General features: G+C 46.3%; 4 protein-coding genes across 7 annotated transcripts; 2 read left to right on the top strand and 2 right to left on the bottom strand.

Annotated features, from left to right (window-relative positions):
• Positions 1 to 1,568: 1,568 nt before the first annotated feature.
• NDRG3 (NDRG family member 3) lies at positions 1,569 to 61,703 on the top strand. Of its 3 annotated transcripts, XM_052650703.1 has the most exons (17): positions 1,569 to 1,613; positions 15,622 to 15,723; positions 24,067 to 24,102; positions 33,779 to 33,884; positions 34,911 to 35,031; positions 36,801 to 36,863; positions 38,088 to 38,148; positions 39,146 to 39,232; positions 40,920 to 40,976; positions 49,190 to 49,293; positions 50,549 to 50,614; positions 50,729 to 50,780; positions 55,171 to 55,218; positions 57,729 to 57,764; positions 57,850 to 57,901; positions 59,052 to 59,090; positions 60,151 to 61,703. In XM_052650703.1, the coding sequence occupies exons 2-17, from the start codon at positions 15,667 to 15,669 to the stop codon at positions 60,330 to 60,332; spliced, it is 1,167 nt and encodes a 388-aa protein (XP_052506663.1). In that variant the 5' UTR covers positions 1,569 to 1,613; positions 15,622 to 15,666; the 3' UTR covers positions 60,333 to 61,703. The 3 variants fall into 3 exon arrangements, with proteins under 3 accessions (XP_052506663.1, XP_052506664.1, XP_052506665.1); XM_052650704.1 differs by lacking the exon at positions 24,067 to 24,102; XM_052650705.1 differs by lacking the exon at positions 59,052 to 59,090.
• Positions 61,704 to 67,841: 6,138 nt separating this feature from the next.
• Positions 67,842 to 90,756, top strand: SLA2 (Src like adaptor 2). Its single transcript, XM_052651266.1, has 7 exons — positions 67,842 to 67,932; positions 72,443 to 72,542; positions 72,903 to 72,989; positions 75,142 to 75,245; positions 89,176 to 89,325; positions 90,063 to 90,195; positions 90,591 to 90,756. The coding sequence occupies exons 1-7, from the start codon at positions 67,842 to 67,844 to the stop codon at positions 90,754 to 90,756; spliced, it is 831 nt and encodes a 276-aa protein (XP_052507226.1).
• A 1,116-nt stretch (positions 90,757 to 91,872) lies between these two features.
• On the bottom strand, positions 91,873 to 99,102 carry RAB5IF (RAB5 interacting factor). The gene is made up of 4 exons (XM_052650655.1): positions 98,790 to 99,102; positions 96,818 to 96,921; positions 93,449 to 93,578; positions 91,873 to 92,253 (listed from the first exon to the last, which is right to left on the bottom strand). The coding sequence occupies exons 1-4, from the start codon at positions 98,901 to 98,903 to the stop codon at positions 92,212 to 92,214; spliced, it is 390 nt and encodes a 129-aa protein (XP_052506615.1). The 5' UTR covers positions 98,904 to 99,102; the 3' UTR covers positions 91,873 to 92,211.
• Positions 99,103 to 109,002: 9,900 nt separating this feature from the next.
• TGIF2 (TGFB induced factor homeobox 2) lies at positions 109,003 to 128,772 on the bottom strand. 2 transcript variants are annotated; one of them, XM_052650653.1, is made up of 3 exons: positions 128,671 to 128,772; positions 124,686 to 124,911; positions 109,003 to 110,390 (listed from the first exon to the last, which is right to left on the bottom strand). In XM_052650653.1, exons 2-3 carry the CDS (start codon positions 124,875 to 124,877, stop codon positions 109,869 to 109,871), a joined length of 714 nt encoding a protein of 237 aa, XP_052506613.1. In that variant the 5' UTR covers positions 124,878 to 124,911; positions 128,671 to 128,772; the 3' UTR covers positions 109,003 to 109,868. The 2 variants fall into 2 exon arrangements, with proteins under 2 accessions (XP_052506613.1, XP_052506614.1); XM_052650654.1 differs by lacking the exon at positions 128,671 to 128,772 and adding an exon at positions 127,766 to 127,805.
• Between the last annotated feature and the right edge of the window lie 13,227 nt (positions 128,773 to 141,999).

Raw genomic sequence — 141,999 nt, 5'->3', positions numbered from 1 at the left:
TTTTGAGCCCAGGTTGATTGATCCTTGCTTAGCCCTGTAATCAACGTTTCTCTGCTCCAAAGTCCAACATTTTTGGTTTGTTTGGCCTCACTGACAGTGGGACACATGAACTTCAGTTTAACAATAGATTCAGTGTTTTCTGGGGCAACACATCAATCAAAATATGTATTTTGTTTGTGTCTTTCATAAATTTAATGCCTTTTCATTAAAAAAAGTTTATATTGAAGTATAGTTTATTACTATAAAAGCAAAGCCATCATTTTGCTGACAAAGGTCCGTAGAGTCCAAGCTACAGTTTTTCCAGTAGTCATGTATGGATGTGAGAGTTGGACCATGAAGAAGGCTGAGCGTGGAATAACTGATACCTTGGAATTGTGGTGCTGGAGAAGACTTTTGAGAGTCCCTTGGACTGCAAGGAGATCCAACCAGTCAATCCTAAGGGAAATCAACCCTGAATATTCACTGGAAGGACTGGTGCTGAAGCTGATGCTCTAGTACTCTGGCCACCTGATGTGAAGAGTCGACTCACTGGGAAAGATCCTGATCCTGGGAAAGATAGAAGGCAAAAGAAGAGGGTGGCACAGAATGAGATGGCTAGATATTATCACTGACTCAATGGATGTGAATTTGAGCAAACCCCATAAGATAGTGAAGGACAGGGAAACATGGTATGCTGCAGCCCATGGGGTTACAAGAGTTGTAGACTTAGGAACTGAACAACAAGGAGTAGTTTATTAACAAGGCTGTGATAGTTTCAGGTGTATTTCATTCTTAACTAAGCACCTTTTATGCACTGTGGCCCTAACTTAAGCAGTTTGAAGTGTGACCTAAAAGCAAAATTTTTTTTTTCCTGCAATTTTACAGAAAATTCAATTAAAAAAAAATTTATTTAGCTGCACCAGGTCTTGGTTGCAACACATGCAATCTAATTCACCAACCAGGGATCAAACTCAGGACCTTTGCGTTGAGAGTTCAGAGTCTTAGCCGCTGGACCACCAGGGAAGTCCCTGACAGAAAACTCATTCTTACCATAGAGCTTAGCAACCTCAGCATACCTGTTTTTTTCTTACTAATTTGAGAACTTTCACCCTTTGTGGCTTCTCTGGCTTCTCCACATCACTAGCAATACCACTTTTGGACTTTGGGGCCATTATCAAGCAAAGTAAGGGTTACTTGAAACAAACACTTCCGTATCCAGACAATCGATCTGATGACAGACTAGAAGACTAAAGGGGCAAGCAGCATATACCGCGTGGGTATGCTGGACAAAGGACTGATTCACTTCCCGTGGTGGGAGGGAGCAAAACCAGAGATTTCAACACACTACTCAGAACAGCACAGGAAATAAAAACGTATGAATTGTTTATTTTCCATTCAATACTTTAAGACTAGAGCTAGCCAAGGGAAGCTAAAACCACAAACAATAGGAGAAAAATCATTGTATGCCGAAGATGGCGCCAACTCAACCATCATCTCCATAGTTCCCCAGCGGGGAAAGCACAGTGCGCATGCGCTGCCTGGCGTCCTCAGCGCGCCTGCGCGGGCGCAGAGCCTTCCCCGCCCCACTCCTGCCGCCGCCGGTGCTGCGCTGACGGCGGTTGCCCGAGCTTCAGGTGAGTGTGAGCGCCTCAGCCTGGTTGGCTGTGGGCGCGCCGTGCCGCCTGTGGGGTCGTCGTTCCCTTTTCCTTCTCCTTCCCTGCCTCATCACCCCAGCGCGCCGGGGCTTGGGTGAGCGCTGCCAGCCTCCTCCAAGTGTTCGGGCGCCCTCCGCCCTCGTCGCCTGGGGACCCGGAGCAGCCCGTCCTCTTTCGGCCGCTACTCACCTGGGCGGCGGGGCTCACGGCGAACCCGCTGGCGACGGCGTGCAGGCGGCAGCGGCCGAGCCTCTGGGTGCCCAGCACCTCAGCCTCGGACCCTCCGCAGGCGCGACCCCGTTTCCCGCTTCTGCTCTGCAGTCGGCGGAGCTCGGTGGGCCTCGGTGTCGGACATTCGTCTGCTCCGTCTGCCCGGGAGCCGGGTAGGCGGGTGGGGAACCTGGAAGATGCGCCAAGAGCTCGCCTTGCACCCGTGGGGTCCTGGTGCGGTCAGGAGTACCCTCTGGCTGTACCCCGCGGCTACCATGCTAGGGAGCAGCTTCTTAGCCCCTGGTTACAGATGAGGAAACTGAGGCACCGAGCGGTGAGGCTCCCTGCCCAAGGTCACGCGCCAGACGAGAGGCTGGAGTGGCTCTGGAACTCAGGGTCGGGGGCTCTCAAGCTAGTGCGGTTTTGTTCCTTTGGAAAAAATCTGAAATACACTCGCATCTCCGGAGATTCTTCAACGTCATAAAAGTAGGCTGCAAAAACGGCATTTTCTTGTTGATGAAGTACAATTGAGGTGTTAACTGTAATAATGTAATAGCATTGTTCTTAAGAGCTCACGTTCACCCAGCACTTGCCAGTGTGCCAGGGATCTTCGTAAACATTTTAAGATTATCTCAGTACCTCAGCGCTTCGCCATCAGATGCGTCCTCTTTCCTTTTCATGCAGCTTTTTTCCTGCAGAGCTGGCCTCTCTGTCAGGTAAACTGGGAGCCTCCCGGTTTAGGAGCAGGGACGGTGGCTTACTGGCAAAACAGAGGTAAGCCTTGTCTTGGGTCCAGATTTTGCCCCCAGAGGATATTATTACCCTTCCTTTTCTGGCTGCCAGGAGGTCAAGACTGATAGAGCTGGGCTGGTTGGATTTGGAGGTGAACGAACAAATCTGGTGAGCACTCCCCTTATCCTGGGGCTTTCTGGCTCTATTCCAGTGCTGGGCTTGAACCTCTCATTTAACATGAAGTAAAAAGAGAAAGAGATCCTTGACAAAGTAGTGTAGAATATAAGAAGCTTCACCGATTTCAAGTTCCCAAAGGAACAGCTGTAAAAATATGGGAATGTTTCTTTCCCAATAAATAGCTGAAACTGTCTTTTTTTTCCCCCAATCCTTAGCAAATTCTGCGTACTTCAAAGTTCCATTAACTTACCACCTTTTCTGTGAAGCCTTCCTTGCTTGATTTTCCTAATTAGAATTACATACACACACATACATGTGTGCCTGTGCGCTTGTGTGTGTGTGTGTGTGTGTGTGTGTGTGTGTGTGTGTGTGTGTGTGTGTGTGTAGGTAGATAGGTAGGTAGGATAGAGGCTTCAGTCTTATTCTTGGAACTATTAGCCTGTTGAGGTCAGGGAGCATCTTTGCAGCCCCAAGTGCTTGGCTCACTGTAGGCCCTGGGAAAGAATCAGTGAATTTCCACAGTTCCTTTGTATTACTCAAAGAGTGATGTTTTCCTGCTGCCCTTCTGTTCCTTCATTCTGCCCTTCGGTTTCTTTTTGCTGGCCTTCTCTTTAGATTCAACTTCTGGTCATTCAACAACTGACCACTCAGAGGTCTCTAGTCCACCCTCTTGTGTCTGAAAATTTGCAGAAAAAGGTTCTAAGTCAAGAAGCCTGTTTATCCCCAAGAGTGGAATTGGTATATGTCGCTTAAGTGTACAGGGCAATTTTTATTTGCATTTTGCACGAAGGTAGCCTCAGGCTTATAGGTTTTTAGTCTGTCCCTGAATACATGTAGGAGAGGGAACTGGCAACCCACTCCAGTATTATACTTGCCAGGAGAATCCCATGGACAGAGGAGTCTGGAGGGTTAGAGTTCATGGGGTTGTAAAGAGTCGGACACGACTGAGTGACTAGCACAAATACATGTAAGATTCAGTTTTACCTTCTTTTGCCTTATGTGGCTGACTGCCCCAGTGTTATTAGAGTACTCACAATTTTTACTATAAATCTTCATAGTATTTATACAATAAATATTCAAAGGGCCGTTTGGGAGGCTGTAGATGGTTGCATAGGCTTTCCATATAAATAATTAATTTAAAAGTTTTTTTTCCAAATAATCTGCAAATAGATTGAGCTGTTATGTATAAGGAATGGTGCTGGGTATGGTGTAAGATTCTCATAGTTCTTGTTCAAAGAGCTTACTAGCTAACTGGGAAATATTATTCCTAACTGTAACTCAAGTCTAAAAATCACCATAATAGCATAAGCAAAGCAATGTGTATAATTGTATACTCAAACATAATGGAATACGATATTCCAGTGTGGGACATTTCATAAAATTATACGTTGCCCAAGGCTGAAAGGAAGCATCAAGTCATTGAGTCCAGCTGTGCTGCTTTTGTAGACTTCTTCCTGAGAAGGGAACTTGTCCAAGGCCAGGGTTATAGAACTGGTGCTTCAACTTGAATGTAGACTTTTTATCCACTAAAAGTTTATCAATATTCCAGTGAATTCATCCTTGTACGTGTGCTTAGTCTCTCAGTTGTGTCCGACTCTTTGCAACCCCATGGACTGTAGCCCGCCAGGCTCCCGCCAGGCTCCTCTGTTCATGGGGATTCTCCAGGCAAGAATACTGGAGTGAGTTGCCATGCCCTCCTCCAGAGGATCTTCCTAACCCAGAGACTGAACCCAGGTCTCCCACATTTGCAGACGGATTCTTTACTGTCTGAGCCACCAGGGAAGCCCAACTCTTAATATTTGTGAAATGGGTGAGGAAGGGGTGAAAGAAATACAATTCACATCTTCAGGAAACTTATGGTCTGTTGGGAAGGAGTTAAAGAACCCGTCTCTAACTTTGGAGACAGTGCATACCTAATTGTTAAATTATATGATAGAGGGACTAGGTATGTCAAGAGGGATCAGTATGAGCTGTGACACAGAGAGCACTTTGGGGAGGATCGAGGGCCTTTCTGGACTCTGACAGATTGGTACTGTCAGAATTAATCAACAGGACAAGGAACGCATTTTGAAGTAGGATGGTAGGTGGCTCACATGGTAAAGAATCTGCCTGCAATGCAAAAGACCTAGATTCGGTCCCTGGGTCGGGAAGATCCCCTGGAGAAAGGAATGGCAACCCACTCCAATGTTCTTGCCTGGAGAATTCCATGGACAGAGGAGGCTGTTGGGCTACAGTCCATGAGGTTGCAGAGAGTTGGACACGACTAAGTGCCTAACACTTAAAACCAAAGCCTGGTTGCCACACCTGACAATAAAATATTTAAGAGACAATAAAAAAAAAACCGGCTTGACCAGGGTGACTTGCTTGTGTTCAGTGGTTGTCAACCGTTAGTGTGTATAAGAATTACCTGAAGTTTATTAAGACAGATTGTGGGGGCCCCACCTCCAGAATTTCTGATTTAGTAGGTCTGGGGTGGGGCCTGAGAATTTGTATTTCTAACAAGTTCCCAGATGCTGCTGATGCTCCTGATTCAGGGACAGCACTTTGAGACCTTGGGCTGGATTAGAAAGTTGAAAAACTAGAGTCAGAAACTGTCAAAGAACTTGTTCCAGAAAACGTATATTTGTGTGTGTTGTATACCACCATAAGAAAGTTCTGGAAAGATACATTCCAAACTGTAATAGTAGTCATTTCTGGGAGTGGGATTTAGAGGGTTGGAGAATTCACTTTTTACTCCATAGCTTTCAGTACTATTTTTGCATTGTGCACATATTGTTTTCGTGTTTTAAAAAGGAAAGAAAAGTAAGAGTTGTTTTTGAAGATATGTACTAAAATATTTATGGAGTTAAAAAAGAGCTTGCTAAAGTAATCTAGTGTCACACAACAGACATTTTTAGAGTGTCTGCTGTATGCCAGATGCTGCTGGTTCTGGAAATACAAAGCCTTTGCTAAAGCTTGCAGTCTGGTGATCGAGAAGGGCAGACAGCAGCTCTGCTGAGTATCACATAAGCTTCCTAAGATGAGGGGCAAGGGTCTAGTTCTGTGTGTGGCAGGTAATAGACACTTGATAAATGATGAATGAACAAATCCAGGCAAAAAGTGAGGATAGTCAGAAAGATAAGGAAAAGGCAAATGAGAGATTGTGGGGGCGGGGAGCAGGGGGGAAACGACAAGGCTGAATAGAGATGATGAAAGGAAGGGGTGTTTTGAGTACTTTCAAGTCCACAGATTGATAACATTTAGGTTTACTGCTGAACTGGATATCCAGTCATCTATTCTGAAAGAACTTTTTAAACCTTCCTACCCCAACCCCACTTTCTTTTTTTAAGAGACTGCTTGAAAATAGCACACAGATACTTAACCTAGATTTAATATGAGTATTGACCAGGGCTTTCTTTGGTAAATGATTTTTTTTCTTCTTTAACCACAGTGCTAATTCTGTTGTATTTATAATTTACCTACAATTTTGCCATTAATTGTCGTCTTATTAATGGGAAATTAACTGAGGTGTATGGGAGACTGGTTTTTTTTTTGGTTGCGCTGCACAGAATCTCAGCTCCCCAACAGTGGTTGAACCTGGACCACTGCAGTGAAAGCCCAGATTCCTAACCACTGGGCTGTCAGCAGAACTGGAGGATATTTTAAGTGCCATACAAAATTGGGTATTTTGTCTTTTGATCTTATGTCTTCAGTGAAGAGATGTTACAGTGATGCAGAATTCTGTCATGTTCCCAAAGCGCATCACAGAGTTTGACATATTATCAGTCTTAGATAAATATCCATGGTTGTTGGCTATTTCATGGCTCAGTGGGGTGTGCTTTGGAAGAAATATGGCTTCACTGCATTCTGAGTTGAATTCTAGGTAACACTCCTCAGAAAACTATCAAGCCATGTTATTAAACTTGGTAGAGAACATGATGTGGAGCAGGCTTTCTCCCCCACTTTTTGTTTGGAGGTGCTACTTTTTATATCCCTCAGATGTAATATAGAAAAAGAAAATAAATTTCCCAAGTAGAGAAGTTTAGCTCTGTCATTTGGTTGGTAATCGTTTACCACCTAAAAATGCCCACTGTCTACAGATTGAGTTTTCATTTGGGCCAAGGATAAATTTCTGATACAGTCACTCTTCATACTTGATTTTATTACTAATTATTAGAAGGTGCTTTTGGTTGCTGTTATAAATTTTGCAGTATCTTTTTTTTTTTTTTAATTTGTTTTGCTGCCCCAGGTCTTAGTTGCAGCATGTGAGATCTAGTTAGTTTCCTGATCAGGGACCGAACCCTGGGGTTGGAAGCACAGAATCTTAGACACTGGACCAGCAGAGAAGTCCTAAAGATGTTGATTCTTTTAAACCTTTCTGTCGGGACATGGTTTTAACCAGGAGGTTGCCTGGAATGTAACTTTGGGTGATTAGACAGTCCACGGGTAATTGCTTTTCAAATATCCTCAGATAGGTGCAGGCCTCCCCTGCTCATTAATAATAATGGTGATGATAATAATACCTAAATTTTGTTGGATGGTTCTCAGTTTTCAAAATTCTTTGATCATTAAGATCCTGATAGGTTCTAGTAGCCAAACCTGAAACAAATAAGTAGAAGAATTAATGATCAGTTGGGATCAAGTGGGAAAAGTCATTTATAGAGGCCGGCCAAAGCTCTAGCTGCAGGCTGCTCAGGTTCAAATCCTTTCTGTGCCACTTGCTAGCTGTGTGACCTTTGGCATATTACAAAACCTCTCCGCGCCTCAGTTTCTTCATCTGTAAAATGAGAAGGATTACTAACAGACTATCTTATAAGTGTGTCGGGAAATATACAGAAATAATGAATGGACAAATAAAGTGCATATTATGGTATCTGGCATAAAGTAAGTGATTGATAATATATCATGAGCAGGAAGTTAGTGTGAGCTTTAAGTGCTGCCTCTCAGGTCCCTTGTTTGTCCTTTACCTCCACTCCGGCTGTCTTGAAGAACAAATTGTTTTCCGGGATTCTGTCTTAGAGCTGGCGGGAACCTGGAACCCATCCCAAGAGCATGTACCAGCACTTGCCAGCAGTAGCTTTCCTAGTGTCCTAAGCTGCATCCTTCAAGAGTTGAAGGCAGAGGGTAGCGCTTCTTCTTCTAGAGTTAACTTTAGTGTGATCCCCTCGTTAGAGGGGATCAACTGGTTGATGGGTGTGTGAGGTGAAAAAGAACGCCCCGAGATGTGTGTTGCTCTGTTCTAATAGTTATCTGTACTGATACCCTGGAGTTAATCTGATGATGATACAGGCAGACTCAGATTCCCAGCTTGGCAGTCTCTGCAAACCTCCTGTTCACCACCTGCTGCCAGAATCCAGGAGTGACACAGCAGGAGTGGGCCTGTTGTGAGGGGTGCCGTTCTCTTCCTTTCAGAAAAACACAAGGTGTGTGGATAGCCCTTATCCAGGGCTGAGGCCTGGTAGAGATATTTACTGTAAAAATGAGTTCCTGCAAGGATGCTTCGAGAATCTTTGATCACTCCCCCATCCCCCACCTTTGCTTATGGCATAGCATGTCTCAGAGTAACCCAGACTTTCCTTTATGTGGTGCACAAGCTCGGTGAGCTAGCTGCATTTTAAAAAGCCATTGTTTCTTCCACAGAGCTGGGTGGTTTGGCTTGTTTATCTGGCTTTCTGGGGAGTCTCCTGAGACCCTTTCTTTTCCTAAGGGCCCTCAGGAGACAGCAATGAAACCAGCATCCATTACCCTAGACACTTGAGAGGATACTTAAGTCAGTAGTTTTATGATTAGATTAATTCAGGCTTTAACCCTGGCAAAACTTGAGAGCCAAGTCATCAGATTATGCTTCTTAAAGACTGAAGTATGGAATTTAGCCCAGGACTCTGTGATATCTTTCAGAGCTTGGAATAGGAATCCAGACACCAGCCAGTCCCAACCCCACACCCAGCTGAATACATGAATTTAGGCAAATCACTTCAATTTCTAGGCATATCTGTAGACCAGTGGTTCTCAGCTTTAACTGTATGTTAAAAACCATACTGGGCCCTATCTTAGCCCGATTAAGTTGGATCCTTAGTGTTGGGGCCTGGTATTGACCTCCCTCAAAGCTCCCTAAGTCTTTCTAATGTGCAGCTAAGAGAACTATTGGACAGGATGCCACATTTTAAAAGACTGTTATTTTGCTTCTCGGGAAGCTCAGTGAAGTGTGGTTGTCCACACAGTGAGGTCTAGTGCGTGTGCTCAGCATTCTAACCAGCCTCGTCGTCTTTCCCAGCTGTGCTGCTCTCCTGCTGTCCCTTGGATATGTTGTGTACATTTATTTCTCTCCCAACTCAGACGTCTTCACCTGGAATGTCCTCTCCTCCCTTCCAGCTATCCAGAACCTGTCCTCTCAAGGCCCAGCACTCTCTGACTCCTTTGGGAGACTCCTGGCCGTCTCCGTCCCTAGTTACTTCCCACGCCTCCACTCTGGTTCCAAGCCTCGTTTGCTCTGTGCTCAGTGTGCCCAGTCACGTCTGACTCTTTTCGACCCCATGGACTGCATCCCTCCCGGCTCCTCTGCCCATGGTATTTCCCAGGCAGGAATCCTGGAGCCGGCTGCCATTTCCTACTCTATGGGATCTTCCCGAGCCAGGGATCGAACCCGCATCTCCTGCATTGGCAGACAAATTGTTTACCACTGTGCCATCTGGGAAGCCCCAAGCTTTGTTTAATGCTGACTAAATGTAATGTACACTAGATGCAATGTAAGAGATGACACTCAGGCAGCATTCTGTCCTCCTGGGTAGGACAGAATGGGACATATGAAAACACCACTGGCTTGACTCGTAAACTATTAATATTAATCTTTTTAGTATCTTATATTGTTCGCTACTTCTAATGTGTTTGTGTATCTTGTAACTGTTAGTTGATAAACAGCTACCCCTGATGTGATTCCAGTGGACATTTGATCCCCTATTGCCAACAGCAAGCTCCTCTTCTTGCCGAACTAGAGCATCTTTCAGCACTGCTTTCTCATCTTGCTTTTATGTTCTCCCTTTCTAGACTTCCTTCTTTTTATTCTCTCATCCTCACCTATAGAAACTTTATCTGTTCTTCAAGGTCCAGTTCAAATATGACCTCCTCCATGAAACTTTTCCTCAGCACCCACAACTTGCATTGACTGACTTTTGCCTTAAACCTCTGTAACCCTTAGAGCAGTGGTTCTCAGCTGGGGTTGATTTTTGCCCCCCAGAGGACACTGGGCAATATCTGGAGGTATTTTTGGTTGTCTCAACTGTTGGAGGGAAGGTGCTGATAGCATTTAGTGGGTAGAGGCCTGCGGTGCTACTAAACGATGTGTGATGTACAGGACAGCCCCCATGATGAAGAATTATTTGGCTCAAAATATCAGTACTGTGGTTAGCCTCCCTCCCGAGGGACCTCCTGAGGGGCTTCCCTCCTGGCTCAGTGGTAAAGCAGCTGCCTGCCAGTACAGGAGACACGAGTTTTAACCCTTATCCGGGAAGATCCCCTGGAAAAGGAAATGGCAACCCACTCCAATGTTCTTGCTGGAGAATTCCATGGACAGAGGAGCCTGGTGGACTGCAGTCCATGGGGTCATAAAGAGTCAGACATGACTTAATGGCTGAACAACAACAGCTGAGGCGGAGAAAATGCCTCAGAGTTTGTCCAGTTCGTATGTTCATGTTTATCCCGCCTTGAACCGAAGTGATTTATTTACAGACTTAATCTCCCCTACTCCGTTGAATTAATGGGTGAAGGCAGACTCTAGTTCCAAATCTGGGCTTTCTTGTTATTAACTTCATATTAACGTTTAATCCTCGAGCCTGTGCCCAGATCCTGACTGCACAGTGTAATTTAGGACCAGAGATAAGAGCACAGTGAGGCAGTCAGCTGAATTTCTTTCCCTTTTCTACCAACCCACATCTTTTCATCTGTGATGACCTGGGAGGAAGTATGGTACAGGGCACAGAGTAAGCGTTTGGGATCAGAAGAAAATTGGGTTTCGGTTAGAGCTGTTGCATGTATCAGTTGTGTTTTTTGTTCGTTCCGTTGCGCCTCTTCAAGCCTGGGTTTCCTCATCTCTGTAACAGAAGTGAGGCAGTGCCGCAGTGTTTTATTCCCAGTGCCTTTGTGATAATCCAGTGAGATGTTAGACATGAAGGTGCTTTGTGAAGTGCTGTAATCATGATTCAGCCAGTAGTTTATAGGTAAGAAGAGAGGATGTGGGTCAGCTTGCTATAGGAGCACCACTAGCTTCCCAGCCTGTCCTCTGGCCACTTCCTACTGCTTTCCAGTCATCGCTACTCCAGCGCCAGCTGCAGCTGACCCCTTGCAGCTCAGCCTCCTGAGAGTGCCTCCGCTATTTGCTGCCTTCATTCTGTTCTGATTGTCTGTCTGCAATCTTGCCAAAACCAAAAGTGACTGACTCTGCTTCTAGAATACAAACTAGTAGCCTGCTGTCGGTTCTGGCAAAGCGTGACAAAGGCCAGACAAATTACCTTGGTCATGGGGAAAAGCTGGAAAATAAGACAGCTTGTAGTTTTAGAAAGCCAGTCCTATGTATAGTCCCTTATTGTCTTCATTTAAAGTAACAGAGCAGTGTTTTTAAGCACTGGAAATCTCAGTGAGCTTTTCGTGACTGAAAGAAAAAAACATAACGTGGGGTGTGCTAAAAGCCTGAGACCCTCCTGTGCCTGGAATAAGGCCAAGTGCACCCTCCCACTGATTTGCTGAGTGAACTTCAGCTAATCAGTGAATCTCAATAAGTTGATAACTGGGGGACCTCTTAGGATTATAGCAAGAGCCTTTTGAGGTGGAGGATAGATGCTTACCCTGGGGAATAATGTAAAGTGCTACATGTATAGGGGACTTTTGGGTCACAGAGGGCTTCTCTGGTGGCTTAGTGGTAAAGAATCTGCCTGCAATGCAGGAGACCCGGGTTCAGTCCCTGGGTCAGGAAGATCCCCTGGAGAAGGGAATGGCAGCCCACTCCTGGAGAATTCCATGGAAAGAGAAGCCTGGCAGGCTCAGTCCATTGGGTCACAAAGAGTCAGACACTACCGAGCGATTAACACTAACTAACTTTGGGTCACAGAACATCAGTTCTAAATGGGGGTGAAAATGTTATCCTACCCAACTTCTTCTCTTGACAGATGGGGAAACAGGTCCAGAAAGGAAAAATGCTTTGCCCAGTGCCACTCAGTTAGGTAGGGCCCACCTAGGTCTAGAGTCCATATCTGATATGCTTATGGGCTCTTTCTATGACTAGAAGAGTCAAATTTTTAAATCCTTGCATTGTTACTCACTTAGATGTGGATATTAGGAAAGTCACTTAACTTCTCTTAGCTTAAGTTTTTCCTGCCTATAAAGTAAGAAATGAAGACATCTACCCGGGAGGAGTGTTAAACATAACATAAGGTCCTTAGACTATAATTTCTGGCACAGAGTAGGAATTACACTTTTCCCCTTTCCCTTTTTAGCCTTTTGATACAAGGCTCACTTCCTCAGTTTGAGGATGGCTGTTTTTTTTAACCTGTCACGCTTCCCCCTATCTCATGAAACTGGAAAAGAGTTCTTATCTACTACATTTATAAAATCTCCACTAACCTTTTAAAAATATTAATAGCCCTTGGTATCAGGATGGGATCTGGCAGGCACATCATTTGTACAGATGAAGGCACTGCAGCCCTTTGATCCCCCGGAGGCAGCCAGTCTGTTTAGCAGAGGGATCTGGAGATGGAGTTTTCCACCATGTGATGTTAATTTTCTTATAGGAGCTATAAAACTGCTCATTGACAACGGCTCAAGACATTGAGCAAAAATCAGGTCTCTGGAAGAATATGTTGGGTTCCCTGTCGTGCGGAAAGACCTGCTGTCTTGTTGCCAGTTCCGAAGTCACACCGTCCTGCATTGACTGCGTTGGGCCCAGCTGATAAGGACCGCCTTCTCATTTAATTGTGCCCTTGTTTAAGCGTTTGTCCTGGCACAAACTGCATCTTTCTTTATCTTTAAAAGATGCTCGGGAACATTAGGTGAATGCCTCACTTTGGAGGCACCTCAGGCTTCCCTCTGTCCCTGAGGCTCCTTGACAGGCTCCCCAGTGGAGTCACATTTGAATGAATCACACCTTGCAGTGCCCTGCTTTCAAATGAGTGAATTAAAGTAGTGAATGAAGCAGGGTTGGAAAAGTTTCAGGATACCACCATTTTATGTTTGTGTGTGTGGGGGGGGGCATGGAAATAGACTGAAGTATTAACAGTGATTGTTTCTAGAAGGAAGGACTGTGAATAAAATATCTTTTGGTTACCCTGTGGTTTCCATAGTTTCTAAAACGGGCCCGTATGTTATAATAGGAAGAAGAACTTTAAATTTGTCATTTTTAATTACTGACAAATAGTGAAGTCCAAATGAAAAGTAGCCACATTTCATAGTGTGGTTAATAAACATTGTGAACGGACTTTCCTGGTAGTCCACTGGTTAAGCCTGTGCTTCCAATGGAGGGGGCCTGGGTTCAATCCCAGGTCAGGAAACTAGATTCCACATGCCTCACCTAAGATGTGGTGCAGCCAAATAAATAAATCAAAGTTTATTAAAAAAATTCAATGAGTAGATCCCAGTTGGGCCAATATTTGGGATGCTAAGTGGGTTGATGCGGGGACTATAGGAGAGAGAAATGTTAGATGCTGGCTGAAATTTGTGATAAAAAGTTCAAGTCATCGCATCCCCTTTTGAAGTGTGACTGATATGAAAATAAAATAAAAATTTTGGGCATTCGGTAGCTCAGTCAAGGGTATAGGGTACCTGGGGTCTGAGAAAAGACCCACATCCTAGAGGGAGGGTAAATACCGGGCTTGTGCTCTTGCAGTGACACAAATGTTTGGGTCCTCATGGTTGGCGTGTGGTATCCATGGTTTGAGCAGTGGTCCCCATTGGCACCCTCAGGGTTCTTCAAAGTAATGGTAGAAGAGCTTTTGTTAGTCAGCCTAAAAGAAGTCAGCCCTAGATAGTTCATTGGAAGGACTGATGCTGGGGAACCTGAAGCTCCAATACTTTGGCCACCTGATGCAAAGAGCTGACTCATTGGAAAAGACCCTGATGCTGGGAAAGATGGCATTAGGAGAAGGGGACAACAGAGGATGAGATGGTTGGATGGCATCATCGACTCAATGGACCTGAGTTTGAGCAAACCCCAGGAGATAGTGAAGGACTGGTGTGCTACAGTCCGTGGGGTTGCAAAGGATTAGATACAGCTGAGCAACTGAACAACAACAAATGTAGGCATAGTTGAAAGGAGGATTCATTTTGGTGTATTGGTCATTAATACAAGTGGTCACGTGGAACACAGACCCTCTCCATAGCTAAGTCAAAGCCATACATCCTATTTCTGGAGGGAAAAACAGAAAAATGGATTAATAAACTAATATATTGTGAATGATTCCCACCAATCAGAAGTAATTGCTCCTCCTTTGAACTCCTCTGGCCCTTTCTCATTTTGTAAGTAACTTTATAGATAGTGGTCATCTCTACTAATAAACTTGTAGAAGGCAAGGACCCTGTTTCTGTTGTCCATAATGCTTTGCACAGTGGGAACTCAATAAATGGTTGTTGAATGTCTGAATTCCCAAATCATTGAATTAGCATTTTTCCTGCAAGGCCAAGGCAGAAGAGATGAAGCCCAGAGCTTTGAAGTCTGGGTGGGAATCACTTATATCCAGTATTTGCAATCTCTCCCCATGGCTTCCTGTACAGTGGGATGGAATCTGTGCCTCTCTACTCCACACCTTTCCCTAACTTCTCCCTTTTGGTCTTAGTTATCTCTCACTATGTAACTAATCACTCCAAAACAAAGTTATTTATTATGTCTTATGGTCCGGGGTCAGGAACTGGGGAGCAGGCTCATTGGAGGCTTTTGTGGAGGCTGGCTACCATACTCTGCGTCTACTATTGTGATTCCCCAAGTGAAGGCTAGTGAGTGTAGCCTTGGTTCATCTCTCTGTCTATGTTAGGCTGCAGCATTAACCTTCAATTTTTGTTCTCTCTTAATCCACCTTCTAAACTGTTGCTTTCTAACTTGTAGCTCTGAGCATGTTGTTCTCTTACTTATACATCTCCAGTAACTAAAACGAATTCTCCATGTGAGCAAAGACTATTGTATTAACTATCTGTTGCTGCATAAAAATATTCCTGCAAACTTAGTAGTTTATAACACACATTTATTATCTCAGTTTCAGGGGATGGGACTCCAGCATGGGTTGACTGGCTCCTCTGCAAGGCTGTAGTCAAGGTGCTGGTCAGGGCGCGGCGCAGATGGGGAAGGATCCACTTCCCGGCCCAGTGGGCTGGTTGTGGTTGTTACAGCCTTCAGTTCCTTGCACATGGTTGGACTGAAGTTCCCAGTTTCTTGCTGTTTTGGCTGGAGGCTGTTTCTTGCCACATGGCCATCTTACAGCATGCCAACTTGCTTCTTTTTTTTTTTTCAGAGAAGGACAACACATTTACAACCTGCTTCTTTAAAGCTAGCAAGGGAACTCTGTCTCTTCGCAAGACAGATGTTAAAATATTATGTAATGTAATCATATGCAGATACTCATATACTTTCCATCACTTTTGCCATATTCTAATGGTTAAAAGCAAGCCATGGGTCCCCCCGCCCACACTCATTTGATTGGTTGGGGGGTTATGCTTGGGTGTGTATGCCAAGAGGTACAGAGATCACAGAGGCCACGTTAGAGTCTGTTTACCGTAAGTGTCTAGTTTACTGTGTCTTCAGCACCCTGAGCAGTGGATGACACATACTAAGCTCTAATATTTGAATGAATGGATGTAGTGTGACCATTATGTTTCCAACTCCTAGTTTTAAGCCTTTTCTCCACTTCTGTTTCAGAGTCACTGATTTATTCTTGAGAATCCTCTACTCTCATCTGTCCTCATGGATGAACTTCAGGATGTTCAACTCACAGAGATCAAACCACTTCTAAATGATAAGGTAAAGACTGCTGTTGTCACTAAAATATATGTAAGTCCTTTCTTCTGTGGTTAGTTTATTTTCTATATTACCTGAATAGTAAGTAAAAACATATTTATCTTGACTTTCTTTGGGGAGAAAACTTTAAAAAATTTATTTCTTAACCTTCTTCTCGATGTCTTGCCTCTCTTTTCTTCCTACTTTTGTTTCCCCCAGCCAAATTCAGGCAAATTATCCTTGATGTGTCCCGTTCTACAGATAGAGATGTTAAGCAGAAAGTATGAGTGGGGTTTGATTTAGAATCCAGGTATTGTGACTTTCAATTTCTAGGAAAACTTAGCCTCCGTGGCTGGTAATGCTCACAGGCTGTGGTGCTATCTGTAAGGTTTGTCCGGTCTGTGATGTGACCTCTCTGTCTATGTTGAGGTTTTCATCAAGGGTGCCTGGATGTTGGTAATATATCTCATTTTTCTGTTCGTGTCAGAGAATACACAGTGAGCATCATAGTTAACAGTCACGAGGATTTAGCAGGTAAAGAGTGCTGTGATGCTAAGAGTTACCAAAAAGCTAAGAAAAGTTTATCCTCTCTCTTCTCCCTCCCCATTCAGTAAGTGTGCCTGAAATTCCTTCTTTTAAGCCCTGTTCTTTTGATGTATTGTCCTTGTCCCCTATTAAATTACTCTTCTAGCTTGGTATGGATGAGCTCATGGCATCCTTTCCTGGGGAAGTATTGATGGAAAGGGTAAAGTTGGGTAGCGTCAGGATGCCGACGGGGGCTATACCAGAAGATGCTATTGCTTGTTAATCTTTTTGTGCCCAAGGCAGGGCCCTTCACCTACAGCTGCTAGGGCTGTCGACTTACTCTGTTCACTAATTTGCTGTTGAAACCTGTCAACCTCATTCTTGTCCCTGTGACCTCATCTCTGCCCCTATTCCCACCCCTTCCTTTATCTTTCACCAGATCTCTTGCTCTCCCCCTTGGCAAGCTGCACACTTTTTAAACCCTTTCTTTGTTTCTTTTGTTGCTTCCCTTCATGTTTTCAGAAAACTCTCCCTTAAGTACTGAATTTTGGTGCATGTGAAGGGCTGTACCCAAATGATGGGCCACAAAGAGGAGGAAGGAAGTAGAAGCTACATCTGTAACGCTTACGTACAGCCACAGAAATGAATAGTTACAAGGCAGGTGCGGGTAGGCAGTTTAGCTTCAGGAACTTAGAAACGTATCCTAAACCTGAGTGGTCACCAGAATCAGCTAGGAACTTGTTTAAAAATGCAGATTCCTGGGTCCCCACTCGAGAAGAACTAAATTGGAATCTGAGGGGATGAGAACAGGGCACGCACACCTCTCTATGATCGGTGGTCCTCAGCCTTGGCTGCTTATTGGAATTACTTGGGGAGATTTAAAAATAACTGATGCCTAGGTATTACCTCCAGAGACTATGATTGAATTGATCTGGGGTGAACGTTTATAAAAGCATCCAAAAATTGAGAACCATGCCTATAGTGATTCTGATTAGCCAGTGTTGGAAGCCTGTGGCCTGATGGATCTCAGACATTTGAGGACTGGGACCCGGGTAAGAGGAGGAGTCTTTCCTGACCTTGGGAGTCCACAGGATGCCTGAGGCACCTACATGAGGAATTGCAGGAGTTAGTTGACTGGGTGTCTCATAGAGAAGGCAGCTGGAAAAGAAAAGATTTGGCGACTGTAACCACAGAAAAGCGCTGGATTAACATTTGGGTCCTCATCTCTGAGGCTATAGTGATTCCCTGGCTGTGTCTGATAAGTGCCCAAATGCTGTGAACAGAATTATGTCTGCTCCCCTAAAATACATATGTTGAAGCACTAGCCTCCCATGTGACTGTACTGGAGATAAGGGCTTTAAGGAGGTGACTAAGGTTAAATGAGGTCAAGTGGTAGAGCCCTAATCTGATAGAATTGATGGCCTTATAAGAAGAGTGAGGGAGAGGGAAAGAGTGATACACTCTCTATCTCCACCCCTGGACAGATGGGGAAACGTGGATGGCAGCCACCTGCAAGCCCAGAAGGGAGCTCTCACCTAAAACCAAACCCTGCTGGAACCCTGATCTTGTACTTCCAGGCCCCAGAACTGTGAGAAGATAAATTTTGGTTGTATAAGCCATTCGCGCAGCCTGAGCAGTCTAAGATACCAGGCATTGTCTCACTTCCTAACATCTGTTAGCTCCTCTTTGATACGCCTGTGCTGTTCCTACCCACTTCCCACGCTCCATCTCACGCCTCTCTCCCTGGGAAGTGCTCCTAGCCCATCACTATTCATGAGCACTCCCCCTGCTCCAGCCAGGCTTTATAGAAGTAGATTGGCAATAGGCCCTCCTCAGATGGCGTCACTCCCAAACAAAGCCTTCTACCCCGTTCCACCCCCCGCTCCCCAGTATATCAGTGCTCTGCCTTTGCCCAATAAGTGGGTGCTTTTGCATACATTTTGAAAGGTATAATGGCAGTAGTGCTTCTCATCCATTATTTCATTTGATCCTCCCGAAGGCTTGGTGATTTAGGACACACAGATCAATTTATTCTCATATTGCTGATGAGGAAACTAGGGCTAAGAAAGGTGAAGTAGCTTACTCAGATTGTGTACCCAAGAGCACGTGCTGTAGGACAGGGTTTCTTGATCTTGGCACTCTAAATGTTTTGTTGTGGGAGGCTGCCCTATTCTTTGTAGGGTGTTTACCAGCATCCTTGGCCTCTCTACCCACTAGATGCCAGTAGCATCTTTAAGTCATGACAACCAAACTTGTCCCCAGACAATATCAGATGTCTCCTGGGGGTCAGAGTCTCCCCAGTTGAGAACCACTGCTGGTAGGGTATAAGCTTCCAGGCTTGAATAGCAAAGGAAGTCTTAAAGTTTTTAGTTTTCAGGGAGGTTTTATTTTTGCCTAATAGCCTATCCTGCTGTTACTTGTTGGGTGCTTTACATACCTTCTTTCTTTTAATCATCAGAACATCCCTTTGAAATAGATAGTCTTCCTCACTTAGTAGATGAAAATCTGACTATAAGGCTTGCCCAGTCAGGAAGTGGCAAAGCCAGGACTGAAACCCAAACCTTTCCTACTCCACAACCTGAGGCCTTTCCACTGTGTTCACCTTGTAGAAGTTTTGGCATCACCTCTGAGGCTTGTCCTCTCTCTGTAAGCAGAAACCTAGAGATTTATATCATTTCACATCATCTTTCTGTCCATTCTCTTCCTAGATACATTCTTAGTCAGAGATATTGTTGTGCCCTTCCCGGTTTCAGGGAGTGAAAGGGAGTCTAGACCCAACCTGAAATGCAGAAATTTATCCTGAGCTGACTATAAGGAAGCATTCTCAAAATAGCTTTAAGCGAGGCTTATGTTAACTTTTTTCTTGTCATTTGTTGGTACTTTTCCCATTTAATTTTAGTATGCCTGTGATTTTGTCTATGGCTCAGAATTGTGAAGAAGTGGGTAATTTTGCCATGCTTGTTTTGGCTCCAGTGATGAAAAGAAGCACCTGCCAGCACTTCTGTGTGGTTTTTTTTTTTTTTTTTTTGAGATAGAATTATATGAAATGATTTTTTTTAATAGCATTTAACCATTTTCAGAGCATTTTCACAAGTACTATCTAATTTGAGTCTCCTAACTTCTTGTGAAGGAAGTAGTTAAAGGTATTTTTAACTGCATTTTACAGATGAGGCTCAGAGAAATTATATGACTTGTCCAATGCTGGTGTCTAGTGAGGTGGTGAAGCCAGGATCAGACCCCACGGATGCTGACTTCAGTCTGGGTCGGGGCCCCCAGGTTCTTCCCACCACCTGCTGCCTCTTGTTAGCTGGTTGTTCCAACCTCTTCCCCCCACCTCCACAGACCTGTATAAGGAGGAGAGCTCCCTGATCTGTGCTTCATTTTCCCTACCTTCCTTTACCTACCCTTGGTTCAGATACTGCTGAGCCTGTGGAAGCCAAAGACCAGACTTGAGAAGATAAATAGGAGACCACAGTTGGCTTCAGCAGAACTGAGGACCTACCAAGAAGGGGAATAAGTATTTAGTGGGGGGAACGAATAAGTTATTAATTTGTTTTGGTTGTTACAGTAGAAAGTGAGGTAGACCCTCTACTGGTGACTGGAAATAGGAGGTAGGGAGGATATTATAAGAGGAAAAGCAGGAAGAACCCAGGGATGAGCATTTTAGTCATCTCCAGGGCAGCAGAGACAGGCAGAGGTTGTTTTGTTTGGTCTTTATTTTTAACTGGAGGATAATTGCTCTACAATGTTGTGTCGATTTCTGCCATACAACAGTGTGAACCAGCCATAAGTATACATAGGGCCCCTCCTTCCTGAACTTCCTCCTGACCCCACACCCTCCAAGGTCTCTTTAAAAACAACAGCAATACAGACTTGTTGACATTTTCATTAAAGAATATTTGTGAAGTGCTGTTAATACATTGCTTGTACAATTTCCCATCTTTCTACTTTCTGTTGGTAAGAGTTATTGTCCTTTTTTTTTTAGTAGACATGCCATATTTTATTCTCTTTGACAGTCTTTAATCTGCTTGTTTCTAAAACTTTTCCTGTTTTAACAACTGTACTTTAGTTCCAAGCTCATCAGTTGCGTGTCACTCTTCCTCTTTGGTATTCATATCTTACTCAAATTGAGTATCTCTATTTTGAGATGCTCGTATCTCTTCCAGAATGATGTTTATTGCCTTTACTAAGTGCCAGAATTGGGAATAGAGTAGTGAATCAGACACTGCACCCCGCATCAAGGTCACCAAACAGGTAGATTTGCCCCAAATCTCCTCCTGTTGGTAGTTGGTTCTAAGGTCTGTCTTTCTGTTTTATCTGTTGCTTTCTGTCTTTTGAAACTATATGTTGATCTTGACTAGATCTCATAGTGGGAAATTATGTTTCTCTTCTGTCCAGTTATATTTCTATAACTGTCCAGCAGTTACTTGATTTTTAAATTTTTCTCCTTGCCTTCCCCCTTTTTCTCATACTTCTCTTCATACACTGATAGATTCTCAGTTGCTTTTTGCCTATTCTCCAGGCTTGAACTGCGAGAATTACTTTTTCAAAATTTACTTTCTTGAGCTCCTTCATTTACCTTCTGCACTTGGCCTAGAGCCTCCACCAAGAAACATGCCCCTTAGCTGGCTTCTGCCTTGACTGCAGCTTTCAGTTGTGATTTCTCTTTTTCCTTGATTTTTCCTTTTTTCCCTCTTCCCCTACATTATTCTCTTGTTTTCATTTATTATCTTGAATCCTTTTCTGCTGCTTAAGTCTGCTTAGTGCAAGAATCTCTCTGAACATGGAATTAATGCTATATTCAAATGGGACGGAAAATAAAAAGAAAGCACCCAGAGCCTGAAACTTCTGAAAGTTTTGTTGGAGTGGAACCCTGCGCTACAAATATCAGAGACAAATAAATCCCCAGGGAAGTGTCCCAGGGATGTCTTTCCCCTTCCAGAATCTATCTAGTGAGCAGTATTGAATTTTTAATAAGTTCAGAGAATTTGGCTTTGGTTGACCACACTCATATCGTGTGGGGACCAGCTAATGATTTCTCTCAGAAAGTCTGGGCCCCAAACATGGTCAGACTGACCCAGTCATATCCTTTCTCCAAGATGCTTGATCACTCATGAAGCCTGAAGCCAGACTTCAAGAGGATCTGACATCTTTTTTAAAAAAAAGCCAAGAAAACAAGTGTTAGTCTTCCTCTGATTACTAGTATCTTTTCTTTGGGAGGTGAACATTGCATAAAGAACGTGCAGCCGTGTTCTTGCTAGGTTCTCAACAAAAACCACTTTGGTTTCAGGAGAGAATTGCATCTTTCTAATTTTGGCATTTCCCTTTGTGCTCATCTCAAGCATCAGCCTCACAAAATGCTTCTTGACTGTGATCACAAGATAGTGAAGAAAGCAACTCATGCATACAGCGACAGCTGCTTCTCAAATTGCTCATCAGAATTTTTGTGTCTGTGTTCCAGGACCAAGATTTTAGTTCAGACTGGAGTGATATTCCCTAAGTTTTCTAAATAATCTCTAAGGGAACCTCTGGGAGCCCAGTAAGATTGAAGCTCTAATATGGTCTGTTTTGATATCATTATAGATTATTCCTCAAAATATTAAATGAATCTTTAAATCATATTTTACAAAATACTAAGTTACATATTTTTTATGCCACACCAAATCTTTTTTTTTTTCATTACAAAAGGTGAAGTACATACTTATTGTAGAAAAGTTTCAAGAAAAGTGTAATCGCCCATAATCTTTCTGTTCTGAAATAGTTGCTATTGTTAATGTTTTGGTATTTTTCTTCTAGTCTCTTTTGAGTGCATATTTTAATGTAGTTGAGGTCAAACTTTGACGGCTGTTTTGTAGTCTATATTTTTATTTAATGACTGGGATGCAGTGGAATTGTTCTGTTGTTTTTGACCCAAAATCTTAACAGAAGCTTGTTAGTATTTAATTTTATTACATTGGCTTATTCCTTTCATAAATATCCATCAAGTACCTGACTTACACCTGGTCCTCTGCTGAATGTGGTGGAGGGTGCAAGTTGAATCGGACTGGGGCTCACTGGCTGGTCATTTATATCCTACTACAACAATCTACCCTAGTCCATGAGACGGCCCTCCCTTCTGCTTCTAACAGTCAAAATAGAAATTAAGTGCAGTGACTTCTCTGAAGGAGTTCTCAGGAGTTGTGTGGGGCCAGTGGGGGCTGTGGAACACTATTGATCCTTTTTACCAGTGGCAGCATTCCTTGGGAATGTGCTCTCTGCATGGGATTGGAGTTGTTTCTTCTTGCTGTGACTGCATCAAACTTTATTTTGTGAACTTGGTTTCATGCTGGGACTAATACCTTGGACTAGCTCTCTCCACCACCGTCTCCTCTTCTCAGTGTCATCAATAGTCTTTCTGTGATTGGTGATTTATTGTGACTTTACTGCCACCTGTAGAGAGATGAGGGCTGCTCATCCATAATCTTATTCCTTCCAAAGCTCTCTAGATCAGCCCTGTCCACTAGAAGATTCTGCAGTCAAAGGAAATGTTCTGTATCTGCCCTGCCCAGTAATACAGTAGCCACTGGCCACAGCGTGCGTGCTGAGCATTTGAAATGCAGCTAATGTGAGACTGAATTTTAAATTTTAAAGTGGCCGCTGTGGCTGTTGACTGCCGGCTGCCGTATTAAAGAGTGCTGTGCGTCATCCCAGCGGCCTCCACTGGATCCTCTCAAGGGAAGACAGTTTGTTTCTTTGGGTGGCTTCTTTTGTTGTTTTTTCTTTACCACGCTGGGCTGTGCTTTTAACCTCTGTTTTGTCCTGCCAGCAGTGTGAGTGGTAGGACACAGAACTGTTTCTAAGAGGATCTTCTTGATGAGAGATGGGATTGCTTAGTACTCCCTTGGCATCAGAGACCTCGATCTTCTCTGAAGGGGCAGCTTTGGATAAGGTGCTCATCATTATAGCTCCATGCTTTCTGGAAGGTGGATGGATATAACAGTTTCTGAATAATGAGGGTAATGAGGTTTGGGAGGAGCTTTTACTTTATGAGTCAGAAGGTTTTTTTTTTCCTCCCAAAGACATCACTTATTTACCCTTTTTATATTCTTATGTCATACTCTTGCACCTCTGGCATCTGAAATATTACAGAAATGCCTCTGAGTCATTACCATTGATTTTTTTTTTTTTTTGGCAATCCTACCTTACTCTGATGCAGTCTCTTCTTAGAAGCTTGGTGAATTCTCCTTGGATCTTTTGACTATGTCCTACTCTTTAAACAATTCAGTGAGTTGTCCTTTATCCTGTTAGCAGTTTCCTAGGGTATACCAGTGTATGAGGAACTGCGTTTTATCTGTTTCCCTTCTTCAGTGACACTGCCTTTCTTCCTTGTTAGATTTCAGAGTTCTCATTCCGGACCCATCTGTATCTTTGTTCTCGTCTTCATCCTTTCTTTGCTTCCTTGTCCTGGGCACGCTGACTCCTGCCAGTTGGCCTCCAGCTCCTTTCCTCCCAGGTACCTCCCGTGTGGATTGTGAATGTGTTCTCAGACTCTGATCCATGTTTTCTCTCTTCCCACAAGCTCTCCCTGCTCTCCTTAGGTAGGGAGACAAGTTACAAGCTTTACTAGGAAAGCAGGATCTTTTCCTTCATCTTCATAGGAAGCCTGCCAAAGTGTAACCCCATCACTAAAGACTCCCCTTTTACTGACATGCGTTGCCTCTGAAGCCTATTGCTGAGAACCATTTTAGTTTTATGGCAACCAAGAGGCTGCACATGCTCTGCTTTCACTGTGAACTGAATTTGCTGCACATTGGGGGAAACCACATGGGGAAACTGACTGTGTTTTCTGCCTTCTGTTGACAGAATGGTACACGAAACTTCCAGGACTTTGACTGTCAGGTAAGGACTGTACAAGCACCAAGGAGGGCTGTGTACAGGATCTCTGCAGAGCTCCCCTCCCTGTGCTGGTGGTCTTTTAGAGGTGGATCTCTCTTCATAGCTGATCATGATTCCTTCGTGCTCTTTTGATCACTGGATCAAGTTTATTTAAAATGATTTGCTATTGTGTTCAAAAATTGCTTGCCAGGTCCCTATGGTTGTAGGTTATTGGGTGGAGCTGTCTTTTTACAATTAAGATCTCCTTTCCTCAAATTGATACTTGAAATCGTGATCACGAGTGCCATGTGGCTGTCACCTCACAGCAGAGAAGGTTGGGGGCGGTCAATTTGGAGGGGAGACTTTACTAACAACAAAACCTGTTCTAAAAGAAAGATTTAGTGTTATTAATACAAAAAGCAGATGTCTCTTGGCTGTATCTCTGGAAACACAAAATTCAACCTAACTCATTAGTATTTTCCTAAATGGTAGTTCATCTTAGACTGCTTTTGCCTGTTGCTCTGTTGCTAATTGGAAAATCCATAAAGTAAACTAGCAGTTCCATCTTCCTGCTTTTATCTGTTGACTGGCCCTGAAAGAAATGGGAAGAAGGAATAAATACAGGGAAATGGATACCTTACAAACCCATACAGCCTGACTCTCCTACTTTTGGGGTAGATGTGGTAAGTGGCTGTCAGAGGCAACATGAAGGAGACCCAGAGGGTACTAAGCAGGAATGGAAGGTGCAGGGAAGGCAGCTTCCCTGTGTCCAGGATTCAGCCAGCTTGCACACCCACAGGCAAATCATTATTTTCAGGTACACATTTTATGTTAAGTACAGTGGAGTCTCTCCATATTAGCATTAACATCAAAAGGAGAAACTAACATCTGTCTCATAGGCAACCCAGTTATATCATATTAGTTTATTGGGTACCTACTATAGATACCAAACATACATTTCTGTAATCCTTGGAGCAGTATCACAAGGTGGTTTTTATCAGAGATGAGGAAATTAAGAATCAGGTTTCATAACTTGCCATGGGTGGAATTGAAGTTGAAAACCTCACTTTGTTCTGAATCCATCGCCCATTCTTTCTCACCTGGCAATGTCCAGAGCTGAGATGTGGCAGAAAATTGAGCTGTGTATAAAGCTGAGCTTCCTTAGCAAGACAGGTGAGACTGAGACTCACTTTGGAAGGGGCAGGCTCATAGCATTGTTACAGATTTTTAAATCCCAGTGCCAAACACTTCTTCTTGTGACTGTTTGGTATACTTTATGTATACCACATAATCAGCCTGCTGCTGTTAGGAAATCATTTGTTATAAAAAGAAGCCATATTATTTTTTGGTAAATGGTGGCAGTCAAGTTTTGGTTTAGTTGTTTTTAATTTGATCTTTTGATCTAACTTCAGTTATGTTTTAGATCCTAGGTTGAACTAATTTAACTGCATTACTCTTAATATTTGATATAATTACCTAGAAGGAGCTCATTTGAGAGAGGGTAATAGTAAAATTCAAGGTGAAAAATTCCAGAAATAGTGTACATTTTCCTACTTTTAAGATGCGAAAGCATTTATTTTCATCAAATTGGACACGCCGCTAAATCAGAATATTAAAAAATTGTGTGCTTATAGCAAAACAGATATAAAAATAGCAAAAAGTAAAGAAATAAAAATCACTTGTTATTCATCACTGTTAATATTTTGGTGTATATCCTTTAGGATTTTTCTCACGTATAAATATACTTAGATATAAATGAAATTGAGTTTTAGAAATTATATTATCAACTACTTTTTAATACTAAGGCTTAAAAATAGTCTGACAAAAATTCTTTGTATTTTGGGTGAAGCTTTAATATAACAGTGTGTTCTGGCCTCATTAAATGTAACTTTTCGTTCAGTTCTGATACAGATAGAATGAAGGCAAGTGTGTGTCACTGTCAGTGGTTGTGAACGTACAGGTTCTCTGTTCTAAAGAAGTCATAGGCCCTTCTTTTTTTCTCCTCAGCACTCAGGAATGGGCTTCATTCTCACCTGTCTCTTTGGTAAAGGCTTCTGTGGTGTTCTGGAGACTGGGGGTGTCTTTGGGTCAGGAGTTTGGCTACAGGTGATAGAAGGCCTCGGAGGTAGGAACTGTGACGTGAGACATCTGTAGAGTGGCGCGGTATACCTGAAGGCTTTTTGGAAACCACTGGGCATTCTTAGGAGACAAAGCAGAACAAATCTAAAGCCAGTGTTGCTACATTCAGACTTGGCATCGGTGTTTTTCTTTAGCATAACTGTGGCATGGGTCTAGCTGATGAAGCAAGTTCCTCTGGTCTCTATCTTGCCTTAGAAAAATCTTTACTGAATTTGGTGATATTCCAGGAAGTTATCTTAGCATCACAGCTAAGCTTATAACTTCAATCTGAACTGTCTTTTCTTCCTCTGTTTTCTTTACTAATCCAACTACATGCTTCCCCTCCCCCCAAAATTGAAATATAATTAAAATCATACCATTTCTTTTGGTTCTTTGATTGTCCTAGTGACTTCAATACTATACAGCTCCCCTGTGGCAAATAGCAGTTATTTTGAGATCTAAGTAATGAGAGGAGGGGTGATTAGAGGTGACAGTGCTTGGAACTGATATGAAAAGGAGAAAACCTATTTCCAGTTGAAACAATGAATCAACAGACTTATTGTTAATTATCTACTTTGGGGCTGCTTAATGATCTTCTGCTGGTGAGAATGTTTAAAAATTTGAAATTAGAACTAAGACAAATACTATAGCTTCTTTGTGTATGTGATATATTGCCTTCAAAAATAATTATACTAGGAAATTAAGAGGCACAAATATATATATCTTACTATATACAAGATAAATAAGCTACAAGGATATATTATACAACACAGGAACTATAGCCAGTATTTTATAAAAATTTTAAATGGAATATAATCTATAAGAATTTTGGATCACTATGCTGTACACCTGAAACTAATATAATATTGTAAATCAACTATACCTCAATTTTAAAAAAAGGATTAGTAAGATGGATATAAGATTGGATAGATGCATGATAATTGAGTATAGTAAAATGTTAATGGTAGAATCCAGGTTCTGGGTATACAGATGTTCACTGTAAATTCTTTCAGCTTAGGTGTATGGTTTAAAGTTCTCATGATAAAATGTTGCAGGGGGGAAATCAGTGTTTAATTTTACAAAGACGTACACAAAACTGTTTTTCATTTTTAAACAACTCTCTTCATGGACATTTCCACACGTTCACCTACACTTACTATGAAGTTGTAATCACAATGTTTGTATAAATATCATCATCATTACTTCCCACATATTTCTAAAACTTCATGTGTAGTGTTTAATGTGTGCATATCACATGAGTAAATATGCTGTATGTTTAAAAACAATTCTTGTGTATAATCAAATTTGGAAAATTTAGAAAAGTGTAAAACTAAACATTACCTATAATCCTGTCAACTAGAGATAGCTGTATTTTATTATATTTCTTCCCAGTTTTCACTTTTGTATTCTGGTTATCAAAAGAGTACATGCTGATAGTTGAAGAGTTGGAGAGCACTTATGAAGTAGCTAGAGAAAAGCTCAGAAGCCTAGAACCCAGGGACAGCCATGTCGCTGTGTTTAGTTTGAGATATGTTTGTGTGTGTATAGTTTTTTAAAATAATTTTTAAAGTTTGTTTGATTGGTCATACTGGATGTACAGTTATATATTTCCTTTTCTGACTTAATATTAGAACACAATCCCATTTCCATTTTTAAACTCTCATTAAAAACAGTCTTTAATGGGGAATTCCCTGGCAGTCCAGTGGTTAGGACATGGCACTTTCATTACATGGGACTGTGTTTAATCCCTGGTCAGGGAACTAAGTTCCTGCAAGCCACATGGCACAGCCAAAAAGAAAAAAAAAAACAACTCTAATGACTGACTGATATCCTCATATAGCTATCCCGTGACTTAACTATTCCATTATTTTTGGAAATTAGATTCCTTATAGTATGTTCAGTTATTGTAATTTGTTCAGTTCATTGAACATTTTTCTGTAAATTTTATATACACATTTGATTATTTCTTTAGATGGATCTTGAAATGAACACACTTAAAGGATCTTGGCATATCTTGTCAATTTGCCTTTCACTTCCATCAGAGGGGCACTCAATAAATATTAATGGAGAGTGAAAAGCTGCTATCTTCCAGGATATATATTCCTGTAGAAGATGCTGATAATGGAGTGCACTCACAAGAATGGAGTTCATATTCCTAGGATAAGAGCTCCAGACCTGGCTAAGGGCTGGGTAGTTCCATGCTGGCTGTTTAATTGCAATAGTTCTTTAGAGGACTGATTTATAGAACCCTACTGTGAGGATGTATATATGTGACTGCCTCTTCTAAAGGGATTTAAACAGCTTTAAACTCCCGCACATCACTTGGTAAATGGGCACTATTACAAAATAAGAATTAAATGAAGTAAATAACTGGAAGTTGCTTCCGCAGAAAAGAGGTTGTTTGGAAAGAACTGGGATTCAGCCACCTGCTATAGTCTGTTAGAGAGCTTGACCAGTTCCATGCTCCTCCCCTTGCCTTAAAGGATGTGAATGTGGCCCCAGTCCCCCTTTCAGCCTCTGTCCCACCGTTTCCCATTGTTTACTCCACCCACTCCCTGGAAAACTAGAATTGTTGCTGACCCACCCATACTTCTGCTTTGTGCTTTTCCTTTCTGATGGCCTTTGTTCACAAGTCCTCCCCTCAAGATGCACACCTGCCCCCTTTTGGTTTGATTTTTTTTTTAATTGAAGTATAGTTTATTTACAGTGTTGTGTTAATTACTGCTGTGTTGGTTTGATTTTGCTGATTTGAGGGGGTGGGGTAAGGGAGAAATTGATTATTAAGTTCTAAGGATATAGTTGACTTTATTTTCATTTGCAGAGAAAAAAGAACCTTATAGATTCTAAGGCCTTTGTATCACCACCCCCAGTCTCAGTTCCTTTCCCCGTCACTATTTCTCTGACAGGCTGTGTCACAGCATGGGCCTGATGGCTACCAAGGCCCCAAATTCATGTCCTTTCAGCTTAGCAGCCTCACTGCCAAGAGAAGATGTTTACCTATAACTTGTTAGAAAAGGCCAGGGGAGGAGTCTTGTTGGTTTGGCATGGGTCATGTGTGTGGGGGTCACACTCTCATCCTTGGACTGCTACCGTGGCCAAAGATTGGGGTGTTTGAATTGGCCAAATCTGTTCCTCTTCCTATCTGGACTAGACAGTCCATATTCTGAAGGTGTTCTGGGCTGTATTGCATGTAGGTTAGTCATTCACTCTCATTTTCCTCATTGTTTTACTAAGGCTGTTTGAAGAAGATATTGGATTTGGCTTTGAAAAAGATAGATAGGAAAAGACAGATTTTATCTTGACATATTGCAAAAAGAGCTTTCAAATGAAGAGCATGATTTGTAAGAGTTCTGAGAGTGTGGGTAGCTGAAAAATAAAAGTAGACATCTGAAAGAATGAGTTAACTAGGCTGAAGGATGTGAGAGGTAAAAGGGGAGAGAGCTGAGGCTAGAGTTAGGGAAAACATATTACAGAACTTTAAAAACGAAAATTCATTTACTTGTAGGCAGAAGGCTGAATAATTGTGGAGACAGATTCTTTTACTATGGGATTAAATGAAGTCATGCAAACGAACTTTATACCACTATCCAGGGTAAGGTAATGGGATATTATATTAAAATTTCCTATGTAATAAATAACAAAAACTATACCCAGGGATCGTAGAGAGGTCTGCTTATTAGAAACAGAATAAAATTCATAACTAATAAGAATGTTAATATTTCTAGCAGTATGTTGTCCTACAAGTTTGCCTAAACTGTTTCAGACTAGCCAGGGAGAAGAAGAAGCACTAACAGGCGTGATGTGGTCACAATTTAAATTCTCAGAGAGGTATAACACATCAGAATGTGTAACTGGTGATAGCACATTGAGCTGAAGGAAAAGGACTTAGGAAAAAAGGTGAATATTGGTTATTATCAATTAATGGTAATAACCTAAACTCTATTATTAAAGTCTTAAAAAGATAATCTATCTACATCTTTGATTAAGAGGGAGAGGCAGCCCAGGATGGAGAAGTGTGTTGGGGACCAGTATGATCTCAGGCTGTTTTATAAGCCTGGAGAATAAGGGATCATACTTAAGAGGTGCATAGCCTTGGAGGTGGTAAGTAATCAGAGTGCTGGGGAAGATCTATGACCAGAGCCTACTAGGCATTCTCATTGTGCAGTCACACCCTCTAGAATGCTGGGGCGAGTGGTGGGGTGACTAGAGAAACAGCCTGTGCAGCGGATGGTAGTTGACTGAAGTGGGAAGGTGGCAATAGCACCATCCCGGGCCTGACCATTGAATCAGCTCCACAGCCAGAGTCTCTGCATACTCAGCTCCAGGTAGAGACTTGTTCAAGCCATCCCCACATAAGGTCACAAAGGATATATTTATGGGTCCACATGGAGGTGAGTGTCTCCTTTCTTTCCATATTCCTTTGAAAATGAACAGTAACCTTATGAGATACTGGTAACCAAGGGTTGCTCCAGAGGGGCAACAAGATTGACAGATAGAGCCCAGGAGATAGGGGCTGAGATCTCCCTAAAAAGTTGAAATTTTGCGAGCCAACTTTAACTCTGAATTTCGTCCAGATTATGAAATGATGACAGAGTAATTACTTTGCCCTCTTGCCTTGTCTGCTTTTAATATGTCCTGTTTTGCCCCATCTGTTATAGCTTCTTTTTCATATCATCTGAATTTCCTTGACAGCTTGCTGTCCCCCACCCCTTCACTCCACACCCACCCCTCACCTTTCCTGCACACACTATCCCCCTTAATTATCAGATCTTGGGAGGTCCTGCTGACCCCCAGGCCAAAGTATAAATTGTTTTTTACTCATTTCTCAGCATAGCTGAGACCAAGCTGGAATACTTAAGCAAGACTGTACTGAAGGCTTGGATATGATAGAAAGAAGGCTCCAGCAACTAGATTGTTAGATGACAGATCATTGCCCATTCTCATCAGTTTGGATTCTCCTGTCCTGTAACTCCTCTGGCAGGGGCTGGCTTCTCCCTCTTTCTTTACTCTTTCTCCAAAAGTAAGACATTAGAGAGGTCAAAGCCTCCTTAAATTCACTTTCAGAATAGGTCACTGCCCAGAAGGAATCAAGTCTAAAGTTAATGTACATTCCTTCTCCAAGTTTTTGCACTTTAAATATATGTATGTAAACATATACAGTCAATGCAATGTTGCTTTTTAAAAAATCTGCATATGTAAATCATATGTCAGATACAAATCCTTCTGTGCTTCTATTCAGCATTGTTTTTTCAAGATTTTCTCTGTGTATTAATGCTTATGGTTCTAGTTCATTCATTTTTATCTGTATCTCATGTGAATATGTCATAATTCCATTTTCAATTTCCTTATACATGACTGTTTAGACTGCTTCCAGTTTTTTGATGTTATAAATGAGACTGCAGTTTGTATGTATATATGTACATATCTATGTATCTGCATATCTTTTTGTGTGTTTGAGTATGTTTGAGAATTGCCTTAGATTATACCTAAAAGTAAAACTGCTGTAGAGTACACATTTCTTAACTTTGCGCAAAATTACCAAATTATTCTCCAGAGTAGCTGTTCCTGGTTACTGCCTACCAACAGTGTATGAAAGTTCTTATTTCTCTACACCTTGGCTGACAGCATTATATGACTTAAAATTTTCTGCCATTCTGGTATATATGAAATTACATCTTACTGAATTTAATTTGCATTTTTCTGTCTGCTAATAGAGTTAGTATCTTCCTTGTCGATTTTCTTTAAGAGCACTCTCTTTATTTCTCTCACAGTACTGATCACAAGCTGTTGTTATGGTTGGTTGGTTGGTTGGTTGGTTTTTTGTCTGCCTCCCGTGTAGAACATAATCTCTGTGCGAGCAGGGGTCACATCTCTCTTGCTCACTGTTTTGTGCCCAGAGCTCAGCCCAGGTTCTGGTAGTAGGAGTTCAGTAGATGCATAGTTGTTTAGTGAAAGAGCCTGGTGGAGAGGTTCCTCACTAAGTCTGACGCTGTGTGTTAATCTCTCAGTCATGTCTGATTGTATGTGACCCCATGGACTGTAGCCCGCCAGGTTCCTTTGTCCATGGAATTCTCCAGGTGAGAATACTGGAGTGAGTTGTCATTCCCTTTTCCAGGAAGTCTGACATTTACCACACAAGAAATGCTCATACAGCAACAGGAATTTGTGTCTCTATATTCCTCCATCTAAACCCTATACTTTATTTCATAGCCAGTTCACAGTACCTGATTCTCTCCTTCATTTCTTGTTTCCCTTTTTTAAGCCTTTGAAAAGGAGGTAGCAAGCAGTAATAGAGAAGAGCAGAAATACTGAGTCATTTGTGGTTTGATTTGATAAGAGTTATCTGCTCCAGCCTGGGACCTGTAATTTGAGATGCACTGATGTTCAGCTAGTGTGAGATTGGTCTCTGCCCTACATGAGTGAAGAAACCAAGGCTCTGTTGAGGTTTATTGTTAGGTTGGAAGACCTTTACCTTTGTTGGGATTCTTACTCACAGTTTATCTCATCTACTGTAAGACTTGGTGAGATAGGTAAAGACTTTGTCAGCAAAATTCAGTAGGCTAGGCATGATAATGTATTTTTAAGAAATATAGACATTGAAGAAGACTAGAATAAATTTCAGTTACTTTTCCTACAGAGTCTTTATTTTCCACCCAGCCACTCTTGGCACTATCCCAGCACCTCTGACTGCATCTTGTCCTGGCTTTATTCAGTTCCTGAGCTCTGCTCTGACTACATCTTAAATTTTACTCATTGCCTTGGTTACGATCCTTTGGGATGCAAGGAACAAACCCAACCCAATAGCTTAAACCAGAGGCAGTCCAGAGATGTCTCAGAACTTAATGGCATACACAGTTGGAATCAGGAATCAGAGCAGTAGAAATGCTTATTATAAGCTCCCAAGTTTACTTCTCTTTTCAAGAGAAGAACCAAACTAAGGATGGAATCTCTCATTCCCAATTACACATTCTTAAGAAAGGACTTAGCATGGACCAAATGTTCACCTGACTCCAGTGAACCATAACCATAAGATGACAGTCTGCAAGCCAGGTGGCCAAGAGCCTTTTCCTGTGCTGTATGGATGGCACAGAAGGGCAACTCCCAGGGAACAGGAGAGATTTTAGATAGACACACTCATAGGTGCTACCGAATTTATCAGTTGCTGCACATGCATTTAGAGGATCTGAAACCTCTTGCCTTTTTACCTAGCAGCTTCTTCATATCTTTTGCTTCTTTTGCTTGCCTTTCTCCAGGTCTTTCCTGGCTTCTTATTCAACTTGCTGATCTCACCATAGCCAGTTGTGAATATATTCTCAGCAGATACCCTGGCTTCCCCCATTTAAGAAAGTGAGCTTTGTAGATAAGGTGCATTTTTTCTTCATTTGTTTGTCTGTTTATCTGGAAGGAATTAAAAAGTAGGACTATCCTATGTAATGTAACATCTTTCTAGTAGGCTTATGGTTCAGTGACGTGTCCTGCCCCAGCTAGTGGGAAATAGTGGTGAATTCGGGTATCGTGAAACTTCAGCAGCCTGGGCAGTACGTTCTGCCCTTGCTGAGACCTTTACGTTCTCTTGTTACAGGAACATGACATAGAAACAGCTCACGGTATGGTCCACGTCACTATCAGAGGCCTGCCGAAGGGAAACAGACCGGTCATTCTGACATACCATGACATTGGCCTCAATCGTATGTATTTGATTTTATACTGTTCCTTTTTGTTATACCACATAATCTTTGTATATTTTTTAAAAACACAGAAGAAACCCCAGTATTCTAATAGAACATAGGTTTTCTCCTCTCTGCCTTATCCTCGTTGCTACTTGTGTTAATGGCAGAATTGAAGTTCCTGGGAAGTATGCAGCTACGTGCATTTTGGGGAATACTGGGATTTTATCTCATTTTGTGTCACATCTGCTAAAGGACTGAAGATTTATGTGATAGACTGGTTAAGAAAGTAGGGTTGAAATCAGTTGTTTTTTTTAATTGATACTCTGGGTTTTTACATATTTCAGATTAGAAAATTCAGAATTTGAGCTTAACTTTGTTATGAGCCCTTCAATGAGTTAGTAAAAGTATCCTCGCTGTAGCCTGTCCCTGATGACTCTATATGGACCTTTCTAGGTGGTAACATAAGATTCTGGCCCTAGCCCCGGGTCCACGGAGTCTGCATTGCATGTGTTTCTTTCACACTCCTCTGGCTTTCAGAGGTGACCTGCATTTGAAGTTACAATCTAGTGCTGGAGCTTTTGAAAAGGAATTTAAGTGGTAGAAATTGAAGCAGTAACCCTTCCCTGCACCTTAGCAGTTTTGCCATGTGAGACGTTTTCCACATGGTGAATGTAAGCAACAAGAAACTCACTTTAGCCAGGCTTCTGGGATATGGTCAGTATCTCTGTATCAGGTAGGGAATAAGATACATGAAAAATGACAGCGTTATGGGTGTAAGATTGTTTTGTGAAACACCAGGATTGGCTTCCACTCCGTAGATGTTCTGTAGAATTGAGTACTAATTAAATGTTCTTTTCAAGCCGTTGAGACGACTGGTAGTCAGCCTTTAGGGCAGCTTGAGTCAGACAGTTGTTCAGATACTTCATTCTAGTGAAATAGTGATTTAAAAGGAGTAAGAAAGGACGATGATATGGAATTGGTTGGATAGAGGAAAAGTGAGGTGAAATGAAGAGCCTGTGACTTGCGAGTGTTTTGCTGTTGCAGATAAATCCTGTTTCAACGCGTTCTTTAACTTTGAGGACATGCAGGAGATCACCCAGCACTTCGCTGTCTGCCATGTGGATGCTCCAGGCCAGCAGGAAGGTGCGCCCTCCTTCCCAACTGGGTAAGGCCACAAGCAAGACCCTTCTGGAAGACAAGCACTCAGAGAGCAAAGCTCCAGTGGGAGCACTAGCCATGTGCTTCCCTCCAAGCTGGTTTTAGCACAGCCTGCAGGTTATACTTGTCAACCAGCCGTCCAGTTGCTTTCTCTCCTCACTCTGGGAGGACGGTCATGGACAGTCTATTCAGGAAGACTGTATATTTTCCCATATCCAGGAATGGCCCTCCATAAATAGGAGCCAATCACAAAACATTCATGTCTGGAACACCCTCTTCTTACTGTCTTCTATCTGTCCCTTTCTTTCATCTGTTTTAAACCTGTCATTTTTGGCCCCTCCTGGAACTCGCAACTCCCTTTAGACCCAAACTCAGATTTCTCTGAGCTTCCTGAGAGCAACTCCCCAGCCTGACCTTCAGTCTGGTGACAGGAATTTGAATATCAGTGTAATCATTTATTCAGAGAAGCTGCAGCGTCAGGTGGAGCTCTCAGCCTCAGCCTCATCTGCTTTGCATGGCGGAGCTCCAGTCTCCCTGACTCTTCCCTGGACAGTGTAATTATGGAGGAGACCTTGGGGAAGGAGTGAAACTACAAGCTGTGGAATGCTCATCCTTCCCCTCTTTGCTTATCTCCAGAGCTGCTTTTGCCAGTGATTGCTGTGAAATAGACCGTTGCAGACAAATAGCAGCTAACATTTACACTGTACTCAGACAGTAATCTTGAACACTGCATTACATACTTAACCCATTTAATGCTTAAAACCCTATGGGATAGGTTTACTATTATTCCCATTTTACAGGTGAGGATACTAAGGCCCAAAGATATTATGTACTTTGTCCAAGCCTACATAACAAATAGTAGCAGAGCTGGGATTTTAACGCAGGCAGTCTGGCTCCAGAATCTGTTATTCACTATGTCGAAGCCATTTCGGTCCCTTAAACACAAATTGGCCAGTGACCAGTTTATATCCAGCAAAATTTAGATACAGTTCCTTTTTTCTGTTTTATGCACAAATAGTTCAAAAGCATGCCAATGCTTGAAGTCTTTCAAGCAGAGGCAGGCTGACATCCCTGTCAAATGTAGAGCGGAACTGCCACATAAATAGGAAGTTGTCTTAAGATCTCTTTCATCTTTGATGCTGCAGTTTATGTGGAGACTCCCTACTTTTCTTGGATTCTTGGTCTGAGTCGGTTTTGGGCTTGCTTGACCATCTTAGGATCCAGTGACTTAGATCAGGAACCAAATTCAAAAGCAAATAATAAAGCAGCTGGGTTATTCTATGCCTAAGTGAAACAAATCAGTCTTCATGATAAGAGCCCAGGATTTGTGACCGAGTGCCCTGGACCCAGTAAAGGTTTGTTTACTTTTGCGCTTAGCTGCCTAAACATAAGCAGCAGACCAAAAGCCACTTCCTGAGTTGACTCTTAACTGCTAGAAGTTTACTGAACCTGAACCCCAATTGAAGTAGTAATTTGGGGATTAGAAATACCTAAGAACTCTGTGGGCTTCCCTTGTGGCTCAGCTGGTAGAGTCCGCCTGCAATGCAGGAGACCAGGGTTTGATCCCTGGATTGGAAAGATCCGCTGGAGAAGAGAAAGGCTACCCACTCCAGTATTCTGGCCTGGAGAATTCCATGGACCAGTCCATAGGATTGCAAAGAGTTGGACACGACTGAGCGACTTTCACTTTCAAGAACTCTGTACTTTTTCTAATTGTTCTAGTGATTGGGAATTGTGAGTGCATTCCAATTCAGGAGGTATCCTTCTGGATTTCAGGTACCAGTACCCAACCATGGATGAGCTGGCCGAAATGCTGCCTCCTGTTCTCACCCACTTAAAGTGAGTTCATTCTGCAATTCTTCCATATGGTTTTTGTTTTTCAAAAAAACACTTTCTATTATGTGTCTAATCTGGGTGCTGTGATGGTAATCAAAACAGTATGGTCACTACCCTTATGGAGTGTGAAGCTTGCGTTTTGCTATGGAAAATAATTAACAACAGGTAAACAAATAGTCACAGCTTACATGCAGTAGAAGAAATCAGTAGGGATGTGTGATAGAGAATAAAAGCAGGCTCTACCAGATATGGCTGAGGAATACCTCTCTACGGAGTCCTTTAGGTTAAGACCTGAAGGATAAACAGGAGTTACCCAAATAGAGAGCCAGGACAAGAGGATTCCAGACAGAAGGAATATGTCCAAAAGGCCCGACCCAAGTGAGCAAGTGGGAGAAAAGCATAAGGTGATATTTGAGAACTAAAACAAGAACCAGATTACGCACATCTGACACGTCCGGTGAGACTTCAGGGTTTTATTCAAAAGGCAAAGAAAAACACTGAGGAGTTTTATGCAGGGGAGTGCTATCTGATTTAGTCTTTTAAAATAATCACTCTAGATATGTAAACTGCACATCAATAAAGCCGTTTACATTTTTCTTTTAATTACTTTAAAGACTTCCCTAGCAATCCAGTGGTTAAGATTCCATGCTTCCAACACTAGGGGCATGGGTTCGATGCCTCATCATGAAACTTAAGATCCTGCATGCTGCATGGCACAGCCAAAGATAAATAAATTAAACCCTGCCAAAAGGAACCTTTAAAAAATAAAAAGATTAGCTGTGGAGAGAGTCTCCACAGGTTTAGAGAAGGGTAAAAGAGAAAAAGCAGGGGACCAGTTAAACTGTTACAACAACCAGGCAAGTGATATTGATAGCTTGGCTCTAGATGCCTCCCAGAGGATGGGATGGAGGAGAAGGCAGCTGGAAGGACTGTGAAGGTGCCTGTAGGACTTGCTGACGGGCTGGGTGTGGAGGTGATAGGAGAGTGAGCTGTCAAGGATGACTCCCATGTTTTAGTCATACACATAATCTTTAAAATCAACTTAGAAGTCATCATATCCTTGTTTTATAGATAGGGAACCCAGGCTTAGGAAGTTAATGAAACCTAACCAAATTCTCCATCCAGTAAGCATCAGAGCCAGATTTGAATCCAGTTGTATTCTTTCCATTATGCCATGCTCCCTTCGAACGAGTTAACCCTATTCATATTGGTGTGTTCCCTTTACAGTCTGAAAAGCATCATTGGGATTGGGGTTGGAGCTGGAGCTTACATCCTCAGCAGATTTGCAGTAAGTACATGGAGGATTAGTCTCAGCGCCCTTGAGGCACTGCCTAGGTCACAGCTCTTACTGCTGTGTTAAATGAGAAGGAACTGTCGTGGGTCTTATGTCTGGTTTTCTATAAATTCTGTCCACAGATACTAGTTTGTATAAAGCCTTGCTTTGTACTTCTAGCACCTAAAAAAATAAGAGATGTGGGCAGGATATCATCAATAAAAAATAACTCTCAGAGAACATTTAAAGTGGAATTTCTTACAGCCATTAAAATTTTATAAGACGAGCTTATGATACATAATTCACATATATTACAACCTTAACAAAAGGTTAGAATACAGAGGCAGGTAAAGTTTGTCATAGGCATAGGAAAGAACTGGAAGAAAACATACCAAAATACTAAGATTGATGATGTGTAATTAGATAATAATAAGATTTATTTTCTGCTCTTCATTATTTCTCTGTTTATCACATTTTCTATAGTGAGCATAATCAGAGGGGAAAAAGTAAGCTGGGAAGTTTTTAGTTTACATAGAAATGTTCTTACTGATTTTTCTCAAATGCCTCCTGGGTGATAGGACAATCTTCTGAGGGTTGTATTACCGCTTCATGTGGTTTTAGGAAAAACAAGAAGTTGCTACTGGGGACAGTCTAAGCCTTAACAGCCCCTTATGTCATGTAGTCTCAAGGGCACTGCCCAGGAGGGTAGACCCACCCTGAGCTAAACAGCTGTGGAGATAGCTGTGGCCGTCCTCTACTGTGGAAATAAAAACCATCTCCCCCATAGATCCTTGCAAGGCAAGGTCATTTGCTGGCAATTTAGGAAGCTGGTTTTCTACATGCTGAGTTAGATTTATGGAGCTGTTTTTCTAAATATCCTCCCTAGCACCTCTCTGACCTTTTTTTAAGATCTGAGACATCCAGGCCTAGGAAGAGTTGACTAGCCACATGCCAGTAGTTTTAGAAGAAGCTGAGAATGGGGCTCTCATACTATTGCTTTGTCTCGTTTCAGCTCAGTCACCCAGAGCTTGTGGAAGGTCTTGTGCTCATTAACGTTGACCCTTGTGCTAAAGGCTGGATTGACTGGGCAGCTTCCAAAGTAAGACCAAACAGTATCCATTGGCTCATCCCTTAGTCCCTTCTCAAAATGGCTTATCTGTTTTTTTATTTTTTCATTCATACAGTTAAGGGCAAGAAGTCTTAAGTATACAGCTTGATATGAATATTTACACATGTAATCACCACTTAGTCAATATACAGAATATTTCCAACTCTGCCCTTAATACTTCCTCCCTTCCCCCAAAAGAAACCATTATTCTGGTTTCTGTTACCATAGATTGATTTTATATATTCAGAATAATAGAAGATGTGTTCTTTCATATCTTGCTTCTTTCATTCATCATTGTCTGTGAGTCTCAGTCATGAATGGAACTATGCAACTGAAAAATTATGTGTTTTTTTTGTTGTTTAGGGAAATGAGAAAATTCTCATGCTTAAAAAAACAATAAAAATTTTAAAAATACATATATGCATAAGAAAAGAAGGAAAATGCTACTAGTAGTTACATCTTTGGTTGGTAGCATTACAGATGATTCTTATTTTTATTTTATATATTCTATATTTTCCTAATTTTGCTTTGCTTTTATAGTTATTTTAAAATATTAAGCTGTTCCATCTACCAGCAGACCAGATTCTGAAAAGTTTATCTATTCTTCCCCACCTTTAACTTCCAGAGAAATGATGTATTTCCTAGCGTTGGATGAAATATATTAACATTGCTTTTGCCAGATATTATGGAAATTCTTTCTTACAGCTGACTTCAGATTTGTTCTAATTCCTGTCTAGTATGTGGGTACATTAAAACTTAGATGAACACTCTTAATAACATGAGGAATATTAAATAGGTTATTAAATGATGAAATGAAATAGGTTATTAGTTCTAATTATCTTTAATTTACAACCTGTGGATCATTGATAACCCAGGTGAAGATTTCCGGGCTTCTTTCTTAACTCCATCTTCCTGGTACTACCTGATCCTGCTCCACCCATATCCGCATCTGTCTCCCTTATCCCCTCTTCTCCATCTCCACCCCCAACTCAGTCCTTTACCTCTGCGCCAAGTCCACAGTAGGAACTGAGCTTAAAATCAACAGAGAAGGTTTAAGGGAAGTCAGCAACATAATGTGAGTTGGAAATTTTTCTGAAAATAGACCAACAGGCTGCAAATCTACACAGATTGATGGATTTATTAGACTGTGATATGCAAAACTTTGACGTGGGGAAAATTAAGAGAAAAGCTTTCAAAACGCAAGAACATTCTGTAAACAAAGCAGTTTCCTCCCACTCCTTTAAATGAAGATAGCAATAACTAGAGGAAAGAAAAAAAAAATTGCTTTTTATTTTGGATGACTTGGGAGTAGTTGTAAGTTGACCTTATTAAGCATAAACCCAGTGTAAATGCAGAAGCACAAGTAGAAATTAAGTAGCTATAGCTGTGAGCTCTAGGTCCCACGTTCTCAAAGAAGTAACGGCCAGCATTTCTTCTAGCCACCTATTTCAAAGTGGGCCATATTATTACCCTAGAAGGCACATTTTGTTTTTTCCTGACTTTTTTCTTGTTTTCAGATTTCTTGGGACCACCATCTCATGAAAATATGCGACACTGAGTTGTGTTTTTTGTGTTTTTAAGCTTAGCATATTTACAAGAAAGTGCACTAATAAAGTGGACAGATTGATAAAATTTTACCCATGCTCACTCTCTTGACACAAAGTTTTTATCTTTTTAGCTCTCAGGCTTGACAACCAACGTTGTGGACATTATTTTATCTCATCACTTTGGGCAGGTAAGTGCCTATTCCAGCCAGGAGAGGGGTATGTTTACTGGCTTGTGTGTAAAGGCTTATTCACTTCAGGAAAGAAAGGGTTCCCTGGAACTCACTTGATTCCAGTGGGTTAACACTTTCAGCGCCGTGGGAGATGCACATGGCGCCCACCAAAGGCCAGTCTTAGGGGAGGGCATTAACTCAGTGCCACCCGGCTCTTGGTGTTCAGAGAGATGAGAGAAGACAGCTCCCACCCCACCCCCAACCCGTTCCCTGTAAGCCGCATGCCATCTGTTCCTGTTTGATGACATCACGTGCCTCACCAAGCTTCTTTAGAGCCAGAATGAGGTCTGGGAAGAAGGGCTGCACAGAAATAGAGATTTCAGAGAAAATAAAAAACCAAAAGACACCACAAATGTTACTGCTAAAAGAACCTTTTGTTCAAATCCCATGTCTTTCTGGTAAAGAAACTGAAGTCTATAGAGGAAATAACAATTGTGTAGATAGCTGTTGGGTGAAAGAAGTCAGGACCCCAGTCCTCTTTTCAGAGAGAAAGTAAGTTGAGTAACAGAATTCCCGTCCCAATTACAGTGTGTTTTTTCTTACACTACCAAAGAATTCTCACACACCAGCTGGATGTCCTACAGCTCAGCTTGATGACACGCAGATTACAGCTGAGTGCCAGTCACTGAGCCACCACCACTGCTCCCCCTCCCCCACTTCAGCCACTCCAAGTGGTCACCTGTGCTTCTGACCAACCAGCTATAGATCAGAGGTTCCAATAGCCCCCTCCTTGGGTCCAGTTTGTTTTCTAGAGCTGCTCACAGAGAAACACTGTATTTATCAAACTGGCTTATTATAAAAGGACCTAACTCGGGAACAGCTGAGTGAGAGAGATGCACAGAGCAGTTGTATGGAAAGGGGCAGGGAGCTCCCCTGTCCTCTGGCATGCCCCAGTCTCCCAGGGTGGCCATGCACTCCCCAGCCTGGAGGCCCTCCCACACCTGTCTTTCGGGGCTTTATGGCGGCTTTGTTACAGACACGTGATTATGTGGCAGTCAGTTCAGCATTCACCTCCGTTACCCCCTAGCCCCCGGAGAGAAGGGCAGGGTAGGGTTGAAAGTTCCAGCCCCCTACTCAAAGGGACTGGTTCCATGTAGAAGTTACTTAGAGGCTTTCCTAAAATCCCATCATTAACCAAAAAAAGATTCTTTATCAGTCTCATCGCAAGGTTTTACAAAGCTCTTTGCCAGGAGGGGGGTGAAGACCAAGTATATATTTCTTGCTATAAATCACAGCAGCACAGATGACCTATGAAGGAGGGAGGGAATGAATGAGCAATGAGTGTGGAGAGCTGTGAGGTGTCTGGAGTCGGGATGAAAACTCTAAGTAGGAGTAATGCGTGCTCAACTGTCACCTATGTATTAAAGGAAAATGGTCAGTGTGGAGAAAATTAACATTTACTGAGTACTCATTCTGTGTAAAGTACTTTGACAAGTACCTTTTAGGCACAGACTCAGTTATTTTTTTCATGTGGTTCTATTAAACTTATTTTAAGATGGAAAAACTGAGGGCCAGAGAGAGAACATAACTTGCTGCAGTTGTCCAGCTAGCAAGTGGTCTGAATCCAAATCAGGCTCACTCCAAAGTCCATAGTTTTTCCTTCCATTGAGATTGTATTTCAGCAAAATTACAAATTCACATATATTTATTTCTAACATTTAAAAAAATGTATTTCTTTATTTTTGGCTGTGCTGGGTCTTTGCTGCTTTGTGCAGGCTTTCTCTAGTTGCAGTGAACGGGGGCTAGTTTGTTGTGGTGCATGGGCTTCTCACTGTGGTGGTTTCTCTTGTTGAAGCATGGGCTTCAGTAGTCGAAGCACACGGGCTTAGCTGTTTTGCAGCATGTGGCATCTTCCCGGACCAGGGATCAAACCCGTGTCCTCTGCATTGGCAGGCGGATTCTTATCAGTTGTGCCACCAGGGAAGTCCTCACATACATTTTAGAGCAGAGGAGTTCTGCAGGGCTTAATACAAAGAATCTGTTACTCACCCCATTTCTGCTTCTTAGAGGTAACCACTTTAATTCTTTTAGCAGATTCTTTGGGTTTTGCCTCATTAATTAAGGTATTATTTATATATACTAAAGGACACAAATCATAAGTACATCTCAGTGACCTTTTATACATATACTCATGTCTGTCCATCCTAAGTCACTTAAGTCACGTCCGACTCTCTGTGACCCTGTGGAGCCTGGCAGGCTCCTCTGTCCATGGGAATCTCCAGGCAAGAATACTGGAGTGGGTTGCCATTTCCTTCCCCAGGGCATCTTCCTGACCCAGGGATTTAACCCGAATCCCTTATGTCTCCTGCATTGGCAGACAGATTCTTTACTACTGGCACCACCTGGGAAGCCCATACTCTCATGTAGCCATCACCAAATCAAGATATGGAACATTTCCGTCATTTCAAAAAGGTTCCCTCATGCCCTTTGCTAATCACTAATTCCCCTCCCCAAACAAGTATTTACTGTTCTGTTACCCTTATAGATTATCTTGCCTGTTCTTGAACTTCATATAAATGTAATTATAGTGTATACTCTAATGGGCCTGTATACTCTAATGAGCTGCTTTTGCTCAGTATAGTCTTTGAGATTTAAACCTGTCTTCCTATGTGTCAGTAGTTCATTCTTCTGTGTAGCAGTCCATTGTTATATACCGTGAATGTTCCTATGAGCATTTGGGTTATTTCCAATATTTTGCTTTAGTTTTGCTATTATGAATAAAGCTTCTATGGACAGTCTTCAGTCAGTTCAGTTCAGTTGCTCAGTCATGTCTGACTGTTTGCAACACGCCAGGCTTCCCTATCCTTCACCAACTCCCAGAGATTGTTCAAACTTATGTCCATCGAGTTGGTGATGCCATCCAACCATCTCATCCTCTGTCATCCCCTTCTCCTTGTGCCTTCAGTCTTTCCCAGAATCAGGGTCTTTTCCAGTGAGTCAGTTCTTTGCATCAGGTGGCCAAAGTGTTGGAGTTTCAGCTTCAGCATCAGTCCTTCTAATGAATATTCAGGACTGATTTCCTTTAGGATCGACTGGTTTGATCTCCTTGCTGTCCAAGAGACTCTCAAGAGTCTTCTCCAACACCATAGTTATGAAGCATCCATTCTTCGGTGCTCAGCTTTCCTTATGGCCCAACAAACCATAGCTTTGACTAGATGGACTTTTGTCGGCAAAGCAATGTCTCTGCTTTTTAATATGCTGTCTAGGTTGGTCATAGTTTTTCTTCCATTGAAGAAAAAACTTCTCTTCCATGAACATTCTTATATGTGTCTTTTTGGACATAAACCTCAGTTCTCTTCAATTGTCTTTGCCTCTATCTCTCTAAATATGCATGTATTTCCACCTGTTGGTTTTTCAGTTGTAGGCATTATCTTTGGCATTCCATTATGAAAGATGATTTCTCATATTCACACATACACCAACACCATGACCCTCATTTATGTTTTCTACTACTCCATCCTTCCAATATAACATGATTTGGATTAGATAAATTTCCAGCATTTATACTAGCATGTAAATGTTATTCAGAGCTGAGCCATGACAGGTTTCTTTTTCTGTACATTTCTCCTCTACCAAGTGACAATGTTAGAATTTTTAAATAAAGGATACCGGGGGACATTGTAAGTTAATAGTGGCAGGAAAGCACAGCAGTTTTTTTTTTTTTTTTGCTACACTGCATGAGGGGCTTTTGTTCAAGGATTGAACTCTCACCCCTACAGTGAAAACACAGAGTTTTAAACCGGACTGCCAAGGAAGTTCCTGTTCTGCCTTTTAAAAATATTTTAGCACAAGAATCAAGACTTGCCATACAGAAGGTCTGGTGACACTCACTCATCTCAGCCTCCTTCAGGTCACATTTTCTCCATCCTGTGGGCTTTTCCAGGGTCCAGTCAGGGGACAGAAGCTACATGCTTTGAGTAGAGAAAATTTCATGTAATATATCAACTAGTAGAAGGTAGCTTACTTCTTCAAGAGGTGAAAAAGGACTTTGAGGTATCCAAAAGTAGCAGGTGGAAAAATAGCAGCTACTCCTAGGCTGAGGGGAGGAGAAGCAGGGGGACAGAGAATATGATGGTTGGATGGAATCACCAACTCAACGGACATGAATTTGGGCAAACTCCAAGAAACAGTGAAGGACAGGGAAGCTTGGTGTGCTGCAGTCCATGGGGTTGCAAAGAGTTGGATACAACTTGACAACTGAACAACAGCAACTCTTAGGCCAAGGGAATGTGGACACTGAAGGAACTGAGGACTTAGTTGAGCCCCCACCAGCACACCTAAGAGAGGCCTGTTCACGGGAGGAATGGTTTCCACAGGGAGCACAGCTGGCCAACTGTGAAGAAACTTGCCCAGAGGGTAAGGGGCCTAACTTGTCCACAGAGCCATTCACCAGATGGGGGAGACATTTGTCTAAAATAAGGTCTGAACAGCTGCAGAAGCTACAGAAACTGCAGCTGGATGGGAAGAACCTGGGCCTAGGATGTGGCGACAGCTAGTCTAATAGAATTCTTGAGACCTTGGGCCAGTGGCTCCTGTGCTAAGTTTCAAACAAAGGACTGGCAAACAGAAAATGTTTTTATCTTTTGCCTATGCTAGGTCTTCGTTGCTTAGTGTAGGCTCTTCGTCCGGGCTAACAGGCTTTCTCTAGTTTCCGCTCACAGGTTTAATTGCCCCACGGCATTTGGGATCCTGGTTTCCTCAGGGATTGAACCCACATACCCTGCTTTGGAAGGCGGGTTCTTAATCGCTTGACCTTCAGGGAAGTCCCTGTCTTATAACTTTTTTTCTTTTCTTTTTTTTTTTTTTGCTATTTATTTATCTGGCTGCTTCGAGTCTTAGTTGTGGCATGTGGGATCTTTGTTACATCCTACAGGTCTTTTGTTCCAGCATGTGGACTCTGCATGTAGCACACAGACTTAGTTGCTCCTTGGCATGTGGGATCTTAGTTTCCTGACAGGGATCAACCACCTCCCCTGCATTGCAAGGCAGATTCTTAACCACTGGAACACCAGGAAAGTCTCTCTTTTAATTTTCTTAATGGTGTCCTTTGAAGCACAGGTTTTATTTATTTTTTTTATTTGGGTTTAACCTAATGAAGTATCTTTTTGTTTTGTTTTATTTCATTTTTATTGGAGTATAGTGTTGATATACAGTGTTGTGGTAGTTTCAGGTATACAGCAAAGTGAATCTTGTTACATACATATATCTATATATCCACTCTTTTTTAGATTCTTTTCCCATATAGCCTGTTACAGAGTATTGAGTAGATTTCCCTGCGCTATACAGTAAGTCTTTATTAGTTACCTATTTTATATAATCCAATACTTTGGCCACCTCATGTGAAGAGTTGACTCATTGGAAAAGACCCTGATGCTGAGAGGGATTAGGGGCAGGAGGAGAAGGGGACGATAGAGGATGAAATGGCTGGATGGCATCACCGACTCGATGGACATGATTTTGGGTAAACTTCGGGAGTTGGTGATGGACAGGGAGGCCTGGCGTGCTGTGATTCTTGGGGTTGCAAAGAGTCAGACACGACTGAGCGACTGAACTGAACTGAACTTTATATATAATAGAAGTGTGTGTGTGTGTCAATCCCAGTCTTCCAGTGTATCTGTTCGCCATCGCTTGCCCCTGGTAACCAGTTTATTTTCTACATGAAACACAAAAGGTTTTAATTTTGATGAAGTCCAGGCTATTTTTTCTCTTGTTGCTTGTACTTTTGGTGTTGCATCTAAGAAACCATCACTTAATCCAAAGTCATGAAGATTTACAACTATCCTTTCTCTTTAGATTTATAGTTGACATTTAGGTCTATGGTCTATTTTGAGATAATTTTTTGTACTTAGTGTGAAGTTGGAGTCTAACTCCATTCCTCTGAAAATCCAATTTTCCCAGTACCGTTAAAAAAAGACTTTTCTTTGTTCAGTGAGTTGTCTGGGTTCCCTTGTTGAAAACCAGTTGACCATACATGTAAGGATTTATTTTGGAAGGCTCATTTTTATCTTATTGATATTTGACTATCCTTATGCCAGTATCACAAAAAGACTTAGCAGCAGCAGCAGGAGCAGCAGGTGGTGCATTGGTGAAGAACTGCCTGCCAGTGCAGGAGATGCAAGAGACGCAGGTTCGATCCCTGGGTTGGGAAGACCCCCTGGAGAAGGAAATGGCAACCCGCTCCAGTATTCTTGCATGGAAAATTCCATGGACAGAGGGACCTGGCAGGCTACAGTCCATGGGGCTGCAAAGAGTTGAAAACAGTTGAGCAATTGAGCACGCACATATACACATGCCCAGATCACAGTATCTTGATAACGATAATGATTTCTATAAAGTAAGGACATCCTCACAAATGTACATATTGTGTGTTTAATTAAAAATGCGTGCAGCCACAGACAAGAGGTTGTCACAAGGCTGATGAGTTCATTTAAAATTTAAACAAGTGAATGCATGTATTACTCTTACTGCTTTGAAATGGAAGCATATAAGATTTCTATACACTAATGTCATCTTCACTAATAAAAATACAATGATAACCCCTTTTTATCTGTCAAATTAGCAGAAGTCAAAAAGAGTGATCATTTGTACTAGCAAGGGTGTGGGAAAACAGTATAAATAAGTGAGAAGGCCCCATATGTCCTGATCGGGAGTGACCTCACTGCAGAATAGTATGTCTAGCACACTACAGTTTGTATTCTAAAGAAGTGTGAGTGATGGGGTGCAATTTACACATAACAGCTTTTCCTAGGGTGTTCCATTAGCACGTAAGCCAGTTTTACCCCTTTTATACCAGTATTACTTCTGCCCCTTTTTTATCTCAAACTTCTGCTCAAGTTCCTCTTCAGACTTTCAAGGGGAACTGTAGAGGTCATTTCATCTCTGATTGCGATGTGGTTCATTTGTTGTCCACTTTTCTTAATATCTTCACCATTTATCAAGTTTCCTTGGAGTGGCTCCAGTGCCTTCGTTTCAGGGACACTCTGATTCAGTTGGTCAGTTTCCTTCTGTATTCTTGGCTCACTTTCCCCATGTAGTAGTGAGAATACTCACACAAGTTCTCCTTACCTCGGTTTCTCCACAAGGTTTGCTGCTGGTGAGCTTTGCATACTGCTTTAGATTAACTGACTCTCTCAGTACCCCTGATATATTTTTTTCCTCCAGTGTAAACCCTTTTCCTTCTGCTTAAAACTGTCCATATTTACTGGTGTATGTGTGTGTCCATATATGTACATATATACTTACATATACAAAAACCTGGCAACTGGTTCTAGTGGCCTCCGAGAAGACCAGCAAGATAAGGATCATTGGATATGGGTTGTAAGGAGGGAGATTTTCTTTTCACTGATAGACTGTCTTTTCTCTTGAGTTTTATACAGGGCTTATAGCCAGTATTTTACAGCAATTTTATTTATTGCTTTTTGGCTTCACTGGGTCTTCGCTGCTGCATGCGGGGACTTCCTCTAGTTTTAGTGAGCAGGGCTGCTTTCTTGTTGCAGAGCACAGGCTCTAGAGCAAGAGCTCAGTAGCTGTGGTACACGGGCTTAGTTGCCCCCCAGCATGTGAATCTTCCGGACCAGGGATTGAACCCGTGTCCCTTTCATTGGCAGGCAGACACTGCACCACCAGGGAAGTCCCTGTAATAACTTCAAATGGGACATAATCTATAAAAATTTTGAATCACTGTGTGGTATACCTGAAACTAATATTACAAATAAACTCCACTGCCTCAAAAAAAAAACAACCCCATAATATTGGTAAATAAATGATAAATTGACTTAATCACTAAAATATTAATAGAATGTAATATGCAGTTCTAGAATGCATATTATTAAATAATAGTATATAAATAGATATTATACCCACTATATTGATGAAAATATAGATAAGTTAATGATACAGATTTATGACTAGTAAGAGAAGTGTTACTTTCCATTTATTTTATACTTTACAATTCATATAGCATTTCTTATTTAATCCTTAAAACATCCCTATCGGGTAACGGGTTGTTGTCTTCATTTTACAGACAAGACTCTGTCTCTATGAAAGTGCCAGAACATGAATCAAAGACAAATAAGGAAATTAGGGTTGCAAATGGTGAGAATGCAAACCAAACAAGATAGATTTGTACTGTAGCTCAGAAGTTCACCTGTGTCTTGTTTTCATTGTTCTAGGAAGAGTTGCAGGCCAACCTGGACCTGATTCAGACCTACAGGCTGCATATTGCCCAAGATATCAACCAGGAAAACCTACAGCTCTTCCTGGGCTCCTATAACGGGTACAGTTGGTTCTGTTCCTTCACTTAGATGCAGACGAGGTCTGAGAAGCTAATGGATATTTAAGAGAGAATCAGGAGGGGAAGTAAACTGCTTCTTACAGTGTTGCGTGATGGGGTTACTTTCGCACTTTCACAACAGTAGAAGAGGAAGAGCTTTCAGGTAGATGTGAAAACAGCTTTCAAGAGGAATGAATGAACTGAATGCTGTTTCAGGCATATTCACCTAGCAGTTGTACTTTTAAGATGTTTCGAGACCAAAAGAACCTAAAAGTTGTGTACACACACAAAAACACACAATTTGGGTGACACAGAAAAATGCATGTCGAGGATAGAAGGATAGAAGTTTGGGACCTTAATTCAGTCTCTTTCTGATATCCTGTCATTAGGCAGAAGTGAAATGTGAACAGTAGTAAATTCTCTTTTGTTTGTGTATTCCCAAAGTTGTCACACTTCCCCCGGTTACTGAGAGAAGCCTGATTCTTATCTTGGGTCCAGCTTCTCCAGTGAAAATGTTAGCTCCTTCTAGCTTCCTGGGTATATGGAAAAAGACTGAGGAAATGGGTCAGCTGTAACTTACCCAGAGTTACACAGCCAGTAGGAACCAAGCAAGTTTTGAATCCAGTCTCTCTAGCTCCTTCCTCTGTATTACAGAGCCTCCTTATTGTTAGCTGAAAATACTACAATAAACTGTAAGTACCAGGAAAATAGTTCCCCTAAAAGGTTCCCCTTAAGAAATTATTCCTAGGGGCTTCCCTCATGGTCCAATGGCTTAGACTCCACCCTCCCAATTCCCAGGTCCCGGGTTCGAGCCCTGGTTAGGGAACTAGATCCTGCGTGATGCAAGTACAGATCCCACATGTGGCAACTTAGAAGATCGAAAATCCCATGTGCTGCCACTAAGACCCAGCACAGGCAAATAAATAAAATAAAAACAAATATTAAAAAAAATTATTCTTGTAAAGTAATTGGAAAATTAGACACTTAGGACTTGAGGATTTCAGCAGCATCGCTGTTCAGTTTTCAAATTGCCTCCTTTCAGCATCCTACCAAGTTCCTTCTTCCTTCTCGGTTCCACTCAGGATGCCACTGACGAGGCTACTTATGAACAAAATCTATAAATAATCTCTTCCCTTGTCAGGTGTGAAGGAAAGATAATTTTCAGATTCTTTGATACCTGTGGGTTTTCACATCTAGGAAATAACCTGAGTTGCCATGATTTTACCTGAAACGTGCGTTGTTTCCTTGGTGTCTCTAGACGCAAAGACCTGGAGATTGAAAGACCCATTCTGGGACAAAATGATAACAAATCAAAGACGTTAAAGTAAGTCTCTCGGTCTGCCCACTATGTTGCTAGATAGACCTGCCTTTGAGAGAAGTCAGTGTCTGTGGAGTGTGTGCGCTTCCAGCTGATGTCCTCCTATTTGCCTTCCCCCAGGTGCTCTACTTTACTGGTGGTTGGTGACAGTTCACCTGCCGTTGAGGCTGTGGTAAGTATATCCTGGCATTGTGAAGATGAGTAAGGTGAAGAAATATAATAAGTTGTTTGTAGCACACTGCTGATGTACTGGAAACAGCTGGTAGATACTAGATTTTGTTATTTCTGATTACACATATCAGGTTTGTGCTTTGTTATCCAGTCTGGAAAAATAATTCCTCATTGATCACTCGGTTTCATCAGAAAGGATCAATAGTGCCCAGACTGTTTTGTATGGTGCAGTTCATTCGGTGGCAGGTAGTACCACTAAATGCCATTTGCTTATCATCAGATTTCTGACAGCCTTGGCCTTCTGCAGCCACCACAAGTCTGGAACTGTTTCAGCTGGCTGGGAGGTTGCTGAGAGCCTGCGTACTTTTCTCTACCTCTTTCTCAAGCACATAGCACATTGGTAAAAATAATGTGTTCATTGTAGAAAATTGGTAAATAGAAGGACAGGAGGAAAAAAATCACGATCCTGAAGACAAGCCACCATGTTTTTCTTGAACATAGATATTGTTGTTGATCACTAAGTCATGTCCAACTCTTCTGTGACCCCATGGACGGTAGCCTGCCAGGGCCCCCTGTCCATGGGATTTCCCAGGCAAGAATACTGGAGAGGGTTGCCAGTTCCTTCTCCAGGGGATCTTCCCGACCCAGGGATCCAACTCATATCTTCTGTATGGGCAGGCAGATTCTTTATCACTGAGCCATCAGGGAAGCCCCACAGCATAGATTGGATGATACTAAATATACAGGTTTTAGAGACCTGATCACTTCACACTGTATACAATTCAGACTTGTAAATACACCCTTGCTTATATAACTTCATTCTCTTGTTGATTATTTATGATTGTGCACCATTAATAATGTTGCGGTTGAATATCCATACACAATCTTTGCCTGAATTTTTTATCATTTCCCTGGGATGAGATGGAAATAATGTGTCAAAAATCATATGCCTTTGTAAGGTTTTTAATGCCTTTTGTCAGATTCCTTTCCAGAAAAGATACAACAGTGTGTTGCCGCTGGCAATGTAGGAGAGTGTCTGTTGCACAACATGCTGTTCAGCATTGGACTTTTCAGTTATTAGTAGTTAATTTGGTTAAAAATTAACCACTGTTAACCACTGTTTTAATTTGCGCTTCTTTAATTACACATGAAGCTTTCCGTTTTTCATAAGTCTGTTATCATTTTCTCGTCTTTCCCACATATATAACGTAACTTAAGTTTCTACATGAAATGATCTGCTTTTCTTAGGCCACCTTCACTTCTTTAGCTGAAAAGGTGGAGATACATGTTTTTGATAGATGTAGCATGTGTACTTAACACAGAAAAATAGTATTGTTTATAGAAAATACCCTTAATGAGAATTTTCTAATGATGCTGAGTTGTCTTTCTAAAATTACATGGACTTAAGGAATGTTACCAATCATTTTTCAAGATTGTATAAGTTGGCCATACATATACGGTCTTTTTCTGATTCCATATCTTCAGTGTGTATAGAGAATAACTTCAAAATGCCATCTATACCACAAAGTAGATGCTCTTCTAGACACATTCAAAACTAACTCCCCTGCCAGAGCCTTTTATCCCCTGGTAGGGGATTAGAGGGCTATCCATGTGTGGAAGAGCAGGAAGAAACTCCACATGTTTTAGTCTCTAGCTATTCTTGCTCACTTATTCATTCAGTATCATTTTTTGAGCTTCTCCTATTTGCTCAGTGGGCTTCCCCGGTGGTTCAGCAGTAAAGATCTGCCTGCCAGTGCAGGAGATGCAGGTTCAATCCTTGGGTCAGGAAGATTCCCCTGGAGAATGAAACGGCAACTCACACCAGTATTCTTGTCTGGGAAATCCCATGGACAGAGGAGCCTGGCTGGCTCCAGGCCATGGGGTCTCAAAGGAGTTGGACATACTAAATGACTAAACAACGAATATTTGTTCAGTGCTCTGGAGAATACGTAAATGAATAAGATGGAGTCTTAGCAAGACTGCAAGGAGATCAAACCAGTCAATCCTAAAGGAAATCAGTCCTGAATATTCATTGGAAGGACTGATGCTGAAGCTGAAACTCCAGTACTTGGACCACCTGATATGAAGAACTGACTCATTTCCTGACTCAGGAAAAGCCCCTGATGGAAAAGATTGAAGGCAGGAGGAGGAGGGGACGACAGAGAATGAGATGGTTAGGTAGCATGACCGATTCAATGGACATAAATTTGAGCAGACTCTGGGAGACAGGGTAGGAGCCTGGCGTGCTGTAGTCCATAGGGTCACAAAGAGTTGGATATGATTGAGCGACTGGACTGAACTGGAGTCTTAGCAGTTGGACCTAACCAACCATTGTTCTTGGCCTACTAGATCCTGAGCCTTCGTCTTACACAGTTACAGAAATTACAAAGTGATGAACCAAGGAAAAACATGCTTTATTATATTAAATACAGACTTAGGAGTCATTCTTCCAGAAGATACTTATTGTATATCTAGTATGTTCTCAGCACTTTGCCTGGCATTTAGGGATCTAAGTTTTTACATTCTTTTTTTTTGGTTGGGCTGGGTCTTAGTTTCTGCGTGAGAGCTTTCTCTAGTTGCAGAGAGCGTGGTTACTCTAGTTATGGTGCGTGGGCTCCTCTTGTTGTGGGCCACAGGCTCCAGGTGCATGGGTTTCAGTAGTTGCGACACGGGGGCTCATTAGTTGTGGCTCATGGGCTCAGTAGTTACGGCGCACAAGCTTGGTTGCTCTGCGACATGTGGCATCTTCCCAGACCAGGGATTGAACCTGTGTCCCCTGCATTGGCAGGCGGAATCTTACCCAGTGTGCTAACAAGGAAGTCCTACATTCTGCCTTTTAGAGCATATTCTGTAGTAAGTAAACAGGTACATTTGTTTACTGCCTGTATTGGCGTTTATATAAAGAAAAAACCCTGACTGTATGATCGTGGCTTTTAGATCATCCCCTGATTTTAGAAGTTTTGAGTACCCACCCATCAGCCATCCCCAGAGTAAGCATTCAGCTGGATTACTGGTTCTTGCCTAGGTAATTTTCATGACTTCTTAACTAGCTCACTGCCTCTTCAGTCTGTCATACAGGCCACTGCTGGTTATTTTCCTGAAACAATTTACATCCCGTCACCTCAGAAACCCTCTGTGACTTCTTGCCTTCCACAGTCAGCTCAAGTTTTCTCACCCTCTCCCCACAGTGCATCTTCATACCATATACTGGTCTCTCTAACTCCACACATGCCCGGCACACTCGCCTTGCATCCCCTGGGTCTTTTCTTCTGCTTCCCCCTGACTCTGGAAGCCTTCAAATGCCCACCCCTTCTTACTCTGGCTGTAGAAATCCTATTTATCCTTCTGTTCTCACTCAGCTCAGAAGTGAAGTTTTCAAGTACTCTCATTCTGCCTTGGGGCTTCCCTAGTGGCTCAGCAGTCAGGAATCTGCCTGTAATTCAGGAGCCATGTGGGTTCGATCCCCAGGTTGGGAAGATCCCTTGGAGAAGGAAATGACAACCCACCCCAGTATTCTTACCTGGGAAATCCCATGGACAGAAGAGAATGGTGGGCTGCAGTGCATAGGATTGCAAAAGACTCCGACACGACTTAGTGATTAAACAACATTCTGCCTTGTGTTATGTGCTTTTGCCCCTCTAGATTCCATGCTCTTAGCACGGTGTTTTCTGTGTGTGCTTGGGCAAGCATGTGTAAAGAGATCTAGTGGATCAAGTTAACCATAAAACATTGTGGAACCATGAAACAGCCTCCCCAGAACATTTTCTTTGAGGTCCCTGCCTTTGTAGATACAAAGGTATGAGATACGAAGCATGAAGATAGACAAGATTGTAATTCTTAAGTGTGATGATTGCTCTGAGAGAAAAAAACCATAGAGAAGTTCAACTTTGGATGGGACAGCCAAAGGTCTTGAGGCTTAGAAGAGTCAGAGTGAGAGGGATGGCACGCCTGCTACCTCCGGGGCAGAGGAGGCGGGTGAGGAATGGGCACAGGAGCTGTGAGGGCTCAGTCAAAAGGACCAGTTGTGCTGGGGAATCATCAGGACCTCAGCAGGTGAGGCCCATAGCTCACTTTTTAAAGAAGGAGATAACTTGCCCTGCTGCTGCGTAGCCGTAAGAGGAATTAGATTCAAAATGTAACTCTTTAAAGACTCTACTTGTAACGGATCCAGAAAATGAACTTAGCCAGATTTTTAGATCTACTAAGAAATACAAGATATAAAGTATATCATATAAATATATCTCCTATTTTTTATTTTGGTAATTTCTTCGGCTGATTCAGCCAAAACTGAGTTTCTCCCAGCTGAGCTTCCTGAAAGATCATTTGTGTGCCAAGCTATTTTGTATTTACCAGTTCATAAAATTGTCTTTCTCTGTTTTTTTTTTTTTTAGGTTGAATGCAATTCTCGCCTGAATCCTGTAAATACAACTTTGCTAAAGGTAATGTGTTTCCTTTCCTCACTGCCAACCATTAGTGAGTAAATTATATGTGGTTCAAATCACTTTATTTCTGGAATAGTTGCACAGAAACAAGGAAAACTTCTTTCCCTCATTCTCTTTTTTAAAAAAAAGAAATTATTTTCCTGAATATAGTCTCAGTATAGAAAATTGGAAAATAGAAAAAAGAATGGAAATGTAGAAAGAATAAAATAAAATTACTCATAATCCTGCCACCCTCAGGTTACCCACTGGTGAAAAAAATACATATATTGGTCTTTCTCCTGGGTGGTGAGGGGCTATCCTGGGTCTTTGTTGTGGTGCTCAGGTTTAGTTGCTCCGAGGTATGTGGGAGCCCAAACCTTCATCCCCTGCGTTAGAAGGTAGATTCTTAACCACTGGACCCCTGGGGAAGTCTCTCTTATTCATTTTTAAATCATTAAGATTATAGGCTATTTCTAGCCCTGTGTCTGTTTTCCTCAACTTCTTGACATGTAAACAACTTCCTGTGTCATTGAAAACTTCATAAGCATTACTTAATGTTGTGAGATATTAGATAATGGATGGAAATTCTTCACAAGCTAAATTCCCTTGTATGGATAAGAAAGTTTTCCAGTAGCATTGTCACAGTGAGGGTAGATGGGTTTTCTGGAGCCTATAGTGGAATATTTAAGGGCCTGACCTCCTGGTCTGAATTTGGATTACAGTAAGTTTAAGCGCTAAACTTAGGTTGCTTACTGCTGCTTTCTCAGCCTGAAAGACCTCTGCTTTCTTCCCTTTTTCTTTGAAGTGCAGTTAAAAGGAAAGTGCTGCCACTATAACAGCCCATAGTTCCTGGAAATAACACTCTGATGTGACAGAACTCAGCGTGCTCTAGGGTCCAGGTGATTGATGAACTAGTCTAAAACATGAATTTTTTTTTGTAAGTATGTGGTTTCAGATTAGCCTTTCAATGCAAGTTTGAATCAGTTTTCGAAAAGTGCAGAACTGAACGTAACAGTAGCCACAGGTGTGCTTATTTCTGGGCAAAAATGTCCATCCCACAGCAGCGTGATGGAATTGATTCTCTGATAGGCATCCAGCTTGGAAATAGTCCTTCCCAGTACTGTCTCTACGTATGAGAACTGTTCTACGATTCTAATCAGATTTTGACTCCTAAACTTCTTGAAAATACAGCCTGGGCTAACTAGGTATGTTTTATACTTAAATCAGGTTAAATGTTTGTTCCTGATCTTACACTTAGAATTTTCAGGGAACTGACTATTCCTTGTTAACCTCGGATTCCTGTGCCTCCTGTGGCATTCCCATCTGCAGAATAACAGTCTACCCTCAAAGTTTTCATGTTAGTGAAGGTTTCATGAGGTTCATGTCTCTTTTCTAAAAGATGCCTGAATACGCTACCCTGTGAGTATGGGATACTTAACAAGTAGAAGGAAGAAGGTGGCCTCGTGATTGGCCATTGTGCCCTAGAAGCAGCATTCTCTGCGGATTGGCAGAGTTTGCATCTCCGGGGCTTGTTAGAAATCCAAGTTCTTGAGCTCTGCTTCAAAGCTATTAAATAAGAATTCCTCAGGCAGGAACTCGGAGTTTTAATAAGCCCTCCTGGTTATTCCAATGCATCATAACAAAACCCCACTCTGGAAGTTTTTATGCAGATGACAGTAATCAATGTGTAAAGATTTATGAAGTGAGAGAGACCCTCATCACTTCCAACAGTGAAATTAAAGTGGCTAACCAAGCAGGTTGGCTGAATTCAGCATCAGTGCCTGATCGTAGACCTCCCCTTAGTCATGAAGTGGAGACAGTGTAGAGTTGAGAGGGAACTTTTATGAGTTTGGTGCCCTAAGAAGTAGGGGTCACACTGCCTGAGGACTCTGAAAGTAAATCCTCCAGGTAGAGGCAGAACCAAGGTAGTAGTTAACATTACTATCACCTGAATGGAAAATTCCTGACATGGGCCTGAAAGCCGGGCCCTGCACTACTGATTAATAAATAGTGAATAATCTTTCAGAATTATATCCAAAGTTATTGCTAGAGTTTAGGTCTATGTATAAGAGTGCATTGAGGAGGGACTTCCCTGGTGGCTCAGTGGGAAAGAATTTGCCTGCCAGTGAAGGGGTTATGGTTCAGTCCTTGATCTGAGAGGATCCCACATGCCGTGGAGCAGCTAAGCCCATGTGCTGCAACTTCTGAAGCCACAAACCCTAGAGCCCACGCTCCACAGCAAGAGAAGCCATCGCAATGAGGCACCTGCGTTCCACAGCTAGAGTAGCCCCCGCTTTCCGCAACTAGAGAAAGCATGAGCGCAGCAATGAAGACCCAGTGCAACCAAAAGTAAATTAATTAATTAAAAAACAAAGTGCGTTGAGAAGATGGACACTAGGGTGCAGTTAAACATTAAATTAAGGAACCTAAAATTTGATTCTGTCCTGTTTGACAGGACCCTGGATATTCAGAGCATTTCCCTTAAGTGTATTTAAGTCTCAGCTGACTTATATGCTTTTCCCTTCTAGATGGCAGACTGTGGTGGCCTACCCCAAGTAGTTCAGGTAAGGAGACTTTTTTTAAAAAGCACGCATTTGATTTCAGCTCTGTCCTTGCAAAGATTAATAGCTTCTTCTTTTGTCTCCCTAGCCTGGGAAGCTCACCGAGGCCTTCAAGTACTTTTTGCAGGGAATGGGCTACAGTGAGTAGTACATAACTTTCTGTTCTAACCAAGATTTATTGATAAATGGGTTCATTTTGGCATCTGGGGAGCACTCAGTTCTCAGTGCATAACGACCTCTGTGCTAGCCAGGCTGAAGTTAAGTAGAAACCAAAATTTTTTATGAAAGATTCTTCTGCGCATATATACAAAGATGAGCTAATGCTTACTGAGCACTTACTCTGTGCCAGGCACTCTGTATTCTCAACCTTAAGAGGTAAGTTCTGCTATTAGTCCCATTTTACAGAAGAGGAAATTGAGACTTAGAGGCTAAGCATGTTTCTCAGGATAACAGTTCAGCTGCAGAGCCATGATTCAGTCTAACTCCAGAGTCCACATGTTCAACCACTGAAGCTTTGGCAGTCCTGGCTGTGAATCTGAGGTTATTACTTGCATTTGCATTTAGCTGGTTAATGACTCCTGGTCTAGAGAAACAAGTTAAATCAGTGAAGTCTGCTCCCCACAGGAGACAAACTTGCAGAGTATTTCAGAGTGAATCCAAGAATGTGTTGTATCATGTGCCACTGTCCTGGTCTCTTGTATTGTGAGACCCCTGAGCTTTCTCATTTGTCCCAGGATATCCTCACTGGCTCCTTTCTTGGAGTTTTAAAAAGGAAAACCCTTCTACCCAGGTACAGAGCTCTGTATCCAGTAGGGTGATTTTTCTCCTGTCCTTGGTGTCAGTGTGATTAATGACCCCTGGGCAGCTGCTCTGGGCAGCAGCTGGACCCCTGGGTGCAGCCCTGTACCTGGCAGGCAGCCCGTGTACGTCTCGTCTGGAGTGGCCGTGTCAACCCCGTCTGTGAGCCACTACCAACCGAGCCCACACCCCTGTCCCTCTGGCTCGCTGGGAGGAGCAGAAGTCCCTCTCCTTTCCTAGGAAGCAGTTCATTATCCAGGCAGGCTGGCTGTTTATAGTGGAGAGAAAAGCAGTTGCCTTTGACTAGTTGAGAGAAGTACCATCCGAGATGTTATTGAAGCATCAGTTAGCCTTCCCTCCTTTCTGGAACCTTAGAATAGAATTTTGCCCCTGGCTTAGTTTGTTCTGTCAGTGTCTGCCAGGTAGCCAAGTTTACCACTTGGCACTCTCAGGTCACTAACCTGCCTTTTCCTGTGTCCATCCTGCTTCCAGTCCCGTACGTGCAGCTCAGTCACCTGAGCACCGAGTCAGGTACCTTCCTCTGTGCTGGCCCCACCCCTGCCTCCCAGCAATGCTCTCCTGGCTGCACTGGCTGTCCGCAGCATGTCCGTGGTTTCCCTGTGCAGTGAGAGCCCGATAGAACGCGGCTCATTGTGCCCCGAGAGAGTTAGCCCGCCAGTCCAGCCCTGGTCCCCCAGGAATAAAGGGGTGGGTTGTAACAGTCAGGGTCACAGCAGCAGCTGAAACTTCATAGGGGGCCCTTCTTCCATCACCACCACCTACTGAGTGATCCTTGAGTTAACTCCCAGACACAGGGTTCTCAATTATGAGGGTTGGAGCCTGTGCCCGGAGAATGCAGGTACTGGCATTTTCTGACCCCAGAATTGAAATGACAGCTGGAGGAGTGGCTCATGTCTTAGAAAGACAGGCAGGGAGGTAGGCCAGGTTAGGCCCTTTCCTAGCCAAGCTGGAAGGACCTTACAGCCAGGGCAGCGGCACAACAGAAGTCTGACTTAAATGGACCTCCAGTGTGCTTTCTCGCAGTCAGCCTGCACCTCAGTGCCTGTGCAGCGGCCAGCTCCAGGCCCCCCTTCCCTCCCTGCCCCTCACCAGCCTACATGTCTCCTCCCCAGGTAGCAGGGGTCACCTGTGGACACGGATGGTGGTCTTGTTGTATCGGGCTTGCACTGTGTGTGTGAAACACCCTCGTACTTGTGTGGTGTGGTTTGTCTTTCTTTGGTTTAGTCTTGCATGCGTCACAGGTTTGGGTTACCTGTTTGGGTTCCCAAAGCCTTCTTCCTGATCACTGTATGGATGGCATGGGCATAGCTAAGAGGTTGTACTCTGGCCTTAGTTCACCATTGTTCTGCTGTAGACTAGAACCAGCTGAGACTTCAGCCAGATCCAGAGGATTAAAGCAGCCTTGCCTAGAGCCCCTCACCTAGAGCAAAGTCGGATGGCTGTGTCTCGTCCTGGTGTCACCTTAGATGATGGGTTGGGAAAGCGACATGTAAAGCCTTTGGTGAAACTTCTAGATTAGCTGAGCTTAACCACAGCTCTTGCCTCTAGTCGTCTCCGTTCTCTCTTACAGTCCCATCTGCCAGCATGACCCGGCTCGCCCGATCCCGAACCCACTCCACCTCAAGTAGCATCGGCTCTGGAGAAAGTGCCTTCAGCCGATCTGTTGCCAGCAATCAGTCAGATGGAACTCAAGAATCCTCTGAGTCCCCTGATGTTCTGGACAGACAGCAGACCATGGAAGTGTCCTGCTAAGCAAATGCTCCTCCCCAGGACCATGCAAGTCCATCCTCCTTCAAACAGCCACTCCATAATATAACACTTCATCCAGCAATCTGGCATCTATCTTTAACTCCTGCATGGCCACTGACTCTCTTTCTGGTATCCTGGATTTATCATCCTCTCTGCCTGCCCACCCTCCTTTTTGTATGTACCAAGAACCACTTCCATGCCATTTCTGTAACATTCCAACCTCTTTAGCTGATCAGATCTCCATATCTTCTCTTACCAGCCTTTCCCTGTGCTTTCCCAACTATGTATCTAAGATTCTTTGGTTCCTGACGTGTGTGTGAGCACGCGTGTCTGTGTTTGTGTGTGCATAGTTTTGTGATTTTAGACATGCTTTCTTGTAGAGCTTCTGCAGACAAAAACAAAAAAAGGGACTCTTTTTTTGGCATTTTCGGTGGTGTTTTTAGGAGAAATATGCAGAACAGGATTCTAGGTTTCTAGGTAGGCCATTACATTCTCTTTCGGTTCCTCTCTGATGGTCAAGATTTGTGAAGTGACTTCAGGAGAGAGGAGATCTGAGGAAGGTGGAAGATCATAATTCCTGTTTGGATGGTTGATTGTGACCAATAGAAGGGAACCTGTTACATAGAAAAGCAGGCCAGGTGGCCAGCCACTTTCTCCTGTCGAATTCATGTATCCTATAAATGAAAGGAAGGGATATGTTCTCTTAGAAGCCCATGAACGATGACATTCTGATGCAATGTGGCATTTTTCTGAAGGAATGAGTGGGGCTTAATTATTGGACTCTCTTAGTGCAGGAAGGTGGAAAACAAATTCCAGGCCTCTGCTCTGTCAGAGCAAAATTGACGTCTCTGCAGTGTCTGATGCCACACACCAGACATTGGAAGGAGGCGCCTCCCAGGAGAAGCACTCTACGTCTCCATCCCCCCAGAAGGGAGAAGTCTAGCCTGAAAATTATATAGATGTTGAGGAAATGGCTGGAGAGAGAGGAACAGACATTAACACAATATGATGCTTTATAAGTATGACCTTGATTTCAGAAGACTTAATGGAGCCGAAATGAAAGATAGAACCCACTTCTCAGAGAGTTAATCCGGTGAACTCCCTCTTCTAAGAGGGAAGGGACCATAAGGGCACCCCGACCAGGTAGAATTGTGTTTGGTCCACTGCCATGTGAGGGGGTCACAGCCACCCAGAGAGTGTCTCCAGGAGGAGTGTGAAAACAATTGCCACCCAGTAAGGGTCCCGCTTTGACAGCACAGAGATGTCAGCTCAGGGTTACACAATTTCAGTCCTAGGAAGGGGCTTTTCAGACGTAGCATTCGCTTTCTGCTCAGATAGGGAATGCATCACTCTGCCGGAGTACGACTTTTTACAGATGACGAAATAAAGCTGTATATGTCTCATTGTTACCCAGTGGCTGGTGTGACTTCTCTCAAGCCACTTCCTGGGGCTCTGGTGGGGACTGCACATGGGCTTCATACTGGGTCACATACCTGATGATTATCCACCCAGCGACACCATCCATTTAAAGTGAGGAAACCAAGTCCCGGGATTAGTCATTTGCCCGAGATCATCACGCCAGTAAGCCAGCGGGGATTGAACCCAGAGTCCACCTGACACACCTGTATTCCCCGCAGAGGAAAAACCAGGAGAAGTTTGATCGCTGGTTTGTGATGGAGGAGCAGGTGAGGTCTCAGGAAGGCCTTCAGCATCTCAGCTCAGCCCTCGCACTGTTGCCGTGTCGCCCCCTCGTGCAGTAATCCGCAGCCGCCTGCCAGGGCTCCACCAACAGACCAGGCTGTGTTTCTCCAGAAGGGGCTCTTTGTACCCTGCCCCCCAAGAATAATTCCAGGGGGGTGGCCATTCTAGATCAGTTCCGAATGATCCAGGGGCTGCGGCTACCAGTATACCCAGGTCGCAGTGTCTGTAGGAGGTACTTGTAAAATGACTCGACCCTGCCTCGCCTAGTAGAGGACAGGAAACCGGTGCCCGTGGGCAGATCAGGTGTCCGCGCTGAGTTCCAGACAAAACCATCCAGCACGGAGTTCCAGAGCTGCGGGGGGTCTGATGGCCAGGGCTGCTCTGAGAACCCACCCCGCTCCGGCTGTCTTGGCTGCACAGCACGGATGGTTGCCTCTTTCCCAGCTTGGCTTTGTGCCTGGAGTCAGGCCCCAACTGACTACACCCAGCTGGTCCTTACCGTACTCATCCTCTTCTCATTTTCATTTTCTTTCTTCCTATTCAATATTAAAGAAGTTGGAACACCTACTTTGTGAGAGGTAAGGAAGTGGCCAGGTAGACGCTACACACGATGACTGTGTTAAGCTTTTCCGTGTACATTTTCTCACCCAGTTCTTGTGGCAGCTCTGCGAAGTGGGCAGTGCGTTTTACAAAGAACAGTTGAGGAAAGTTAAGTGATGTCGCCAGAGACACCTACTTGACAAGGTTCCTAGTTCTTCCAGAATCAATGCATTTTCATGTTTTATTAAGGCTTTTATTAAGCACTTGCTACAGATGGAGCCCTTTCATCTTCTTGCCTGTCCCTTCTCTGATCCAGGAAGGTAGACCTATTCCAGTTTTATGGATGAGAAAACAGGCCCAGAGGTAACTAACTTAAAAATAATCAAGTAACTAATAGAGCAACACATCTAGGCTTTAAACTCTCTCATTTTCAGGTACCTCCCTGAGTGGAATGGGAGAGCATATGGTGGGAATATTTTGAGACCAGAGATGTCTTTCCCTACTTCGCTCCTTGCTCATGTACTGCTCCTTAAGGCCAGTGTGAAAGGCTGTTTGTCAGATGGAAAGATGGACAGCACAGCGGTGTGGAGGCAAGAGCAGGTGGTTGGGGCCGCGATCAGGTCCCTCCCAGCCACAGGCCACATCCTTGAGGGGTCGTCACCCACTGTAGCATGCTGGTTAGAACTTTCTTAAAGAGGAGGCCCTTCCACTGTGGCCCTCCACTCTCCACATCACGTGCCTCAGGAGTTAAATCTCAAACAAGCCTTCCCCAGGAGAATGGGAGACCGTGTGAATCCAGGTATGGCAAGGCCCCAAAACAGGCTGCATTGTCTGTGAAATGACAGTTTTGCGTTCAAAGCATCTGTCTCCAGGATTGCTAAGCCCCTTAAAGAGGAGACAGTGAGTGGGTATGATTATTTAGATGCTAATAAGCTGAGGTTTTTATTTAAATTTATTTAAATGTTAATAACTGATTTAAGCACACCAATCAGAGACAATTCTATCAGAGATTCTTCATCCTAGCGGAGTGAGTCTCAAGGTTAGGGAATGCATCAAGGATCACTTGGAGGACTTGTGAAGACAGGTTGCTGGCCCTCCACCATGGAGTTTCTGTTTGGGTAGACCTAAGATGGGCCCTAAGAATCCTCCCTGTCTTCCCTGGTGGCTCAGACGGTAAAACGTCTATCTGCAATGCTGGAGACCCAGGTTCAATCCCTGGGTTGGGAAGATATTCTGGAGAAGGAAATTGCAACCCACTCCAGTACTCTTGCCTGGAAAATCCCATGGACAGAGGAGCCTGGTAGGCTACAGTCCATGAGGGTTGCAAAGAGTTGGACACAACTGAGCTACTTTACTTTACTTTGAAGATGGGCCCTGAGAATCCTATGAAACGAAGTCCCAGATGATACTGGGGCTGCTGGCCTAGGGACCACACTTGAACCACTGTCCAGGTCCTGCTATGCACAGTGTGGCTCCCAGATGGTCAACATGGTTTTATCCACTGGGAGTTGTTAGCAATGCAGAATCTTGAGCCCCACCCAGACTCACAGAACCAGAATCTACTGTTTAACAAGAGCCCCAGGGGCTTCCTAGACAGTAAATTTTGGGACACCGCCCTTCTTGGCAATGCTTCCCATACTTGCCAGCCAGGGGAATCTCTTGGTGTGGTGAAGATTCAGTCTGGGGGCTGCTCCTCTGCTGACTTGGATTCAGAAGATGTGGGAGGGTCTCTGGGATCTGAGACTAGCAGGCCCTCAGGTGATGGTGGTGGTCAGGGAAGCCTGGCTACCCATTTACCTTGGGTCTGTGTTCCTCAGAGCAGACCCAAACCCCAGAGCCAGAAGAGAAACCTCTCCCTCCGGGATCATGACGCGGCAGCTGCTTCTCCCCCACAAACAGGAACTTGGGGAAGGTGGCTCCTTGATGGTCTGTGATGCCGTCAGAGGAAACGGGTGGTTGTGAGAACCACAGAGCCTGCAGATGTGAGCCGGGAGCCCCGAGGACCCTGCAGCAGAGCTCAGAGACGCGGGTCCTGCTTCCCCGCCTGGCTGTACTTGACAGGACCACCTTGTCAGAGGTCTCTGAGGAGCACGGGGCTCCTGTCCCATCCGCGGGGTACAGACCGCTTCCACAGGCAGATGCCGAGCTCCTCAAAGCTCCCTGAAGACTCTCACAGGCCAAGAGGTTTCTAGGTGGCCTAGAACCAAGGACATTGGCAGACTTCCAGAAGACTTTCCATCCCACCCAGAGTTCCAACCTCTTCAGCTAAAGCATGTGACTTAGCTGGGCCCCCACCCCAAGACTCTGATGACAGGAAACCAGTAAGTATGCTTGTTTTTATTTTCTGATGGCCTTGGGACTGTGAGGAAGGATGGTCCCCTCAAGACTGGGAGTGGGCTATACAGTTGGGAAATAAGCTCAAGGGGAAGGGGAGTTGGTTCTGCTGAGGCTGTGAGAAACGGCTTCTGAGGGTCCTCCTCTCCCCCTTTGCTGTTCCCTCCAGCTGTTTCTCATGCCCATTCTGGTCCCATCTCCGTTCCCAACTTGCTGTGTGACTAGGGGACTCTCTCTGAGCGATAGCTGTATGGTGTCAGTGGATACGAGGAGTAAAGTTCTGGAGTCTACAGTTTCTCTCAAAAGTCTTCAGCTGATCTTTCTCAGCTAAAAGGGAGGGCAGGGGTTCTCCCTTTAGCTCAATCCAAATCTGTGACTTACCTCCAGCACTGAGAAATTACCTTCAGAAGCACAAACACACAGAAGACTCAGATTGTAGACCCAGGTCTGCACGAACCAGCTACCAACAGAGTGTGAGGTCACTTTCTCTGGGCCCTGGTCACTGTTTGGAATGGTATTCAAACCCTGGGATCTCTCAAAAGGTCAAGTGCGATGATCAAAACAGTATGGGCGGTGTGCTGACCTCAGCTGTCTTTAACTCTTTCCTTCCGCCCGTGCCTGGGCCCCTGCAAAGTGCCTAACATGAGTAAGTTGTTCAGATACACAGTTATTAGATTCTTCTCTTAAGTTTGGGCCAATACCACCGCCTCCTTCTAGGTCTGCCCACCCATGGTCTTCATTTTGCCCCCAGAAGTCTTCCCGACCTTGACCTGACCAGGTGAAGGGAGCTGGCAGAGTGCTGCAGGCTGGCAGCCTGAGTGCAGGGTTCTCCTGCCTCCCGTGGGCCCAGCCCCCACCTCTGCCTACAGCGGGAAGAAGCCTCTGGGTTTAGTGTGGTTGGTAACTGTGGTGACTTTGTCTTGCTCAAGGAGAAGAAAGCAACCTTCACTGAGCACACTCTCCCTGCCAGGCTGCTCAGCTTCTCACAACCCATGGTGTCAGTATTATTCCCAGATTGACACATGAGACTCAGAGAAGTCGTGTGCTTTGCCTGATGTCACACAACTTGAGTTCCGTTGGTCTGAATTAAGCCCTCGCGCTAGCCAGGCATGATCTGTCCCAGGGTTTTTCTGGACCCATGTCTGTACCTCATACCCAAGGGAAGGAAAGGCTGGGACCAGCAGGACTGTTGAAAACCTGACCATGAAAAGCTGCCTTGACGTTAAGGGAAGCAGAGACCCCAGGAGGCAGCGGCACCAGCTTGGGCTGCCAAGGCTTCAGGATTTCCAAGTCTGAGCAGGAAGTGGCTACCAGGAGCCATCCCCTAAGGGTGGGCCTGAGCTCCCCAAGAAGGGAGAGCAAACAGATCCTGTTTTCCCCGTGTCGATGGCATGAGATGGCAAATGGTTTCACAGATAAATGTTCTAACCTCTAAGGCAGCACCCTTACTCCTCAGACAGGATGGCTGGTGAGGCCCCGGGAGCCCCTCCATGATCATGGCGAGCAGCTAGATGTTCAAAGGCAGGATGGAGCCTGCCATGTCCCCACACGGGTGTAATCGTGTTGTGTCTGTAAGGAAAAGACTGAAACTGTCTCAAAGAATGAAACCACCTTCCTGCAACATCTTAATAATATATTGTTTGAAAAAGTCAGCATTACCATGGAAATGAGAATTTTAATTATTCTGAGGATAATGGGCAAGATCCCCTGGAGAAGGAAATGGCTACCCACCCCAGTGTTTTTGCCTGGAGAATCCCATGGACAAGGGAGCCTGGCGGGCTACAGCCCATGGGGTTGCAAGAGTTGGGCACAGCTTAGAGATCAAACAATAACAAACAAGGATGAGACACCTATCCAAAGAGCTTATAATCACTCCATCCATTTAGGTAATGTGCATCAGGTGCCATCTGTGGGTGAAAATGCCGAGGAAATGGGCAAACAGAGAGGTCCTTATTCACAGCATGCTATGAAATCATTACTGGTTAAACAAACGCCCCAGTACATGAATAATTAAAAATTGGGAAGAGCACAACAGGGAGCCAAGAGGGACACAAAGGAAGGTCCCCAGAAACAGCCTCTGGTGAAGTGACATTAAGGGTATGAGAAAGGAAAAGCAGGTGCTGGCCAGCCTCTTCACACGAGTTCTCTCTCAGGCCCGTATGGCGGGTGTCGTTATCCCCTTTTTCAAATGAGGAAATGGAGGCAGAGAGGGAAATGGTTCGACGACCAGTCCTGTGAAGACTTGCAAGTCACCACTGTGTCATGCAGGCTCCCAGGCATCCTGCTTTGCCCTGTGATACTAGTCACTGTGTGCTCAGTGTCGCCGTAGCTTGCAAGACACACCAGCCCCCCAAGCCCCCTCAGATCCCCCTTGCCCACCTAGCTGTGGGTCCCGGTGTGCCTGGGATGAATGAACTCTGTCCTGTCATTGGCCCTTGCCCCCCAGGTGACAGAATGTGATCCCAGGTCAGGCAGTGGTTCTGAGGAACCATGGCAATGAGCAGCTAGGGCTGGGGGATTCAGGGAAAACTTCCTGGGGAGGGTGGGATACAGACAGGCCGGAAATGGGAAAAGGGTCTTCCGGCCAGTGGGAGGGGACTTCACACAGGGAAAGGCCCAGAAACATTGAATGGAGCATGGCTGCGGCATAGAAAAGATGGGATGGAAAGAAAACAAGGTCCGGTTTGCAGAAAGCCTTCAGAGGCTGGTGGGGAGGGGGGCTGGAGCCTGGTCCTGATGGGAGGGACCTCATTCCCTTGTGTCAGCCAGGAGGTCTGCAGGGCTGAGCTGGGGCAGGGCGGGGTGGAGGAGGGGTGGGCAGGAGCGGGAGGAGGCAGGGGTCTGGGCACCAGGCTTGGGGAGTCATGGCGCGTCCCCATCACAGCATCTCTCAGATTTCTCTTGGCGATGTGCTCCTGAGTGTTCTTCTGAGGAACGATGGGAAGTCAGCCCAGCAGGGGGAAAGCCCTTCCAAGTCCAAGCTTCAGCCCGTGTGTGCAAGGCCAGGATCCTGAGCCCATGCAAGCAGGTAAGCCATGGGCTCCAGGGCAGCCAGCGCCTTCCTGACCAGCCACTGCAACACAGCTTTAAGTATAAACACAGCTTCGAGCGTTCACCTCCCCATGAACCCCACAGTCAGGGTCCCTGCTCTTGCGGAGCGTACATATTAGTGGTCAGAACATTAAACCAGATAAACTAGAATATGTGAGAGGGTGACAGGAGCGAACTGGAGGGTATGATGGGCCCCAGGCGTCTCCCACGGCTTCCCTCCTCCTAACTCAGCTTATCCAGAGGCTGAGCTGCAGCTCTCAGACCAGCCCACTTCCACTGTTCTCCAAAGCTGCACTGTCCATTACCACAGCCACTAACATAATATTGCTATTTCAGTTTAGACTGAAATTAATGAAAATCAAAGATTCAGCTCCTCAGTCACACCAGCCTTATTTTAAGTGCTCACCAGCCATATGCAGCTAGTAGCTACCTTATTGGACAACACAATTATAGAACATTTCCATCAGCACAGAAAGTTCTGCTGGATGGTGATGCTGTTATCCTGAGAGGTGCTATGAAATACTTGAAGCAAAATAGAGCTATGATGCCTGGAAAAATGAGTTCATACAAGGCATAGGCTAAACCTATCATTGTTGTTTTCTAAGGCAGTCCTGACTAAAAATGTCTGTTTTTATGATGATTCAGTTCAGTGCAGTTCAGTTCAGTCGCTTAGTCGTGTCCTACTCTGCAATCCCATGGACTGCAGCACGCCAGGCTTCCCTGTCCATCACCAACTCCCAGAGCTTGCTCAAACTCATGTCCATCGAGTTGGTGATGCCATCCAACCATCCTGTCCTCTGTCATCCCCTTCTCCTCCCGCCTTGAGGCTTTCCCGGCATCAGGGTCTTTTCCAGTGAGTCAGATGATTAAGATGATTAGGCCATCAGAGTATCCTGCAGTATCTAATACTTTGATGTTAGAACTATAGCCCTAGTTTTTTCTTGTTCCATAAAACAGCCCACAAATCCTGTCTAGTATCACTTTCTGATTTGGGATTTCGATAATGCATTTGTCAGCGGCCCCCAGCGAGAGAGAGAGAACTAGCAGAGTATGTGTGTGCACACGTGTAAGAGAATTTAAGAAGTTGGCCCACGTAGTTGTGGAGTGGCCAGTCTGAAGTCTGCAAGGCAGGTCAGCAGGCTGGAGACCAGGGAGGAGCTGATGCTGCTGAATTCCAGAGTGGAGCCTGGAGGCAGGATGCTCTCTTCTTTGAAGGACATCAGCCTTTTTCTCTCAGTCTTCAACTGACTGGAGAAGATCCACTCACATTGTGGAGGGTAATTCAAAACCTACTGATTTAAATCATTGGAAAAGCCCCTGTTGCTGGGAAAGATTGAAGGCAAAGGGAGAACCGGGTGGTAGAGGATGAGATGGTTAGAGAGCATCACTGACTCGATGGCCATGAAGCTGAGCAAACTCCAGGGAGGACAAAGAGGCCTGGCGTGCTGCAGTCCACAGTGTTGCAAAGAGTTGGACACAATTTAATGACTGAACAACAACTGACTTAAATGTTAATCTCCTCTAAGGAAACAGCAGCATGGCAGCGTCCAGACACTATTTGACCCAATATCTGAGTACTGTGGGCTAGCCACTCTGACACACAAAAGTAACCATCACAGATAACAAGATTACTCTAAACCATCAGCAGTTTTAGGAGGAAGGACACAGCCACACAGTCAAACAGAAGTGGGAGCGTGCAGAGCCACAGTCTGGATGTCTGTGTTCAGCAGGTGTTGCCCCCAATCTGAAAAGTCCTCTACACTGGCGGGGGCGTCCTTTCCACTCCTCTGCCCCCATCCCCAATATCCTTTCTTTCTTTCTTTTGTTTTTTATTATTTGTATTCTTTTTTGGCCACACCGCAGAGCATGCAGGATCATCGTTCCCCGACCACAGATCAAACTCATGCCCCCTGCAGTAGAAGTCAATAGTCCTAACCACTGGACCCCCAGGGAAGGCCCAGTATCCCCCCTTCTTTAATACCAGCCTCCCCCAGTTCCCAGATCCAGGTGTTATCGACACCTGGACGCTGCAGACAGCTGGTGGGCAGGCAGCTGCCTCCTCTTTGCCACTCACTGTGCACCCAGAGTCTGGGGCCCTGCAGGAAGAGATCTGGAAACCACACAGACCTCCACCTTATTTCCTCTGAATCAAGCCACAGGCAGTGCCCCCAAGGCAGCTCTGACTCACGGCGAGGCAGCTGAGAGGGGTGACCCCCAGCAGGTGTCCTGGGGCCCTCCCTGCCTGTGGGAACAGAGGGGAAGTGGGTACCCCCCTCTCCCAGGGTCTCCAGGGGAAGGACGGGCCACAGCTGTGAACAAGGCAGGCATAGCCCCTGAGACAGGAGCTAAAGCAACCATCAGTCACAATTATGTTAGATTTTGGTGACAGTTTTAAGGGTCTCTGATTCAGAGTGTGGGCTGAGGGGCTCGTCAGGGAGGTGACATTTCATCTAATCCAAGGAGTGAAGGATGAAGATGACTCAGCCACTGGAGGGGACCCATCAGGGGGCAGCCTGTGCAACTCAGTGGCTCCTGGGGATGCAAAGCCAGGGATCCAGAAGGGAGAGGGGCGCTTCTGGCCACCTGCTTCCATTCTTGTCACAGGACACCCTCCCCAGACCTACTCGCACCGTGTATTTGAGCATCAGGCATTCCCCTGACCCGTGGGATGGCCAAGCCCCAGGGTCTGAGGACTCTAGTCTGGGGTCAACAAGGGGATCTCCATGTGGGTCTGGGAGAACATGCATGAACCAGTCCATTTCCAGAATCTCAGTCTCACTCTGTCCATGTCCTGGAGGCCCTCAGCCCCCATAAAGAGTCCAGCGCTGTGTCTGCCCCGCCCCATCCCCTGGGTCCTTGTCTGTCCTCTTCTCTCTCTGCATCACTTCCTGGGGCCCCAGCTCTGTCTAGAGGGCCTCACAGAGGCCTCTCAGGCCCTGAGGAGCATCTATGAGTTACATAAACCTTTCTTTCTGGCCCCGACTGCTTCTCATAGCTTGATGCAGAGGCCCCTACTGAGATGGGATGAGGAAGAAGGGGAGGGGGCCACTGGGGTATGGGTGAAGGGTGCTCAGTAGGATGGGATTTTTCAGTAAAAGTGGGCCTGGACAGGCATCAGGAGGTCTAGTTAGATGGGACAGGCTGGTGCCCAGTGGGATGAGGGGATGAACATCCTGTGCTAAAGATAGCTGTTTGCCTCCTGCTCTCCAACTTCAAGATTAGGCCTCAAGGCCCCTGTGTTCTCAGGACCAGTCCTGGTGGGGTGGGGTAGGTGTGGGGGTGGCGTGGCATCCTCTGTCTCTGTGACTCCCTCTTTGAACGTCAGCCTCCCAGGCAGTCTGGGCCTTTCAGAGATGTGCTGTGCAGGCCAGTCCACCCTCCCTGGGCCCAGGAGCAGTGCCCCATGGGTGGAGAAGGACTCCCAGCAGAGCACCCTGCGGAGCCTCAGTTGCTTTGCTGTGTCATGGGGCTGAATAGAGACAATGCATACAGCAGGTGTTCAGCAAGATACGGCAGGTGTGTGACTAGGACACTTGACAGAGCCATGCGCTCCTGCTGGGCGCCTGCTCTGGGCCAGGCCTGTCACAGCGGGTCTGGGACTGCACTTCTTCCGAGCGGGCAGTGCAGACTTACCCCTGTTGCTCAGGACAAAAGTCACGGGAGAACCACTCTGCCTATGTGCAGGCAGTCCAGAGTTACAGAGCCCGTCCAGATGGGTGATGTCCTGGGCTCCTCCAGGAGCCCTCACCCTCTCATGTCCCCCTCCCAGCCCCTCAAAGCTGGTCCATCTGGTAACCACCTCATCAGTGCCTTTCAGAAGCTGAGCTCAGAAATCCAGGCTAATACCTGCTTAGAACTGTCAGTTTTAAGTTTGCTGAGCAGCAGAATCCTCTATCAAAATCTCCTGTGGTGATCTGTGTAAAAATGGGGTTGTAGGGACTTCCCTGGTGGTCCAGTGGTTAAGAATCTGCCTGCCAGTGAGGGGGACATGGGTTCTATCCCAGGTCCAGAAACTAAGATCCTACATGCTACAGGGCAACTAAGCCTATGCGCCTCGGCCACTGAGCCCACGCACTCTGGAGCCCATACTCCACCCAAAGCAGCAAGAAGCCCACGCACCGCAACTAGCTGGAGAGTAGCCCCTACTCGCTGCAACTTGAGAAAGCCTGTGCACAGTGACACAGAGCCCATGCGCTGCAACAAAGACCCTGCAGCAAAGACCCTGCACAGTCAAAAAACAAAAAGGGGTTGTCGTCAGGAGCCCCACTCCCTTTGCCACACCAGTCCTCTCCCTGAGGGGCCTCAGGAGATGTCTGGGCACCCTGGGGCTCTACACAGCCCTGTGGAAAAGCATCAGACCCAGGCACCCTCTGGGAGCCCACCAGACATGCCGCCCCGGGTGCCTGTGGGAGGACTGATTGAGGAACCCAGCCGCCACCGGAACTCACGTCTGGCCCGAGGGTGACCACCTCTGTCCCTCCCTTCAGAGAGGAGCCGGGCCAAGGCCGTGGCCCTGGGCAGTTTCCCAGTGGGCGAGCAGGCAGAGCTGTCGCTGAGACTGGGCGAGCCGTTGACCATCGTCTCAGAGTAAGTCCTTCCGAGGGCACTGGGTGGGATGCTCTGTCCCTTCCCCCAATCCCTGAAGATGCACTCAGCGGGGAGGGGCTCCTTCCAGGAGAAAAGAGCATGGCCTTTGGTGCTGAGCTCACATAGGCGGGGTGTCTACAGCTTGACACTCCTGCTGGGAGAAGCAGTGGGCAGGGGCCCTGAATCAGACCACCTGCTGCCCAGGAGGTACCTGGACCGGCTGGTGCAAGGAAACCTGGGACACTCAGGTGGGACAGGTGGCCACAGGACCCAGCCTGGAGGGTCCCCGTGAATCCCCCAGGAGCACTTCCCAGGGCTTGGCCCTTCTGAGAAGGGGCCCCCTCGTCCTTCTCTCTCCAGGGATGGAGACTGGTGGACGGTGCTGTCGGACGTCTCGGGCAGAGAGTACAGCATACCCAGCGTCCACGTGGCCAGAATCTCCCATGGGTGAGTCCCCACCCCAGGCCCTGCCTCAGGGGGCTTCCTGCTGTCTCCTCCCCAAGTGTGGCTCTGTACACCCAGTCTTATCTGAGCAGAGCTGGTGTCAGCGGCCAGTCAGGCCAGGACCCTGTCCTCCAGAGGAGCTGACAACTGACTCTCTCAGGTCAGCCTGTAAGGCTTGGGAGCCCAGGGGAGAGGGCTCGTGAAGGCCTCGTGGAGATGTGGCGCCTGGTCCTTAGAGGGTGGCCAAGAATTTGGTGAGGAGGGCACGGCAACCCACTCCAGTATACTTGCCTGGAGGATCCCATGGACAGAGGAGCCTGGTAGGCTGCAGTCCATGGGGTCGCAAAGAGTCGGACACGACTGAAGGGACTAACACACACGCACACACAAGAATCTGGTGGTGGAGAATACTGAGCATCAGTGTGCCCAGGGAGCCTCCTTGGCTGGCCTTTCCAAGAGGCATTTACTTGGGAGGGCTGGACTTGGGCACACATGGTCTCTTACGAAGTATGAGCCATCTCTCACCAAGAGTAAAGGACAGATTGACTCCCGAGCAAATTCTGTGTCGAGAGAGAAAGGCAGTGAATACCCTGGAGCAAGGAACGCGTCACTGTGTGCTCTGTGACGGCCGCTCTTCAGTTCTGAGGCAAACTCCAAACTCAGGGACGGCCTTACTTTCTGAAGCTCATGGGATGCCTGGCTCTGATCCTGAGAAATGAGAACCCCTCATAGAATCAGTTCACACTGAGGCGGGGTGAAACCCACGTGGCCTGCGTGTCTCTCTGTGGCCTAGGCCTGCTGGGCAGAGTTTTGTGTCCATAGCTGACACTGAAGTTTAAACTGAGGAAACACTGACTACCTCTAAGAGTCAGTCTCCTTTCTGGCCATGACTTCATTTATAGCCTCTTTATGAAGGGATGTGTTTTATTTCCTATAAAGTTAGGCTAAGTTTGCTGCTGGCACCAAGAGAATCACAGCTTCTTATTTACTTGGGATCAGCTCAACCCTGACTCTGGCTTAGACTGTGGAATTTCACAGAATGACAGCCATTTCCATCAGATTGGCTTCTGGAGGCTTTGCTTGGGCCCCCCAGCCTGATGCTGGGAAAGATTGAAGGCAAAAAGAGAAGGGGGCGGCAGAGGATGAGATGGTTAGATGGCATCACCAACTCAATGGACATGCATTTGAGCAAACTCTGGAGATAGTGGAGGACAGAGGAGTCTGGTGGGTTACAGTCCATGGGGTCACAAAGAGTTGGACACGACTTAGCCACTAAACAACAGCAACAACCCAGGAATGACTCTGGGGACAGTGTGAAGCAGACGGACTAGTATGCCAAAAAATTCCTGCAAAACTTCCTTGAACTTTCCATGGCAATGAAGTCCCTCGTGGACATATATGGGTGAGGGATTAAATGAAGAGAGGAAGGAAGATATGGGCTCAGAATTATCAAGAATCCCAGCATTGGAAGAATGTATGGAGATCCGTGGGCTACGTAATTTTTTTCCTCAAAATTTTAGAATGTCTTGAACATTCTAGTTCCAAACTTTCGACCCACAAATAAGCTCCAATGGAAGTGAGATTTCAGTGATAATGAGTAAATGTTCACCTGCACACTGTTTGACTACACAGTTAAACTTTAAACTTCAAATGGGGGGGAGGTGGGAGCGGGGTTCGGGGTTGGGAACACGTGTACACCTGTGGCAGATTCATGTTGATGTGTGGCAAAACCAATACAATATTGTAGAGCAAAAAGAAAATAATAATAATAATAAAATAAATTTCAAATAAAATATTCACTAAAGAACAATTCTTAGAGAGGTGAAGGCTTAGAAATGTGAGTGATTGGCGTAGGGGTGCTGGGGGAACTGGGTGGGTGACAGGAGAGAATCTGGGATCACCTAACCTCCCCCCAGACCCTGGCCATTTGGGAATGAGGTCTCCAGTCAGAGGAGACTGGGGCTGACCCCATGAGATTGTCCTCTGAGGGCCCTGGAGCCAGGACCAGGACACAGCGGCGGGGCCTGAGAGACCCTGAGGCCAGCTCTCCATGGGACAGTTGGAATTGTAGGTCCACAGAGGCAGGAGAGGCTCCAGTAGGGTCTTGGCCCACCCCCCCCCAGGCTGACCCCCGACCATCTCTCCCCACCCCCAGGTGGCTGTATGAGGGCCTGAGCCGGGAGAAAGCTGAGGAACTGCTGCTGCTGCCTGGGAACCACGGAGGGGCCTTCCTCATCCGGGAGAGCCAGACCAGGAGAGGTGGGTAAGCTCAGCGCCACCCTGGGCCCGTCCCTGTTGTGCCAAGAGCCAGGTGTGGTGTGCCTCGGGGGTGGCGGTAGGAGGCCAGGAGTGAAGGGCTGGAGACTGGCCCCGGAGCTGGGCGGCCTGACTGACTGGCCACATGCTGCGGCCTTGAGGCCCACCAGCAGCGGGGAAAGCGGCCTCCCCTGGTGGCTCCAGATGCAGGGGCCCGGGGCTTGATCCCGGTTGGGGAGCCAGTCTCCACATGCCACAGCTAAAGATCCCATGTGCTGCATCTGGGACCCGGTGCAGCCACATAAATAAATGAAAATATTTTAAAAAAAAAAAGAGGCAATGACCTGCATTTCGAAAAGTGGGTGTGAATGCCCACAGAAGGGATCCAGGCTCAGCCAACGCTTTGGCAACCAGGACTTACTACATAGTCATAGGAGAGTGCAGTCATTCCCTGCCTTGACCAGCAATGATTTCTCCTCCCCAAGACACAACAGGATCCTGATCTCTTGGCAAAATGTTAACAAGTTGACAAGGTCTCTGTGCTTTCGGTCATTAGCCAGTTGGAGCCAGAGAACCTACCAGGAGTCACCTCATGACCCTCCTCTCTTTGCTGTGCAGATGGGGAAACAGAAGCCCACAGAGGGATAGAGACCTGTCACACTGCACATCCAAATGGGGCCTCTCCCACCCCAGGTTCAGGGCCTTTGCAAACAAAACATGAAGTCAAGTCTGTCTCTGATACCCTTGCTTACTCTCTCAACTGCAGCCGGGCGTCCCTTATGGCAGGAATGAGAGGAACAGTGTTCACGTTTATGTTAGGCCCTTTAATTGCCTTCACACAACCCTGTTGCAGGGGCAGGGATTATACTTTCAATGTTCCCATTTTACAGATGAGGAAACTGAGACTTTTAGAGAAGAGAAATGGTTTGCCTAGGGAGACACAGATAATAAGTGCAGAGCTGGCATTCAAACCCAGCTGAGGTTCATCTTACTTCAGACCCCCAAGAGAGGCCCACCTGTGATGATAATGGTGATTCATTGCAACCTCAGGGATGGAAATTGCCCTCTGCGCTTGCCCTAAACTGAACTAACTCTGACGCATCGTCAGGGGCGTACTCAGTGCTCTACTCAAGTCTCCCTCCTGGGGCTCCTTCCAGCACCTCTTTGCCTCTCCTTTCCTTTCTTTGGGAGCCCCCTCCCCACTCTACCTCTCCCCAGCCCCTTCTGCTGGTTTCCAGAAAGTACCAGCATCACCCCCTCACACACACCAGTAGGCTGACCAAGGGTCGGGGGCTGGCTCGAGTGCAGTAGCTACAAACAGGAAACCATAGCGGTGCTGTTGGGGGCAGGGGTGCTGCAGACCAGGCCCCAGTGAGCTTGAGAAGCCACAGGAAGTGCTCCAGTGCTCAGCTGCCCCACCCCCACTCCTTCTCTGGCCTGGTTGAACCCCAAGAGCTTAGTGACCGGAACTTATTGCCACTCTGCCCCCTTTCTAAGAAGGTACCAGGAGGAACCAGTGGAGAAATAAGGGAGAAAGCAGAGAAGAATCCATAGGGTCTTTTTTTTTTCCTTCTGGTTTTATTGAGACATAACTGATATCCAGCACTGTATAAGTTTAAGATGTAAAGGGAAAAAAAAAAAAAGATGTAAAGGATCCATAAGATCTCTAAGGATCCACAAAACTGCTGGTATTAAGGTTAGATTTGACTCTAAGGTTTCCCACAGCAACGCCAGAAGGGATTAGTACAGAAGGCAGCTCTCATCAAAAAAGAAAGAAAATTGCTAATTCTACAGGAAAGGCAGCAGTTTCCCAATACTAATTTTTGATCTCTCGTCTGGGGCTTCCTTTTGGAGAATGCTTGTCAAGAAAATGGGTCACGACCCATTTGTGGGTCAAGAAATCAGGTTAATTCGGTGGTTATAGACCAGTGGGTCTCAAACCTGGGTGGCCATCAGAATCACCTGGAGGGTTTATCAGACCAAAGACCTGGTCCAGGCAGTTCTGATTTGGTAAGTCTGGGGCCTGAGAGTTTGCCTGTCCAAGTTTGCAGTTGATGCTTGCTGCTGCTAGTCTGGGGACCACACTTTAAGACCTAGACCCTAATGGGCTTCCCAGGTGGCTCAGTGGTAAAGAACCCGCCTGCAAATGCAGGAGGTGCAAGAGATATAGGTTCGATCCCTGGATCAGGAAGATCCCCTGGAGTAGGAGACAGCAACCCACTCCAGTATTCTTGCCTGGAATATCCCATGGACAGAGGAGCATGGTGGGGTACAGTCCAGGGGATCACAAAGAATCAGACACGACTGATCTAGATACCTTGGCTATGTATTGGAATCATCTGGGGGAGATCTATAAATTACTGATGCCTGCCCTCCACCCCCAGAGTTACTGATTTAATTGGTCAGGGGTGTGGCCTGGGCCCTGGAAGCTATAAAAGCCCCCTAACCCCCCAACCCTGGGTGATTCTGATGTGCAGCCAAGGTTGAGACTCATTAAGCTGGTGAATCTGGACTGGTGAGTGTTTAAAGTGAAATACAGTTGAAACATTAGGGTGCCTCACTGGGGTTGGGGAAAATACTACTTCATCAAACTTTTGTTTTCAGTCATTTTAACTGTGTCCTGGGTCACAATGTAAAATTTCGTGCTGTGGTTTGTGGTCAAAAAAAAGTTTGACACTAAAGCTGTAGGGGCCCAAGTGACGCCATAGGATGGTGGTTCTGAGACCCGAGTGTACAGGAATCGTCAGGGAAACATCTTGCCAGCGTGTTCCTGGGCCCCACCGCAGACCTGCCGAATAGGACTGTGGGGCACAAGGTCAGAAATCTGCTTCCGTCATAAGCTCTCCGGCTGCTTCTCCTGTTCTTTTAAGTTGGAAAACACAGTTCCAGTCTAGGGAACCCAAAATCAAGTAATGAGAGACAGCGTCTTTCATGTTTCATAATGCATCTTGTCGTCTATAACGGTAATTAACTGTTGACTGAGTGGGTGAGACCAGGATCAGCTTTTCTTTGGCCCGAGGTGCGGATGTACCTCTGGGAGGGAAATTCTACAGGGGCTTTGAGTCTGTGGATGGACCAAGGAGGAAGTCCTGGGGCACTGAGCTCCCAAGAACACAACTCAGGGCCTGGTGTCGGGAGGGGAAGAGGCCTCTACATCTTCCTAAGAGTCCTTCTGGCGTACCTTGTGTTTTAGGGAGCCGTGGCAGGGTCCAAGTCAGGCTGAAAATCTTGGTCTGAGGAGGGGCTCGAAGGGCTTCTGGAGGTCCCAGGACTGTTCCAGAGGTCAGCGCCAGGACCAGACCCCAAGAGCACCACCCTCTTACCTTCCTACTGTCCTACGGTGTGTTGATACTCTATTGAGCATAAGAGATTGATGAGCCTCCCTGAGGGGCTCACCTTTGTGCGTTCTGTCAGCTGATAAGCATCTTCTCTGAGTCAGGCCTGCTAAATTGTGGTTCCTGCCCTCAGGCTCCAGACAATAGAGGGGCCAAGGTGCAGCATCCTCCAGGCTCTTAGCTTCTCTGAGGTCTCAGTGGAAGTTCAGAGCTTTTAGTCTAAACCCTCACACTACTGTGGACCCCTCCCCTCCTCCTGGCATCATCGTCAGAACACCTGGGAAAACACGTGCCTGACCCCACAGGTCACTGCAGGCCAGCCTGTGACATAGGCCAAGCCTGCCTGAGCTTCCTGCAACCCCAGTACCTTGCCTTTTCCCCCATGGGTCTCCCAATGGCCCTGCACCAGACGCAGCTCCCACAGCCTGGCTTCCGGCCCACTGCCTACCAAAATGCTCCATGAACAAACACTCCTTGTTCTTTCCATTGCTGCACCCCTGCACACAAGCCTCCCTCGGCCTGGAGAGCCCCCTCCTCCGTTTTTCCACTTGGCCAACTCCTACTCATCCTTCACAACCCATTGCAATGTCATGTCCCCAGGCTGTTTTCCGCCTCTTGCTCTCAATTTCCATAGCTACCTGAAACAACCTCTTCTGTAGCCGCAACACATTTATTTCTTAAAACAAAGTCAGGTGTGTGGTCTAAGAGCAGGGGAGCTAAACGTAAGGATGAGGACCATAAAGGAAAATTCTGGCTGAGGCATGTGCCTCACAGAACGTGCCCCAGAGAACGAAGTTCTGATTACTTGTGTCCGGGGCTCACGCAGTGCCAGCTCCTGCTCAACAGATATTTACTGGATAAATGGATGAGTGAATGAGTGCATGTATGTACGTTGAGGGGAAGAGAGAGGGTGAAGAACCGGGGTAGGGTAGACTGCCCCTTCACACCGTCTGTGCTCAGCAGTTGGAGTACAAATGGTGGCAAGAACTCCTAGGGTCTGCTTTTGTCACGCCTGTGTGTTCATCACTGAAATTCAGTAATTCACTCAGCAAATATTGCATGGTGACTGTGCCAGCCGCTGTTGTAAGTGGTGGGGATTCAACAACAGAAAAAGCAAAATACCTGCCCACAGTTTGGTTGGCAGCATGAATAGTGAACAAGTAGTCATTAAGCGTCTAATCATGGCAAGTGCTCTGGAGTAGGAAATGGCAACCCACTCCAGTGTTCTTGCCTGGAAAATTCCATGGACAAAGGAGCCTGGCGGGCTGCAGTCCATGGGGTCGCAGAGTCAGACACGTCTGAGCACGCACAGCAGCCCGGCAAGTGCCACAAAGGAACAATAAAGCAGCAGTTAGGAGGAACCAAGTAAACAGGAGCATCCTCTGCGGGAGGCAGGTGTGTGCCGGGAGCAGATTCAAGGTCACCAAAAGTCGGGTCACACAAGGTGTGGCCAGGGTGAGGGCTTCCGATTAATTTTAAATGTGACAGGGAGGGTTCTAAGCAGGGGAGTGACATGATCTGATCCCTATACTGGGCAAGGAGAGGATCTGGCAGGGGATGAGGCGAAAGTGGGAAGCCACAGTAAGAAGTGGTTGGTTTCCAGATTTGTTCTGAGCGTAGCCAGTACATTCAGGTTTTTCTGTAGGGCTGGAAGGGAGATTAAGAGAGAATGGAAGCTCTGAGGGATGATGCTGGGGTTAGGAGCTTAGTAATGGGTGAATCGTGCTGCTGTTTTCTGAGATGGGAAGATGGTGGGCAAATAAATTAGAACCATCCCTTGTGAGACTCACCATTGGTTATATGATGGGTGGAGTAGTGTTGAGGGAGAGCTGGGGCTTCTCCCAGGCAGAGAATGAGCTCTGGAGAGTTGTCTGAGTAGGAACTGAGTTGTAAAAGGAAGACTGGTGTTGACTCAGGTGGAAGAGTGTTCCATATAAAGGGAAAAATGTGAGCCAAGAGGCAGAGAATGGATCAGGAGTATTGGATGCTTGCTATATGCCAGACCCTGTTGAATGTTTTCTCTACTTTACCATCTGAATCCTTGTGGCAATCTCCTGACACAGGGACAATTCTGATCCCCCTTTATAGATGCAGAAACAAATCTGAGAGGTCAAATAATGTCTTAGAGTTAGGTAGGGTTATAGTATGCAGGGGTGTTATAGGGTGTGACTCTATGGGATGTGAACCCAGAAAGTCCAAGTTTAAAAGATGTCCTAAAGCTGAGAGGCAGCAGTAGATATTTGGGACTGGCTGCAGCGTGCAGTGAGGTGGGACGGCAGGGTACCAGGCACACAGAGCGGTCGCAGATGCCTTGGGAGGAGGCCTGTCCCCACATGGGGTTGACAGAGCTTATTATCTCTGAGTCTACCCGTCAGGTCCTCAGTGTGGCTGTGAGGACCCTTCCTGGTTCTGGTAACTGTGGTGACAGTGGCCGAGATGGGGTGGCTGGAGAACCAGGCCCCATAGAGGAACTTGGTCACTTCGTTCAGCTCACTGGTTGGCCTCCAGAGACTATTTTCAGATATGTAGTCCTTTCCCAACCAGAGAACTTTTTCAGGGTGACAACACAGCTCCAGAAGAGAGACTTCTCCTTTTTTAAAAAAAGCTTGGTTACTTTTGGCTGCTCTGGGTCTTCATGGCTGTGAAGACTTTCTCTCGTGGTGGTGAGCAGGGGCCACTCTCTGTCGCAGTGCTCGGCTTCTCGTCGCAGTGGCTTCTCTCGTCGCAGAGCACAGGCTCTAAGTGAGCAGCCCTCGGTGCTTGCAGCACAGGGGCTCAGCAGCTCTGGGGCGTGTGGAATCTTCCCTGACCAGGGGTTGAACCGGTGTCCCCTGCACTGGCAGGCGGACTTTCAGCTGCTGGACCACCAGGGAAGCCCCAGAAGAGATTCTTAAAGATACAAAGTCAAGGTGTCTCCAGGGTCAAGTAGAAGACGAAGGAAAGGAAGCAGGGACCCTACTCCATACTTCTCAAAGTATACTGACTTCGTAGCCTGTAGCCTTGCTAAATTTGCTTATTAGTTCTAGTAGCTTTTTTGGAGGTTCCTTAGGATTTTCTACATATATGATCCCACATTATCTGTAAATAGTTTAATTATTTTCCAACTCATAGAACTTTCATTTTTTTTTCTTGATTGCACTCGCTACGACCTCTAGTATATAACAAGTAAAGTTGTAGGAACATACTTGCTCTGTTCTTAATCTTAGAAGGAAAAGTTTAGTCTTTCCCATTAAGTATGATGTTACTTATAGATTTTTCACAGATCCTCTAGGTCAGATTACAAGGACGTACCCTTCTGTGATAGCAGTATAGTTCCCCAATAATGTCTAGGTCCTAATTCCTGAAACCAGCGAGTGTGAATTACCTTACATTGCAAGAGAGAGTTTGTTGATGTGACTAAGGGTTTTGAGATGGGGAGATTATGGTGGATTATCCAGATGAGCCCAATGAAATCACAAGGGTCTTTACAAGAGGGAGGCAAGAGGGTAGGAATAAAGATGGAATAAGGGGCCATGAACTAAGGAATGCTGGTGGCTTCTAGAAACTGAAAAGCCAAAGAAAGGGGTTCTCCTCTAGAGGCTGCAGAAGACATACAGGCTTGCTGATACCTTGATTTTTGTTTAGTGAAACCCATTTCAGATTTTTGACCCCCAGCATTGTAAAATAATCCACCCTTGTTGTTTTAAACCTCTAAATATATGGTAACTTGTTACAGCAGCCACAGGAAACTATTACACCTTCTATCTGTAGTTTTAGTTTTAAAAAAATCATAATTGAACTGTGTCAAATTATTTTTCTACATTTCTCCAGGTGATTGTTTCCCTCCCACTCCCTTTATTCTACTGATATAGTGAGTTAACAATGATGTTCAGTTTTTAAATCAACTTGTATTTCTGGGATAAAGTCAATTTAGTCATATTGTGTTATCGTTTTTATGTATTGCTGGGTACAGTTTGCTAACAGTGTGTTAAGGATTTTTTTGTCTATATATATGTGTATATGTATATATATATATATGTTATATTGCTATAGTTTTCTCATAACGTTTTTGTCTGGTTTTTATAGCAAGTTAATTGGTGATCTCATAAAATGAGTAGGAAAATGCTGCCTTCTCTATTTTAAGAGAATTTGTATAAACTTGAAATTATTTCTTATTAAATGTTTGATAGGACTCACAAGTGAAGCCATCTGGGCCCAGAGTCGTCTTTGCAGCAAGTTTTAAAATTATGAATTCAACTTCTGCAAATAGATATAGGTCTATGCAAATTTTCTATTTCTTGCATCAGTGTTGGTAATTTGTGTCGTTTAAGGATTTGTCCATTTCATCCAGGCTGTAGAATTTATTGGCATAGAGTTGTTCATGCCCTTACCCTTTTAATGTGTGTAGGATCTATTCTGTGGTGATGTCCCCTCTTCCTGATGTTGGCAATGTGTGTGTGTGGTTTTTTCCTTTTTTTCTTGATCAATCTAGCTCGAGGTTTATCAATTTTATCAATCTTTTCGAAGAATCAGCATTTGATTTTTCTCTATTGTTTCCTATTTTTTTTATTTCTGCTTTATTTCCTTCTACAAAAATTTACTTTTTCCAGCTTTTTAAGGTAGAAACTTTATTTTATGCCTTTCTTTTCCTCAAATGTGAGGTTAAAGCTACAAGTGTACTTTTAAGTCCTGATTTAGCTGAGCTCACAAATTTTTCTTTGGTTAAAAATATTTTCTAGTTTTGCTTGTAATTTCCTCAATCTCTGGGTTATTTCCAAGTATCTGGGAATTTTCCACATATGTTTTTGTTATTAATTTATAACTTAATTGTTGTAGTCAGAAAACATACCTTTAATTATTTCGGTACTTTTAAATTTGTTTTTATGGCCCAGTCTACAGTCTGCCTTGAATATTCCATGTGCACTTGTTGGGTCCAGTGTTTGTTAATTAAGCCAAATGGGCTGATTACATTGTTCAACTATTCTATTTCCCTACTGATTTTCTATCCTATCAAGTACTGAGAGAGGAGTATTGAAATCTCCAGTTATGATTATGGACATCTCTTTCTTCTGTTAATACTCTCGGCTTTGCTTCTGTATCTTTAATCTCTGTGATTGAGTGCATGCAAATGCAGGACATCCTCTTATCTCTGATAATATTGTTGGTCCGGAATTCTACTTTTCTGATATTAATATAATCACTCCAGCCACCCTATGATTAATGTTTGCATGATACATATTTTTCATCTTTTACTTTTAGTCTATGTTTTAATAGTCAAAATGTGTTTATCAAGTAGTTGTATTGTTTTTTAAATATATATTTATTTATTTGGCTGCATAGGGTCTTAGTTGCGGCATGTGGGATCTGGTTCCCCGACCAAGAATCGAACCCAGGCCCCCTACATTAGGAGCTCAGAGTCTTAGCCTCTGGACCACCAGGGAAGTCCCAAGTAGTTGTATTTTTAAAATACAGTTTGAAAAATCTCTGCCTTTTAATGGAGGATTTAGACCACTTCCTCCAAGTAAAAGCTTCCTAAAACCAAGCAGTGCCTGTGGTTTGGGAAATTCCCTCCTGCATACGTTGGCATTCCACAGGGAAAGGTTAAGTGACAGGGCCACGGCCTCTTCTTCCAGGTTCTCTGTGCCAGTCTTCTCATCTATAAAGTGGGGATAATTGTACCTACCTTATAGGGTGGTTATGAGAATTATATCCCATATAAAAGGTGCATAGTAAGCACTCAATAAATGAAAGCTACAGATAGCTTTAGATCCTTCAGTTCAGTTCAGTTCAGTAACTCAGTCGTGTCCGACTGTTTGTGACCCCATGAATTGCAGCACGCCGGGCCTCCCTGTCCATCACCAACTCCCGGAGTTCACTCAGACTCACATCCATCAAGTCCGTGATGCCATCCAGCCATCTCATCCTGGGTCGTCCCCTTCTCCTCCTGCCCTCAATCCCTCCCAGCATCAGAGTCTTTTCCAGTGAGTCAACTCTTCACATCAGGTGGCCAAAGTACTGGAGTTTCAGCTTTAGCATCATTCCTTCCAAAGAAATCCCAGGGTTGATCTCCCTCAGAATGGACTGGTTGGATCTCCTTGCAGTCCAAGGGACTCTCAAGAGTCTTCTCCAACACCACAGTTCAGAAGCATCAATTCTTCGGCACTCAGCCTTCTTCACAGTCCAACTCTCACGTCCAAACATGACCACTGGAAAAACCATAGCCTTGACTAGACGGACCTTAGTCGGCAAAGTAATGTCTCTGCTTTTTAATATGCTATCTAGGTTGGTCATAACTTTTCTTCCAAGGAGTAAGTGTCTTTTAATTTCATGGCTGCAGTCACCATCTGCAGTGATTTTGGAGCCCCCCAAAATAATGTCTGACACTGTTTCCACTGTTTCTCCATCTATTTCCCATGAAGTGTTGGGACCGGTTGCCATGATCTTAGTTTTCTGAATGTTGAGCTTTAAGCCAACTTTTTCACTGTCCTCTTTCACTTTCATCAAGAGGCTTTTTAGCTTCTCTTCACTTTCTGCCATAAGGGTGGTGTCATCTGCATATCTGAGGTGATTGATATTTCTCCTGGCAATCTTGATTCCAGCTTGTGTTTCTTCCAGTCCAGCATATTTCATGATGTACTCTGCATATGAGTTAAATAAGCAGGGTGACAATATACAGCCTTGACGCACTCCTTTTCCTATTTGGAACCAGTCTGTTGTTCCATGTCCAGTCCTAACTGTTGCTTCCTGACCTGCATACAGATTTCTCAAGAGGCAGGTCAGGTGGTCTGGTATTCCCATCTCTTGAAGAATTTTCCACAGTTTATTGTGATCCACACAGTCAAAGGCTTTGGCATAGTCAATAAAGCAGAAATGGATGTTTTTCTGGAACTCTCTTGCTTTTTCAATGATCCAGTGGATGTTGGCAGTTTGATCTCTGGTTCCTCTGCCTTTTCTAAAACCAGCTTGAACATCAGGAAGTTCACGGTTCACATATTGTTGAAGCCTGGCTTGGAGAATTTTGAGCGTTATTTTACTAGCGTGTGAGATGAGTGCAATTGTTCGGTAGCTTGAGCATTCTTTGGCATTGCCTTTCTTTGGGATTGGAATGAAAACTGACTTTTCCAGTCCTGTGGCCACTGCTGAGTTTTCCAAATTTGCTGGCATATGGAGTGCAGCACTTTCACAGCATCATCTTTGAGGATGTGAAGTAGCTCAACTGGAATTCCATCACCTCCACTAGCTTTGTTCGTAGTGATGCTTTCTAAGGCCCACTTGACTTCACATTCCAGGATGTCTGACTCTAGATGAGTGATCACACCATCGTGATTATCTGGGTCATGAAGATCTTTTTTGTACAGTTCTTCTGTGTATTCTTGCCACCTCTTCTTAATATCTTCTGCTTCTGTTAGGTCCATACCATTTCTGTCCTTTATTGAGCCTATCTTTGCATGAAATGTTCCCTTGGTATCTCTAATTTTCTTGAAGAGATCTCTAGTCTTTCCCATTCTGTTGTTTTCCTCTATTTCTTTGCATTGATCGCTGAAGAAGGCCTTCTTATCTCTTCTTGCTATTCTTTGGAACTCTGCATTCATATGCTCATATCTTTCCTTTGCTCCTTTGCTTTTCGCTTCTCTTCTTTCACAGCTATTTGTAAGGCCTCCCCATTTTGCTTTTTTGCATTTCTTTTCCATGGGGATGGTCTTGATCCCTGTCTCCTGTACAATGTCACGAACCTCATTCCATAGTTCATCAGGCACTCTATGTATCAGATCTAGGCCCTTAAATCTATTTCTCACTTCCACTGTATAATCATAAGGGATTTGATTTAGGTCATACCTAAATGGTCTAGCGGTTTTCCCTACTTTCTTCAATTTAAGTCTGAATTTGGCAGTAAGGAGTTCATGATCTGAGCCACAGTCAGCTCCCGGTCTTGTTTTTGCTGACTGTATAGAGCTTCTCCATCTTTGGCTGCAAAGAATATAATCAATCTGATTTCAGTGTTGACCGTCTGGTGATGTCCATGTGTAGAGTCTTCTCTTGTGTTGTTGGAAGAGGGTGTTTGCTATGACCAGTGCATTTTCTTGGCAAAACTGTATTAGTCTTTGCCCTGCTTACATAGTAATAATAAATTACCATTATACCACTAAAAAACCCTCTTCCTGTTTCGCTTTAAAAAAATTTTTTTATTTATCTATTTTTGACTGATCTGGGTCTTCATTGCTGCACATGGGCTTTCTCTAGCTGTGGATGCTCTTCATTGTGGTGTGTGGGCTTGTCATTGTGGTGGCTTCTCGCAGAACACAGGCTGTAGGCAGGCGGCGTCAGAAGCTGCAGCATGTGGCTCAGCAGCTGCAGCTCCTGGGCTGTGGAGCACAGGCTCAGTAGTTGTGGCCCACAGGCTTAGTCGCCCCTCGGCATGTGGGATCTTCCCGGATCGGGGGTCAAATTCATGTCTCCTGCAACGGCAGGGAGATTCTTTACCACTGAGCCACCAGGGGAGCCCCCCTTTCACTTTGATGAAGTGTTGACTGAAGAAATGAATCCCATGTTAAAGTTATACAGAGCTCTCATATGTATCCTCATCTGCTGAAAATTACTATTCTAGGCCTGACTTTATATAGTTACAATTTTATATAGTCCTTTTTTTCTCTATTTTTCAACCTTGGCCAGTTATCTGTGTTTTGTTGAAACCTATCATCTGTATACTTTAAACATTTGCATTTTCATTTCATATAAATTATATCTCAATGAAGTTTATTTTAAAAACTAAAACAGGCAATTCCCTGGTGGCCCAGTGGTTAGGATTCTGGGCTTTCACTGCTATGGCCCAGCTTCACTCCCTGGTCTGGGAACTGATATCCCACAAGCCACATGGTATGACCAAAACTACCAGTTCAGTTCAGTTCAGTCGCTCAGTCGTGTCCAGCTCTTTGCGACCCCATAAACCGCAGCACGCCAGGCCTCCCTGTCCATCACCAACTCCCGAAGTTTACCCAAACTCATGTCCATCGAGTCGGTGATGCCATCCAGCCATCTCATCCTCTGTCGTCCCCTTCTCCTCCTACCCCCGATCCCTCCCAGAATCAGGGTCTTTTCCAACGAGTCAACTCTTCGCATGAGGTGGCCAAAGGACTGGAGTTTCAGCCTCAGCATCAGTCCTTCCAATGAACACCGAGGACTGGTCTCCTTTAGGATGCACCACGCGCCCCTAGAAAAAACACTGGAAAAATTCTGTCTCTTGCATCAGTGTATATAACCTTCATGCATGAAGCTCCAGTACTTTGGCCGCCTGACGCAAAGAGCCACCTCATTGGAAAAGACCCTGATGTGGGGAAAGATTGAAAACAAAAGGAGAAGAGGGGAGCAGAGGACAAGATGGTTATATATCTGACTCGGTGGACGTGAATCACTGACTCAATGGCCATGAATTTGAGCAGACTCCAGGAGAGAGCGGAGGACACCGGAGCCTGGCATGCTACAGTCCATGGGGTCACAAAGAGTCGGACACGACTTAGTGACTGGACAACAGCGATAGGTTACAGACTAATAAAAGCAACACCCATATGCCCACCTTTCAGTGTAGGGGGGAAACTGTGCGCCGTTGCCTTTGAAGCCCCCTGCCTGCTTCACTGTGTTGATCAGTTTCTTTTCTTCCTAGCTTTGCCACGCATGCAATATAGTCAATATAGTCTCGGCTGCCTCTGAGCTTTATATAAATAGAAATCATACTGAACGTATGCTCCTGTGACTGCTCATTATTTTAAACATTCACCTATGCTTGTGTGCATGGTGGTTATTAACTTTTACTGAAGAATAGTGGGGCTTCCCTGGTGCCTCGGATTGCAAAGAATCTGCCTGTAACACAGGAGACCTGGGTTTGACTCCAGCATCAGGAAGATCCCCTGGAAAAGGAAATGGCAACCCACTTCAGTATTCTTGCCTGGAAAATTCCATGGACACAAAAGCCTGGAGGCCAATAGTCCATGGGGTGGGTCACAAAGAGTCGGACACTACTGAGCGACTACCACTGTCACTGAATAGTGTTACTTTCTAGAATCCGCCGTTCTCTTGAGTGCATATGGGCTCTTTGCAGTCTGGGGCTTTTCTGAACAATGCTGCTCTGAATATTTTTGGTTTTGTATTGGCAAGGGATCATGCTGGGATGGAACCACTGGGTTGTGAGGTAAGGGCACGTTCAACTCAACTAGTTAATGCCAGCTGTTTCCAAAGTGGCTTATACTGACTTACCTTTCCACAAACAGGCTAAGAATTCCTTTTTCTCCGCATCCTTGCTGACATCTACTGATCACGTTCTAAAACACTTCTGTGCACTTGGGTCTTTATAATAACAGCCAACACTTAATGCTCACTTCAGCTGTGGCAGGCCCTGTTCTGAGCACTCTGTGTGCCTGATCTCATCTTATCCTCACGAGAGCCCTAGCTGTTACGAATGTGTTGTTATTTGCGAACAAGAGAGCAAGGCTTTATCTTTCCTCTCTGCCTCCCCTTCTGAGCCTGGTGGCCGCTCTCTGTGGCCATTTCACATGTTCCTTCTCCCATCCTGGGCAGGGCTGGGTCCCAGCACGGCCTTAGTCCTACCCAGAGCCTTTCCTCCTCAGGCTGTTACTCCCTGTCGGTCCGCCTCAGCCGCCCTGCCTCCTGGGACCGGATCAGACACTACAGGATCCAGCGCCTCGACAATGGTTGGCTGTACATCTCACCACGCCTCACCTTCCCCTCGCTCCTGGCCCTGGTGGACCATTACTCCGGTACGGCTGCCCCCCCGCCTCCTGTGAGAGTAGATGGGGATTTGGGCTTTGGGGGCAGTCAGTCATCTCTTGGACACTTTACCTGCTGGAGGATATCCAGACAGAAGAGGGACCGCCCCTTTCTCCATGCCAGTCCCTGTGCCAAATAACGCAGCCTGGGAGCCCCGGCTTCACCTCACACCAGCAGACCCACTCAGATGTCCTGCGGGGGTGTGGGCCAGAACCTCACCCAGCACTGTGGTTCTGAGTCACGGTCCCCCACGGCTGGCACGGTTCTCTCCGCAGGAATTAGGCCCACAGCTGTTGTTACTGTGGAATTTAGTCAGTTCGTAGCATCTTCTGGTGCCTGTCCTATAACAGCACAGTGTCAGAGGCAGAGAGGAAAGACCACTGCTGAGAAAACTGATCAGGGAGTTTCTGGACAGCTGTTCCAGGCAGCAGATACCAACCGAACAAGTGGAGACTGATCATTCTTTAGCTTTCTTCTTTCCAAAGCACTTTCCTAATCAGAAAACTGGGGCTCAAAGAGGTCCCTCAACTTACCCAAAAATCACACAGTAAATTAAGTCTCCCTAGTTAGCCCAGAATCTTTGACTGCATCTCAGCTTCCAGATGAACAGTTTGGGGCTCCCAATCCCACTAGCTAAGTGTGGAAGGCTGTCAGGGTGAGGGTGGTTGGTTGGCGAGGGAAGCAGGGCTGGAGTCAGCCAGGTCAAAGGTCTAGGTCTCTTCCTCAGAGCTGGCGGATGACATCTGCTGCCTCCTCAAGGAGCCCTGTGCCCTGCGGAGGGCTGGCCCACTCCCTGGCAAGGCCATACCCCCACCTGTGACTGTGCAGGCGACACCACTCAACTGGAAAGAGCTGGACAGGTGAGGGGGTCCTGGAATGGGAAGTGGAACAAAGAGAAGGACCCACCCCTGGGAACCTGGACTGGGGGCGTCACCTTCAGGGACACCTGGGAGCCACTAAGCATCCTCTGAACTCAGAGGCCAGCCCAGGCTCAGCGGGTCTGCCGGGGGGACCAACAGGTATGCCAAAGAGGGCACGGATACTGGGCATGCCTGGACACCAAGGTGGCCAGGGTGGAAGGGCAGACAAGATGGGATACCACAGAGTACCAGCCCTGAGTGAGGTCAAGCAGGAGTCTGATCTAACAGGGAATAGGAAACCAGGGGGTTTTCAGCAGGTTCTGAGAGCAGGGACTGTGTGGCAGGGGCGGGGAGGAGGCTGAAGCTCCCGACCCAGCTCTGTCCCTTCTCCACAGCTCCCTCCTGTTCTCTGAAGCATCTGCCACAGGGGAGGCATCCCTCCTCAGTGAGGGGCTCCGGGAGGCCCTGAACTCCTACATCAGCCTGACTGAGGACACCTCCTTGGATGAGGCCAAGGCCGAAAGCAGACGGCAAAAGGGGAACCAAGGCTGCAGCACCTAGGGCCCCATCTCAGCTCAGCCTGAGCGAGCACCCGAGGCAAGGCTGCACGGAGGGGGAGGCAGGGCTGGGACACAGAGGCACATCCAGGGTCCCACCAGTATCCTCTGTTCCTTCCCCTCTTAGTCCTAAGAAATCACTTAACCTCCTCCTGGCACGATGACTTGGCCTGCAACCTCTAGTTCAAGTCTAGAGCAGTTAAGAACAGGGCCAGGACTCCAAAAAGAGACCAGATGTCCCCTGGGGTCTGACCCAGTCAGTTCCTGAGTTTGGGATTTCCAGTGTCATCTCCTGCCTGTCCAGAGTCATTTTCCATCCCACAACTCCTCCCACAAGGTAGAAAACCACCACCAGCATCAAGGCGGAAAAAGTAACTATTTAAAGAAAACTGACCACACCTCTTAAGGTGGACTGTGGCCTGAACAGGAAAGCAGAGGGGATAGGTGGCTTAAACAGCAGCAGAACCTGCGCTGGCCAGCTCCCACCTGACCGCCATGCCAAGAGCAAGGCCTCTGACAGTCCAGGTCTTCCACATCCCCATTAAGCCCCTTCTCTGGACAGTCCTAGCTCTCAGGTCTGTTTCATTGTGTGGCTCATCCTTTGAACCTGACTATGCTTTTCTGGCTACAGCAGCCTTGCCACCTTGTGGCCAAATGCAAAATGACACCATCTGAGCCCAGCACACTGAGGCGAGGTTATAGTCACATTCCCTGGGCAGGGGCATCAGAGGGTGGTGAGCCCTCGCTCCACAAAGTCAAGGCCACTGCCGGTACCAACTCCAGTCCTCCATTTCCCTGCTGCCCATGAAAGGAAAGGGGACTGGCTGAAGCTGCTAAGTGAGCAGAGAGAAGAGGGAAGAAGGAAGGGGAGGAGAGGCCACCGCCTCTACTGCCCTACTGGGTTCTGAAGCTAGAGTGGAGGTGGGAACGGCTTTACCAGTATCATCAACAGGGTCTCAATTAAAGATCTGATTTATTCAAGTATCTGAAAACATTCTACAATGAAAATCGTTATCAGATGCTGCTTGTACTGTGCTATGGACCATGCACATACTGCCATACTGTTTTCAGAAGACTTGAAATGCCCATGATTGGTAGTTTAAAAACTGTACACCTGATGGAGAAGGAAGACAATTTAATGTTTCATCCAGATCCAGAGGTGCAGCAAATTAAAGGACAGCTCCAACTGGCAAACAGGTATCTCACGATGGTCTCCAAGAAGAAACGGTTGGCGATGGACAGTTCAAAAGTGCTTCTCCAAAAGGTGGATGGTTCTTTAAAAAGTTTCAGGTCGCAACCCTTGCAGAAGACACTGATGCCCAACACACGGATTCTCGGTCCAGGAAACATGGGTCTTCCGGGCTCCACGTGGCTGGGGAGCCCCTACCAATCATGCTTCTGTGCTGTGACTAAGAGGGTCCTCTGGACCAGACAGGGAGCCGGCTGGGGCCGTGCACCGTCAGTCATAGTGGATGGCAGTGTAGAAGATGATCCAGATGACCTAGACAGGAAGGAAGCAATGTTTCTAGGTCCCTTCACCTAGAGGGTCAACACCGGCTCCTACTCCACCAAACAAAAGTGTCCTAACAAAGTGTGCACGGTGGACTTCCTGGAGGCTAGCCAACGCGCGAGCTGCTTGGGGGCTTATATAATTTCACTGAAAACAAGATGTCTCCAGTAGAACCCAGGACCACCTTGCTGTGCTCCCAAAGGACCCTGGACAAGTCTCTCCTCCTGCCAAACATGCGAGGGCTTGAGTTACAGATGTGGAAATGATGGAGGAAAAGTCAACTGTACTGCTAGCAAGGGTTAGAACTGGCAACATGTGAAAACAGAACTCACGTCATACCCTGTCAGCTTCGTATCAGAGCAGAGGTTCTCAAACCTGACTGTCCTTGGCAATCTTCTGGGATCTTTAAAAACAGAGAGATGCCCAGGTGCCACCTCCCAGAGATTCTGATTTCATTGGTCTGGGCTAGGGTCTATAACTTCTAAAATATAACTTTTTGAGATGTAATTCATTGTTCATAAAGTTTACCTCTTTAAAGTATATACAATTCAGAGGTTTTTCGTATATTCAGAGTTGTGAAAACATTTTAGAGCATTTTTGTTACCCTGGAAACAAAACCTATTCCCGTTATCAGTTACTTCCCATTTCCCTTTCCACCCCTGTCCCAACAACCACTAATCTACTTTTTATGCATATTGGTTTGCCTCTTCTCAACATTTCACATAAACAGAATCACAACATGTGGCCTTTTGTGTCTGCATTTTTTTCACCTAGCATCATGTTTCCAAGGCCCGTCCATGTTGGAGCCTGTCCCAGTACTTCAGTCATCTTTATGGCTGAGGATTTTATCTAGCCATTTGTCAGGTGATGGCAAATGCAAAAATTTCCATTTGGGGGCTGTTATGAATATATGTGTTAAATGTTTCCCAGTTTTCAATATGCAGCCAGAGTTGAGAATTGGGTGCAGAAGTTGACAGTGAGCCCTGCCTTCACTTACCACAGGGAGATCACCCCACAGTGCATCACCCTACATCTTATTAATAAGTCAAGAAAGGCCCTCCAGCCTCAGGAGTCTTGGAAAAACAGTAGGCAAATCACACAATGTAACTATCAGAGGGCTCCCCCTGAAGAACTGAGAGCTCTAGGAAATGACACACCCTGCTGTGGCATTCTCAGTGACACTCACCATGAACAAGGCAAACGATGTCATAAACCCTTCTTTCGTGAGCTCCCACGTGCCGCCATATTCTTCCTCGTCTATTTGCAGGTAGTTGCTGAAGTAGACGTACAGGACACCCGCGTTGATCAGGCAGAACCTGGAGCAAGGGAGGACAAGCACCAAACGTGAGCCGTAGGCGTGGAGGACCCAGGACTGCCCCCAGCATGGTCCAGCTCGGTCAGGGCTGGCAGCTGCAGTTAACCGTGTCATGGGGACAGATGAAATGATCCATGAAAACCCACCTAGGTCCTCAGTGGGGCTGCCCACTTGGTTGTGTTAGAGGGAAAAAAAAAAAAACAACCTCTTTTTAGTTGATCAGCAAGCATATGTAAGTTCTCCTACCCCCTTGAAGTAAGACAGAAGGCTGATGAACAATCCCAAATAGGACCAGTTTCTGACGGCCTCCAGGTAGCTGCAGCTCGGGAAGGGGGTGGCCATGGAAAAGACCCATGTGAAGCTACTGCTTCCTGGCCTAGTCGGGCAAGGGCAAGGTAAAGCAGCGCCTGATAATTCCCAATGGGAGACAATTTCTGAGTGTTCACTGGCAGCTACTACTCTTGATGCAGAGATGAACATGGCAGTGCCAGCCGCCAGCTCACCATCTGTGGGGGGCAAAAGCAACAGTCAGAGTGGACTGAAACCAGAGGGTTCAGAAAGGTCTCTGACCCCCGTCACATATGATCTAACTGGTGCAGGAATCCGAATCCTGAGAAGAGTGACACCGCACTGTGCTCCACTGATCGCTTGGCGCTGCAGCTGCGTAAAAGCGATATTCATAAAGGGATCAAAACTGCACCTAATCTTACGGCGGACCATATGCCTTAGGCCACACCCCTCTGAAGGCTGCAGTGGAAAATGCAAAGAGAACAGTTTCCTCCTGTTCTGCGGATGAAGTGTGAGCTGCTGCAGGGCATGGTAGGGCAGTGTGAGGATAGGAGTGTAAATCCTTGTGCAAGGCGAGGGGGTGTGCTATAGACCTGAGGCTGTCTGAGCAAGGTGAGGTTGAGGCAGGGTGTGAGCAGTCACTGTGGGCTTTCTCAGGCTGGAAAGAACAGGAGTTGGGAGACTGGTTTAGTCCTGTTTCAGGACATCAGTACAAATAACATTTGAGGACAGGGACTGAGAAAATGGCTGAATGGGAAGGCAAAAAGCCCCAAAGGCTTTGCGCCTAAGTGCTTGGGAGAACCATGGGTCCAGCAACCGAAGCAGGGAGTCAGGAAGAACAGGTGGTTTTTCTTGGATGTCACGCAAACTACAGTCCTTGGCTCAGCCATGTCATGGCTGCATCCTTATCTGCTACTAGAAATCTGGGGACCCAGCCAATGTGGCCACATCCCTCTGGCAGGAGTTTCATTTTGGACAGGCTGAGTTAGTGGCTCCTGACAGAGCCTGCTAATGGGACTCAGAAATGTCAGCGGGGCTCAGCTACTAAGCTCATTTAGAGTCTCCTACTGTAAGAGTGGTTGCTTAATGAGATGAGAAAGGGAAATACAAGTGAAAGAGACACAGGGTGACAGGGAGAGAGAAAATGGCTGACACTGGGCCTGCCTGCCAAGGGTCACATGCTAAGTAGAAAGTGAAGTCATAGAAACACAGTATTTAAACGTCTGGTGGTCAAGGAAAGGACTGGAAGTCTCCACACTGAGATTTAAGGATGGGCATCAATTTTATATTGTAAACAGGAGAGAACCACACAGCAAATGTATGGGCAAAGAGACAAGCCTGCTGGATTGGGGCGGGGGCGTGTGTGTGTGTGTGTGTGTGTGTGTGTGTGTGTGTGTGTGTGTGTTAGTTGCTCGTTGTGTCCAACTCTTTGCGACACCATGGACTGTAACCTACCAGGCTCCTCTGTCCATGGGAGTCTTCAGGTAAGAATATTGGAGTGAGTTACCATTTCCCTCTCCAGGGGATCTTCCCAACCCAGGGATTGAACTCGCATCTCCTGCGCTGGCAGGCGGGTTCTTTACCACTGAGCCACCAGGGAACCCTGACTAGCTTGACTCTTTGCTTTATTATTCCCAGATTGGGTGACTTCAGAGATATCCCTCAGGGCTCCTGTAAGACAAGACAGGTGCAGCGGGTTCAAACCACTGTTACCCTCTCTTAGAAAAGCGATCTGGGGAAGACAGGAGACTACTATTTTTGGCTTTTCGATTGCCTTCTGCCATCTCTGGCCATTTTCCTGGTATCTGCCTTTTTTTCTCATAGTAAGCTCAAATGGGGAGACCAACATTCTAAAAATGTGGTATGTATCTTCATACCACTTCCACTGAGAAGACCTCTATGAACCCCAGGTCCTGCCTGCATCTCATCATCCTCAGTGAGTCCTCATCAAATGTCCACTCTGTCAAGAGTGAGTTGGAGGATAAAGCCTATGGTTTCCTTGGACAAATAGTTTGCTCAGCATCATAAATCAAAAACCCTCTTTAGCTGGGAGAGAGAACTGTACATTCCTTTTCGGTTACCTTCTGAGAAAACAGCCAACTCAAATGAGTTTGAAATGATTTCACACTTTTCACCCCAGAGTAAGGAAATAAGACATGTGATCACAACTAACACATCTATGTGGTTTTCCAATGTTGAGTACTGACCGTTTGTTTTCCCTGTGTGAAAAGAGAAAAGGCCAGAGGTTTGCCTCTCCATTTCTGCCATAACTTGCCCACGACTCCCATCTTGAGACAATTCCCACAAATCTTTTAAAATCAACCTGGTGGGCATGCAGTGACTTCTTAACAAGCTGAGCGATGACCAGGGGCTGGTGTCAGATGCTGCCACTGGCCACGGGTGCACAACAGAGGAAGAAGGACCCGATCTCCTACTTTCTCGCTGCCTTTAAAATGTAGGGACCTGGGGCTTCCATGGCAGTCCAGTGGTTAAGTGCGTCCACTGCAGGGGACACGAGTTCGATCCCTGGTCTGGGAACTAAGATTCTGCATGCCGTGTGGCAAGGCCAAAAAAAAGGAGGAACCTAAAACAACTTCTGCCAAAGCCGAGATTCAGGACATGCAGCACAGTGCACGAGGGAGTGATCGTCAGGTACAGGAGCTCTTCCACCTCCCAAATTTGCCAAGACAACAAAGGCCACGTCAGAACTAGATGCCTATTACCAATAGGCAATATAGCAACCTCTTGCATGAGGTCACTACGGACCCATGAATGAATAAGCTAACCCAGATCTTCGTAAAGGTAACATGCCTGACCCAAGATATTCCCAGGCCTGTTGAACTGAGGAGTGCTGCATCAGACCCAGGAGGGCCATCATGGGGCCAGTTTTTTGCTTTAGTTATTACACACACACACAGAAACCTAAAAATACAAAAAAGACCCAAGACTTACCCTGCTATTCCCAAGAAACCTCGCAACGGTAACACTCCCCAAATGACACCTAGGACCACAGCAATGATCTGTCGGAACCAGTAGATCACATCTAAAAATTCATCCTGTAGAAAAAAGAGAGAATGCATGCGTTATCTGGAGGGGGCACCACAAGAGAGCCTTTTGTATCAGGTGAGGAACAAATCTTTCTGCTAAACTCATCTTCCAGAGAAATTTCCCCCCAAAGCAATGGTATTTGGTTCTCCAATCTCCACATCTTCTTCTTACACTAAATTGTGGTTAAAAAAGATACATATTTACTTATCTTGGGACGTCCCTGGTGGCTCAGACAGTAAAGAATCTGCCTGTAATGCAGGAGGCATAAGAGACGTGGGTTTGATCCCTGGGTCGGGAAGATCCCCTGGAAAAGGAAATGGCGACCCACTCCAGTATTCTTGCCTGGGAAGTCTCATGGATAGAGGAGCCTGGTGGGCTCCAGTCCATGAGGTCATAGAGAGAGTTCTTGTAACAGGTAAGGAACAAGTTTAGCAGAAAAGCTCCCTGCTAAACTCTTCTTCCAGAGAAATTTTCTCCCAAGACAATGGTATTTGGTTCTCGAATTCTTCTTGTACTAAATTGTGCTTTAAAAAAAAGATGATATATTTACTTAAGTGATGGCTTCCAGGGTGTTGTGCTCTAGATAAAAATTTAAAAAAATCATTTACCCTTTTTCCCCCAGAAGCTACAAAAATGAAATCGCTGTGACAGTAACTGAGCTACTGGCCAGTTATCTGACCTGGGGATACCTGGACAGACTAGCCACAGGCGGAAGGGCTGACTGTGAACCGATTCACTACCACTTCCCCACACAAGGAATTCTAAGTCAGTCACAAAGGAGGAGGTTGAATTAGAAACCAAAGTGAAGAAGGTGCCAGCACATCTAATTTTCATACAGGAACATGGAAGATTCAGGTTTCCGACCTTCCCAGGACTGCAGAAACCAGTCCTTACACAAAGAAAGCAAGCCATGACACAGCAAATCAGGGAGGTTTCACGGCAGCTGGGCAGGACAAGGGCACTTTCAGGAAGTGCCTCCCATTCACCCCCGCCCCCTTACAGGAACCCCAGGAAAACCTATTTCATCATTCCAAAAAAAAAAGGAAAGACTGCAGGTACAACAATCTTTTCAGGCCAACTGGAATCAAGCTATGTGTGCAATAGTTCCTTCCCCACCATGGAGCAGAGGTGGGGAAGTGCTCACACTCAGATCTTCTGAATGCATGTGACCACTAAGGACATCTTGAAGTTCCCCAACCATTCCTCACACACATTTGGTGGTCTCTCTTCGACCCGTACTCCCCACCACACACATGCACTAACGCTCACCCCTGAAAGGTGGTCTCAGTCTCCCCTCTTAACTCACACTTATTAGGGTATTCAGTTTTCTTATTCGACAGGAAAGCAATGGTAGCTCACCTTTGGTGAGCCTCACTATGTGCTAAGCACTTCAACGCAGCAGGTACCCCACTTCAGAGGTTTTTTTGAGACTCAAGTGAGATGATACACAGAGAGAACCGGACACATAGTAAGTATTCAATAGACGTCTGCTCTGGTTACTGCTCCTGCCAACGACGCTGGTACAACATCAGTCACTTACTCAAGATCCTGCTGGCACTAAAAGACGGAGATGGAATCGAACTCAGCTCAGTCTTGCCATTCAGGCAGCGACCTGCCTGCGGGGACAACTCCTCCACCCCTCCTTGCGGCTTCCCAAGTGACCCAGGCGATTTCACCCTTCGACCACTCTGTCATGAGCCCCGAGCCTGACAGCTGGGCCCGCGCAGTTCGCCCCGCCATCCTTGGGCCACCCGCCCCGCCACCCCGAACACTCGGCCAGGCCCGGACCGGGGCAGGGGCAGGATCGGGCCTGTCCTTTCGTCCCCGAGTCCCAGCTGGCTCCTCGAACGTGCGCCCCTGCTAGTCCCCACCGCACCTTGTCTTCCCAGGCCGCGTCGCTCCGCAGCACCTTGCTCCAAACAGAGACTTTGAGGGCCCCGTTGGCCAGTTGCGGCTGAGACGGCTCCTCCTTCCGCCGCCCGCCGCTCATCCTCCCGTCGCGCCGCCCGGGCCGGGCCTGGGGCGCGCGGGCCGATCTAAAAGGGGTCGAGGTCGCGGGTCACGAAGCGCGGGTCGGTGGTGGCGGCGACAGCGACAGGCTCAGCAGATCGGTTCAGCGGCGCCCCTCCGGCAGCCTGCACTTGGCCAAACACCCGGGCTCTGTTGGCTCGGTAGAGACCAAGCGCGCGGAAGGCGGAGCCCCGCAGCGCCGCGCGTCCTCCTCCCGCCGACGTGCACACGCAGCCAATCAGCGGCCGCGCAGCTGCCCGATCGCAAGAACAGACGCCGCTTCGGCGCAAGCGCACTATGCGCGGGGACGTGACGGCAAGCTTCCGCTGACCCGGCAGTAAGGTGAGAGGGAAGGGACAATCTTGGTAACGACGACGCCATGCGCGCCAGGAGGCGCAGCGGAAGCATAAGAACGATGTCACCGAGGAAGGCGAGGTTAAACAGGAGCTTCATCCAATCCGCCACAGCTTGTCCCTCGAGCAGCGGGGCAGAACACGGCCCTGCCTTACCCGAGGCGTCCTTTGGAGCCCAAGCCTTGCTCCCCGGGGACCCCAAGTTGCCTCTCAGGGTTTAGCCCTTGCTTGTTTTCCCCGAACCTTGCAAGTCCCTTAGGACCTTGTTCAGAACGTTCATTGTTTTGTGTAGTAGTAACTTAAGTGTCTCTTCACGCCTAGCGTCCTCTTTTGACAGATGTGAGCCCTGAGATCCAAAGAGGGGAAATGATTTTCTAAGGCTTTCGAGCGTGTTGGAACCAGCTGAGGACTCCTCAGGGGAGAAAGGTGGCATCAGAATATCTGAGCATTCTTCCAGCGAGCGTGTCCTTGCTACGCGCTTGGTTAGTGGTTCACGTGTGGTTCTGGACCAGCAGCAGGTGCATTACCTGGGAATTTGATTAGAGATTCAGATTCTCAGATCCCGCTCAGACCCATTGAATCAGAAATTCTGGGGTGGGGCCCATAATCAGAGTTTCGGCCAGCCCGCCAGGTGGTGCCCTGCGCACACTGTGCAAAGTAACCAGGCGCATGAGTCCTGTGTGGTAGGTTTATAGAGACAAAGTAACCTGCTCTGAACCACTCAGCTAGTACCTGGGTCTGTCTGATTTCAAAATCTCCACCCTGGGGAGTTTCCTGCAGGTCCAGTGGTTAGAACTCGATATGCTGTCCCGTGGAATTTGGTTCAGTCCCTGGTACCTGCAAAAAGACCCCGCAAACCAGAGGGGCGCCAAAGATGATACTGCAACAGACATTGCTTTGTCCGCACCTGGTGGTATGGCCATATACCTGACATGGGGGTACCCCTTTCGTCCTAACTTCCACATTATCAGCCCTCCCTCCTCTGAACCATCTCCCCTATGCAAACCTAGAGTAAAGCCTAACCAGCTCACTCCAGTTTGGACATGCATCACTGATATAAAACCTATTTTACAGACTCCCTGATGGCATGCAGTGCTGGAGATAGATGATTCTGTCCTAGAATGTTGGAAGAATACCTGGCCTGGAGCCAAAGACAGAAAAAGTTAAGTTTTTAGCCTGCTGGGTCTAGTGGCAGAGGATTGTAATGGGGAATCTGATGTGGGCTGTTAGGGAACTGAACTCGGAGGGAAGAGTAGGAGTAAAGAAGAGGAAGAGGGAGGGGAAAGGAGGAGAGTATTCCAGGAGATGAAAGCACGTCTGCTATTGGTGAGGAATAAATCCACAAGTTAGGGTCGGAAGGGGAGACTCGTGCTGAATAAGGTTCTTCCAGTTTTATTGAAAAGTGATGTGCATCACTGTGTAAGCTTAAGGTCCACGGCATGATGGTTTGATTTACGTATATTTTGAGATGTTTACCAGAGTAGGGTCGGCTAACACCCACCTTCTGAGATAGATACAATAAAGAGATAAGAAAGACAAATATGGAAAAGGAAAAAGAAAATCTCCTGTGATGAGAACTCTTAGGATTTACTCTTTTTTTTAATTTAAAAATTATTTATGTGTTTATTTTTGGCTGCACTGGGTCTCCATTGCTGAGCTTGGGCTTTCTCTAATTGCAGCAAGTGGGAGCAACTCTAGTTGTAGAGCATGGGCTTCTTATTGAGGTAGCTTCTCTTGTTCCACACCATGGGCTCTAGGGCCACGTGGGCTTAGCAGTTGTGGCACGTGGGCTTAGTTGCCAGGCAGGTAGAATCTTCCTGGAGCAGGGACTGAACCCGTTTCCCCTGTATTGGCGGATGGATTTTTAACCACTGGCCCCCCAGAGAAGTCCAAAATTTCACCATATTTCAGTGTGTAGCTCTGTGACCCAGTGCGGTACATTTGCTGGTGGTCGCATCCATTTTCAGAACACTTTCATCATACAAAACTGAAACTCGGTGCTCATTAAACTATTAACTGCCTACTCTCCCTTCCCCTCAACACGTGGCAATTACCGTTCTCCTTTCTGTCTCTGGATTTGACTGAGTTCCCCATGAAGAGGGTAATTGCAGCATCTGTCTTTTTCTACTCGCTGATTTCCCTTAGCACTACATCTTCAAGGCCCATCTGTGTCATAGCATGCCAGCATTTCCTTCTTTTGTAAGGTTGAATGATAACTTTCTTAAATGTCCACAGTGTATACATTCTGTTTATCCACTTATCTGTTGAGGGATACTTGGGCTGCCTCCACCTTCTTGCTATTGTGAATAATACTACAGTGAATAAGTGTACAAAGCATCTGTTCAAGTCTCTGCTTTCAATTCTGGGTATATACTCAGAGTGGAATTGCTGAATCATATCATACTGCCTTTAATTTTTTGAATTATTACCATACTATTTTCCATTCCCACCAAGAATACACAAGAGTCCCAATTTCTCTACATTCTCATCAACATTTGTTTTTTTAAACAGTCAACCTAATGAGTGTAAAGTGGGATCTCATTGTGTTTTGATTTGAATTGTGATGTCAAGCATCTTTTCACTTGCTTGCTGACCATCTGTTTATCTCTTTTGGAGAAATGTCCATTCCAATACTTTGCCTATTTTTGAGTCTGTCTTTTGGGTTTTTGTTGTTGACTTCTAGGGGTTTTATGTATAGAGTAGATATTAATACCTTATGTGTAATTTGCAAATAAAGTGCAATTTGTCTAATTTTTTGATCGTTGTTGGTGTTATGTTCAAGAAATCATTGTCAGTCCTATGTCATCAAGTTTTACCATGTTCTCTTTTATAGTTTTAGCTCTTACGTTTAGGTCTTTGGTCTATTTTGAGTTAATTTTTAGTTATTCTTTTGCATGTGGATATCCAGTTTTCCCAGCACCATTTGTTAGACTGTCCTTTCACCACTGAATGGTTTTGGCATCATCATTTGACCATATATGCGAGGGTTTATATCAGGGCTGTCTACTTTATCCCATTGGTCTGTTTGTCTGTCTTTATGCCAGTGCCACTCTTTTGATTACTATAGCTTTGGTAAGCTTTGATATCAGGAAGCGTGAGTCCTCCTCCTTTGTTCTTATTTTTCAAATTTTTTCACTTATTGGATATCCCTAGATAATCCATATGAATTTTAGAATGAGTTTTTCTATTTCTGCCAAAAAAAAAAAAAAAAAAGGCATTGGGATTTTGATAGAGAATGCAGTGATTCTGTAGATTGCTTTGTAGTAACAATATCAAGTCTAATCCACAAGCATGAAATGGTTTTCCGTTTATTTGTATATTTTTTAATTTCATTCAGCGATGTTTTGTAGCTTTTTTGACATGTAAGTTTTTCACTTACTTGGTTAATTCCTAAGTAATTTATTCTTTTTGATGCTATTGTAAGTGGAATTATTTTCTTAATTTACTTTTTGGATTTTAAAAGTAATTTTTATTTATTTATGGCTGTACTGGGTCTTCGTTGCCGTGCACTTTTCTCTAGTTGCGGCAAGCAGGTTTCTCATTGCGGTGGCTTCTCTTGTTGCAGAGCACCAGCGCTAGGGCACAGGCTCAGCAGTTGTGGCACACAGGCTTAGTAGCTCTGCGGCACGCAGAACCTTCCTAGAGCAGGGATGGAGCCTGCATCTCCTGCATTGGCAGGCAGATTCTTTACCACTGAGCCACCAGGGAAGCCCCTCCTTTTCGGATATCTCACTGAAGAGAAATAGCTGATTTTTGTATCTTATAACATTGCTGAATCCATGTATTAGTATAACAGTTTTTCTGTGTCTAGAATCTTTAGGGTTTTCTACATATTGATCATACCATATGCAGAGATAACTATTTCTTCCCCCTGCTGCTGCTGCTGCTAAGTTGCTTCAGCCGTGTCCAACTCTGTGTGACCCCAGAGATGGCAGCCCACCAGGCTCCCCCATCCCTGGGATTCTCCAGGCAAGAACACTGGAGTGGGTTGCCATTTCCTTCTCCAGTGCCTGAAAGTGAAAAGTGAAAGTGAAGTAGCTCAGTTGTGTCTAACTTCTAGCAACCCCATGGACTGCAGCCTACCAGGCCTGTCTATGGGATTTGCCAGGCGAGAGTACTGGAGTGGGTTGCCATTGCCTTCTCCTTTTCTTCCCCCTAAGAAGAGTTAATTCTTTATATGTCATATTGTATCATATTTTGAAGCTCTGATTGGAACCCCAAGATTCACTACATCTATCTTTACAGGGGAGGACAGTGTCACAGAAAGTTTTATTTGGAAAGCTGCTTAGATCTTGCAGTCCAGCCCAAGGTCACTTGGTTAAGTTAGAGGTCCAACAGGCATCTTAAACCTCATTTGTGTTCCTCCTCTTATCTTTCTGTGCTGTGCTAGTCTCTCAGTCGTGTTTGACTCTTCGTGACCCATGGATTGTAGCCCGCCAGGCTCCTCTGTCCATGGAGATTCTCCAGGCAAGAATACTGGAGTGGGTTGCCATGCCCTTCTCCAGGGAATCTTTCCAACTGAGGGACTGCACCCAGATCTCCCGTATTGCAGGCAGATTCTCTACTGTCTGAGCCACCAGAGAAGCTCAAGAATACTGGAGTGGGTAGCCTATCCCTTCTCTGGAGGATCTTCCCAGCCCAGGGATTGAACCCGGGTCTCCTGCATTATAGGATTCTTAACCTGCTGAGCTCTCAGGGAAGCCCCTTAGCCTTCTAGGAGCAGACAAAGCCAAGCTGGCAGCGTGCAATGTCCTTGCCTAGAAAGCATTCATGGCACTGAGACTGGTTCCCTTTCTTCCTTTCACCCAAAGCTTTCCTTATCTTAGGAAGTGGGGAATTTGGCTGAAACCCAGTGGATCCATCTGGTTAAAATAAACATCTTGGGTGGTCTAAGATGGAAAAGAACTTGATGAAGAGTCAGATTTGGAAGGAGAAATTTTGGCTTTGTGAGGTTTTTTTTTTTTTTAGCACCAGTTAAATGTATGTCACTCTTGGGACCAAGAGTGTTCTCTTAGTTGAATGCCCCTATACCACTGCCAGCTGCTTGTAGCCGGGTTTGGAGGAAGGTGTGCTCTGAGGGGCAAGATTGTGGCCTCAGAAACAGATGGAATCACAGAAACCAGGTGCCCTGGTGGGGGGTAAAACTAAAGAGCTGTGAAGAGAGCACTGGTTGTGAACTAGAGGCCTGAGTTTCTTCTTTTAGCCTAAAAGAAATATTTTACTAGTATTTTTGAGCCCTTGCATGTGTGCAGGCTAAATTGCTTCAGTTGTGTCTGACTCTTTGCAACACTACCGAACTGTAGCCTGTCCATGGGATTCTCCCGGCAAGAATACTGGAGTAGATTGCCATGCCCTCCTCTGGAGGATCTTCCCAGCCCAGGGATCGAACCCACGTCTCTTCTGTCCCCTGCGTGGGCAGGCCGGTTCTTTACCACTAGTGCCGCCTGGGAAGCCGACTGATCCCTTACCAGGAGACAGCTTTACTAAATGTTTTACATACATTTGTTTTTCTCCCAAAGCTGGCTGAGATCTTAGTCATTATACTGAACTCCTCTCCTGTAAACAGTAGTCCTTCCCTTATCCATACAGTATGTGTTCCAAGACCTTCAGTGGATGCCTGAAACTGTGTATATCCTAGGTATGTTTTCCCTATGTGTACATACCTATGATAAGGTTTAATTTATAAATCAAGTACAGTAAGAGCATATCTGAATTGCCAACATCACTATCGTTGTACTTTGGGGCCACTATTAAATAAAATAAGGGTGACTTGAACACAAGCACAGAAGTATAGCGGATCTGATAACTGACCAGGCTCCTGAGTAGCAGGCGGGGTGAGTAGCAAATACAGCATGAACCAACAGCATAAAGGGGTGATTCAGATTCCAGGCCTGAGGGTGGGAGACTTCATTATGCTATTCAGAACAGCATGCGATTTAAAACTCATGAACTGTTTCTTTCTGGCATTTTCCAGTTATTATTTTCAGACCAAGGTTGACCGTGGGTAAATTAATGTGGAAAGTGAAACTATGGGTGGGAGATTACTGTACCTTTACTTAAAGAATGTGGATTACTTATGTAATGAAAATGACCATCTCAAGAAGGCTACACTTAACCTTCAGGCCATTATAGCTTCGAGAAGTCAAATGGTCTTCGGGGACTACTTGGTGGTAGCCTTCTTACCGTGTAACTTTGAAAGAGGATATGCTGTCTTCCCAACCCAGCAGTTTCCTGGGGAAACCAGAACCCTGATTATAAATGATCAGGTCCCTGGAGCAGCAGCAAGAGAATCTTGTTTGGCATCACTGAAGGGTGCAGATTCCTGGACTCTCTGGGGGTAAACTCTCTTGATGCATAAGGACTGCTTCTCTGGGTCATCAGTCCCAGTTCTGCCACTTAGAAGCTGTGTGGTATTGGGCAAGTTACTTTAATTGTTCTGTATTCTTCTCAGCCCTGTGCCGAAAAGCCAGATAACAACTATTTCATCCTCCAAAAAGATGAGTATTACTGTTCCTTTCTATTGATGAGGAAACTGAAGCTTGGAAGTGGTAGACCGAATTGCCTGTGGTCACAACAGTTAATTAAGTGACAGAGCCAGAACTTGTACCCACGCTTAGATCAGAGGAATGCTTTGGAAAACAGTAACGCTGGTAGTAGTGACGATTACGTCCACATCTCCCGAGTTTATTCTCTAAAGTTCGAGGGGCTAACAGAAAGGTTACAGCCACACCAAGGCATACTTGGGCCCTCTTCTCTGTGAGCTTTCACATTTGCAGCTTCCAAACTAAAGTGTCCTTTTATAATCCAGAGTCCTAAATTGTACCCTGAAAGTGTTAAGTCTCTCAGGCATGTCTGACTCTTTGCAACCCTGTGGGCTGTAGCCCACCAGGCTCTTCTGTGCACGGGATTTCCCAGGCAAGAATACTGGGGTGGGTAGACATTTCCTTCTTCAGGGGATCTTCCTAACCCAGGGATCAAACCCGAGTCTCCTACACTGCAAGCAGATTCTTTACCACTGAGCCACCAGGGAAGCCCCTGAGTCCTTCTAGCATGTTCTTATTCTGCCAAACCCCAGGGCTAACTGTCCAGCTTGAGGGATACTGACAGTGAAGTGGGAAAACCAGGACCCTGAATAAATGGAGCTGGGGCACTGTAATCTGGGGAACTTGAGCAGGGAGGCTCCATTTCCAAATTCCTGATAACTGACCTATGGTAGAGATTAGACGTCCAAGTACATCTAGGTGTACTGGGGAGAAACCAGAAGCCCATTTGGTTCAATGAGAGAAACTTCTAGTGCTTAGCTCAAACCACGTTAGATAGCTGGATGCCAGCAGGCAGTAAACCATCCATCATTAGTTTACACAAGAGAGGGACTGACTTCAGGGTGACCTTAACACCAACAGAGGCTTGAATTCATACCCTGGTTTCACTCCACAGTAGCTGTGTAGGTTTGGGCAGGTAACTTAACAAATCCCATTTCTTTAGCTATGAGAAGGGCATGTCATTTTCTGGTGGATGTTAAGTGTGTACAAGAGTTAATGTTTGGGCTGCTAAGTAATTTCATTATAACAGAAATACAACGCACAGCTAGCTTAAGCAAAAAGGGGAATTTACTCACTTACATAATAGGGAATTTCAGAGATGGTGCTGGTTTTAGACATGACGAGAGTCCATATTATCACCTCTGCTTCTTTCTGTGCTGGCTTCACACTGTCGCCACACTCCTTCCTCATTAGGAGAGCGGGAGGACGAAGCTGCCAGCTCCCTATCTCCTTACAGCATAGCATCCCCAAAGTGGGACTTTTGACCCCAGGGAAGGCTGGTCCAGCTTGGGATCCAGATGCTCCCTGTACACTGTGATGAAAGGATACAGGAATTCCCTGATGGCCCAGTAGTTGACCCGCTTGCCAATGCAGGGGATGTGGGAATGATCCCTGGTCCGAGAAGATTCCACATGCTGGAGGACAATTAAGCCTGTGGGTCACAACTACCAAAGTCTGCACACTGCAACAAGAGAAGACCCTCCAGTGATAAGTAAGTGTCTGCATCGCAACTAGAGAGTAGCTACTGCTAGCTGCAACCAGAGAAAGCCCTCATGCAGCAATGAAGACCCAGCACAACCCCAAATGAACAGGTGATTAAAAAGAGGATACGGAATGCAGCTGGGGCCTAGGGCACAGAGACACAGAGTACAGGACACTGAGCAGCAGCTACTAGAGAGGGTGAAAGAGCCGAGGCAGGGCACGAGCCCAGCCACTGCCCCGCCTCCAGGCGGGCCCAGGGCCACACGGAATCATCTTTCTGCTTTGAGAAACAAAGACAAAAACAAAAAAGACAACTTTATTTGACAAAAGACAAAAACAAGTTATTTACAGTAGTTATTTGCTCAGATAAGTCAACGGGATAACTGTGCTTCTCCTCCAGGCTTCTCTCACAACCAGACCAAGCAGAGCCTGCCCCACCCCCAGCCTCCCCGTCGTGTACAAGGGGGGAATGCCAACCAGAATTCAGCAGCACGGCTCCCTCACCCCTTACTGCCCTCTATTGCTCAGTGCACTGTGGGAAGGGAAAGTGCCCCCACCCCCAGCCCAATACACTTCCAGAGTTCCTTGCTGTAAGTCTTACAACAGTCACACCAGACCTGGGCTCACAGACACGGGGTGGGGTGGCAGAGGCCAGGCAAGCAGCAGCCTCCACTAACCCTGAAGCTGCCATGTTCATTCTTCCCCAGTGGGGCCTCAGGAGGGTGAGGGTCCCTGATCCCCCTGGAACATGCAAGGAGAGGGCCCAGAGAGGAGAGGAGGCGGAAGAGAGAGCCTAGAAGACTCGCCTGCTAACAGAGAAAGAGCTCCCTCTCTTAAATAACCAATCCCCATTCCTACAGCGATGGGTGGGCCAAGCCACTCAGAAGTTGGGGAGCCTCCCTGAAGTCTTCAGGAAACCATCCCAGAAGGATAGAACACATGCTGCCTTTCTCCTGGCCAGGCCCACCCTAGTCAGCCAACACCCAGGAACTGTGCTCCTGTGCACAACCTGGCAACTTCAGGAAACGACAGGCTGAGTATCCTGACCTGACTTTTGGCCCACTAACAACGTTACTCGTAACAAAAATATTTCAGCTAATAACCTAGGATTAGTGTTTCTTAGGATATACTAGAAGATGGGGGTATATTGCTGTTGAATGCTATCAGCAATGAAACAGCCAAAAAAAAAGGGTAAGGAGAAGGAAGGAGAACAAGACTTAACTGATCTTTCTCACTGTGACGTTCAGGGCAGGGGCTTCTGCAGCTCCGATTTAAAGAAAGGTGCAAGAAAGAGACACTCACAGAGACCAGGGTTCATAACTGGCTTCTAGCCCCAGCCTCTCCCAAGGCAGGTCCGCAGGCAGCAGGGGGCACCATCCCATGTTTCCTCCGGGAACAGTCTCCGGCCACCATCATGGGAAAAGCTGCCCACTTAAGGGCTTCCTGACCAGTAGATGGCTCACTTCTCTCCAAGCAGGAGCTACAGGGAACTTTTTGACATTACAGCCCCACTAAGCCAAGTTCCTAGAAGGAATTCAAAACTCAGGCCATGGGGTGAAGCTTTCAAGGATAAAGAAGGAGAAAAGATTAAAGAGGGAAATAAAAAAACAAACCACCCCACTGCCTCAGTCTAGCTTACTTCCCCCACCCCCACCCCCACCATACAGTACAAACAAAAACAAACCAAAAAAAGCCAACCAAAAACACCTGTTTTCATCCTCCTTCTCTGCTCTGCACGTAGAAGGTTTGGTCGGAGTCTCTGCTGGACCCCCTCTGGTGTGGCTTGATCCCCTTCTGTGCATGACGCAGAAAAGCCGAAGCCCATAAAAGTGTTTCTGCTATTTTTTTTGTGGGGGGGGCGGGGCGGGGACCAAACCAACAACAAAACAACCATTTGGAAATTTGCAGAGATTTAGATGGTCCCCCAAATGAAAATACTCCTTCCTTGTAAAAAAATCCCCAGTTGCAGTGGTGAACTAGTCCCAGCTCATCAGGCAATGCACTCTCATTCCCCACATCGGGTTTAACTACGCCTGTTCATGCAAACCACAGCAAAGAGGGAAAAATAAACAAAGTTCGGCGAAAACCTAAACATCCAACTGGACTCGGTTCTGTTACATCTGATCAGTACCTCTTTTCTTTTGTTCACACTTATGAACCTGGAATGTCCATACTTGGCTTAACAAAAAGAGGCCCTGTCAGGGGCAACTTGGACCCAGCACAGGTCTGAACGAGGCCGGATTCCCGTGCCCAGCCCAGGAAAGCAGGCTGGAACAAAGGCGTCCTGGGGATTCTCTGAAGCAGCAGCAGCAGCAGCAGCAGCACCACGCCTGTCTCCCATGTCTTGGTCTCGTCACCGAGCAGGCCTAGAGAAACGGCAGAGTCAGCAGAGAGGTCCCGTCACAGCGCAGTGACACCAGCTGGTGTCTTCCTGCTGAAGACCTCTGGACAGAGGAGATGATCCTGATGTTTGGCAGTGATCCAAAGAAAACCCTCTGTGGGAAGGGGAACCAGAATGGAAACCCAGGAGAGCGGGCTCGAACCTTGAGCACCCCTGCTGGCAGATGCCTACTTGGGGTTTTCAGGGACTAAGGCAATGGGAGTGCGCAGCAAGGCAGGTGACGGGTTCTGCTGCTTCTGGAGCTCCATCTCTGCAGCCCTCTGGAGCGCCACCTCCACCAGCAGCTGGAAGCCGCTGAAGTCCTCCTTGTCCTGCTCCGGGGGTGTGGGCGGGGGTGTGTTGAAGAGTCCGCCCGTGGGGCTTCCAGCTTCGGCCCTGGTCAGCAGGGTGAGTGTGCTACCAGGGGTCACCAGGGGCTTGGGGGGCTCCAGCTCCCCTTGTGGGAAGGCGGCTCCTGGCTTATCTCCCTGGCCCGAGTGGAGCGGCATGGAACACATGGACAAGGACAGCACGTTGGTGGGGGCCGGTACAGACACAGCCAGCACGGAGGGGCTGCCGCCTCGGGGGAGGGCCACATCGGAGGCCTTGCCCCCGCGGCGGGAAATGGTGTACTGGTTGGGGTCTTTGCCATCCTTCCGAAGCATGTCTGGGAGGAGCCGCCGCCGGGCGTTGATGAACCAGTTACAGATCTGGAATGAGAATGAGAAACTGGGATCAGATTCCTCAATCAAAACCAGCTACAAAGCCCCCATTCCAGGCCCCAGGAACACAGCAAACAATTCAGGTACAACTGCAGCCCTCAGACAGATGTTTGTTGGGGAGAGTTAAACAAGAAATCATATAAATGAAAATTAAATGCAACCACGATCCAGCCAATGAAGGGACAGTACGGCAGTGCTGCTGGAGGCAATAATGGGAAGACCCAGCCAAGTCTGCGAGGACTCACGGGAGTGCTGAGGACAAGGCTCGCAAACTGAGATGTGAAGGGTAAGCAGCAGGTCAGGTGGGAGGCCAGGAGAGCATCCAATCGGGAGGGATTACCTCTGCAAAGACTGGGTGGCAGCAAAGTGCCTCTGAGAAGCTCAGCGAGGTCAGCTCAGAAAAGGCTCCATCCTGCCTGGATGGAGCTCAGAGTGGAAACCAGAGGTTACTTACCTGATGGTGGGGACTTGATTCTTTATATTAAGGGTCATGGGGAGCCGCAGAAGGGTTTTAAGCAAAGAAGTGACTTGTGATGTAGAGAAGAGTGGAAGCAGAGCGAAAGGTTTTAGTAGTTCAAATTAGGCTGAGAGAGATGACGAAAACATGGCAAATGTCTGATCTATTTGGGAAACTGGTGCCCAGTTGGATATGGATGTATGAGGGAAGGGGGGATAGGACCAAGGGTGATTCATTCACTCCTGAGGTTCTAGAACAGTCTTGTTGTAGGCCAGGGAAAGAGCCACAGAGATACTTTGGGACTCTCAGGTAGAAGAAAAGTTATTGTTTCCATGCAAAACCAGGGTCAGTGGTTCTAGGTGAATGAGCATTTGACCAACATACGTAAGTCCTTTTCCCTACGTGCTGCTGGAGAAGCTAGCGTGAACCTCGACCCCATTCCTGTCGAGCTGATTTAGATCAATCCTCTTGGGCCTGTGCATAAGGCATGACGTTTCTCACTGTGAAGTGGTATGCCGCAAAGCCAGGACATGTCCAGCACCCAGTCCTGTATCTGTCTGGACTCTTTTTCATGGTCCCCAGCTTCACAGCTCTCCAGTTCAGCCTCGCCACTGGTTGTCACTCACTTTCTAAAATGCAATATCCCAGAACTCCCCTGGTGGTTCAGTGGTTAAGAACCCGCCTTTCAATGCAGGGTACGTGGGTTCAGTCCCTGGTCGGGGAACTAAGATCCCACATGCTGCAGGGCAACTAAGCCCATGTACCATGACTACTGAGCCTGTGCCTCAACTAGAGTCCATGTGCCTCAAACTACAGAGTCCACACACTCTGGAGCCCACCTGCCACAACAAAGATGGCCTCTGTACTGCAACTAAGACCAAATGCACCTAAACTATAAAATTTTTTAAAAAGTAAAGTAAAATGCAACACTATTATTCTTGTTCTAGAAAACTGCCATTTGTCTCCTACCACCTATAGGATCAGGTCCAGACTCCTGGGCCTGGGTATTAAACCCCTCCCCTGTTCGTGGCTTATCTTTCCAGCCCTTGTATAATTCTTAGTGTGAAATTGCTCACCAGCCTTTGTTGAGGCCCTGTGCTTAAGTAAGTAAAAAAAAAAAAAAAAAGAAGTCTCCATGCTTTTTTGCACATCACCTTTGTTCTTTCTGGAACATCCACTTCTCTACCTGGAGAAGGCCTACTCTTACAAGTCTTGGCTGATCTAAATTGAGCTGGACAGAGGACATGGTTTCAAAACACATCTCTTCACCTACAGCTGCTGCAGTGTGTTAGCTGGTCCGTCATATCTGACTCTGCAACCCCACGGACTGTAGCCCATCAGGCTTCTCTGTCCATGAAATTCTCCAGGGAAGAATACTGCAGTGGGCAGCCATTCCCTCCTCCAGGGGATCTTCCTGACCCAGGGATCAAACTCGGGTCTCCTGTAATGCATACAGATTCATTACCATCTGAGCCACCAGGGAAGACCACAGCTGCTGTAGGGCCATTTTTTTATACTTGAATGAATGACACCGTGAGGGCAGATAATTGTTTAGGAAGTGTGAACAGTTTCTGTACACCCAAGAGGAGAAGGCACCTAATTATGGCATGACTGCTGGCATCTACACCACCAGCCTCTCATATCCCCTTTCCTCTCATTTACTCCTAACAGCCTGGAGTAACATGATCAATCCTGTAACAGCTCACCTGGGCATTATTTTAAAAGTATGGATTAGACTAGCAAACAGTTTCTTAGCTGCACAGCTGGTATAAGCTCATAAATCTGTTTTTCCTTAAATAGGCAAATACAACCCCTTATCATTTTTTCCATGTCCTGCTCCCTCTTGCCCTCCACTGGAGGAGCTACTGCCAGAGGAAAGAGGCCAAATCGCTTTCCTGCTAACACGAAAGTACTGGAAAGAAACAGACTGTGGGAGCCTGCTGGTGATGAAGCATGGCTGTAGCGTGGTCCACACCCACACATCTAGGCACGTTTCTAGGCGTGTTCATTGAGAAGGGTTCATTAGCAGTAGCCATTTAAGCACTGGGCGTGCGTGCGTGCATGCTAGATCACTTCAACCATATCCTACTCTTGGCAACCCTATGGGCCATCAGTTCAGTTCAGTTCAGTCGCTCAGTCGTGTCCGACTCTTTGCGACCCCATGCATCGCAGCACGCCAGGCCTCCCTGTCCATCACCATCTCCCGGAATTCACTCAGACTCACGTCCATCGAGTCCATGATGCCATCCAGCCATCTCATCCTCTGTCGTCCCCTTCTCCTGCCCTCAATCCCTCCCAGCATCAGAGTCTTTTCCAATGAGTCAACTCTTCGCATCAGGTGGCTAAAGTACTGGAGTTTCAGCTTTAGCATCATTCCTTCCAAAGAAATCCCAGGGCTAATCTCCCTCAGAATGGACTGGTTGGATCTCCTTGCAGTCCAAGGGACTCTCAAGAGTCTTCTCCAACACCACAGTTCAAAAGCATCAATTCTTCGGCACTCAGCCTTCTTCACAGTCCAACTCTCACATCCATACATGACCACAGGAAAAACCATAGCCTTGACTAGACAGACCTTTGTTGGCAAAGAAATGTCTCTGCTTTTCAATATGCTATCTAGGTTGCTCATAACTTTTCTTCCAAGGAGTAAGCGTCTTTTAATTTCATGGCTGCAATCACCATCTGCAGTGATTTTAGAGCCCCCCAAAATAAAGCCTGCCACTGTTTCCCCATCTATTTGCCATGAAGTGATGGGACCGGATGCCATGATCTTCGTTTTCTGAATGTTAAGCTTTAAGCCAACCTTTTCACTCTCCTCTTTCACTTTCATCAAGAGGCTCTTTAGTTCCTCTTCACTTTCTGCCATAAGGGTGGTGTCATCTGCATATCTGAGGTGATTGATATTTCTCCTGGCAATCTTGATTCCAGCTTGTGCTTCTTCCAGCCCAGCATGTCCCATGATGTACTCTGCATATGTTAAATAAGCAGGGTGACAATATACAGCCTTGACTTACTTCTTTCCTGATTTGGAACCAGTCTGTTGTTCCATGTCCAGTTCTAACTGTTGCTTCCTGACCTGCATATAGGTTTCTCAAGAGGCAGGTCAGGTGCTCTGGTATTCCCATCTCTGTCAGAATTTTCCAGTTGATTGTGATCCACACAGTCAAAGGCTTTGGCATAGTCAATAAAGCAGAAATAGATGTTTTTCTGGAACTCTCTTGCTTTTTCGATGATCCAGTGGATGTTGGCAATTTGATCTCTGGTTCCTCTGCCTTTTCTAAAACCAGCTTGAACACGTGGAAGTTCATGGTTCACGTATTGCTGAAGCCTGGCTTGGAGAATTTTGAGCATTACTTTACTAGCGTGTGAGATGGTCCATACATCTACACAATTTTCTGCTAACGGTTTTATCAGCCCTGTGTGTTTGATCAACTCCTATTCTACTCAAGAACATACATAAAGCTGAGCCTGAAGAAGTTAGGCAGGAGTCCACTTCCAGCCAGGGCTCCTCAAGCCTGGCCCTTTGGATCTTGAGGAACAACAACCCCTACTCTCTGGCATCTTCCTCTCAGGATATCAGAGTCTCAAAGCCCAGCTTATTGGATTCACTGGTATGGTCAAGTTAGAACTTCTCACCTTCCTGTTGCCCTCCCTTTCAGGACTTCTTGCTCACTCAGTATTTACGGAGTGCTTACAGTGTGCCAGGCCAGTTCCTGGTGCTGGGGATGCTTCTGTGAATTAAATAGATGCACACTCTGTCCCCTGGAGCTTAAAGTCCATCTGGTTGTGGAGACTGGCAGTGAACAAACATCACAATTGCTGCCCAGAAGCGCCAGGAAGCAAGCAGAGAGGAGTAAAAAGTAGTATATAAAGATAAGAGAGGCTTCTGTAGATAAAGGGTATGGGAAGGCTGAAACCTGACGGCTTAGAAAGAGCCAGCCATACAGAAAGCTGAGGGAAGAATGTTTCAGACAGAGGGAACAACAAATGTCAAGGCCCTGAGAGGCAGGAAACGGTTTGGTGTACGGAACAGACAGCAGCAGGCAGGGCCGACCCCACGAGGCCAGAGCACCATGGTCAACCACCAAAGCGGCCGAAACCGTCAGTGGCCTGACCTGGTTTCCACTGTCGGGTCTTCTCAGTTCAGTTCAGTCGCTCAGTCGTGTCTGACTCTTCGTGACTCATGGACTGCAGCACACCCGGCTTCCCTGTATCACCAACTCCCAGAGCTTACTCAAACTCATGTGCATTGAATAGGTGATTCCATCCAACCATCTCATCCTCTGTTGTCCTCTTCTCCTGCCCTCAATCTTTCCCAGCATCAGGGTCTTCTCAAATGAGTCAGCTTTTCACATCAGGTGGCCAAAGTATTGGAGTTTCAGCTTCTGCATCAGTCCTTCCAATAAATATTCAGGACTGATTTCCTTTAGGATGGACTGGTTGGATCTCCTTACAGTTCAACGGATTCTCAAGTCTCCTCCAACACCATAGTTCAAAAGCATCAATTCTTTGGCGCTCAGCTTTCTTTATAGTCCAACTCTCACATCCATACATGACTACTGGAAAAACCATAGCTTTGACTAGACAGACCTTTGCTGGCAAAGTAACATCTCTGGCTTTTTAATATGTTGTCTAGGTTGGTCACAGCTTTTCTTCCAAGGAGCGAGCGTCTTAATTTCATGGCTGCAGTCACCATCTGCAGTGATTTTAGAGCCCAAGAAAATAAAGTCTATCACTGTTTCCATTGTTTCCCCATCTATTTGCCATGAAGTGATGGGACTGGATGCCATGATCTTAGTTTTGAATGTTAAGTTTTAAGTCCACTTTTTCACTCTCCTCTTTCACTTTCATCAAGAGGCTCTTTAGTTCCTCTTCACTTTCTGCCATAAGGGTGGTATCATCTGCATATCTCAGGTTATTGATATTTCTCCTGGCAATCCTGATCCCAGTTTGTGCTTCATCCAGCCCGGCATTTCTCATGATGTACTCTGCATATAAGTTAAATAAGCAGGGTAACAATATACAGCCTTGATGTACTCCTTCCTCGATTTGGAACCAGTCTGTTGTTCCATGTCCAGTTCTCACTGTTGCTTCCTGACCTGCATACAGATTTCTCAGGAGGCAGGTAAGGTGGTTTGCTATTCCCATCTCTTTGAGAATTTTCCAGTTTGTTGTGATCTACACAGTCAAAGGATTTGGCATAATCAGTAAGGCAAAAGTAGATGTTTTTCTGGAATTCTCTTGCTTTTTCTATGATCCAGCAGATGTTGGCAATTTGATCTCTGGTTCCTCTGCCTTTTCTAAATTCAGCTTGAACTTCTGGAAGTTCACGGTTCACGTATTATTGAAGCCTGGCTTGGAGACTTTTGAGCATTACTTTGCTAGTGTCTGAGATGAGTGCAATTGTGCAGTAGTTTGAACATTCTTTGGCATTGCCCTTCTTTGGGATTGGAATGAAAACTGACCTTTTTCACTCCTGTGGCCAGTGCTGAATTTTCCAAATTTGCTGGCATGTTGAGTACAGCACTCTAACAGCGTCATCTTTTAGGATTTGAAATAGCTCAACTGGAATTCCATCACCTTCACTAGCTTTGTTCACAGTGATGCTTCCTAAGGCCCACCTGACTTTGCATTCCAGGATGTCTGGCTCTAGGTGAGTGATCATACCATCATGGTTATCTGGATCATTAAGGTCTTTTTTGTATAGTTCTTCTGCGTAGTCTTGCTACCTCTTCGTAATATCTTTTGCTTCTGTTAGGTCCATACCATTTCTGTCCTTTATTGTACCCATCTTTGCATGAAATGTTCCCTTGGTATCTCTAATTTTCTTTAAGAGATCTCTAGTCTTTCCCATTCTACTGTTTTCCTCTGTTTCTTTGCACTGATCATTGAGGAAGGCTTTCTTATTTCTCCTTGCTATTCTTTGGAACTCTACATTCAAATGGGTAATATCTTTCCTTTTCTCCTTTGCCTTTAACTTCTTTTCTCAGCCTTTTGCAAGGCCTCCTCAGGCAACCATTTGCCTTTTTGCGTTTCTTTTTCTTGGGGATGGCCTTGATCACTGCCTCCTGTACGATGCCATGAACCTCTGTCCATGGTTCTTCAGGCACTCCATCAGATCTTATCCCTTGACTCTATTTGTCACTTCCACTGTATAATCGTTAAGGGATTTGATTTAGGTCCTACCTGAATGGTCTAGCAGTTTTCCTTACTTTCTTCAATTTAAGTCTTCTCCTGGTCCCGTCTTTTCTCTCCTCCTAGTTTATCAACAGATAACTTACAGAGGATGTAGCAGCTGCTGTAGGGGAAGGAAAAGATAGGACCCCCCCACACATACACCTGCCTGTGCTGAGGTGCCGGGAACTGTGTGGGCTGCAAAAATGTCTAACGTTCCTCTTACAGCTGAATGGACCAAAGGCCCAGGCTCCTCAGGGCTCCTGTACCAGTTTCTACCCCTATCGCCTTTCTCGGCTCATATCTTGGCAAGGCCTTGAGTACCACTATTCAGTCAAAGGCATAGCCACCTATGACCAGAGCTGGCACCTGGAGTTGGCACGGCTCCTTGCCCAGCAGCCACACTTGCTCTACAGGTGACCCAAGGACGGCACTGGACTCCAGGTCCTGTCAGGCTGGGAACGCTCCTGGGCAAGGCAGAGCCAAAGCCTCCTCATGGCTTCTCTCCCTCTCCATTCCAGCCTGGAAGGACGTTGCTTCTGCGGTTCCCATTTACTCCGCCTTACCTCTCTGGTCCTCTCAGTACAAGCAAGCACACACACAACAGCCATCAGCTGACAGGGGCCGAGCTGCTCACTCCAGACTTGGCTGCAGTGGCAGGAGAGCCCTGAGGGGGAAGTAAGACTGAACAGGCTAAGAAGACGAAGGAAGTAAGGACTTTGATATGAGGTACCATGCCAACCACCTCACTTGTGATATGTTTAATCTGCAAGCAAGCCTGGACGGTAGTAAGCAGCATCCTCAAAGTACTAGAGGCACCTGGAACTCAGAGATGAAAGAATCTGCCCCAAGTCATACCGCCTCCGAGTACAGAGCTGGGGTCCAAGTCCAGGTCTTTTGGCTTTAGGGGCTCTCCGTTCTTCTCATTCTCATATGGTATACCTTACTGAATAGAGGAACAAAACGGAGAGCTGAAAGTCATCATCGTAATCCTAAAAGCAGACACTTTTTGAACATGACAAAACAAACAGTAAGGAAGCTGCCAAGTTCTCCGCAGGCCAGGGTGAGCTTGGGGAGGGGGGTGTTCTTATGCTGTTTGTTTCTCAGAATTAGAGGCCAAAATGGGAGGTGTAGCTAGAGGCCAGGTGCCCACACATCTGCTGGTAAAGCCAGGCTCCCCTCTATATGACTGCACTGCTGTTCCAAACATCTCCCATTGAACTAACTCATTTAATTTTCTACCCGGTGGCTCAGTGGTACAGAAACTGCTAGCAATGCAGAAGACATAGGTTCAATCCCTGGGTTGGGAAGACCTCTTGAAGAAGGAAAAAGCAACCCACTCCAGTATCCTTGCCTGAGAAATCCCACAGACAGAGGAGCCTGGTGGGGCTACAGTCCATGAAGTCACAGGAAATGACTTAGTGACTAAACAAGTTTATGAGACAGCTTCTGTGATGAGCTCCATTTTATTCAGGCTGTTGAAGAAACACAGCCCTGATCAGAGAGATTCAGTAACAAGTGCAAAGGCTGGGATGTGGTCCAAATAGCCTGGTTCCAGGCAACAACCAGGTGAAAAACTGAAGACAGTCAGCCCAAGGCCCTTCCTCCTTGCTCAGAGGCTTCCATCTCTGTCTCCACCTGCCTCCCCATCTACCTATGCCCCAGTAGAGCACTGCACCTCTTTTCCTTATCCCAGGATGTAGCAGAAATGTGACCAAGGTTGAGAGGAGCAAGGGACCAGTGTGTCTGTTTTGAGTGCAGTCATGTGGAGGGGAGCCTGGCTTTACCAGCAGATGCATGGACACCTAGCCTCTAGCCGCACCTCCCATTTTGGCTTCTAATTCTGAGAATTGAACAGCCTAAGAACACCCCCGTCCCCAAGCTCACCCTGGCCTGCGGAGAACTTGGCAGCCTCCTTACTGTCTGTTTTGTCTTCTATCCGATACAAATGCACAGCTGAGGGAGGCGGGGGAAGCGCCCAAGGCCTGACTGTACCACCATGCCAGCCGTGATAACGGGCTGTGTGATTTTCTGCAGCTCCCTCTGGCTGCTCAACCCAAGCTTAGATCAGGGGAAAAAAAAGCACGTGACCTGCCCCAGCTCAAGGTCCTTGAGGAGTGGGTAGGAGAATGCCAAGGTGAATTCTATGATTGACATGCCAAAACACAGGCTGGGTGCCTGAAGACTGTCCCTACCATAAAGCAGGGCCAGAAAGGCTGCTGCCCTGGCAGTAGTTTTTTTTCCAATCAGTGGCCCAGAGGAAGGACACAAAAGGAATCGCTGTGGCAAATGGGAGCGGGAGGAGCACTAGGGAGCTGATGAAGGCCATGAGGATCAGAGCAGGTCTTTTGAAGGCACGTGAGTGCTTTTTATTTTTTTGGCTGTGTCACGCACCATGTGGGATCTTAAGTTTCCCAACCAGGGATCAAACCCAGGTCTCCTGCATTGGCAGCACAGAGTTTTAACCACTGGACCTCCCAGGAGTGCTTTAACTTTAGGAAGTCTTTTCAACTGTGAAAAACAGAAGCAATAAGAGGGGAAAGAATGAGGGCGCAGAAAGACCTTTCCCAAACATCCGATCCCTCCACCTGAGCTGTGACCACTTCTATCTGGGTGCTCCTAAAGGCAGCTGGCTGTGTTAGATCACCTCAAGCGTGATTTTTAAAAACTATATATTCTACTTTATAGATGGTGGAGGGGAGGGTGGAATCAGGAATGTGTATTTTTAAGCAAGCTTTCCAGAATTTTGCCACCCAAGTTTAAGAACCAATGGTTTAGCCCACTGGTTTAACTTGTCCTAGTGGGCCAAACCCCGTATTTAAGCTAAAAAGCTTTACACAAAAGCTCAGAAAACAAAAAAACCCACACAGATGAAAAGCCTGAAGGTGGGGAGACAGTGGTTACCTGCAGGAAGAAGCAGGGAGCCTGGCTTTGGAGCCTGCTGGAATAAAGAGAGCAGCTTCAAATGGTAAAGGCTCAGTAGTAAAAGAATTCGCCTGCCAATGCAAGAGATAAAGGAAACACAGGTTTGATCCCTGGGTCGGGAAGATCCCCTGGAGGAGGGCATGGCAACCCACTCCAGTATTCTTGCCTGGGAAATCCCATAGACAGAGGAGGCTGGCAGGCTGCAGTTCATAGGGTCATGCCTATGCATGCCAGGGCAGGGCCAGGCCACCCCCTGGACACGCAGGTCACTACAACTTCGGCTCCTCTCTGGCCCAGGACAAGTACCAGAGGGACTGCTGACCACACCTCCCGCATCTTTCAAGTCTGTCAGGATTCCAGGCAGATTCAGCTTCCTGAGAGAAGCCTTGCCCTACCAGGGCAGTTCAGCTGACACCACACTGGTAATTAACTACACTGAATCCTTAGTCCTTTGAATAAGGCCTTCCCTCCCCCTGGGGGGACGGGGCGGGGAGGGGGGGCGGGCAGTGCCTACTGTGGTGTTTCCAGGACACAGCATCAGGTCCAGCACAGGGCACATCCCCATCAATACTCCACACGGTGGAGGGAAACGGGCCCACCCCCACCCCGCCCCGCTCACCTTCCCTCCCCAACAGGCAGCCCCTTAGAACAGTTGGAACAGCAATACGGTGGGCTTAGAGGGTGTCACTGGGACCTGTGAAAATCCTTCACAAATGACTTTTTGCTTTTACCTTCGCAACTGTCTAGCCCGGGGGCAAGTACCAGCAAACCAGTTAGTTAAATGACTCATTGACTTGCTAATGAGATTGCTCCTGGGCCAGTTAAAGGAGACAATCAAAAGGGAGGTCCCCAGGGAGAGAGTGAACAAGCTTGGCAAAATGTTGATGCTGGCTGGATGGAGCCAGGTGATGGATGCCAGAGGTGTATGACAATATTCTCTTACTTTTGTGGTTATTTGCAAATGTTCTTAATAAATAATGGAAATTTAAAAAATTAAATACAGGAAAAAGAGATTCCTCCAGGGACTGGCTTACACCAACTTTTCCAGGTTGAGGAGCCACCGCATTTCCGTACTTCTGGAAGTCCTCACTGTTGACATTTCCAGCAGTTTAATCTTCACTTTGTCACTTCAAGAATTATTTACTGAGCACCTACCAGATACCTGGCATTAAGCTAACATTTAGGACGTATGATAAATAAGACTAGGCTTCTGGAGTTTAGCATTCTAAAAATCATTCAGAGCTTTCCTGGTGGCTCAGAGGGTAAAGAATCCGCCCGCAATGTGGAGACCTGGGTTCAATTTCTGGGTTGGGAAGATCCCCTGGAGAAGGGAATGGCAACCCACTGCAGTATTCTTGCCTGGAGAATCCCCATGGACAGAGGAGGACAGGACTGAGTGACTAAGCACGGCACCAGTGACTAAGACTCCGAACTCCCAATGCACGGGGCCTGGGTTCAATCCCTGGTCAGGGAACTAGATCCCGCATGGAGCAACCAAGACCAGTCACAGCCAGATGAACCAATTAATTTTTTTTAAAAAGGCCATCAGTCAATTCCAAATGCTGACCAGTCCCGGTGCTGTGGAAGCACAGAGCTCCTCTAGGAGTCAGGAGTCTCCTTGGTCAGGGGTGGGAGCAAAGGGGTCTGGGTATCTATCAGGGTGACAGGAACATGGGAGGCCAGGGATGCGGCCTGCTATGCAGACTGGTACAGCAGCCACTGAAGGGTTTTAAGTAGAGAAGTGACAGGCGGTCCAGGTTGAATCAGGGTAGGAGAGAAGCCATATTCCTGAAATCCTGGCTTCTCTGGTGGCTTCGGTGACGCCACCGAACTGGCAGGAGATGCCAGTTCAATTCCCGGGTCAGGAAGAGCCTCTGGAGAAGGAGATGGCAATCCACTCCGGTATCCTGGCCTGGGAAATCCCATGGACAGAGGAGCCGGGTGGGCTACAGTCCGTGGGGCGCCAAAGAGACAGGCGTGATGGAGCAGCTGAACAAGAACAGCAAATGCACAGGAACTGGTGAGACCAAACGAGCGGAGAAAGGGCTATAGAGGAAAACTCCTTAGAGAAGAGAGGCTCCAGCTTGCGGAAATTCCGTGTTATCAGTCAGGAAATCTGGGGTGCCAGTGAGACCTTCAAGAAGGGGTGTACAGCTGGCGCTGCTTGGGATTCACAGTACAGCTTTCATCAAGAACGCCAGTCGGGGGACTTTCCTGGTGGCCCAGAGGCTGGGAGTCTGCCTTGCAGTGCAGGGGATGCAGGTTCGATCCCTGATCGGGGTAACTAAGATCCCACATGCCGTGAGGCAACGAAGCCCAAGCGCCACAACGACTGAGTACTCGTGCTACAACCAAGACCTGATGCAGTCAAACAAATAAACATTAAAAACAAATAGAACGCCTCACGGTCCAGACTGCTCCTTAACTCTCAGCCTGACTCTAGTGCAGGGTGGCCACCTCCGAAACCCCTCCCACCAGGGGATGCTGAGATCCAGCAGGCCCTTCCGCAAGCCTCCAGTCTGCAGCAGCTAATCTGTGTCCCAGACCTACACTTCTGTAACGCAGGGATCTGGGAGTGTGGCATCCGAGGGGCCCACGAGTTCTGCACAAGAACGGTTTGGTCCTGTTTCCATTTTGGTCACAAGTAGCAGCAGTGCCTCTGGCCACCCAGTTTTGCTCAACTCTGGAGCCAGGCAGTGCCTGTGTCTCCCTACTCATCCTTGTGCAGCCAGCAACACAACATCCACCATTTGATATTAGTGCAGTTGGATGGAACCTCATTCCTTTTACATTTCTTTACCTTGGAAAACTGGTTATTTTACAGTTGTGTGTAAGAGCAAAAGCAAGAAGCTTTTTTTCTTTAAAACCCAGTTTTATGTTTGTACATGCTTAAAGAATGTGATAAAAATTATTTAAGTCAACACTGTGAGGTAGGCAAATCCATGAAAAATATTTTCTTAAGAGAAGCCAATACGTTATTCAGGCTTGAGAAATAGTGTCCCTGATAACAAGCAATTTCAATAAAGTGTGACAGGTGGTTTAGGGCACAGGTAGAGGCATACTGGAAAAACAGCAGTGGCCTCCACCCTAGGCTGGGAGTTCATGGGAAAATGCTTTGCCAGAGTAAGCCAGGCTCAAGAGAGGCCAAATAGAAACCAAGGGAGATGGCCTGGAGGCTGCAGTTCAAGGGCCCGAGAGACAGGAGGAACAAGGCTTTGGGCAGAAGACTGGCAGGAGGCTTCCTAGGGAATCCTGGCTCTTAGGCGCCTGTCTTTGGCCTGTGCTGTTCTATATCCTGTGAGTTAAAGTCCACCTCTTCTGGGAGGCCTTCCGAGGCTCCAGGCCTGCTCAGAAGCCCTGCCCTTGTCTCTGCTGCCATCTGTCCCAGAGGTGATCGCTTCTCCCAAGCATCAGTAACCAGGTCTTCCCCAGCTGTCCCATCCCAGACTAAATACTGCCCAGGGTAGGCCTGTGTCTGGATCCCCTCCAGGGCCCCAGCTCTGCCCAGCATATAGCGCTTGTCGGTACAGAGGGTCTCGGAACTGCTGGGCAAGACCTGTGATCCAGGAAAGGATTAGAGGGAGAGCAGAAGCACCGCCCTTGCCAAACACCTTCCAGTAAGCCTTGAATTCTTCTCGGTCTCGCGCCCTGACCCGCTATCACAGTGCTCCCAATGTCTCCCTTTCTCAGATGAGGAAACACGAAGCTCAGAGAGGAGGCAGCAACTTGGCCAAGGTCCAGGCTTCCTCTTGTGGAGAAGGTGGGATCTGAGTCAGGGTCTGTAACTCTAGAGCCTTTCTCACAGATAGACTCCGATTAACCACTGCCCAGCGGGTATAAAGTCAGGTGACAGGAATTCAGAGGGCTGAATACTCACCAAGAGGCTTTGTATAAGAGGGAAAACAGCTGGAAGATGTGGGAGGTTCAGAGCCGGCTAAGGGAAAGAGAGGTAGGGCCATGGGCTGGAGTAACAGGCCAGGAAAGAACAGGCGTGGAAGGGGAGGTGGCGGGCATGGAGGTGGGCCTTTGCTAGGCTGGGGGGCCAGCTCTGGGTCAGTGTCTTACCTCAGCATCATGAAAACAACAAACACACCTGCAGGTCAGCAACAGGGACAATCCAAAGTAGCTAATTCCCCTCACTGACCAATAGTGGATATCAGGCTCCTTTGAGCATCTTCATGTTTGTGGTTTACAGAGCACTTTCGCAGCCAGTTCTGAATCCCTTCCTCACAACAGTTCAGCCAGGCAGTCTAACCCCACTTTACAAACGGGAAATCAAAGTGTGGTTCACAACTCCTGCATGGCAGAATGGGGTTTTGACCCCAGAACCTCTCCCTTCTGCTCTTTCCTTCACTGTGATTCCAACTCCTTTTTAACCAATCTGCAGATCACCAGCTGCCCATGGAAACCAAACTGCCATCAAAGCCCCAGTCCCGAAGCCCAGACACTCACCGCCTTTTCACCTTCTCTTGGCCTCCTGCATTAATGATGACACCCAGACATTAATAACAATTCCCTGCCTCTTCAGAACATTCCAGAATCTGAAATCTAGCTGTGAAGTCTTCAGGCAGTTGTCTTCCCGTGAGGCAGAGAGGCTGGCTATTCTCACCTGACCCAAGAAGAAACTGAGGCCCAGGGAGGGGAGGTGACCAGCCCAAGGCCACACAGCTGAGTCAGTGACAGGCCCGGGATGGGACCAGAATCTGAGTCTCCTGCGACCCCCTGCTTACCTGCAGCACCGAAAGGTTGGTCTGTCCAGAAAGGCTCAGCTTCTCCTGCTCTGAGGGGTAGGCGTTGTAGCGGTGCAGGTACAGCCAGTCCCGGAGGATCTTCACTGACTCCTTGGGCAGGTTCCCTCTGCGCTTCCTCTTGCCTGCCAGGGAGAGGAGGCCTTCCTCCTCGCCCAGGTCACTGTCAGACATGGTGTCTAGGGGCAAGGCGAGACCCCAGGCAAGTCTGAAACAGGTGACAAAGGGAATGGGGACAATATTACCAAGCGCTGCCTGTGACCCTTTTCTCAGCACACCATTAGAGCCTGGGATGCCAGAAATGGGGTAATCGAAACTCAGTCTCAGGCCACACCAAAGCCTGGGCAAGGCAGAGAAAGAGCCTTAAATGCCTCTGGTTCATCAGGCCAGAGAAAACGATGGGAACAAACGGCAGATCGTTGATAAACAGAACCAGACAGCAATGACAGCTACCACCGAAGCCTGTTTTCTGTGCGCTGCACTGAGCACTTCACATTTGTTATCTCATTCAGTCCTCACACATGCCCTTGTGACGGAGACATTAACATCATCATCGTTTTATAGATAAGAAAAACGAAGGCCCAGAGAGATTCAGAAAGTCATCCAAGATACTATGGCTGTTAAACAGTTACCATGGGACCCAGTAATTTCATGCCTAAAGTAGCTGGTTATGAAGATAAGTGAAAACCCATGTCCACACAAAACCTTGTACAACATTATTCATTAATAGTAACATTATTCATAATTGTCAAAGGTGGAAGCAACCCAAGTGTCCTCCAACAGATGTATGGATAAATGAAATGTGGTCTACCTGTAATACAGTAGAATATTAGTCGGCTGTAAAAAGGAAGTCTTGATACAGGCTACAGTATGCATGAAACTGCAAATATCATGCTAAGTAAAAGAACCCAGTCACAAAAAACACATACTGTATGATTCCATTTTTACGAAATGTTCAGAATGGGTTGGAAGGGGATAGGAGAGTGATCGCTAAAGGGTACGAAGTTTCTTTTCCAGATAATAAAATCATTGATTTATTTCTTTAAATGTGTAAGCTGGGGACTTCCCTGGTGGTACAGCGTGGATAAGAATCCGCTTGCTAATGCAGGGGAAACAAGTGTGATCCCTGGTCAGGGAAGATCCCACATGTCGAAGAGTTAGTAACTAAACTTGTGCACAACTACTAAGCCCATGCTCCCCAACAAGAGAAGGCACCACAATCAGAGGCCCTCGCATCACAACAAAGAGGAGCACCCCCCACCATCCAGGGCAGCTAGAGAAAGCCTGTGCGCAGCAATGAAGACCTAGTGCAACCAAAAAAATAAAAGTGCAAGCTGTATGGTATGTGAATTATACCTCAATAAAGTTGTTATGGGGAAAAAAAAAATCTGACCTCCAGGATATGGTACGGAAGCATGGTTTGGACCCTGATAGCTTGCCCTGCCCCCATGCCTTCTTGCTTCCCAGGTCTCCTAAGACCCAGTGTGGAGTCTGGAAACTCTATCAATCTCCATACTCCTATAGCAATCCATGCAACATTTACTGGGTACCTATTGTATACCCTGCAGAAATGATGACTTATTCCTACTGGTTTTCTCTCTGACATTCTCCTTTGTTATTTAGCCCTTGGTCTGGTCCCAGAAATCAGTGCCTCAAAAATCCAGAAAAATGAGCAAAGGCTGGGCTCTGGTTCCTCCAGCTTGGCTGTGTGACCTGGGGCAAGCAACCTTCCCTCTCTGGGCTTGAGCTTCCTAGTCATCTGTCAATGGAAGGAAGGTGTTTCCCTAGACACTCCCAACTCAGTTGCTCATCAGCCCCCGACCCCTCCAAAGTTCTCCTTCGCAAAGGCAAGAAGAGATTTACATTCTTAAAACCAAAAGTTCCAGGACAAGCTGAAGCCAGAATCTCAAGGCTCCTCCCTCCTCAGCCTTTTAACAGCTCCCTCGCAGTCTGGGCCAGCAGACTCTGGCATCTCCCAGGTTTTGTTTCCTCGACTTGGGCTGGAGCCCAGATATCTGGGCTGGCTAGGCCAGGCTTTCGAGGGAAGGGTCTACTCTCCCAGCCAGGCCACCTGGAGGTGAGACAGGCACTGGTGAGAGATGCCACTCCGCAGAGAGCACCAACAGCAGGCTGCTTTCTGAGGTCAGGTTTCTGAGGTTTAGCTGGCCAGGGCAGTCGGGACCTGAGCTCAGGCAAGGATGCAGCCCTGGCAGGCTGGGAGTTTACCCGAGGTGATCTGCACAAATTCCACCCTGGCTGCCAGTCAAATCCCAGTCTGCAGGGTTCCAGTGGGTGGCCTGCGGAGATGACCCTGCACAGACTTCCCCACCGCAGTGTCTGCGCCCCAGCCATGATATACATCGACAAATACAGCAGACATCGTTCACAAACCCCAAGCCGGGAGGTTCGCCACATACACACCCCACAATCCCACCCAGCCTCACACCAGGCAACTCTTAACAGCACTCCGATAACTGGCACCAACCCATCGCTCAGCCCCTGGAACCGCCACGATTTCCACCGACAAATCCAGCAGGCACACAGTTTACAAATCCCACCTTCAGCACGAACAACTGGTACCACGTAACCAGTTCCTGGATATACGCCCACCCAAGAACTCCAAACGACTCACCCACCCACGAACTCTCAGACTGGGAAAACTCCCGACGGCATCACACCAGTGATCAGTTCTTACCCTCACTGGCCTGCTGCAGCACCCTCTGAACACAACAACCGGGGCACCACTCCACGACGCCGGACCTGCGAGCACTCCCGCACCGACTTTCTGACAACTCCCTGCAGCTCGGCCGACACTCCCCCGGGCCGAGCCCTCGCGCGGCGTTCCCAGCAGTTCACACAAAGCGCGCAGCCTCCCCCGCGGCCCAGACCCGAGTCGGAGCACATGGCTCCCGGGGCGGCGGGGGAATCGGCCTGCGCTCGGGGAGCCGGCACCCCTCGCCGCCCCCCCCCGCCCCGCCACCCTGCGTCACACTCGGCGCTTCGGCTCCCCGGCGGGTCCGCCACCCCAGTGGGGCGGGGGCTCGGGAAGAAAGAAAACTCACGTGTCTGTCCCGGGGCAGGAAAAAGTTTGGTTCCCACCCCCCTTCCCCCGCCGCTCGGCGCTAGCTGACTCTTCGGGGCGCGGGGCCGGCCGAGCCTGCGCGCTCGGCTTTGTGCTCCGAACTCGGCCCGGAGGGGGAGGGGAGGGGGCTGGGCTCCCACCTCCGCACCGCCCCCCCCACCAGCCCTGCGCCCAGACTCCATGTTGGCCGCCCCCTGCCCCGGAGACGGCGCGCTTCCCCCACGCCGAGGGAGGCTCGGCTCCAACTCGGCCTGCCCGAAGGACCCGGCGCGCACAAACTTTCTTCGGGTCGCCGGCCCCACGCGCCCCGCTCCCTTGGCCCGCCCGGGAGTGACAGATGCCTCAGAGACAGACTTTCCTTTGTTCCAAAGGAAAAGGGAACTCGCGCGGGCTCCCGGGCCCCCCCAGCTCCGAGACCTTCCCGCTGCCCCCACCCGCAGCTGTCACTCTCGGGGGGCCCCTCCCCGGCTCGGCCGCGGCGGGGGGCGGGGGGGGGGGCGACCGGCGGTTAGCAACGTGCACTTTTGAAACCAAACAAACCCGCCCCCCGCGCGCTCAACCCCGGCCCCGGGGCTGGGGCGGCCCTCTCCCGGGGTGGGATCCTCGGGAGCTGGGTCCCCCCCACCACCAAGGGGCCCGGAGCGAACTTCCTCCGGGACGGGGGGTAGGGCGCGAGAGCCGCGCCCCCCCGTACCCCGACCGGCCCCCACCAGCACACCGCAGTCGGGACTCACAAACACACCCGGGCTCACACACCCACAATCGCACGCGCTAGGACGACGCCCCCTCCCCCGCCCGGCCGCGAGAAAGAAACTTTCCAAGTTGTCCGCGCGCCCCCCCGCCCCCATCCGGCCCCCCCCCCCAACTCCGGCGCCCCGCACTGACTTTCCCCCAGCGGCTTCTCCGTCCACGCGGCCTCGGGCTTGGTCCCGGGCGTCCCGGCAGGGGGCGGGGGGCGCCGGGGGAGCGCGCCGCGTACCTGCCGGGCCTGACACTCGGGCCTGACAGCTCGCGGCTGGAAAGCACCTCGCGGCCTGACGTCAGATCCCCTCTCCTCCCCTCGGCGCTCCGCTCGCCCTCCCCCACCCGCCCGGAGGGAGAAAACAAACTTTGTGCGGAGCGCGGTGCGCTACGCCCACCCCCCGCGGGGCGGTCCCGCGGCGGCTGGGGGCTCGGCCCCGCCCACCGCGCCCGGAGGGGGCGGGGCCGGGAGGGCACCTTCTTCCTGTGCCCACCCCCGCCCGCAGGAATGCCGCATGGCCTCCGGAGAGGAGCGCTGGGGACCGTCCAGCCTGTCCTCTAGGTCGGGACGGTCCGCTTGGGGGGCAGGAAGTGGCCCGTTCCTCCTTTCGGAGAGCGTTTCCGGAGCGCCTACTGTGTGCCCCACGCTGGGGGGTGGGGGCCGTTATGAGGAGGAGAAGTCATGCAGATCCTAACGTTTGTTAGTCTGTTCCCTCCACCGGGATCTCCCGCCGGCGGGTTGATTGTTCTCCTTGCTCGGAGAGGAAACTGAGGCCCAGTTGGTCCGGGGATTTACTGCCCGCCCCCCAACTGGTAAGGACTTCGGTCTGAATGTGACGCTAGTTCTGTCCTCAAGGTCTCCTAGAGTCGGGTAGAGGTCACCCCTCGGACACAACCCCAAAGCCTGTAGCCCTAGAGTTCATCACACTAGGGGCAGCCAAAGGGAAAAACAGCCAGTGTTTAAGGAGTGTTTGTAAGGCAGTGACGTTAAGCGAGGCACTGCGTGTGTGTCACCCTCGGCTCTTGCGGTAGGTGCTTATATGTCAGTCCTTGGTTTGCCCGTGAGCGGTTCTTGGCCATTACTTGTTACAGGGTCAACCAGTGTCATTCAGCCCAGGTGTGTCCAATAGCGCAGGCCAAGCCTTTATCTGATTGAGACCCGCCCTTGAAGGAGGCAGACCACCTGAAAGCTCTCAGTGCTCCTGGCTGGTATCTTTTTCCTCTGCCCAGGACACCCAACTCCAGTATCTGTTCCTTGGTCTCCCCCAACCCTACCAGCACTCTTCCCTGCTCTTTGCTTTCTGTTCCACATACTGTGAAATAATCTGTTGACCAACCTGCTGGCCTTTCGGGGAGACCTTGTGCCCTGCAGAGCCTAGCACAGAGTCTAGCACAGAGTCAGCCTAGAAATGGGCAAGGCCTTTGCTGGGCCTCTGGTTCCTCATCTGGTCCCAGATGATCTAAGACCCTTGAACTTGGATATCATCAGCTTTGAAATGGCTTTTGATCTTAACTGCACTTTAACTATGGAGAACTCAGAACAAAGGTCTAGTTTGCTCCCCAGGCCCTAAGCCCATCAGAATGCTGATTAAATGATTGTTAAGGTGCACCTGGGTTCCCCATTAAAGCCGGACCAACCTGCAAATGCTTAGAACCCAGTGGGCCACACTGCTCTCCTTGCTGCGATCGCCAGGGTGCCAGTACTGCCGCCCAGTGCTTCCATTTCAGATGGGGAAACGAGGGCCTGACTAGAGGCCCCAGACAATTTATTGGGGTGCTCTGTCCACAGCCTTCTGAGAGAGAAAGGGAGGTTTACATCAAGTCTCGGGTAAGAAAGGTAAAAACCTCAAGGCCCTGGTCACTAGGATCACAGAGGGGATGGGGGCCTAGGTAAGGGGGACCTGGAAGGGGAAACAGCTGCAGCCAGGTGAGCCTGGCAATGTGACTGTTCCCAGCACTTGGCGACAAGCATTGCGCCGAGTGCATGGGATGACCCTGTGTATTCAGCCAGCGGCAGCCCCCTAGGCCAGTATTTCCCAGCTCTTGTGCTACAGCAGGTATCAATCCATCAGAACGAAGGGAAGGGAGCAGCTCCTTCCTCCTTTTAGCCTGCAGCACAGCCACCTGGGAACCGATAACAAAGCTGCTTCAGGAGCCCCTCCCCAGACTTCCTGGAGGGGGAGGGGGAGTCAGAAGTTGCGGGGCTGCTGGTAGTGTATCAAGATGGTGTATTGTAAACAAATTCCCCAGGTAAAGCCTAAGTACTCCTAGAGTTTGAGAATTACCGTACAATGTTTCTCAACTGGTTAAGTACCAGAATTTATGTGCATCCTTTAAGCCAGGAAGTGTACTTCTAGGAATCCCTTGAGAAGTGCAACCATGAATGCTTACACAAGATTGTTCTTTGCAGCACTATTTACTTTGGTGGAAAATGTGAAACAACTCGCTGCCTCTCACTGGGAGCCGATTGCTTACAGTCACTCTGGGACCTCCGCATAGCAGTATGTGTACTGGGGTAAGTCTGAGCGCTAACCTAGGGGATGGCCTAGGCTTATTTATTATGTCGCTTTGTGGTGTCCTGGCACGAAGGGGGGTTGGGTATACTTGCTGATAACTTTCGTGGGAAAGCTTTTTCCAGCTGGGAGGTTATTTTGTCATTTTTCTGTCATCCAGTTTTGGGCCCTGCCCCGCTGCCTTTTTTCATGTACGGAAAAGCTGTGTCCTTGAGAGGGAAGGACTGGTATGGTGATGAACCTGGGGTCCTGACTCCTGGGACAGGTCTGGGGTGGAGCTTGGAGAGGAGAGAGAGGTGGGCGGGGCCTCAGAGCCCAGGCTAACCTGGCGGCCCCCAGGAGGCCATTTTAGGAAGAGTCCAGGAACTCAAGGGCCCTCAGGCTAAATAGAAAAGGGACTGGACCGGTTGTAGAAGGCAGGCCAGCCTCTGCACCTGAAAACCCAAATCAGAGGCTCGTTGGGATGGGGGTCTTTCTTGATTGTTCCTGTTTCTAGTGAACTTGATTGTTGCATAGGTTCAAATGAATGTCATGCAAATGTATTTCTCTTAAAGAAAAAAAAAAGGAATGAAAAAGGAACTTCCCTGGTGATCTGGTGGTTAAGACTTCCATGCTTCCAATTCAGGTTGCACCGGTTTGATCCCTGGTTGGGGAACTAAGATCCAACATGCTGTGGCCGAGGCCCCAAAAATGAAAACAACAAAAAAGCCAGCCAGTACCTTTCTCACCTGTTAGTGTTAGTTGCTCAGTCATGTCCGACTGTCTGCGATCCCATGGACTATAGCCTCTGTCCATAGAATTTTCCTGGCAAAAGTACTGGAGTGAGTTGCCATTTCCTTCTCCAAGGGATCTTCCCAACCCAGGGATCGAACCCAGGTCTCCTGCAGTGCAGGCAAATTCTTTACCGTCCGAGCTGTCGATGGAAATGGGGAAAGGGACCAATATTCACCAGAAGCCAACATGAGCCAAAGTTATAGCCAGTGGCACAAGGGAGATGGGGCCCGGGGGGTGAACGGGGAAGCATCCAGCAAAGGCCAGGGTCAGTAAGTAACTCAGGAAACAGTTGTATTGGATCAGTTGAAGGGCCTTGAAGGCTGAGGTGAAGAATTTGGATTTGGCAGTGTGAGTAAGTAGGGAGCTCCTAAAGGTTTCTGAGACAGTGGCTGAGGAGAGGTGGGAAGAGATGGGAGGCAGGGTGATCAGGTGAGACAGATCTGGGTAATTGAGACCAAACAGATGGCCACCTGTCTCAGGTCTAGGAGATATGTGGCTCTCTTCTCTGAGGTTCTGCATTTTCAGCTCCTGTGAATTTCAGGTTATCAACATCTTACTTTAAAAGCCTTGAAGTGTTTTGTTGAGCAGTTACAATACAATTTGCTTTGTATTAGCTTTCTCCCAGTTGTTGGGTATTCACTCATCTAATTTTTCAAAAACTATTTTTTTACTTTCGGCTGCTCTGGGTCTTAGTTGCAGCTCATCGGCTTCTCTCATCATTGTTCGTGGCTCCAGCTCTCTCGGCGCCAGTGGTAAAAAAAAAAAACCCCCGTCGCCAGTGCACATTCAGTAGCTCAGTCATGCAGCTGGTCAGTCAGTGCAGGAAACGTAAGAGACTCGGATTCAACCCCTGAGTGGGGAAGATTCCCTGGTGAAGAGCATGGCAACCACTCCAGTATTCTTGCCTGGAGAATCCCATGGACAGAGGAGCCTGGAAGGTTGCAAAAGGTCGGACATGACTGAAGTAGCTTAGCACACATGCACGCATGGGCTTAGTTGCCTTGAGGCACATGGGATCTCAGTTCCTCCACCATCGATCAAACGCACATCTCCCGCACAGGAAGGTGGATTCTTAACTGCTGGACCGCCAGGGAAGTCGCCTCATTCATCTGATTTTTGAGCATCCAGTGCTTTGACAGGATGTGCTTGAAGCTGGCGAACCCACCCCTTAGGTTGTCATGAAGGGTTTGCGCTGCAGCCCCCAGTAGTGGAAATGGTATGGGAATAACTCGCCTGGTGATAGAGGCAAGTCATCCAAAGCCACTGAACCTCAGTTTTCTCATCTGTGGAAAACATCTGGCTTTGGTGGGGGTCAGAGAAAATAAAGGCTGTGTAAAAACCCTTTTGTGAATAGCATCCAGCATTTGTAGAAGAGCAGATACCATATCAAGATGTCTTAGCTCTGCCTTTTTCTTTCTAGTGATTAATTAATTTATTTTTGGCTGCTCTGAGTCTTCGTTGCCGCGTGTGGGTTTTCTCTATTGTGGTGCTTGGGCTTCCCACTGCGTGGCTTCTCTTTCGGAGCTCAGGCTCAGTAGTTACTGCACGGGTTTAGTTGCCACACAGCATGTGGGATTTTCCCAGACCAGGGGTTGAACTCATGTCCTCTGCCTTGGCAGGCAGATTCTTAACCCCTGGACCACCAGGGAAGTCTTCAGTTCTGCTTCTGACAGCTGTGCGGCATTTGACACTCCGAGTTCCCATTTCTTTCTCTTCGTCTGAGGAAATTGAGAGGGTAGGTCATGATAATCCTAAAGGTCTCTTCCTTCTTTGGCATTTTACCATCTGAGGGTTAAATGTTTTTGAAAGCAACATATTGTATGTATAAATATCTGTTTGTCCATAGTTCAGGCAACACTGGGTTAAAGATTAGAATGCTAGATTAAGATTTAAAAAAATCTTTAAAATTGTTATCTTTTCAGAATTAAGTGGTGAGGAATATTACTTAAAAATTGTGTATGTCTGCATGACTTTCTTAAGTAGTTTTCTAGTTACAGTTGATTATGTGATTTTCTTGTGCAGTTTGCATTTCAGAAGGTCCCCAAGTTACAGCATCTTAACTTGGGGATGTTGATGTGGCAGGGATGAGTCAATAACCTGTGGGGAGAAATACCACAGTCTCTTCTCTTGATGCCCTCTGGCTTCTAGCCAGGTTAATTAGCAAGTGTTCTGCTTTTAATTCGGGGATTGAAAAAAATCCCTTTCTATTTTTCTGGTAGTCCCTACCTGTAAACCTCTGGGTCGTACAGAAATAAGCCTCCAGAGCTGGCTGTTGTGGGGACTGGGAGACTTAATGATTATATTTTTTTCATTCTTTTTATTAGGGTCTCAGGTGATAGGATAGATGGGGATCAGATTCTATTTGGCATGCTTTCATCTTTTTTATACATGGGCACTTTCTTACCTCCTAAAGTATGTTTTACATTATAAAAGCAAATACACTGTGTTAATTATGGTAAGTTGAACAATGCAAAAGCACAGAAAGAGAAAATGAGTAACCTCCCCCTTATTCCCACCTTCCTGCATTAGCAGTGATAGCAGGTCTGTTTTCTTCCTCGCGTTTCTCTGTGTTCGTGTAGACACATGCAAATATATACACACATCCTGAGAGGTGTTTTTCTCTCCCTCTTATTTAAATTTTTTCCTGATTGTCAACAATTGCAGTTAACATTTTGAAGTACATATCTTTGCAATTCTGAACGTTTCCTTAAATAGATTCTCTGGAGTGGAATTACTGGGAGTTGGAGTGCGTGTTTGTAAGGCATGCTAACGAAGTGCTCTCCTTAAGCACATCTGTAGTGTTTGAGTGCTTGTCTTACCTTGTCCTTAGCCGCGAGTGTTAGCAGTTTTGTGTTAATCTCTGCTCATTTGATGGCTGAAGAATTGTCTTTGGTTCTTGTAATCTGCATTTACAAATAATCTGTTTTGCCTGTGCTGGGTCTTTGCTGCTGCGCATGGACTTTGTGTGGTTGCAGTGAGCACAGGCTGCTCTAGTTTCGGTGCTCGGGCTTCTCGTGGCGGCTTCTCTTGTTGCAGAGAATGGGCTCCTCTAGGGCACGTGGGCTCAGTAGTTGTGGCCCATGGCGTGAGTTGCCCTGAGGCTCGTGGACTCTTCCCGGGCCAGGGAATGAACCCCTGTCTTGTGCGTTGGTAGGTGGATTCTTGATGTTTGTCCTTTAAGGACCCTTACTTGCCTCTGTCTCTTCCAAGGCCCTGAAGAGGTCCTATGTTTCCATAAAATGTACAAATTAAGCAATTGCCCTTGTAATCACTTAAGGGTCTTCCCAGGTGGCTCAGTGGTAAAGATTCTGCCTACCAGCGCAGGAGACTCAGGAGATAACGGGTTCAATTTCTGGGTGGGGAAGATTCCCAGGAGGAGGAAGTGGCAACCCACTCCAGTATTCTTCCCTGGGAAATCCCACAGACAGAGGAGCCCCGAGGGCTACAGTCTATAAGGTCACAAAAAGTCGGACACGACAGCACGCATGCAATCACCTAAGACCACTGTCTTATTCCACCATGACCTCCCTCCTCACTGTTCCCCTTGTTCTAAGTGGCCTTCTGTTGGCTCTGGACATTGTTTCGGATCTACCTAAAGGTTTAGTTAGAATGCGTTTGCATGCTTGTGTGCTTAAGTCACTCAGTCTTGTAGCCCATCAGACTCTTCTGTCCATGGAATTTTCCAGGCAAGAATACCGGCATGGGTTGCCATTTCCTCCTCCAGGAGGTCTTCCCGATCGGAAGATCAAACCCTCGTCTCCTGTGTCTTCTGCATTGCAGGCAGACTCTTTACCCTCTGAGCCACTGGGGAAGCCCAGAAGGCATTTAAGTTGGGTTTATCTAGTTATGTGATTTGCAGTCACTTCCGCCAACAGTTCAAATACTGACAACTGTTCTGGTAGAGGGAAGGCTTTCATGACACAGCCTTACAGGAACAGAGGCATTAATAGTAGCACCATATAAAGATGTCCTATAGAATCCACACCAGAGGTACCTAACTAAAGAAAGATATGACAGGGTTTGAAACCTCCAGTCAGAAGCTGGTCTGTGGCAAATTCTTCCAATCATGGAGACCGTGAAAATGGAAGCAGAGGGCTCAGTTTTTAACCAGCACTTATTAAAAATGGAACTTTTCTTCTGCCAAGAATGTGCTTAATGCAGTGTACACAGTTAAAAGTGTACACATCAGAAGAAAAACTGAGCCATCTTTACTTTCTCTCTATAAAAATTGTATTACAAAGCTATTATCATAAGGCCAAAGAAAGTGCCCCCAGGGACTTCCCTGGTGGTCCAGTTGCTAAGACTCTGCACTCCCCATTCAAAGGGCCTGGGTTCAATCCCTGGTCAGGGAACTAGATCCCACACCCTACAGCTTAGACCCTGTATGCTGCAGTGAAGACTGACAATTCCACATGATGGAGCTAGAACCCAGCGCGGCTGAATAAGTAAATAAATGTATTCTTTTTTTAAGTGCCTCCAGGGACTTCCCCGGTGGCTTAGTGGTGGAGAATCCGCCTGCCAGGGTAGGAGACATGGGTTCGATCCCTGATCTGGGAAGATCCCACGTGCCGAGGAGCAACTTACCCCACTCGCCACTGCTATTGAGCCTGTGCTCCGCAACAAGAGAAGCCGCCACAGTGAGAAGGCCTGTGCACCGCAGCTGAAGAAGAGCCCAAAATGAGAAGGCCTGTGCACCGCAGCTAAAGAGGAGCCCAAGCAGCAACAAATACCCAATGTAGACAAAAATAAATAAATAAAATTATTTAAAAAAAGAGAAGACTTTTAAAAGTACCCCCAAAAGTAGGAAAAAAACTACTTTTGTGATAGTGATATTTGTGATGTGATATTTGTTAGTTGTTTAAAAATTTGCAGTTTACTATCTTTTTTTCTCATTTTGAATACAGTCATATTTGTGCCAATTTTATATATTTAATATAACATATTTTTCTTAATAAAGACCCCCCCCAAATTACATAAGTTTCAGTTCTGACAAAACCCTTATGTGGCTTCAACCGTTAGGATGAATATATTGCTAGAGATTAAGCCCTAACCCCACAAGAAGACGAATAGTGTCTGTCCCCTCTGCTGCTGCGGTTTAGATGCTCAGTCATGTCCAATTCTTTGCAGCCGCATGGACGGCAGCCCGCCAGGCTCCTCTGTCTGTGGGATTCTCCAGGCAAGAATACTGGAGTCATTTCCTCCTCCAGGGCATCTTCCTGATTTAGGGATCGAACTCATGTCTCCTGCTTGGCAGGTGGATTCTTGACCACTGTACCACCTGGAAAGCCCTTTGGAAATGAAATTTCTTGCCTTTTGCTCTGATTTTGACACAGAAATAAAACTTTTGAAGGGAGTGTTGATTACCTGATGCAGTCTGTTCATCACTTTGCCTTTTTTACTTAACAGTATATCTTAGAGGCCTTTTCTCTCTTCATATGTGAAGAGATCCCTTGTTCTTTTTAGCAATTACCTCTTAAAAAAAAAAATATATATATATATACATATACATTTACTTATTTAGTTGCACAGGGTCTTAGTTGCGGCATGTGGGATCTAGTTTCCTGACCAGGGATCGAACCCAGGCCTCCTGTGTTGGGAGCTCAGAGTCTTAGCCGCTGGACCACCAGGGAAATCCCACAGCAGTTACCTCTTATTTCTTTGTGTAGACATACCATATTTATCTTAGTGGTGTGCTGTGGATTGTCATGTGGGTTGATTCCAGTATTAACTGTCACAAACAAAAATGCAGTAAGGACCCTTGTATACATCTGTCATCTCTCAGAGTACAGTTGTAGGAAAAACTTTGAGAATTTGCACTCCCATGAGTGTATGGGAAAAATTTAGCGTGGAAATAAGTTTTCTTTGGATTTTTTTTTTTTTTGGAAGAATATATGTAAGATAAAACTTAAAATTTTAACCATTTTCAGGTGTGGGGTTCCGTGGTATTAAGTACATTGACATTGTTGTATGGCCATCACCACCATCCATTTCCAGGACTTCATTTTCCCAAACTGAAACTCTGCACCCATTAACTGGTAACTCCCTATTCCCTGGTTTCCCCAGCCCCTGGCAGCCACCATTTCACTTTTTGTATCCATAAATTTGATTACTTGGATACCTCATAAAAGTGGAATCATACAGTGTTTGTCCTTCTGGGTCTGGCTTATTTCACCCAGCGCAATGGCCTCAAGGTTCATCCCTGTTGGAGTGTGTGTCCGAATGGCCTTCCTTTTTTAAGGCTGCATGATACTTTGCTTTGTGTATATGCCACGTTTTTGCTTATCCATTCAGCCATCCATGGATGCTTGGGCTGTTTCCGCCTTTCGGTTATTGTGAATAGTGCTGGTACAGACACGGGTGTGCAGGAATCTGTTGAGTTCCTGTTTTCAATCCTTTTGGGTATATACCCAGAAGTTTCATCAGGTTTTGAAGGCATCACTCTTTCAGTATTGCAGTTGGGAAATCCCAAGTCATTCTGAATACAGATACTTTGCGTGTGACCTACTTTTGCTTCTCTAGAAATTTCTAGAATGTCCTCTCATCCTGGACTTTCCTGATTATATGCCCTGATATGAGTCTATTTCTGTTTTTTTCCTGTTGTGCTGAGAGTTCTGGGAGTCAAGCGGGGGATGAAAACTGGGGGGAGGGGTGGACTCAGGGGCGGGTGGGTCTTACCATGAGCTCTGTGCCTCACTGGCAGTGTTCCCAGAGCTGAGTAGAAGAAGAAGGCTGAGGATCTGGACATCTTCAACAGTTAGTAAATGAAGTTTTGTGTAATTCCTCTTGTTGGTATTTTCTCAGTCTCCTGTGTCTAGTAACTACCTGTCCAGGGACCTTCTTCCACATTCGAAAATAATTCTGACCTGCCTAAAAATAAATTTCTGATCTGCCAGGATCTGGGTTGTAGCCATGGTGGGCAGGGAGTAATATAGGGAAGGGATCTAAGAGTCAACTATTTGATATATTTAAGCTGCTTTATTGACTATGCCAAAGCCTTTGACTGTGTGGACCACAATAAACTGTGGAAAATTCTGAAAGAGATGGAAATACCAGACCACCTGACCTGCCTCTTGAGAAACCTATATGCACGTCAGGAAGCAACAGTTAGCACTGGACATGGAACAACAGACTGGTTCCAAATAGGAAAAGGAGTACGTCAAGGCTGTATATTGTCACCCTGCTTATTTAACTTATATGCAGAGTACATCATGAGAAACGCTGGGCTGTAAGAAGCACAAGCTGGAATCAAGATTGCCAGGAGAAATATCAATCACCTCAGATATGCAGATGACACCACCCTTATAGCAGAAAGTGAAGAGGAACTAAAGAACCTCTTGATGAAAGTGAAAGAGGAGAGTGAAAAGGTTGGCTGAAAGCTCAACATTCAGAAAACTAAGATCATGGCATCTGGTCCCATCACTTCATGGGAAATAGATGGGGAAACAGTGGAAACAGTGTCAGACTTTATTTTTGGGGGCTCCAAAATCACTGCAGATGGTGATTGCAGCCATGAAATTAAAAGACGCTTACTCCTTGGAAGAAAAGTTATGACCAACCTAGATAGCATATTCAAGAGCAGAGACATTACTTTGCCAATAAAGGTCCGTCTAGTCAAGGCTATGGTTTTTCCAGTAGTCATGTATGGATGTGAGAGTTGGACTGTGAAGAAGGCTGAGTGCTGAAGAATTGATGCTTTTGAACTGTGGTGTTGGAGAAGACTCTTGAGAGTCCCTTGGACTGCAAGGAGATCCAACCAGTCCATTTAAGAGATCAGCCCTGGGATTTCTTTGGAAGGAATGATGCTAAAGCTGAAACTCCAGTACTTTGGCCACCTGATGCGAAGAGTTGACTCACTGGAAAAGACTCTGATGCTGGGAGGGATTAGGGGCAGGAGGAGAAGGGGACGACAGAGGATGAGATGGCTGGATGGCATCACGGACTCGATGGACATGAGTCTGAGTGAACTCCGGGAGTTGGTGATGGACAGGGAGGCCTGGCATGCTGCGATTCATGGGGTTGCAAAGAGTCGGACACGACTGAGCGACTGAGCTGAACTGAAGCTGCTCTTTGGAGAAGGAAATGACAACCCACTCCAGTATTCTTGCCTGGAGAATCCTGTGGACAGAGGGGCCTCGCGGGCTATAGTCCATGGGGTCGCAGAGTCGGGCATGACTGAGCGACTACCCAGCAAGCTGCCTTTTAAGCCTTCTGCTGCAAATATTTCCTCCTGTAGCAGCCCTCTCTCCCAACCTCACCTTTATGCCCCCTTCTAGAGATGCCACTAACTTCTGAGTCTTTGGGGCGATTCTGTGGTATAAATCAGGTTAAATTTTCACCTTTTCTTACTGCCTGCTTGGTTTTGCCATCTGATAATACTTGCCCATTTACTTTCTACCCCAACAATTTTGTTGTGTGGTCCCTTCTCCTCTTTCTTGTAGGGTTATGCTGTCGTTTTTGTTTTTGTTTTTTTTTTCACCACACAGCTTGTGGGATCTTAGTCCTTGACCAGGGATTGAACCCATGCTCTCGGCAGTGGAAGTGCAGAATTGTAACCACTGGACCACCAGGGAACTCCCGGTTTCTTCATTTTAAAAGTAGAGTTTCAAGAGGGAGTCTAGTGGCATACCTGTGATAAATCCACCATCTTCAAATAGTTTTTTCCCCAAACGTCTCCCCAGTGATCCCAACGCCCTGTGTTGACTAGTCTACCTTTCTACCTCTGGGCTGAGATGCTTGCCTTTGTCCTGCACCAAATATAAAGTCCCATTTGTCTGTGGATCCTATTCCGGAGCTTTTTCTTCTGTTTCAGCAGATCTTTTAATTTATATTTTAAACTTAAAAGTAGTAAAAAAAAAAAAAAAAAAGAAAGAAAAAGTAGTCTAGTTTTTGTGGGATGGAAAGAGTTCTTTGAGTTGTTTATTTTATTTTCCAAAGGCATTGTCATTTTTTTTTCTTGGCCACACCATGAGCATTTGGGATCTTAGTTCCCTGACTAGGGATTGAACCTGCACCCTCTTCAGTGGAAGCATGGAGTCCTAACTACTGGACCGCCAGGGAAGTCCCTCAACAGACCTTTATTAGCACATTTAGTAAAGGGAGACAGGAAATAATGTCAGAGAGTGATAAGTACTAGGAAGAAAAATAGAAAGTAAGACAGAAAGAGGTTGAGTTACTGTAGATACCAACAGAGGAGTGATGATGATGAGTGGAGTCTTTAATAAAGTGGAAACTCCAGCCACACTTGGATCTGTAGAGAGGGGGATGTTGTGGGCAGAGGAAATACCCAGAGCAGAGACCCTGAGACAGAAATGAGCTGGATGAGCTGGAAGAAGAACAAGACCAGTGTGGCTGGAGCCCTGCAGGCAAAGGGGAAAGTGGTACCTCGGCCTAGATTTCGCAGGGCCCGCTAGACCACGGCAGAAAGTGTGTATTTCCCCCCTGCACCCAGTGAGTGTCGAGAATAGAACGGAGATGTAGACATCCTGACGTGTTAAAACAAGGCTGTGGTGGTTGTGTAGAGAACGGACTATGGGAGGGGGCAGGAGTAGCAAGCAACACTTGGGCTGTTGTCAGCGAGAGAGAGTGGTGACCTGGACTAACTAGGTGCGGTGGACAAGGTGAGAAGCTGCTGCTTCTGGAATATATTTGGAAGGTAGAGGCAGCCAAACAGATGGGCTGAAGGACTGGTGTGGATGGAAAGGAAAAGAGAGAGCTGATCAACTAGAGGAGTGGCGGTGATTAATGGAGCTTGACCAGGTACTTGACACAGATCCTTTTGTTAACTTTTCATAACCCTTTGAGAACAATGATGTCTTTTTGAAGAGTAGAGGAAATGGAGGCTCAGGTAGTTTTAAGTAACCTGTCTGTGATGACACTCTGGTCATTGGAAGAGATAGGATTTTATTTCTGTAAGGTCAGTAGTAAAGTCCCCTTCTCTTTCTGATTCTAATAATTTTGTGACTTTTCCTTTTTCGTCTTGGTCAGCTTAGCTGAGGGTTTGTCAAATTTTACAGTCTTTTCAAAGAACCTACTTTCGGTTTTGTTAATTTTCTCTAATGTTTTTCTAGTCGCTTTCATTAATTTCTGCTCTAGCCTTTATTTCTTTTCTCCTGTTTGATTCGGTTCCATTTTCTCCTCTTCCCTTCTTTTCCAGTGTCTTAAGATAGAAGGTTAGGTTGTTGATTCG

Source organism: Budorcas taxicolor, chromosome 13, assembly GCF_023091745.1.
Source record: "Budorcas taxicolor isolate Tak-1 chromosome 13, Takin1.1, whole genome shotgun sequence".
Classification (NCBI taxonomy): Eukaryota; Metazoa; Chordata; class Mammalia; order Artiodactyla; family Bovidae; genus Budorcas; species Budorcas taxicolor.
The sequence above is the reverse complement of the archived record's forward strand: the minus strand, read 5'-3'. Positions and strand labels throughout refer to the sequence as shown.

Coding starts and splice junctions, on each gene's coding strand:
- NDRG3 (XM_052650703.1), top strand. CDS start 15,667: ATGGATGAACTTCAGGATGTTCAACTCACAGAGATCAAACCACTTCTA. Junction 15,724..24,066: donor AACCACTTCTAAATGATAAG/GTAAAGACTGCT, acceptor TTCTGTTGACAG/AATGGTACACGAAACTTCCA. Junction 35,032..36,800: donor GCGCCCTCCTTCCCAACTGG/GTAAGGCCACAA, acceptor TCTGGATTTCAG/GTACCAGTACCCAACCATGG.
- SLA2 (XM_052651266.1), top strand. CDS start 67,842: ATGGGAAGTCAGCCCAGCAGGGGGAAAGCCCTTCCAAGTCCAAGCTTC. Junction 67,933..72,442: donor TCCTGAGCCCATGCAAGCAG/GTAAGCCATGGG, acceptor CCCTCCCTTCAG/AGAGGAGCCGGGCCAAGGCC. Junction 72,543..72,902: donor CCGTTGACCATCGTCTCAGA/GTAAGTCCTTCC, acceptor TTCTCTCTCCAG/GGATGGAGACTGGTGGACGG.
- RAB5IF (XM_052650655.1), bottom strand. CDS start 98,903: ATGAGCGGCGGGCGGCGGAAGGAGGAGCCGTCTCAGCCGCAACTGGCC. Junction 96,922..98,789: donor ACGCGGCCTGGGAAGACAAG/GTGCGGTGGGGA, acceptor TTTTTTCTACAG/GATGAATTTTTAGATGTGAT. Junction 93,579..96,817: donor GGTTTCTTGGGAATAGCAGG/GTAAGTCTTGGG, acceptor CCCTTGCTCCAG/GTTCTGCCTGATCAACGCGG.
- TGIF2 (XM_052650653.1), bottom strand. CDS start 124,877: ATGTCTGACAGTGACCTGGGCGAGGAGGAAGGCCTCCTCTCCCTGGCA. Junction 110,391..124,685: donor CCAACCTTTCGGTGCTGCAG/GTAAGCAGGGGG, acceptor TTCTCATTCCAG/ATCTGTAACTGGTTCATCAA.